This window comes from Scyliorhinus torazame, chromosome 10, assembly GCF_047496885.1.
Source record: "Scyliorhinus torazame isolate Kashiwa2021f chromosome 10, sScyTor2.1, whole genome shotgun sequence".
In the NCBI taxonomy this organism is placed as follows: domain Eukaryota; kingdom Metazoa; phylum Chordata; class Chondrichthyes; order Carcharhiniformes; family Scyliorhinidae; genus Scyliorhinus; species Scyliorhinus torazame.
This window is the reverse complement of record NC_092716.1, coordinates 8004755-8138385: the sequence shown is the minus strand read 5'-3', so window position 1 is coordinate 8138385 and position 133631 is coordinate 8004755. Positions and strand designations below refer to the sequence as shown.

The following is a 133631-nucleotide window of genomic DNA, read 5'->3' as shown; positions in this document are numbered from 1 at the left end:
AGAGTGAGGGGGGGACGGGGGCCAACAGAGTGAGGGGGGGAGGGGGCCAACAGAGTGAGGGGGGAGGGGGTCAACAGAGTGAGGGAGGGGGAGGTCAACAGAGTGAGGGAGGGGGAGGGGTCAACAGAGTGAGGGGGGAGGGGGTCAACAGAGTGAGGGGGGAGGGGGTCAACAGAGTGAGGGGGGGGGAGGGGGTCAACAGAGTGAGGGGGGGGGAGGGTCAACAGAGTGAGGAGGGGGGGAGGGTCAACAGAGTGAGGGGGGGAGGGGGTCAACAGAGTGAGGGGGGGAGGGGGTCAACAGAGTGAGGGGGGGGGAGGGGGTCAACAGAGTGAGGGGGGGAGGGGGGTCAACAGAGTGAGGGGGGGGGAGGGGGTCAACAGAGTGAGGGGGGGGAGGGGGTCAACAGAGTGAGGGGGGGGAGGGGGTCAACAGAGTGAGGGGGGGAGGGGGTCAACAGAGTGAGGGGGGGGTCAACAGAGTGAGGGGGGAGGAGGGTCAACAGAGTGTGGTTTGGGGGGGGGGGTAGTCGGGTTGAGGGAATCCGCCGATCGGGACCCAGCGCCCGGGGCTCAGTCTCACCGCAGCTGCCGGTCATATTTCTCCTCCTTCCTGAGGCCGCTTCCCGCCGCCGCCATGGAGCCGGGTGACGCGGGACCGGCGCAGAGTCGCCACGGGAGGAAATGGCGGCGACTCAGCAGCAGAGGGCGCAGTGAGCACAGAGCAATTAAAGGGGCTGTGTCCCTGGTTTGTTAAAGGGGCAGTGTCCTTGGTTTGTTAAAGGGGCAGTGTCCCTGGTTTATTAAAGGGACAGGGACCACCCTGGACCTGGGACATTCTGGCAATGACAGCAAATCCCGCTGCCCACGCGGCTCCAGAAGGGCCATGATCCGGCACAGATTTGCCACGGTATCCCAACTCAGCCGCAATCGTCGGCAACACGCGTGGTCAGGCAGGTCCTCATACAACAGACGCTGCCGGTATGCACGAGGCCTGATGCAATGCCTTCGTCCCACCTCCTCCTCGGCCTGTTGGGCAGCCGGCTCTCCATTATCTCGGGCAGCACGGCGGGACAGTGGTTAGCACCACTGCCTCACAGCTCCAGGGACCCAGGTTCAATTCCGGCCTCGGGTGTCTGTGTGGAGTTTGCACGTTCTCCCCGTGTCTGTGTCGATTTCCTCCGGGTGCTCCGGTTTCCTCCCACAGTCCAATGATGTGCAGGCTAGGTGGATTGGTCATGATAAATTGCCCTTAGTGTCCAAAAGGTTCGGTGGGGTTAGTGCCTCTTCCACTATACCAGATGGCCATTTGGCATGTCCTCAGCCTGCGCTATCTTCCAGCGCATGATGGAACATTCCCTCCAGGGGAGTACAAAGGTTTATCTTGATGATGTGCTCGTCACGGGTACTACACCGGATGAACACCTGGCCAACCTACAGGAAGTATTAAGGAGGATTTGGTATTCCCGAATGCAAGAAATGTTCCTTTCAGCTGTCTGAAGTGACCTACCTAGGATTCCGCGTTGACGCGACAGGGTTGCACCCTTTGGAATAAAAGGTCAAGGCGTCACGGGACGTCCCTGTCCCCAAAAATGTCAGCGAGCTTAAATTCTTTCTTGGTTTGGTCAATTACTATGAAAGGTTTATTTCAAATCTCACAACAACATTGGCTCCATTGAAACTCCTTTGAAGGAAGGATCAGTGGTGGCAATGGAGGGAGCGTCAGAGAGAAGCTTCCGAGTGGTGAGGCAGGCATTACAGTCATCAAACCTCTTGGTTACGTGGGGAACCAATTGTACTGACGTGTGAAACATCCCCTTACAGTGTAGAGGCTGTTTTATTACCCAGAAGGATGTAGATAATTTATGTAGGGAATTGTGTCTGGTCAAACAAGTCAAGGGACATCCCTTTTCTCCCCAACCCCAATGCAGCCCCCCCCCCCCCCCCCCCCCTTGAAGAATCCCTCAAACAGTCTCTACTTTGACTGGCAAACAGATGTCTTTTTAAATTCTATTTTCCCAGTTTTTATTCCTCTCTTTAATCTTTCCTTCTGGCTGCATCCGCTCTTTGATCGTGACTAAAATCACTTCCAGGCTCTCGAGGTTAATTGGTAGAGCTGTTTTCTGTGACAATCACACCAAACCCATCAGCCAGAACACTCTGCTTTCTGTCAATATTTCACTCCGATAGGTCAGATGGCATTGGCTGTAGAACCCTTCAACAACAAGTAACATTTACGTAGCACCTTCAACTTAATGAAACGCCAAGACACTTCAGGAGCATTGCAAGAGAAAATGTGACATTGAGCCACACAAGGAGATATTAGGTCAGATTGTTCCTTTTGGCTTTGGGACTTTGGCGAGGATTCTTTGTGCCGAAGCTTCTCCTGAAGCTTCCTTTAGAATTTGGTCTGCTGGGGGGATCATTAGCTTCTTCCAGGCTCACCTGGGGGCTGGCGGGGGGTTGGGGGCAACGTGAACCCTGATCCGTTGCTCCCCGTAAAGAACTAAATAGGGTCCTACAGGGCTGAAGTGCGGTAAGGCAGCGGGATATGTCAATGTCGTGCCAGAATTTATGACACACCTGGGACCCGGAGCACTTGCCTGGTCGACCGGATTTCACACGATGGTCATCAATTCCAAATAAGTTGATCATTGCCATCCCAAAACCTGGAAACGTCCCCAGACTTGCAGCTAGCTGCCATCCAATCTCTCGCCTGTCGATCCCGCATAAGATCCTTGAACGCCTCATCCTTCACCTCATACCCCCAATCGTAGAAGCTCTCAGTATTGACCAAGCTGGTATCCGCAAGGGGAGTTCAGGGGGGCAGGTACTGGCCCTTACCACCTGGACCTCACAACACTGTTTGACACGCTGGACACCTCCTGAAACTGTCACGAGCCCCCCCCCCCCCACCCCAGCGACTAAAAGCATTGGAAAACTGTTGAACAATCGAAGGTTCAGAGTTCACCTTTGACAGACAAAACGTACAGAGAAAAGCCAATCCAATGGACTTCCCCAAGGCTCAGTGCTGCCTCCAATCCTGTTCCACTTGCGTACAAACCATCTTCCAAAAACTACCTCCTGAAAATGTATTTATGCAGTGGAACAGTGGTATTGTCACTGGACTAATTAACCAGAGACCCCAGATCTTGGGATCCAGGTTCGAATCCCACCACTGCAGATGGTGAAATTTGAATTCAATACAAATCTGGAATTAAAAGTCTAATGACGACCATGAAACCATTCTCGATTGTCGTAAAAACCCACTAATGCCCTTTCGGGGAGGAGGTCTGCCGTCCTTGGTTTGGCCTGCATGTCGTGTGGTTGACTGTTCACTGTGTCCCCCCCTCAATGGCAATTAGGGGTGGTAAATAAATGCTGGCACAACCAGTGACGCCCATGAACAAATTTTAAAAATGGAACAATTTCAAAGACAGAAGACTTCTCCACGTGTCAATAATTAACTTCTCAATCAAAATCACTCCTGCGTTGCAACAATAACTACACTTCAGAAGCCACCCCATTAGCTCTCAATGCATTGGGATATCTTGAGGTTGTGAAAGGTGCTGTGTGTCATGATATTCAAGTGAACATCACAGCACATACACACATACATAATGATGGACAGATCAATGGACCAATTAGCACACACAACACGACAGCCAATCACAGACAAGAGCACATACACAGTACAAAAAAGGAACACAACACTTCCTGGGCACTCGAGCAGGAGACGGCTCAGGGCACAGACCTCATTGCCAGACACTCAGACAGTCACCATGTGCTGAGTACCAGAGTTTGTTATATAAATAGTTAAAAGAAATAAACCTGCGTTGTACCAATCGTAACCGTGTTGGTTCGCCTGTGTCTCAGAGCACCCAACACTTCATGGTACCAGAAGTGAATTAAAACCTACCCACAAATCTGCCATCCTGCGCCATGGACACCGTCAACACACCGCAGCCGTTGCAAGTCGCTGGGAACTTCGGCGTAAATTGGACGCTGTTCAAGCAGCGCTTCGAACTCTTTTTGGAAGCCAACGAAAAACAGAGCGCCTCGGACAAAAGAAAGCGCGCCATCCTCCTCACTACCGCAGATCAGCACGCCATCCATGTCTACAACTCCCTGGTGTTCGCGGAAGGCGAGGACAAATCTAAATACGACACGGTCCTCCTCAAGCTCGACCAACACTTCAACGTTGAGGTCAACAAGAGCTTTGAGAGGTATGTCTTCCAGCAGCGCCTGCAAGGTAAGGATGAGCTCTTTCAGTCATTCCTGACGCATCTCCGCATACTCACGCAGTCCTGCGGTTACGACACCACCTCAGAGTCTATGATCCGGGACCAGATCGTTTTTGGGGTTGCCTCGGGCAGCCTACCAGCAGCTTTTAAAAATAAAAGGCCTAACCTTAGCATCTGCAGTTGAAGCCTGTGTCCTGCACGAGAACGCGACTAGCCGCTATGCCCAATTTCAGGCGACCGAATCGCGCGGAGGGGGTCCTACGCGACCAGATCGGCGAGCCAGGTGCCCCATGAGGCCGAACGGGTCCAGGCGATCGAGTTTCTCCCGGCCCGCGGCCTGGACGAGGGCGGCCGTTTCGCGAGCTTTTCGAGGCCTCCCGCGCTTGTGCACGCCAAAACCTACGGCAACACTGAGGGACGTGATGCGCAGGCGCGCTCGACGCAAGACCGAACTGTGCATGCGCAGTGGCGCAACGAACGCCATGACGTCGCGACGTGCGGCAACTGTGGAGCTGCACATTTAAAAGGGCAATGTCCTGCAAAAACCCGACAATGCCTACGCTGTGGCAGGATGGGCCACTACGCTGCCTACTATCGAGCGGCTCAACCTGTTGATCTTCCACATCTCCGACAACCTCGCAGGAACGTGCGGACCATCCAGCCTCCACATCACGACATCCAGACCGATGACACAGATGACCAAGACGCCTTCCAGGTTGCGGTCATTGATGGGAACCGAGTCAACACAATCAACCCGGGTGATGAATGGTGTGCCATCCTAACGGTCAACCCGAATTCATCGCCCACCTACTAGACTGGACTTCTGAGACTGTTTACACGGTGAACTCATGCAACCACTGTTTTAACATGTTTATGTTCTTATTGTTACAGGAATTTGTTTTATCGTTCCACATATCCACGTTCTTTGTTATGGTACAACCTTGTTATTATGTCACACCCGACATCGCCCCTTGTATATAGTTAAGCCCCATGTACATGCTGTAAATATTACACATCTCTATTTATAACCACGTAGGCACATAATCTTGTAAAAAATGGGGGATGTCATGATATTCAAGTGAACATCACAGCACATACACACATACATAATGATGGACAGATCAACAGACCAATTAGCACACACAACATGACAGCCAATCACAGACAAGAGCATACACAGTACAAAACAAGGAACACGACACTTCCTGGGCAGTCCAGCAGGAGACGGCTCAGGGCAAGGACCTCCATGCCAGACACTCAGACAGTCACCATGTGCTGAGTACCAGAGTTTGTTATATAAATAGTGAAAAGAAATAAAACTGCGTTGTACCAATCGCAACCGTGTTGGTTCGTCTGTGTCTCAGAGTACCCAACACTTCACTGTGTATATATAGAAGATTGTTTTTACTCATTTTATCGCTCTGAAGTACAATGATCAGTTTAACCACTTGGCTAGACCAGTTCTTCACATGTCCAGCAGGGAGCAGTGTGGTCCACACTAGAGCCCCCAATCACAACTCCAGTACATGGCCAGCTATCCGATCAGAAATACACACAATCTACCTCACCCTGCTCACAAACAGGATGAAATAAAATAAATGGTGCTGAATAATCTCTGATCTCCCTTGTGGAATCAAAAGCATACAATAAAAGAGTGTAGCTTTATTCTATATCTAACTCCGTGCTGTACCTGTCCTGGGAGTGTTTGATGGGGACAGTGTAGAGGGAGCTTTACTCTGTATCTAAGCCCGTGCTGTACCTGTCCTGGGTGTGTTTGATGGGAACAGTGTGGAGGGAGATTTACTCTGTATCTAACCCCGTGCTGTACCTGTCCTGGGAGTGTTTGATGGGGACAGTGTAGAGGGAGCTTTACTCTGTATCTAACCCCGTGCTGTACCTGTCCTGGGAGTGTTTGATGGGGACAGTGTAGAGGGAGCTTTAGTCTGTATCTAACCCCGTGCTGTACCTGTCCTGGGAGTGTTTGATGGGGACAGTGTAGAGGGAGCTTTACTCTGTATCCAACCCCGTGCTGTACCTGTCCTGCGGGTGTTTGATGGGGACAGTGTAGAGGGAGCTTTACTCTGTATCTAATCCCATGCTGTACCTGTCCTGGGAGTGTTTGATGGGGGACAGTGTAGAGGGAGATTTACTCTGTATCTAAGCCCGTGCTGTACCTGTCCTGGGAGTGTTTGACGGGGACAGTGTAGAGGGAGCTTTACTCTGTATCTAACCCCATGCTGTACCTGTCCTGGGAGTGTTTGATGGGGACAGCGTAGAGGGAGCTTTATTCTGTATCTAACCCCGTGATGTACCTGTCCTGGGAGTGTTTGATGGGGACAGCGTAGAGGGAGCTTTACTCTGTATTTAACCCCGTGCTGTACCTGTCCTGGGAGTGTTTGATGGGGACAGTGTAGAGGGAGCTTTACTCTGTATCTAACCCCGTGCTGTACCTGTCCTGGGAGTGTTTGATGGGGACAGTGTAGAGGGAGCTTTACTCTGTATCTAACCCCGTGCTGTACCTGTCCTGGAAGTGTTTGATGGGGACAGTGTAGAGGGAGCTTTACTCTGTATCGAACCCCGTGCTGTACCTGTCCTGGAAGTGTTTGATGGGGACAGTGTGGAGGGAGCAAGATCCCGTTGCGATCCTAGATAACTTTATTCACTGTCCGCAATGCCACCAATCTTGTGTGTCATCTTCAAACTTACTAACCATGCCTCCTAAATTCTCATCCAAATCATTAATATAAATAACAAATAACAGTGGACCCAGCACTGATCCCTGAGGCACACCGCTGGTCACAGGCCTCCAGTTTGAAAAACACCTCTGTTCAACAGCAATGGCAGAAGTAGCCCACAGTCTCCCTGGTGAGGAGGAGTCATCGGCGGCACATGTGGGCCGCAAGTTCCTCGAAGGGCAGGTGCCCACAGTATATACGTGCCCGGATGTGGCGCCTCCTTGGACTGTTGGACGGCCAGCACTCGGGCCTCACTGGCTGACTCCTGGTCTTCTAGGGCAGAGTGGTCTTGTGCAGGGTTCTCCCTGGGCTGGCCCTGTGCCTCCAGCCTCCCTGGGCTGGCTCTGTGCCTCCAGCCTCCCTGGGCTGGCTCTGTGCCTCCAGCCTCCGTGCATCCTCAACGGCAGCAGTGGCCATGTAGAGAGCGGGCACAGCTGTACTCCCGATATCCATGTCTCTGGGTGCAGGGGGGAGAGACAGAGAACATCAGCAAGGTGAGGATGCCCCTGACACCAGGTCACATGGTCACCCTGATTGTACTGCTGTGTCACCCTCAATCTGTCCCCCCTCCACAGATCCCTCCCCCTCCACAGATCCCTCCCCCTCCACAGATCCCTCCCCCTCCCCAGACTCCCTCCCCCTCCCCAGACTCCCCCTCCCCAGACTCCCTCCCCCCTCCCCAAACTCCCTACCCCCCTCCACAGATCCCTCCCCCCTCTCCCCAAACTCCCCCCTCCCCAGACTCCCTCCCCCTCCAAAGACACCCTCCCTCCCCAGACTCCCTCCCCCTCCCCAGAGTCCCTCCCCCCTCCCCAGACTCCCTCCCCCCCTCCCCAGGCTCCCTTCCCCCTCCCCAGACTCCCTCCCCCCTTCCCAGACTCCCCCCTCCCCCAGACTCCCTCCCCCTCCCCAGACTCCCTCCCCAGACTCCCTAGAGGGGCGGAGCATCATGGAGGGGTGGAGCATCACAGAGGGGTGGAGCATCATGGAGGGGTGGAGCATCGTGGAGGGGTGGAGCATCGCAGAGGGGTGGAGCATCGTGGAGGGGTGGAGCATCACGGAGGGGCGGAGCATCATGGAGGGGCGGAGCATCATGGAGGGGTGGAGCATTGCAGAGGGGCGGAGCATCATGGAGGGGTGGAGCATCGTGGAGGGTTGGAGCATCACGGAGGGGCGGAGCATCATGGAGGGGTGGAGCATTGCAGAGGGGTGGAGCATCACGGAGGGGTGGAGCATCATGGATGGGTGGAGCATCGCGGAGGGGCGGAGCCTCGCGGAGGGGCGGAGCCTCACGGAGGGGCGGAGCATTGCAGAGGGGTGGAGCATCACGGAGGGGTGGAGCATCACGGAGGGGCGGGGCCTCGCGGAGGGGCGGAGCCTCACGGAGGGGCGGTGCATCTGGATCATTGGAGGCGAATCGCCACCGGGCACCAATCCTGTTTTTGGCTCGACACTCGATTCTCCGCCCAATCGCAAATCGCCGACGGTGTCGGGCAACAGAGCACCCAGCGAAATGGATCATTTCTCTCAATAGCTCAGTCATTTTGCAGTGTTCACCACCCAAGACAGAAATATTTGCATTCACATTGCGCCTATCACAATCTCAGGCTGCTCCAGGCTCTCGACAGCCTTTGATGCCCTATTGAGGCTGGCCATCAATTTAATGTTTTGAATCAGAGACCAATAGATTTTTATTGGGAGGGATATTGAGGAGTATGGAGCCAACGCAAGTGGGTGGAGTTAAGAGACAGATCATTCACAATATAGCCAAATGGTGGCACAGGGTTGAGGGGCCGAATGGCCTCCTCCTGTTCTCCTAATAAATTAGGAGAAAATCTGGGCAGAACCAAGGGTGGGCATCTGGCTTCAGATTGATGTTGTTCCTTTAATTACGTGTAAGAGACATTAAGGGTTCCCCAGTCCCATTAATTAGAACAAGCAAGCTCAACACAAATTCCGCCTTAACTGTAATTTAACCATTAATGTTAATGTTAATACACTCCAGTACCTACAGTAGCACTCACACAGTAGTTGGGAGGGTCACTGCACGCTCCTTCTCCAGGATCCTGCACCCACCCCCTTCCCTCCCCCCAGGTACAAATAAGATTTCAGAGGAAATGCAGGCAGTTGATGAGCTCCCCACCACTGGCCACCTCCAACATTGACCTGTGGATAGCCGCCAGGACGGTCCCAGGAGCAGACACACCAGAATGCCCCCTGATTTGCCCAGGCCCATTCCCGCTCGCCGCCAGACTGGGAACTGAGGTGGAGCCAGGTGAGGGACTAGCGGCTGCAATCTCTCACCCCCCAACATCAGGGTGAGGCGCAGACACCGTTACAGTTTCTTTCAAAGAATATCTTCACCCGTTTTGGGGGCCTTGGAAGGAACGATGTGGGGTTTTGGAAGGATTTTGCGGGCCAATTCAACAACCTGCTTGGTGCCATGCGCGGGGCTTGCGATGTCCCTGCCCTGCGGGAACCCGGCGTGGCGGCTGCGGACTGTGCCCAGCGCCGCCACACTCAGCCGGGATCCGTGCCGCTGGCCGGGGCTGCTTCCACGAGGGCTGGGGGCCTGGTGGGGGGTGGCCAGGGGGTGGGCTGTGGGGTCGCGGATGACGGGTCGGGGCCAGCACATGGCCGGTGCCATGTTGTACGGCGCCTGCACGGCCAGCTACCCGGACATTCTCTGGCCATTTCCGACCAGCCCCTCACCGGTCCCGGAATCGGTGAGGGTTTCACGCAGAAATTCTGGTCCTAAAAGACCACACATGCTCCATTGGTGTCAACACCTAGTTGCTGAAACAGAGAATCCAGCCCGCTGACCCTGGCCAATATATACATCTCATGTGAAAACAAACTTTAATTTAAACACAGAATTAACCACACTAACAACAACGCTTTACAATTATCAGTTCAACAATTCTTAAACAAAGAAAAAACTTGAACTTACTATCCACACCTGCTACTAACTCCAATTAAGCAATCCAATGCAGTTCAAATGCCACTTATAAATAAAGTTAACATATTACTTGCTTAGCTGTGTGGAGACTTTTAGAGAGAAAGACCCTTTCAAGAGCAGAGCCAGTACTCTTCTGCTGAACCTAAAAGCATTTGACGAAACTGTTGTTCAACTTAAAATTCTTCTCTCTTGTCAGCCTCAAATCCTATGGCGAACTGCAAAACTACAGACAGTCCTGGCTCCTCCCATTAATTATATCATCTGCATCATACTGATACATCACATGACCTGCTTAGCTAGGACTTAATACAACCCCTCATAAATTATCTGCTCGTTAAGGAATCTCCAGGGGCTGTTTAGCACAGGGCTAAATCGCTGGCTTTGAAAGCAGACCAAGGCAGGCCAGCAGCACGGTTCAATTCCCGTAACAGCCTCCCCGAACAGGTGCCGGAATGTGGCGACTAGGGGCTTTTCACAGTAACTTCATTTGAAGCCGACTTGTGACAATAAGTGATTTTCATTTCATTTCATAACAATATCCCAATAGACCTTTATCTGTAACCAGGTAAATGGTTAGAAACCATGATTATCTCGCTTTTTATGACTTCTTAATTACAGCTTTAGCCGACACAGTATGGGTATCTTAACCTCGGTTCTTTAATAATATTACTTCAGGAGATCCGGGAGTTTAGGGAGTGAAAGAGGCTGACGTCCTGGCCTTTGCCTCCCTGGTAGCCTGGAGACGGATCTAATTAATGTGGAGGGACTCGAAACCCCCGAGTGTGGAGACCTGGGTTAGTGACATGGCTGGGTTTCTCAGTCTCGAGAAAATAAATTTTGCCTTAAGAGGGTCAATGTTAGGGTTCACACGGAGGTGGCAGCCGTTCGTCGACTTTCTCGGGGAAAATTAAAATGTCAGCAGATGCAGCATTCTGATGGGGGGGGGGGCGGGCTGATAGGTGTTAGATGGTTGAGGTGTGTGAAGATGGGGTTGGGTGGGGAAATGTTTATTTTACCATGTTAATGTTATTGTTTTTGTTATTGTTATAAACATTTTGCAAATACCTTAAGAAACATTTTTAAAAAAAATAATAATAATATTACTGCAAATGGCCTTTGCCTCCCTGGCTGCCCGGAGACGGATTTTGTCGGGTCTTTGGGTCAGTGACAAGGCAGGGTTTCTTAGGCTAGAGAACATTCATTGACTTTGTTAAGGAAAATTGACCGTCGGTGGGGGGGGGGGGGGGGGGGGGGGGTGGGGGGGGATGGAAGATTGGAAACATATTCAAAAATACAAAAACACAAATAACCTGGGGAACATTCTCCCCAATTCACAATTTTACAGTCTGTCTTCGTTTCTCCCCTTTTTCACCCCCTCCCCCCCTCCCCTCCTTCTCCCCCCCCACCCCCCCCTGCGATGAACAGTTCTTCAGAAATGATCACAAACTGTGTCCACCGTGCCTCAAAGCCCTCCGCTGATCCCCTCAATTTTCTTAGCGGGGCAGCCAGAAAGGTACAGATCTAAAATATGATATATCCCAGTTTGTTACATCCATCACAATATAAGGACTCTTGGAAGATTACCACCAGTGCATCCACCATCTCTGTAGCTGCTTCCTTCAATACCCTGGGATGCGACCCACCAGTTCCAGGGGACCTATCGGCCTTTAACTTGTTTCCCTGGTACTTTTTCTTTTGATAAACTATTTTATTAAGACATTTTGGCATAGTAAACAACAAAAATATAAAACAGTGTGCAAGGAACAATCAATATAGTGCAGGAAAACCAGCTCCCCTTCTACAAGGACCAGCCTAACTACCCCCCTTAATCTGTTACCTTAACCTCTCCTCCCGCCCCCGCCGCCGATGATTAATTTTCCACAAAGAAGTCGATAAATGGTTGCCACCTCCGGGCGAACCCTGACAGTGACCCTCTCAAAGCGACCGAGAAAGCTCGCCATGTCCGATAGCCAGGCCTCCGACTTCGGGGGCTTTGAGTCCCTCCGTGCCAGCATTATTCGTCGCCAGTCTACCAGGGAAGCAAAGGCCAACACGTCAGCCTCTCTCTCCTCCTGGACTCCCGGGTCCTCCGAAACCCTAAAAATTGCCACCTCTGGACTCGTCACCACCCTTGCTTTCAGTACCCGGGACATAACGTCCGCGAATCCCTGCCAGTACCCTCTGAGTTTTGGACATGCCCAGAACATGAGGACATGGTTCGCTGGTCCTCCTGAACATCTGGCGCACCTGTCCTCCAATCCAAAAAATTTACTCATCCGGGCCACTGTCATGTGGGCCCGGTGGACGACTTTGAATTGAATCAGGCTGAGCCTAGCGCATGTTGCGGTCGCGTTTACCCTGCTCAACACCTCCGCCCATAAGCCCTCTTCCATCTCATCGCCGAGCTCCTCTTCCCATTTAAGCTTCAGCTCCTCAATCTGCGTCTCCTCTGCCCCCATAAGTTCTTTATATACATCCGAGATCCTCCCCTGCCCACTCATCCAGTGGACACTACCCTGTCCTGGATCCCCCCGAGTGGCAGGCGTGGGAAGGATGGAATCTGTCTGCGTAGAAAGTCCCGCACCTGCAAGTACCTGAACTCATTCCCTCTCGCCAGTCCGAATCTCTCCTCTAACGCCCTCATGCTCGTCCCTGGTACTTTTTATCCAGTGATAGTTATTGACCGGAATTTTCCAGCCATTCATGGTGGGATCTTACGGTCCCACCGATGATGCCCTCCCACCGTGGGTTTCCCAGCGGTGAGTGCCGCACTCAACGGGAAACCCCACTGACAAAGGCGGGACCAGCATCTCCCGCCACTGGCCAATGGCGGCGAAACACGTGGCAGGTTGCGTGGAAAACCCTGCATTTCATTTATTTCCTCCCCTGATTCTGCCCCTTGGTTACCTCGTATTTTTGGAATGCTATCAGTGCCTTCCACCATGAAGACTGACGCAAAGAGTTTATTAAACTCTTCTGCCATTTCCTGCTTCCTCATTATTATTTCCCCAGTCTCATTTCCTAACTTTTCCTTCAAATGATGGTTTCTTTGCAGAGAATTCCAAATGCCCACTCCGCCTAGAGGATTTTATGTCAAACCTTCCCTTTAACTCTTTGATAAATTGCGCACGTATTAAATAGGTTTTATCCGGAATAGGAGCAGAAAAGGTTTATTTCGATAGGCTGGGGGTTGGGGTTTGGCTGGGGGAGGGGTATCTAGAATGTAGCAACACAGACAGTGAGCATACGAATGAGCAATGCCTTTAATTCAACACAGGATTGAGTTACTCTATTCACTGATACATCTCCCTTTACAGGATTGCCACCAATGGCTTGAGATAATATAGTTTATGTCTGAAGCCACAGAATAGGCTTTTAATTTATTGTGGAATTGAGTGTTATATGCGGTGTGATTCCTTGCACAGTGAAGTAAGGATCTTGTCACATTTAAATAAATAAATAACATTCAAATTTAGTGGCATACTAAGTCCTCTGTTCCCCCGAATTGTCTGGTTGAGGATTCTGAATAAAAATCAGATCATCTGATCATTTATCTCATTACTGTTTCGTGGGAGCTTGCTGTGCTCAAACTACCAACATTACAACAGTGACTACGCTTCATAAGTACTTAATTGGCTACAAAGCACTTTGAGACATCCTAGAATCATAAAATAATACAGCAGAGATGGAGGCCATTCGGCCTGCTGCTGCTGTGCTGACTCATCTGTCAAATTATTCCCACTCTTTTGCTCTTTGGCCTATTTTTCCCCTTCAAGTATTTATTCAATTTCCTCTTGAAAGGTACCATTCTCCCACCTCTCTTTCAGGAAATGCATCCCAGATCACAATAACTCGCTGCATAAAGAAAATGCTCACTCAAGTCATCATTAGATAAACCTATTGCGCGTGGTAGTCACCACTGATGTATATATTAGGTGATTTGTGGTACTACAGGTACGGGGGTAGTTCCCTGCCTGCTGGCTCCGCCCAGTAGGTGGAGTATAAATATGTGTGCTCCCCAAACAGCAGCCATTTCGCCAGCTGCTGTAGGAGGTCACATATCTCAGTGTAATAAAGCCTTAGTTGTATTCAACTCTCGTCTTTGTGTAATTGATCATGCATCATTGCGATAAATAAACAATGAGAAACATTTAAAGAAATGATTCAAAACGTTCAACAAAAATAGGTTGCATTAAAAAAAAATAATCTCAGTAAGGAAGATTCACCTGTGGCTTACCAGGGAAGGTAAGGATAGAACTGGATTATGAGAGACTTATAATGTTACAAAGAGCAGTAGTGTTGGGTTTTGAAATGTTACCAGTCTGACTCACACCGCTGCTTTCTGTAGTCATGTGACTATGCCATGAGGCTGCCGAAGGAGGCAGACAGTTTAAGATTAATTCAATGAAGCCTCTCATAGAAACAGACACTGAAAAGGACAGCTGTCCTTATACATGAGACATGGTGTATAGAAGTCTAATACTATTAAATGAATAATTTAATTATTCTAAATGAAGCAGAGAAGAGACTGAGAGCCCAGAAACACAGAAAAGTTCAAATCCACAAAAAAAGCTGCTGAAAAGAACAAAGGAAAACAGACAGAAAAGCACACAGAAAAGTAGAAATCTGCAAACAAATAGCTGCTGAGAAAAGGTCAAAAGAAAAGCACACTCAGGCTGCAAGTGAAATAACTGGCTACAGAGAAAAGGGCAACAAAAAAGCACACACAGGCTTCAAGAAAAATGATGGGCTGCAGAGGAAAAGGGACAAAGAAAACACAGACAGAGGCTGCAGGTACATTACTGAGTGAGTGAAAATGGCTGCAGTAAATTTTCTAATCCGATCACCAGTCCAACTGAAAAATGATGCATGGCAAAACTGGTAGCTTTTCTACTTAAGTGTGAGAGACCCCTCGGTGAGAGCAAGTTTGCTACAAGATGAGAAACTGACACGAAAGGAAGCAATAGATGTGGGTCAAAATTAGGAAGTTATGAAACGTCAGGTAAAGCATATATATATATGGCAGAGCAAAAGAGGACATACATTATGCTGAGAAATGTAGAATCATAGAATTTACAGTGCAGAAGGAGGCCATTCGGCCCATTGAGTCTGCACCTGTCCTTGGAAAGAGCACCCCACTTAAACTGGAGGAAACCGGACCACCCGGAGGAGACCAACGCAGACATGGGGAGAACGTGCAGACTCCGCACAGCCAGTGACCCAAGCCGGGAATCAAACCTGGGACCCTGGAGCTGTGAAGCAACAGTGTTAACCACTGTGCTACCGTGCTGTCCCACACCCAAGCTGAAAGAGTGGAAAGAACCGGATGCAAATACTGCAGAGCACAGCAATCACAGGAAAAGATGAACTTCTCAGCATGGGGAAAGCAGGGTTTTAACGACAAGGAGAAATATCATTCCGCACACAATTGTTTGACCAGAAAAATGCAAAGCAAACCTATTCAGGTGGCCACTGGAGAGATATCTGCAAACCAGTCTGATGAAGAACTAAACACATAAAGCAGTTTGGTTCAGTGAAGTCTATAGGCGACAAATGGTTTGTGATTGTTACCATGATGACCACAAAGAGAAAGTATCAAGTGAACAAGAAATGACAACTAGACATGGGTGCGTCATTTCACATAATGCCCTTCACAGATCTGTATGAAGTGGCTCAACATTGCAACCTGAAAATCATTCTCTTGAAAGCAAGCTTGAGGTTAGCTCGATGCCCATACCGAAAGGGCAAATGAGTCTGATGTGTTGGGTGTTCTGGATCACATACAGGTCACCAACACTTGAAGTAGTGCAACACTATTTTATTAAAAGATTAACTATTTAAACATACTTGAACTGTGGGTAAATACGATACTAGCTTTAACTAAAGGCCTTTGCCTTGTCCTAAGTCGATGCACTCAGCACATGGTGAATGTCTGTGTTACAGGCTGTGAGCTCTGTACTCCTAGCTAGCTGCTACTCGAATGAGCGGGAACTCTGATGCCCCCTGTCTTTATAGTGCGTGTGCTCTCACTGGTGATTGGCTGCGGTGTTGTGTATGTTGATTGGTCCCACTGTGTGTCCATCAGTGTGTGTCTGCACCATGATATACTGGTGTATATTATGACAAGTCTGACAACCCCATGCAAAGGCTAGTAGGGCGGCACGGTAGCACAGTGGTTAGCACTGTTGCTTCACAGCGCTGGGGTCCCGGGTTCGATTCCCGGCTTGGGTCACTGTCTATGCGGAGTCTGCACGTTCTCCCCGTGTCTGCGCGGGTTTCCTCCGGGTGCTCCGGTTTCCTCCCACAAGTCCCGAAAGACGTGCTGTTAGGTGAATTGGACATTGTGAATTCTCCCTCTATGTACCCAAACAGGTGCCGGAATGTGGCAACTAGGGGCTTTTCACAGTAACTTCATTGCAGTGTTAATGTAAGCCTACTTGTGACACTAATAAAGATTATGAGTATAAAGAAGGAAGAGTTCCAGTTCAGAGATGGGATGCGGGCAGCACGGTGGCGCAGTGGGTTAGCCCTGTTGCCTCACGGCGCCGAGGTCCCAGGTTTGATCCCGGCTCTGGGTCACTGTCCGTGTGGAGTTTGCACATTCTCCCCGTGTTTGTGTGGGTTTCGCCCCCACAACCCAAAGATGTGCAGGGTAGGTGGACTGGCCGCGCCAAATTTGCCCCTTAATTGGAAAAAAGTGAATTAGGTACTCTAAATTTGTAAAACAAAAAGAGACGGGATGCAACGGCCAATCGTTTCAGCTGAAGCAAGTCTAACGCTTGGACGGAACGTGCCAATGGAGATACACAATGCCTCACAACACACACAAACATTGACGGCCGAACAGACCCGAGAGCAGTACAAAGATGTGTCTACAGGGTTGGGATGCCTGCAAGGAGAATATCATCTAGAAGTAGATGAGAGTTCAAGACCAATTCAGCATCTGGCGATCAGAGTTCCAGCTGCCCTCAAGTAAAGCCTAAAGGAGCAGAATGAAAAGCCGGAGATGGGGGAAGTTAATCAAAAACGTGACATTTCCTACAGGGCTAAACCGCTGGCTTTGAAAGCAGACCAAGGCAGGCCAGCAGCACGGTTTGATTCCCGTAACAGCCTCCCCGAACAGGCGCCGGAATGTGGCGACTAGGGGCTTTTCACAGTAACTTCATTGAAGCCTACTTGTGACAATAAGCGATTTTCATTTCATTTCATTTTCATTTCATACTGGATTAGCAGCATGGTATCAGTGAAACAACCTGGGAAGCTGCAAGTACATTTAGACCCAGAGGATCTAAATAAAGCGCTGAAGAGATCTCACTACCCCATGCCAACCTTCAAAGGAATGCTGCTGTAACTTGCCAAGGCAAAGATATTCACTACCCAAGATGAGAAGGATGGTTACTGGCAAGGGAAGCTGGATGAAAGCATTTGTTTTCTGACCCCATTCTGGATGCTGCTTGGGAGATGCAGATGGTCACGCTCACCAGATGAATCTGAAGTTGAACAAGAAATTGCATCGGAAGATGCCTGAAGTCAAGTGCCCAGGCCACGTGTTGCAGGCAAATGGTATTCTCCCAGATCCTGACAAGGTGACATCTGCAGCAACGGTGCAACAAAGGGCAGACGTGGCAGCACTGTACCCATTTGTTGGATCCGTCAACTATTTCGCTAAATGTTTACCTAATTTGGCGTCAGAGTGTGGAGCATTCTGCAAGCTCACTGTCGAGGACGTGCTGTGGCAATGGGGGACAGGAAAAGAAGCAACTTTCACTGAAATCAAACGACTGGTGTTGACAACGCCAGTGCTGCAGTGCTGTGCTATCAATGGTGAAGTCACCTTGCAGTGTGACGCCAGCGAAACAGCTCTTGGAGCAACTCTGATGCAGCGAGGACAACCCGTCGCATTTGAAACCAGAGCATTAACACAAGCTAAACGATACTACGCTCAGATTGAGAGAGAGTGTCTGGCTACTGTTTCTGCCAGAGAGCATTGTCATCAGTATCTGCTTGGGAGAAACAGGGTGGATTCCGGACACAAACCCATTCAAAACATTTTTCTCAAAGCGCTACTATCTGATTCAAAGTTGTGATGTTCTCTGTTGGGTCCATCAGGATGCTTTGGGAACGTAATGTTAACAAAGAACATCAAGCTGTGTTATTGATCAAAGCTGATTTATTTACACTACTAAATTAAAGATCTAACCAGTCAACAAGGAATAAGTTATTAAATAAAACAATACGATATCGCTTACAGCAGAACTCAATGCTATGCACTAATCTCGCATCCTTACAACCTTCTCCCATAATCTCAAAGTCACATGATATTTATATCATTGCTCCTTATGTCCATCTGGTGGTGAGAAGTATTATTATATTATTGCTAACTCCTTGTATTCCTTACAGTACACATATTGTTACAAAAATGACTGCAAAGAAACTTCACTTACAAAGATATCACCTTGACCTGACATACGAGCAAGGGAAACGAATGTACATTGCAGACATGCTGTCGAGAGCAGCGTTCCGATGAAGAAAGCTGAGGATGCTGCAGCAGAATATGAAATATTCCAGGTTCAATGTGAAGTAGCAGCTCAACATGATCAGGACGTCATCAACCCAACAGAGATATTGAATGTGACAGACAGGTGCCTTGCTCAAATCAAGGGAACTTCTCCGAGAAGATGGAACTCTCCAAATTCTGCAGGAATTATTTTATTTTGTTTTTTTAAATTTAGTGTACCCAATTCATTTTTTTTCTCCAATTAAGGGGCAATTTAGTGTGTTCAATCCACACGGGGAGAATGTGCAAACTCCACACAGACAGTGACCCAAATCCAGGATCGAACCTGGGACCTTGGCGCCGTGAGGCAGCAGGGCTAACCCACTGCACCACCGTGCTGCCCTGATTTGAAATCGCTTATTGTTACAAGTAGGCTTCAATGAAGTTACTGTGAAAAGACCCTAGTCGCCACATTCCGGCGCCTGTTCGGGGAGGCTGGTACGGGAATTGAACCGTGCTGCTGGCCTGCCTTGGTCTGCTTTAAAAGCCAGCGATTTAGCCAGAATTATTGATGAAAGGATGACCTGAGAGTATCAAGGACACACCTGTGGTCACAAAAGTGTTTTGGGCAGACCGAGATAATGTGATAGCCCAAGATGGTATCTTGTACACAAGAAATTACATCACTAAGGAGATGAGATGGGAGATGCTGACATCAATGCAAGCCATCAAGGCATTGAGTCAAGTCTGAGGAGAGCAAGAGAGGTTCTCTACTGGCCAAACATGAGCAATGAAATTAAAGACCACATCAGCCAGTACGGTGCTTGTAATGAGCACCAAGCTAAACAAGCCAGAGAACTGTTGATGACGTATGACATCACAGACTGACTCTGGATGAAGGTGAGAGTAGACCCCGCCACTATAGCAGATTATGTTGTCACTGCAGATTACTCTTCTGACTACTGGGAGTTAGACCAGCTGACTTTAATAATGATGAGAGAAATAGTAGAATGCCTGAAAGCCCACAAATTTGTACAGTATTCCAGATATTGTGATGAGTGACAATGGCCCTCAGCTCACAAGTGAAGAATTCAGCCAATTCACAAAGGATTGGGAAATTCAGTACTACACACCATCTCCTCATTATCCCCAATTAATTAGAAAGGCTGAAGTGGCAGTAAAAATTGCCAAAGGACTCAGTAAGAAATCGAGCAAATCTAGAACAGACATCCACAAGGCAATCCATGAGTGGAGTGGAGGAACACACTTCTGAAGGCATGGAAAGTGGCTCTGTCCAAAGATTAATGTCATGCTACATCAAAACTACTTTGGCAATTGCAAAAAAGCTACTGAAATCAGACGTCGTAACAGGTGTGAGTGAAAAGATTAAGGTGATACAACAGAAAGCCAAATTTCAGTTTGACAAGACTGCCAATCTGAGCAGTGGAGAGCCAGTCAGGGTGAAAACCTTCAACATTCTCAACAGGTGTCAGCCCATGTGGAAGTGTAACACATACTTAAAGGAATTGGCATCTCGGTCGTACGCAGTGGAAGTGATCAAGCAAATATACTGAAGCAACCGCAGGTATACCAAAACAACCAGCGAACTGTTGCTTCACAATAATCGGAGGTCAGAGGGACGAGATCTCCCCAGCTGCACAGAGTACAGATCCACCATCAACCCCAGAGTCCCACGAGTCTCCAACACCTGCAATGGAACAACAACAGTCACAAAGGCAACAAGGGCCACAGGAACAGCACGGTAGCACAGTGATTAGCACAATTGCTTCACAGCTCCAGGGTCCCAGGTTCGATTCCTGGCTTGGGTCACTGTCTGTGCGGAGTCTGCACGTTCTCCCCGTGTCTGCGTGGGTTTCCTCCAGGTGCTCCGTTTTCCTCCCACAGTCCAAAGATGTGCAGGTTAGGTGGATTGGCCGTGTTAAATTATCCCTTAGTGTCCAAAATTGCCCTTAGTGTTGGGTGGGGTTACTGGGTTATGGGGATAGGGTGGAGGTGCTCTTTCCAAGAGCCGGTGCAGACTCGATGGGCTGAATGGCCTCCTTCTGCACTGTAAATTCTATGAAAAAAAAACAATACTCTCCAAACAAGGAACATCCTCCAGATGAACAACTCGCATGCATTCCACTGAGAGATCCGCATGGTTTAAAGACTATGTGTGAAATGCATATGCCATGACTGACTGGTAGAACAAACATCATTAACGCTGAAAACTGTAGGGATATAGTGGGGAACTTGGGGAACTCACAACCACACAGGATCAAGCATGCAAATGTATATGTAGTTTGTTAAGAAAAGGGAATGTTTATATCTTTAGTTTGAGATGAAAAGGAAGATGTTGGGTTTTAAAGTGTAACCAGCCTGATTGACACCTCTTCCTTTTCTGTAGTCATGTGACTCTGCCATGAGGGTGCCTGTCGAGGCAGACATCTTAAGATCAGTTCAATAAAGCCTCTGATAGAAACAGACACTGAAGAAGATGATGGTCCTTATACCTGAAACAGTCAGTAATCCGGAGAATTGGGAACATTTTAGAAACTAGCAAAGGACCACAAAAGGTTTATAAAAAGGGAAGAAATAGAATGTTAGAGTAAATTAGCCAGGAATATAAAAACAGATCGTAAGAGCTTTCAGAAGTATAGAAAAAGGAAAGTAGCTAAAATAAATTTTAGGGTGTTGGCGGCCGAGGCAGTTGAAATTCTCTTGAATTTAATGCTAAACGTTGAATAAATATTTTCTGTCTGCCTTCTGAAACAGTCCAGCAGAATGGAGGTTAGCCCCTCTTCCTTTTCCCCCTTCTCTTCCCCTGCTCTCTTCTCCCTGTCTCTCCTGACCTTCTCTCTCTCTCCCCACCTTCTCTCTCTAGCTTTTCTTTCTCTCCCCACCCCTCTGTCTCTCCTCCTTCGCATCTGAGGACATTTAGGCCACATCAATCATTGGGAAAATTGCTGGAATCTATTATTAAGGAAGTCTTAGCAATAGGCTTAGAAAAGCATTGTGTGCGAAGGCAGAGTCAACATGGAGTTACAAAAGCAAAGAATTATGTTTGATAAAGTTATTTAGATTTTTTTAAATAATCTTGATTGTCACAAGTAGGCTTACATTGCAATGAAGTTGCTGTGAAAAGCCCCTAGTCGCTACATTCCGTCACCTGTTCAGGTACACAGAGAGAGAATTAGAATGTCCAAATACCGAACAGCACGTCTTTCGGAACTAGTGGGAGCACCCGGAGGAAACCCACGCAGACATGGGGAGAATGTGCAGACTGCGCAAAGTGACCCAGCCGGGAATCGAACCTGGGACCCTGGAGCTGTGAAACTACAGTGCTAACCACTGTGCTACCGTGCTGCCCATTTTGAGGGTGTAACTATTAAAAGGTAGGTCAAGGGGATCCAATAGATTTAGTAACATTGGATATCCAAACAGCATTCAATAAGGTGCTACATGAAAGGCTAGTACACAAAATATGGGCTCATAGATTTGTGGGCAATATATTAGCGTGAATCAAGAATTGGTTAACGGACAGGAAGCAGTGAGTAGGAATGAATGGGGCATTGGCAAGTTGCAGACTATAATTAGTAGAGTGCTATAAGGGTTTGTGCTGGAGACTTCGAGACAGGATCTACTCCCATTTGGAAGCAAATGGACGTATTAGTGAGAGGCAGCACGGTTTTGTGAAGGGGAGGTCGTGTCTCACTAACTTGATAGAGTTTTTCGAGGAGGTCACTAAGATGATTGATGCAGGTAGGGCAGTGGATGTTGTCTATATGGACTTCAGTAAGGCCTTTGACAAGGTCCCTCATGGTAGACTAGTACAAAAGGTGAAGTCACACGGGATCAGGGGTGAGCTGGCAAGGTGGATACAGAACTGGCTAGGCCATAGAAGGCAGAGAGTAGCAATGGAAGGATGCTTTTCTCATTGGAGGGCTGTGACCAGTGGTGTTCCACAGGGATCAGTGCTGGGACCTTTGCTCTTTGTAGTATATATAAATGATTTGGAGGAAAATGTAACTGGTCTGATTAGTAAGTTTGCAGACAACACAAAGGTTGGTGGCATTGCGGATAGCGATGAGGACTGTCGGAGGATACAGCAGGATTTAGATTGTTTGGAGACTTGGGCGGAGAGATGGCAGATGGAGTTTAATCCGGACAAATGTGAGGTAATGCATTTTGGAAGGTCTAATGCAGGTAGGGAATATACAGTGAATGGTAGAACCCTCAAGAGTATTGAAAGTCAAAGAGATCTAGGAGTACAGGTCCACAGGTCATTGAAAGGGGCAACACAGGTGGAGAAGGTAGTCAAGAAGGCATACGGCATGCTTGCCTTCATTGGCCGGGGCATTGAGTATAAGAATTGGCAAGTCATGTTGCAGCTGTATAGAACCTTAGTTAGGCCACATTTGGAGTATAGTGTTCAATTCTGGTCGCCACACTACCAGAAGGATGTGGAGGCTTTAGAGAGGGTGCAGAAGAGATTCACCAGAATGTTGCCTGGTATGGAGAGCATTAGCTATGAGGAGCGGTTGAATAAACTCGGTTTGTTCTCACTGGAACGAAGGAGGTTGAGGGGAGACCTGATAGAGGTCTACAAAATTATGAGGGGCATAGACAGAGTGGATAGTCAGAGGCTTTTTCCCCGGGGTAGAGGGGTCAATTACTAGGGGGCATAGGTTTAAGGTGAGAGGGGCAAGGTTTAGAGTAGATGTCTGCGTGGGTTTCCTCCGGGTGGCTACGGTTTCCTCCCACAGCCCAAAGAGGTTTGATGGATTGGCCATGATAAAAGTGTCCAAAAGGATAGGCAGGGGAGTGCGTATAGGTGCTCTTTCGGAGGGTCGGTGCAGACTCAATGGGCCAAATAGCCTCCTTCTGCTCTGTACGGGCTCTATTATAATTTTTTTAAATTCATGAGGCGTTGGTGTCGCAGACTGTGCCAGCATTTATTGCCCATCCCTAATTGCCCTAGTTGAGGGGGCACATTGCTGTGGGTCTGGAGTCACATGTAGGCCAGACCAGGTACGTACGGCAGATTTCCTTCCTTCAAGGACATCAGTGAACCAGATTGTTTTTACGACAATCTGGCAATGGTTTCATGGTCATCATTAGACTTTTAATTCCAGATTTTTATTGAATTCAAATTTCACCATCTCCAGTGGGAACCTGGACCCCCGCGACTAAGTGCCCACGCCGTCGTGAACGCCGTCGAGGTTGACGATGGCGCGAAACGGCCCCGATCTCGACTGATTCAGGGCCCGAAAATGGGCTAGAATCGGGGCCGCGAGAAACTCGGGGTGTGTGTCGCTAAAGCAGCGTCGTCAGCGCGCGCCAGGCATTGGCGCCGCATAGGCGGTGCCAGCTGGCGCCAACCCGCGCATGCATGGTTGCCGTCCTCCCCGAGGCCACTCCGCAAAAAGATGTTGGATGGATCTTGCGGGGCGCGGAGGAAAGGAGGTCCTCCTTCAGAGAGGCCGGCCCGCCGATCGGTGGGCACCGATCGCGGGCCAGACCCCTTTTGAGTGCAACCCCGGTGAAAGAACCCCCCTCGCCCCCCCACAGGCCGCCCCCCCCCCCCCCCCCCCCCCCAGCGTTCCCGCCCCTGTTCCCGCCGGCAGCGACCAGGTGTGGATGGCGCCGGCGGGAAGCCGTCGTTTTGGGCAGGCCGCTCGGCCCATCCGGGCCGGAGAATAGCGGGTGTAGTGGAGAATCGCCATTTTGGGTGTCCCGGGCGATTCTCCGGCCTGCGCCCCACAGAACTCGACGGGGCCGTTTTCGCCGCTTGGGTGCATCGTGCGGGAGGGCGTCGGAACGGCGTCGCGGGGAAAATGGTGCGTCAGGCGATTCTCCCAACCGGCGCGGGAGCGGAACGCGCCCTGGGCCTCTCGTCCAGTGACAATACCACTACTTTGAAATAGCGCCCAGTACACCAACCAAGGCTGGCTGGCTTAATAGTAAAGGCAAAGAAAAAACACATCCTCCAATGGGAGAAACAAGCCTTCGCAAAACACTGCGGCAAGTTGCCCCTTTCCTTCTGCTTAACTAAAAACAAACTTCCTTCAGTGCCGGAGGTGAAGGGGTTAAGGAGAGCTGCATTTCTCTCTCTCTCTCTCTCTCTGCAGTTTCTGCGTGTTCTGCTTGCTAAACACGAAAGCAGAGGACGTGTTTCTATTCAATACCCCAGCTAAAAAAAAACACATGTGGAATAAATTGTGTCTGATTTACACAAAAAAAAAATCTGCCCAGATTTCCAGATTGGTGTCAGGGAGGAGGGCCTCTGTTTGAACTCTCTCTCTATATTTTTTTTTTAAATGTGTTTTTTAATTAAACCTTTAGCATTTTCTGCCTGATAAAAGTAGCTATCGGGGTGGATGGGATGTGGAACAGTCTCTCACACACACGTGATTGTGTTCAGAGATATCGAAACATCTTTTGCTAATATTAGCTTTCTGGGTTGAAATGAAACTGATGAGCTGATTGCTAAAGGACACCTTCAAGGAAAGGGTTTGGCGATTTGGGTCTGTTTCCCCAGCTCCGGGAAGGGGGTGAGTTCCCCAAAGCGTGCAGCAACTGCCCTGTGGACCAGGGCATGGTGCCCCAATTCAGCTCCCTCCGTCTACTCGCTCCTCCCCGGGGGCTGATTGACAGCGGCGGAAACCGGGGCAATTGGCATCGGGAAGGGGTGGGAGCGGCTCTGATCAGCTGTGGCTGCAAACTGGGCTGCACCGTGCCTTTCCCCAGGCTGCTGTCCTCTCTCACGCAGCGCCCTGCCAGTCCTGCCAGTCTCCTGGGCAGGTGAGCCAGAGACAGACAGACACCTTTGCAGTGGAGCCTCACTCCTTCAGCATTCCCACACGCCAGGCTGCCACCGCGGGTGAAATGAGCGGACAGAATTGCTGGGGTTACGGAGGTGACAACGGTGAGCAGTTGATTTTTTAAAAAAATGTTTTAAAAATAAATTTAGAGTATCCTATTCATTTTTCCCCTTCAATTTAGCGTGGCCAATCCACCTACCCTGCACATCTTTGGGTTGTGGGGGTGAGACCCACACAGACACGGGGAGAATGTGCAAACTCCACACGGACAGCGACCCGGGGCCGGGATCGAACCCGGATCCTCGGTGCCGTGAGGCAGCAGAGCTAGCCACTGCGCCACCCAGGAGGAGGGAGGGAGGCAAACACTGAAGTAGTGTTTCGATTTTTGATTCCTTTTCATTTGAATCTCTAAACTCTTGCGGGATAGTGCACGCTGCCGCAGTGACACGGTGAAGGTAACATCTGTGTGCTTTGTGTACAGCATGTGATATGATTGCTAAAACACGTCCTGTTAGACTGACCCTCACGGAAACACAGGGAGGTGAGCATCTGAAATGTAACGACCATCCCATCCCCCTCACCCCTTTCCCTGTGAATTCCTAGCCCTGAGATTGTAGGATTGAAAGTTTTAGTGGGTTGGTTTTGATTGTATTCGGTTCTGATGAACTCTCTCCTTTAATGTGCTCTCCACTGGTACATTCAAACCTTGTTTTGGGCTCTGACTGTCAGGGACCAGCTGGTTATAAAGATAAATAAGGAGAAGCTGTTACCAGTGATCGGAGGGTCAGTAACCAGAGAGGGGACACACATTTCAGATCATTAGTGAAAGAACCGGGGAGGGAGATCTGGAAGATACTGCCAGATTCAGTGGAACTACCACAAGGGGGAATTGGAGCAATATTTGAAACGCACATTTGCAAAGCTATGGGGGAAAGATGCAAGTCCCTGAGATTAGTTGTACCTGTCTAGTCCATGCTCAGCTGGGATTGTGACACAGTTTACCCTGCCACGGTCAAGCTGCCTCTGAACACACCAAGTCACAATGCAGAAAATGGGGGGTGGGGGGTGGGGGGTGGGGGGGGGAATAAACTTGCAAAAGAAACATTTTCAGGGCTTAAGGGGAAAGAGAGTGAGACTGATTGGATAGTGCTTTCCAAGAAGCAGCTGAGTGGGCCGAATGGCCTACCTCTCTCTCTGAATTCCATTTTCTCTTGCAGGCCCCCTGAACTGGCACAAGCAATTCCCATTCGCCCAGGGAGATCGCCAGTCGCCCATTGACATTGTGTCTGCCCAGGCAGTCCACGATGCCGACCTCACACCCATCTCAATATCCTACAGCGCCTGCACCTCACTGTCCATCTGCAACAGTGGGCACTCGGTCATGGTGGAGTTCGAGGACTGTGGTGATAAGACAGGTGAGAGACGGTGCGGGGGTGGGGGGGTGGGATGGGGGTGGGGGGGTGGGGTGGGGGAGATGGGGGGGGATGGGGGGGAATGGGGGTGGGTGGGGGGGGGAATGGGGGGGGGAAGGGGGGGGATGGGGGGGAAGGGGGGGGGAAGGGGGGAAGGGGGGTAGGTGAAGGCATCAGGATGTTGCTGTCGTTATAGAAAAAAAACTTGCACTATTTCTGCTGCACCATTCGCAACTTCAAGATATCCTAAAGGACTTGCCAGCCAAGAAATGTCTTAATGTAGGAAATGCAACAGCCGGCTTTCACACAGCAAGATCCCACAACCAATGTGATAATGACCAGAGAATCTATTCTTTCAATTAAGTATTGGCCTGGACACCGCTGAAACCTTTTGGAAAGGGTCTCATTGTACCTTGTACACCAAGCAGATTAATCTTGCTGTATTTTAACTTCTTTGCAGTGAGTATTGTGTGTAGACTGTTAATAAGGTTAATCAAATACAGTAGGGAACTGGGCTGACCTATATTTAACTCGCCTGGTTACTGCTTCTACTTTGGTTGTGACAGTATCACAGACTAACACCCATTTTCCAATAAGGATGCAATTTATCACGGCCATTCCACCTGCCCCGCACATCTTTGGACTGTGAGAGGAAACCCACGCAGACACGGGGAGAAGGTGCAAACTCCACACAGACAGTCACCCGAGGTCAGAATTGAACCCGGGTCCCTGGCTCTGTGTGGCAGAGGTGCTAACCACTGTGCCGCCCCGTTAATGGGTAAGTAATCCAACAAATAAGTCGAATGCTAAAGGCCCCATTTGACCTTCAGTTTGAAGGTTAAAACAATTAAGGTGGTTATTCAGTATTTGGATGAATTTAGGTCAGTTGATAAAACCTTTCTGAGTCAGTAGGTTGTGGGTTCATATCCCGACCTAGACAATGGAGCACAAACTGCTGTTAATGCCAATGCCAGTACTGAGGGAATGCTGGACTGTCAGAGGTATATGCATTGGATTTGTGGAGTTAACTCAAGCCCCCAACTTCCCCCTTCGGTGGATATTAAAGATATCGGGGGCGATCCTCCGAGCCTCGCGCCGGGCCGGAGAATCGCCGGAACCGCGCCCCGACGGCGGCGCGTGATTCTCCGAGGTGCGGAGAGTCAGCGGCATTTGCGGTGGTGTGGTTGGCGCACCGGCCGCAGGCCGCTGGAATCGGCGGGGCCGTTCACCCCTGGTCGCTGCCGGCGGGAACTCTGTGCGAACGGTCAGGGGACAGCCTGTGGGGAGGGGGGGGCTCTGGGGGGCTCCGTTCCCAGGGGGGGCCTCCGATGGGGTCTGGCCAACTTTTCTGCGCGCCCGGCCCCTGAACACTGACGCCATGTTGAGTCGGGTTTGCGCGGCCCAACTGCGCGTTCGTGGGTTGGCGCGGTGCCCATTTGGCGCCAGGAAGGGAGGCTGGAGTGGCGTGAACCGCTTCAGCGCCGTGCTGGCCCCCTGTGGGGGACAGAATCGGTCGTACTCGGGCCTGGTTCACGCCGTCGTGAAACGCGACGCCGTTCACGACGGCGCGAACACTTGGGCTCCATTTGGGAGAATCGCCCCCATCACACTGCCTTTGGCAGTAAATCAGGAGATTTCTCCCCAGTGTCCTAGCCAATATTTATCACTCACCCAAAGGCACCATAAAAATGTATTAATTAGCAATTCATCTCATTGCTGTGAAGAACATAAGAAATAGGAGCAGGAGTAGACCATTCGGCCCATCGAGCCTGCTCTGTTATTCAACGATCGTAGTTGATCTTCCGCCTTAACTCCATTTTCCTACACGTTCTCCATTACCCAGAATTCCCTGAGTGAATCCCAGTCTTAAACGATGGAGCTTCCGCAACTCTCTGGGATAGAGAATTCCAAAGATTCACAGTCCTTTGAGTGAAAAATCTCTCCTCTTTTCAGTCCTAAATGATCAGGTTCTTCTCCTGACACTGTCATTTTCCTGACCAAGATTGGTGGCATAGTGGATAGTGAAGAAGGTTATACAAGATTGCAACAGGATCTTGACCAATTGGGTCAGTGGGCCGATGAATGGCAGATGAAGTTTAATTTGGATATATGTGAGGTGATGCATTTTGGTCGATCAAATCAGGGCAGGACCTACTCGGTTAATGGTAGGGAGTTGGGGAGAGTTACAGAACAAAGAGATCTCGTTGTACAGGTTCATAGCTCCTTGAAGGTGGAGTCGCAGGTGGACAGGGTGGTGAAGAAGGCATTCAGCATGCTAGGTTTCATTGGTCAGAATATTGAATACAGGAGTTGGGAAGTCTTGTTGAAGTTCTACAAGACATTGGTAAGACCACACATGGAATACTGTGTTCAGTTCTGGTCACCCTATTATAGGAAGGATATTGTTAAACTAGAAAGGTTGCAGAAGAGATTTACGAGGATGCTACCAGGACTTGATGGTCTGAGTTATAAGGAGAGGCTGGATAGGCTGGACCTTTTCTCCCTGGAGCGTAGCAGGCTTAGGGGTGACCTTAAGACGTCTATAAAATAATGAGGAGCATCGATAAGGTCAACATCTTTTCCCAAAGGTAGAGGAGTCTAGAACTAGAGGGCATAGGTTTAAGGTGAGGGGGGAGAGACACAAAAGAGACCAGAGGGGAATTTCTTCACACACAGGGTGGTGAGCATCTGGAACGATCTGCCAGAGGCAGTGGTAGAGACGGGTACAATTTTGTCCTTTAAAAAGCAGTTAGACAGTTACATGGGCAGGGTGGGTATAGAGGGATATGGGCCAAATGTGGGCGTGGGACTAGCTTAGTGATAGAAATTGGGTGGCACGGACAAGCCGGGCCGAAGGGCCTGTTTCCATGCTGTAAACATCTATGACTCTTATGACATTTTCCTAGTCTCCCCCGACCAGGGCAAACCACACCTGTGTTTATCCTGTCAAGCCTCTTCAGAATCTTGTATGTTTCAATCAGACCACCTCTCATTCTTCTTAACTTCAGAGGCAGCGGGCCCAAATTTTTAAGCCTCTCCTAATCGGCCAACTCTCACGCTGGAGACCTGTCACGTGACCCTTCATTGTACCGCACCCAATGCAAGTATACTTTTCCTTCAACACGGAGACCCAAATTGCGCACACTAGCCCTGGTGTGGTTCTCACTAAAGCCTGTGAAAACGTAGCAAGACTTCTTCATTCTTGTATCCCAGACTCCACCAATCAAAGGCCGATGTGTCATTTGCCTTCCTAATTGCTTGCTGCACCGGCACGCTAACTTTCTGTTCCTTGTACATGGTAGTTGGCTTTTAGTAGTTGGGAGCTTTCTGTGCGCAAACTGGCTGCCGCAGTACAACAGCGACTGCACTTCAAAAAGTACTGCATGGTGTGTGGAAAAATACAAGTTTTATTTGCTAGTGATTTATGCTGTCATAAAAGCAACAGCACTTCCATCCAGAGTGCTGGAAGCCTGAACTCAAAGCAGAAAATGCTAGAAACACTCAGCTTTGCAGTGAAGACACAAAAATAGGAATGAACATTTCAGGATGATAAGACCACAAGACATAGGAGCAGAATTAGGCCAATCAGCCCGTCGAGTCTGCTCCAACATTCAATCATCTGATATGTTTCTCATCCCCATTCTCCTGCCTTCTCCCCATAACCCCCGATCCCCTTATTAATCAAGAACCTATCTATCTCTGTCTTAAAGACACTCAGTGATTTGGCCTCCACAGCCTTCTGCGGCAAAGAGTTCCAGAGATTCACCACCCTCTGGCTGAAGAAATTCCTCCCCGCCTCTGTTTTAAAGGATCGTCCCTTAAGTCTGAGATGGTGTCCTCTGCTTCTAGTTTTTCCAACAAGTGGAAACATCCTCTCCACGTCCACTCTATCCAGGCCTCGCAGTATCCTGTAAGTTTCAATAAGATCCGCCCTCATCTATCTAAACTCCAACGACTGGAATAAGTGAACAGATTGCTGAACTAAAGCGAGGAGCAGAAATTATAGTTTGCACACCGGGCCGCATGATAGACATGCTTGCAGCCAATAATGGTAAGTAAAGGGAGTTGTAAATAGCTGAGCACTTGCCATACTGTACACTTGATCATTTAGCGACTGTTAAGCATACATGGAAGCCACCTTAAAGCGGAATGTTGGGGAAGCACTTCAAAAGGAGAAGATATCCTCTATGTTTTCCACAGTTAACAATTTTTTAAGCAGTGAAGGATTTCTTTGTAGAGCCTAGGCGATTGTCATTTAAGTGACTGGCTCTACTGATGCAAAATGGAATTCTGGAGAAAGCATCCTCTAGGCAATATGCATTTTGATGCTTTTACAGATTTGACGCTAACTAAGCACACATTTTGTTACTCCCTCCCCCTACAAAGAAAGTCTTTGCATCAGTGTTTTTCAAACAATCATTTCCTGGGTTCTGCAGAGGAATCTTACTGCTGTTGTTGAGTGATAGGTCCTGTTTCAGATGCAGGGCAGAATCTCACTTTCAGTATAGACAATTTCTCTTAAAATCAGTGCACTTCTGTATCTAAAAAACATAAATCACATGCTATAATTCCAGATATTCAACAGCAAACTGATTTCCAAGACAAAGCATTCTAATTTGGGTCAATTTTTAAAATTCTCCTTAGTCTTACTACACAGCAAGTAGATTCTTCACTTCTTGATACATTTTCATTTTAGGATCTGAATAGGTTCAATGTTTATCTTTGACCATGTTAGTTAATTGTCAGCCCTAAATTTAGTAGAGAATAAAATTATAAAATGATAGGGCAATGCAGCATCAATTATTATCATAAAAGCATGGAACAAGATATGGCTGGAATGCTACTTGGACTGCAGTAGTGTGATAGTTGGAGTTTGGTGACTGAGGGAATTCATGTATTAAATTAAGGGTTAATTTTTATCTGAAGTCTAATCTTTAATTTAGCAATGAACTAAACGTTGCTCTTTGAATTGGAAGAAGATGGGTTTTAGTCTTATCTTTAAAACAGGGCTGATATAGGCTCAACCTGCAGCTGCAAGTTACTTAGATATATGGGTTTTCAGAGGCTAGATTCAGTTGGGGGGAGTGGCGGTACGGTGGCACAGTGGTTAACACTGCTGCCTCACAGCTCCAGGGACACAGGTTCGATTTTGACCTCAGGCTAATGTATGGTGTTTGCACATTCTTCCCGTGTCTGTATGGGTTAACTTCGGGTGCTCCGGTTTCCTCACAATCCAAAGATTTGCAATTAGGTGGATTGGCCATACTAAATTGTCTGTCGGTGGGGTTACAGGGATAGGGTGAGGGATTGGGCCTAGGTTTGGGTGCTCTTCAGAGGGTCGGTGCAGACCCGATGGGCTTAATGGCCTCCTTCTGCACTGTTTGGAATTTGGTGACCGAGAGAGTTCGGTGAGGAGGGAGCCAGGTGATCCTTTCCTTCTCTACCTTTCCTCAGAAAGGGGAGAGACAGCCTTGGTAAGTAGGACCTTGGGAGTATTTCTAACGCCCCTATAGTAGAGGAACTAAAAGTAAAGGAAGCAATTGAAGGGTAAGTCGTGGTAGGGCAGGTCAACCATGTGGAATGCTTCTCTTATGCAAGGGAAGTCAAGGACACTTCCAGTACCCAGGCTAACCATATGTGCAGGAAGTGTCTCCTTCTGCAGCTACTTGAAATCCACATTTTGAAGCTGGAGTTGCAACTGGAGTTACTATGGAGCATCTGCAATAAAGAGATCTTGGTAGATAGCATGTACAATGAGGTGGCCACACCAAAGGCAAAGAGTGCACAGGCAGAAATAGAATGGGTGACCCCAGACAGAACAGAAGCACGAGGCAGGTAATGCAGAAGTCTCCTAGGGTCACCTCCTCTAACAGATTTTTGTTTTGGATACTGTTGTGGAAGGTGGTTTCTCAGGAGAATGTAGCAAAAGCCAGCTCCGAGGAACCACGAGTGGCTGAGCTGCTCAGGGTGGGGGGAGAAAAAGAATGGGAGAGCAATAGTGGTCGGAGATTCTATCATAAAGGGAACAGATGTTCTGTGGCTGCAGACGTGACATCAGGATAGTATATTGCATCGAAAATAGGAGCAGGAGGAGGCCATTCGGCCTTTTGAGCCTGCTCCACCATTCATTATGATCATAGCTGATCATCCAATTCAGTAGCCTGATCCTGCCTTCTTATACAGTGAATGGTGGAATCCTCAAGAGTATTGAAAGTCAGAGAGATCTAGGTGTACAGGTCCACAGGACACTGAAAGGGGCAACACGGGTGGAGAAGGTAGTCAAGAAGGCATACGGCATGCTTGCCTTCATTGGCCGGGGCATTGAGTATAAGAATTGGCAAGTCATATTGCAGCTGTATAGAACCTTAGTTAGGCCACACTTGGAGTATAGTGTTCAATTCTGGTCGCCACACTACCAGAAGGATGTGGAGACTTTAGAGAGGGTGCAGAAGAGATTTACCAGGATGGTGCCTGGTGTGGAGGGCATTAGCTATGAGGAGCGGTTGAATAAACTCAGTTTGTTCTCACTGGAATGAAGGAGGTTGAGGGGCGACCTGATCGAGGTCTACAACGACCTGATAGAGGTCTACAAAAGTATGAGGGGCATAGACAGAGTGGATAGTCAGAGGCTTTCCCCCAGGGTAGAGGGGTCAATTACTAGGGGACATAGGTTTAAGGTGCGAGGGGCCAGGTTTAGAGGAGATGTACGAGGCAAGTTTTTTACACCGAGGGTAGTGGGTGCCTGGAACTCGCTGCCGGAGGAGGTGGTGGAAGCAGGGACGATAGTGACATTTAAGGGGCATCTTGACAAATACATGAATAGGATGGGAATAGAGGGATATGGACCCAGGAAGTGCAGAAGATTTTAGTTTAGACGGGCAGTATGGTCGGCACGGGCTTGGAGGGCCGAAGGGCCTGTTCCTGTGCTGTACTTTTCTTTGTTCTTTGTTTGTTCTTTGAGTACAGACTCCCGAGTCCTCAACTGCTCCTCTTATGATGAGCTTCCTGTGTTTACCTGTCCCATTTTCCTCCCTTTCTTCCCTGGGAAGTTGGGAGCTGCAGAAGGCCAGAGGAATGAGTCAAAATTCTGAATTTTCTGTGTGTGTTTTGAAAAATTACTTCTTGGGAAGTGGGTGCTCATGGAGAGGCCAGAGTGTGTTTCCCTCAGTGGTAAACTTTCCTCCATTCTTTACCGGTTTTGTTGCTATCTTGCTTCAAGGAGAAGTCCAGATTGAACTGCAATATTGCAGGACAGATCTCTGGATTAACGTTTCAGATAGTACTACACTACCTTCTACAGCTCGGAAAACCTCATCCTCCTCGCTTTGCTTCTGTGTTCCCCTGACCGATGCAGTTTCCCCATCCCAAATCCTCCCACCTTGCAACTTTCCTTCGGGGCTGGAGGAAGCCATTCAGCCATTCGAGCCATTTGATCGTTCATATAGATCACAGCTGAACTGTTTCTTAACTCTATCTATCCACTTTAGCTCCATAATCTTTTAATACATTTGCCTGGCAAAGATCTATCAATCTCTGTTTGAAAGTTTTCTATTGACAATTCTCCCACCTCCAGCCTCAGCAGTGAGTGGCTTTTTTTGGGGAGGAGAGTTCTTTTAATTCCACTCTCCTTTTGTGCAGGAAATGCTTCCTGACATCACCGCAACTTTAATATGAAGATTGTGTTCCTTTTATTGGTGTTCTCCAAATCATATCAAATAATTTCTCTCTCTCTTTCTACCCTTGAATCATCTGAAGTAGTTCAATTAGTTCATGCCTTAACCTTCTATACTCTCCCAAGCCTGGTCTATGATACCTGTACTCCTAATTTAACCTTTCTTAGCCCTGACAACATCCTGTCTGCCTTCCTCGCTCAACTTCTTAAAAAATTCATTCACGGGATGTGGGTGTCTCTGGCTAGTCCAGCATTTATTGTCCATCCCTAACTGCCCTTGAGAAGGTGGTGATGAGTCACTTTCTTGAACCGCAGCGGCCATGTGGTGTAGGTACCCCCACCACGCAGTTGGGGAAGAGAGTTTCAGGACTTTGGCCCAGTGGCAGTGAAGGAACGGCCAATATATTTTCAGATCAGGATGTGACTTGCTGGGGAACCTCCAGGTGGTGGTGTTCCTGTGCATTTGCTGCCTTTGTCCTTCTGGATGGTAGCGGTCACGGGTTTGGAAGCTGCTGTCCAAGGAGCCTTTTTTGAGTTCTTGCAGTGCATCTCATTGAGTGCACACATGGATGCACTGGTGCGTCGGTGGTGGAGGGTTTGAGTGTTTGTGGATGGAGTGCCAATCAAATGGCCTGCTTTGTCCTGGATGGTGTCGAGATTCTTTTTGCAGCTGCACTCATCCAGGCAAGTGGAGAGTGTGACCCGTGCCTTGTGGACAGGCTTTTGGGAGTCAGGAGGTGAGTTACTCGCCGCACAAATCCTAGTCTCTGACCTTCTCCGGTAGCCACAGTATTTATATGGCTAGGTTCAGTTCGGTTTCAGCTCTCATTAAAATTCCCCCGTCTTCGGGTAGACTTCCAGTGACGGCGGGCGGGAGGCAGCCGCGCGTTGGAGGGCTCCCGTTCGGGAACGGCATTGTCGGGGGTTAACGCCCGGTCCTAGGGCCAGCGAAGGCAGTAAAGGTCGGGAGACTGCACAGAGGAGGAGAAGAATGTCGAAGACCAGCAAAAAAACGGCCGTGAAAAAAGCGGCTGAAAGTCCGTTGGGGAGTGGAAAGGTCACCGCGGGGTCAGTAAAGAAAACGGAGGCTGGAGCACCAGGGAAGGCCGCAGTGCTTACGGCTGAAGGAATAACTAAGGTGATGGCTGCGGAATTCGAAAAGCAGTTGGCCCAGTTTGCGAAATGCATGGAGACGGTGAGGAAGGAGATGAGGGAGGTTTTGAGTGTGCTGGTGGAGGAGGCGGTTTCCCCGGTGAGGACGGAGGTGGCGAGCGCAGTGACGGAGGTGCGAGAGCAAGGGGAGGCGCTGAAGGAAGTGGAGGAGATGTTATTGCAGCACGGTGATCAACTTGCCTCGATGGTGAAAGAGATGCGGAAGGTGATGGATACTAACAAGGATCTGCGAGGAAAAATGGAAGACCTGGAAAACAGATCCAGGCGACAGAACTTGAGGATTGTGGGGCTGCCCGAAGGAGTTGAAGGACCGAAGCCGACTGAGTATTTTGCCGCGATGCTGGCAAAACTATTGGGGGAGGGGGAGGATCCTTCCCGATATGAACTGGATCGGGCTCATCGGTCGTGGAGGCCTGTACCAAAGGCGAGTGAGCCGCCAAGAGTAGTGACTCTGTGCTTCCGTAGGTACAGGGTGAAGGAGAAGGTCCTGAGCTGGGCCAAGCAGAAGCGGGTGGTGCAGTGGGCTGGAGCTGGTATATGTGTATACCAGGACTTTACGGTGGAGCTGGCAAGGAGGCGGGCTGCCTTCAATCGAGTGAAGAGGGCACTGTACATTAGCAAGGTGCAGTGCGGCATTGTATATTCAGCGAAGCTGTGGGTGACTTATAAGCTCAGGGACTTTTATTTTGGAACGGCGGAAGCAGCGGAGGAGTTTGCAAAGGCATAAGGACTGTGGCAGAACTGACAAATTGAGAAATGGCCATGTGCTGATGTAACCTCATGACTGTATTTTCTTTTTGTGTCACTGTGCGCGGGTGTAGAGGCTAAAGGAGCCAATGTATATATTTGGACAAGGAAAGTGATGGGAATTTCACTCGAAATGAGGGCTCTTTGGGGTGTAGGTGGATATGCAGGGTTTGTGTGCTAAAAGGGGATCTCTGGGCTTTCCTAGGGCCGGGAAAGGGACCCGGGCGGGGGCCTCCACGCTGGCCGGTTTAAGCCGGCCAGTGAACGGGAGTGAGGTGGGGGGAGGGGCTGCGGCCATTGGAGCTTGACAGAACAGGGTCCGAGTGGTCTAGCCGGGGTGGAAAGTTGGGGGGAAGGAACCAAGGTTGGGGGGAGGAGTTTTACAAGAGGCAGTGGACGGGAGGAGCTGAAGACTTTGGGGGGGGGGGGGGGGGGGGGTGTACAACTCTTGGGTATCATGAACGGTACTCTTTCAGAGGTTGGATGGCGTTGAGTGTAGGGGGGGGGGGGGGGGGAGTGGACTCTATAGGTCAATGGTGACCATGGGCTGTCCCGGACTCCTTTTCCTTTTTCTCTTTTGATTTTTGTTTCCACCATGGGAGGGTTTGTTTTATTGGATGCATATATTGACAGGTGGGCCGTTGTTTGGGGTGGTGGGAGGATGGGATCGTTGGTATTGTTAAGGGAATTGATTTTGTATTTGTTACCGTCTACTGTCTGTGGGTGGGGTGTAAATTTTTGAAGGAAAATGTGAAAATGTAGAATTTTAAAAAAAAATATTTTTTAAATTCCCCCGTCTTCATTGAGGTGTTTTTTCTCTCTCTGTTCCTGAGGCGATCAGAAATCAAAGTTATTGTCAGGTGCGATCATCGCAGACAGAAAATTTAAATCTAAAGCCAAGAAAATGTGTAAAATGCTCCCTAATTTTTACAAGGAAGGAAGCACAGTAGCACCGTGGTTAGCACTGATGCTTCACAGCTCCAGGGTCCCAGGTTCGATTCCCGCTTGTATCACTGTCTGTGCGGAGTCTGCATGTTCTCCCCGTGTCTGCGTGGGTTTCCTCCGGGTGCTCCGGTTTCCTCCCACAAGTCCCGAATGTCATGCTGTTAGGTGAATTGGACATTCTCAATTCTCCCTCTGTGTACCCGAACAGGCGCCGGAATGTGGCGACTGGGGGCTTTTCACAGTAACTTCATTGCAGTGTTAATGTAAGCCTACTTGTGACAAGAAATATTATTTATTTATTTTATTTATAAATGATGGGTCCAGGATGCAGCATGTGGTGTTGAAAGGGTTAAATCATTCCCTGCAATCTTTTGCCAGTTAATTATTTATTTTGAAATGGCAGCACGATATATTACAGAGCCAAGGCCATAACTGACATGGAGTATTGTTTTCTTGATAAATGAGCTATAATCTCTTTCTGCAAATCTAAGATTTCAAAACTGCAATCACTTTGCTGGGATGGAGTTCCCATGCTCCTGCTGCCCTTGTCCTTCTAGGTGGGTAGAAGTCAGGGGTTTGGAAGGTGCTGTCCAAGGAGCCTTGGTGAGTCGCTTCAGTGCCTCTTGTAGACGGTGCACACAGCAGCCACTGTGCATCGGTGATGGAAGGAGTGGGTCTTAATGAGGCAGATCTACACGTATACACGCACTATTCAAGCTGCAGCCATTGATTTGTGATACATCCCTTGCCTTAAAGCCCAGGAGACGTGGCTCCGATTGTATTTGTCTATAATGCTCCTAGTCTGTGTGCTTTCGTCATCCTAAAACATGCCTTATTACTTTCAGTGACGAAGGGAGGTGGTGAAAATAGTAGCAGACACGCAGTCCCAGGTAATTGGAAGCCACATTAAGGATCAACTCTCATCATGTGTGGTTGTTACATGTCTCTGAGTTTAATTAAAAACTTCAAGTGATACAAGTAGTGAAGTGGGAGGTCTGACATCCTTTCCATCTCTTGTCTTGGGTTTTAATCTGTTGCTCACTAAACTTGGGTTGAGCCCAATGAGCACTCTTGAGCTAAATGTAGTGGCAAATTACAGGACGGGGGTTGTGGGTTATCATTGTGTGATGGAGCAACACAGCTGAGCAGAGAACAGGAAGCTACACGAAAGGACTATGCATTGTTCTTTGTTTATGACTTTAACGAGCACAATAAGCGGGTCGGAAAGCAGAGACCGACTCTATGCCAGTAGAAAATAAATTCTAATGTCCTGCAGCTGTAGCTCAGTGGGTAGCACTTTTCCCTCTGAGTCAGCAGGTCCTGGGTTCCAGTCCCGCCCCGGAGACTTTTATACCATCACCTAGGCTGTTAGTCCCAGAGGGGGCATCACACTGTTTGGTGTGGGGAGGGCAGCACTGAGGGAGTGCGCTAGGCTGTTAGTCCCAGAGGGGGCATCACACTGTTTGGTGTGGGGAGGGCAGCACTGAGGGAGTGCGCTAGGCTGTTAGTCCCAGAGGGGGCATCACACTGTTTGGTGTGGGGAGGGCAGCACTGAGGGAGTGCGCTAGGCTGTTAGTCCCAGAGGGGGCATCACACTGTTTGGTGTGGGGAGGGCAGCACTGAGGGAGTGCGCTCGGCTGTTGGCCTGATCCAGATCGACTCATTCAGCCAAAAGGACAGGCTGAGATTTTAGTGTGGATCTGGAGTCATGTCCTGACCACAAATCATTTCTCAGATAGTTCGTCACATCCTGCGACCGCCCCTCCCTGCTTGTTTGCTTTACAAGACAATCCTTGCCTTTCCTGCAGCCAGTGGGCAGCACGGTAGCCTTGTGGATAGCACAATTGCTTCACAGCTCCAGGGTCACAGGTTCGATTCCCGGCTTGGGTCACTGTCTGTGCGGAGTCTGCACGTCCTCCCCGTGTGTGTGTGGGTTTCCTCCGGGTGCTCCGGTTTCCTCCCACAGTCCAAAGATGTGCAGGTTAGGTGGATTGGCCATGATAAGGTTCGATTCCCGGCTTGGGTCACTGTCTGTGCGGAGTCTGCACGTCCTCCCCGTGTGTGTGTGGGTTTCCTCCGGGTGCTCCGGTTTCCTCCCACAGTCCAAAGATGTGCAGGTTAGGTGGATTGGCCATGATAAATTGCCCTTAGTGTCCAAAATTGCCCTTAGTGTTGGGTGGGGTTACTGGGTTATGGGTATAGGGTGTAGGTGTTGACCTTGGGTAGGGTGCTCTTTCCAAGATCCGGTGCAGACTCGATGGGCCGAATGGCCTCCTTCTGCACTGTAAATTCTATGAAATTCGAAAGTGAGCTTTCCTTGGCTGTTTCATTGAGCTCCTGAAACTCTCCTTTTACCCTCTCTCCATTAAACTTATCAAATAAAACAACAAATGTTTTGCGTTTTCTAATGTGAGTTTCCTCCTGGGGGGGTGGGTTTGCCCACAACTATCTTTGGTGAGGATCTATTATTCCTAGGAACTCCAGGCCAGTCCGGGAGAGTTGGCAACTCCAGGATGACATTATTTAATGATGGCAGGCTTCCTCTCCAGGTCTCTGAATTAATATCCCAGTAACCTCTATACTGCCGTAACCTTGTGTGCAATTCTTTGGTTCGAGCCTGTCAAAACAGTGCCAGGGACCCGGGTTCGATTCCCGGCTTGGGTCACTGTCTGTGTGGAGTCTGCACGTTCTCCCCGTGTCTGCGTGAGTTTCCTCCGGGTGCTCCGGTTTCCTCCCACAAGTCCCGAAAGACGCGCTGTTAGGTGAATTGGACATTCTGAATTCTCCCTCTGTGTACCCGAACAGGCGCCGGAGTGTGGTGACTGGGGCTTTTCACAGTAACTTCATTGCAGTGTTAATGTAAGCCTACTTGTGACAATAAAGATTATTATTATTATTGCATTAGTCCCTTCCGAAGAAATGGGGATTACAGTAAGTAGTTCAGAAGGGCTGTGTGTTGGCATTTCCCATCTCCATTGCTTTTTAAAAATAAATTTAGAGTACCCAAATTTTTTTTTCCAATTAAGGGGCAATTTAGCACGGCCACTCCACCTAGCCTACACACCTTTGTGTTCTGGGGGAGAAATCCACACGGACAGTGACCCAGGGCTGGGATTCGAACCCGGGTCCTCAGTGCCGTAGGCAGCAGTGCTAACCACTGTGCCACGTGCCGCCCCCCCCCCCCCATCTCCATTGCTGACTAATTATTGGCCAAGCCCCTTTGGAAGGCTCAGTGATCCAATTGGAAAACAAGCTGTTAGGTGTGGCTGTCAGAGGAAGACGGAAATTGTGATGCCGTCCATTGCCGAATTGCTGACCTTTGCTGTACAAATCTCACCTGTCCAATGACCGGGGGGGACAGGAGAGGTCTTTCCAGCAATAGGCTGCACCATGGTGACGAAGCGGGGCTCAGGTAGTTGGTGGGCGGATGGGGAATTGATTTTCATTTGATAACATTTTGTTAGATAATTAGATTCTCAAAGGTTCCGAACATATGAATTAGGAGTAGGCCACTGAGCCCCTCAATAATGTCATGGCTGCTCTGATTGTAACCTCACACCGGCATTCCTGCCTCCCCCGATAACCGTTCACCCCCGCGTTAATCAAGAATCTATCTCGCTCGGCCTTAGAAACATTGAAAGACTCTGCTTCCATTGCTTTTTGAGGAAGAGAATTCCAGAGACTCTTGAGCCTCTGAAAGAGGACGCTTCTTCTTATCTCTGTCTTAAATGAGCGACCCTCTATCTTTAAACAGTAACTCGTAGTTCAAGATTCTCCCACAAGAGGAAACACCCTCTCCACATCCACCCTGCCAATACCCCTCAGGATCTTAAAGGTTATAATCAAGTTGCCTCTTACTCTTCATTCCAAATGGATAAAAGCCTAACCTCTCCAACCTTTCCTCGTAAATCAACCCGCCCAGCGGGTTTAGAGAGGGTGCAGAAGAGATTTACCAGAATGTTGCCTGGTATGGAGGGCATTAGCTATGAGGAGCGGTTGAGTAAACTCGGTTTGTTCTCACTGGAACGAAGGGGGTTGAGGGGAGACCTGATAGAGGTATATAAAATTATGAGGGGCATCGACAGAGTGGATAGTCAGAGGCTTTTCCCCAGGGTAGAGGGGCAAGGTTTAGAGTAGATGTATGAGGCAAGTTTTTTACGCAGAGGGTAGTGGGTGCCTGGAACTCGCTACCGGAGGAGGTAGTGGAAGCAGGGACGATAGGGACATTTAAGGGGCATCTTGACAAATATATGAATAGGATGGGAATAGAAGGATACGGACCCAGGAAGTGTAGAAGATTGTAGTTTAGTCGGGCAGCATGGTCGGCACGGGCTTGGAGGGCCGAAGGGCCTGTTCCTGTGCTGTACATTTCTTTGTTCTTTGTTGTTCAGCCCTGGTATTAATCTAGCAAACCTTCCCTGCACTGCTCTGAACACAATTTGATTCTTTCCTTAAATAAGGAGGGCAATACTGTACACCATACTCCAGATCTAGTCTCACCAATGTCCTGTACAACTGAAGCATAACCTCCCCACTCTTGTATTCAATCTTCCTCACAATAAATGACAACAATCTATTAGCTTTCCTAATTACCTGCTATACCTGTGGGCCAGCCTTTTCTTTTTTTTAAAAATATTTTTTATTAAGGTTTTTTAACAACACAATTTTTCCCCTTACAAACAGTAACACCACCCCCCCCCCCCCCCCCCCCCCCCCCCGTAACAAAATAACGCAAAATCTCCCTGAGCAAGATATATACATGGCAAGATGGTATATTTACATAGCTTTATACACTGGCTCTTGGCCGCACGTACCGTTTCTCCCCACCCTCCATGCCATCTCCCGCTCGTCCATCCCCTCAAACAATCTCTCGTTCCCCCCCCCTCCCCCACTCAGGATTGCTGCTGCTACTGACCGACCTTCCTCTAACGCTCCGCGAGATAGTCTAGGAACGGTTGCCACCGCCTGTAAAACCCCTGTGCAGACCCTCTCAAAGCAAACTAAATTCTCTCCAATTTTATGAACCCCGCCATGTCATTTATCCAGGCCTCCAGGCTGGGGGGCTTCGCCTCCTTCCACATTAGCAAGATCCTTCGCCGGGCTGCTAGGGACGCAAAGGCCAGAATGCCGGTCTCTTTCGCCTCCTGCACTCCCGGTTCGTCCACTACTCCAAATATTGCTAGTCCCCAGCTTGGCTTGACCCGGACTTTCACCACCTGGGATATTACTCCCGCCACTCCTCTCCAGAACCCCTCCAGTGCCGGGCATGACCAAAACATATGGACATGGTTCGCCGGGCTCCCTGAGCACCTTCCACATCTGTCCTCTACCCCAAAGAACCTACTCAACCTCGCCCCCGTCAAATGCGCTCTGTGAACCACCTTAAATTGTATCAGACTGAGCCTGGCACACAAGGAGAAGGTATTAACCCTACCCAAGGCATCAGCCCATAGCCCTTCCTCAATCTCCTCCCCCAGCTCCTCCTCCCATTTACCTTTCAATTCTTCTACTAGTGCTTCCCCCTCTTCTTTCATCTCTTGGTATATTTCCGACACCTTGCCCTCCCCGACCCATACACCCGAGATCACCCTATCTTGAACTTCTTGTGCCGGGAGCAACGGAAATGCCCTCACCTGTCGCCTCACAAAAGCCCTCACCTGCATATATCTAAATGCATTTCCCGGGGGTAACTCAAATTTCTCCTCCAGTGCCCCTAGGCTCGCAAATGTCCCGTCAATGAACAGGTCCCCCATTCTTCTTATTCCCGCCCGATGCCAGCCTTCGAGCCCCCCGTCCATCTTCCCCGGGACAAACCGGTGGTTACCCCTGATCGGGGACCACACCGATGCTCCCATTGCACCCCGGTGCCTTCTCCACTGGCCCCAGATCCTTAGTGTTGCCGCCACCACCGGACTTGTGGTGTATTTTGTCGGCGAGAGCGGCAGCGGTGCCGTTACCAACACCCCCAGGCTCGTTCCTTTACAGGAAGTCATCTCCATCCTCTTCCATGCCGCCCCCTCTCCCTCCATAACCCACTTGCGGATCATCGCCACGTTTGCTGCCCAGTAGTAGCTCCCTAGGTTTGGCAAAGCCAACCCTCCACGGTCCCTATTGCGTTCCAAGAACCCTCTCCTAACCCTCGGGGTCTTATTTGCCCACACATGCCCCATAATACTCCTACCAACTCCCTTGAAAAAGCCCTTGGTGATGTGCCAGCTTTTTCTTAAGGGTTAAGATGCAGTGAATCTTGTTCGCTCAGTTTGAATTCCAAAGCGAGCAACTGAGTTCGATTGATCAATGTGATAATGAATGGCAGAGTTTTATCTGCACGGATTTATATTTCGGTGCACCTATGTTTCATTCCCGTAACAGCCTCCCCGAACAGGCGCCGGAATGTGGCGACTAGGGGCTTTTCACAGTAACTTCATTTGAAGCCTACTTGTGACAATAAGCGAGTTTCATTTTTCATTCACACGTCCCAGTTCAGCCCTAAAGAAAATAATCCCATTCGGTCCTCATTATCCAGCCTGGACATCGCCGGCTCACTTATCGCAGGAAACTCTGCTGCCTGTGTGCTAACCTGTCCCAGGTTTCCTTCATCGTTCAACCTCGAGCTGAATGACCTACATTGGATCTGGTTCATCAACACCTCGGTTTTAAAATTATCATCCTCGTTTTCAAATCCCTCTATGGCCTCGCCCCTCCCTACCTCTGTAATATCCTCCAGCCCCACAACGCTGCGGTACCTGTGACACCCCCCCCCCCCCCTTGCCGCACTTGGCTTGGTGTCCGCCACTATTTACATTGTTTCGTTAGCGGCGATGCCTTCCTGGACCATAAGGTCTGGAATCCCCTCTCTAATTCGTTCCACCTTGTTACCCCCCTTCCGTCCTCTATACTGGCCTTTAAACCTTCCTCCATGACTAAGCTTTAGCCACCGGCTCTAACAGGGCAATCGGTTAAGGCGTTCTATGAATAGTTGTTGAATCCAAAGTCTACATGATTAGCATGTTCATGGCACAATGGAGTACTTTAAAAAAAAAAGTGCAGCTCTTTGTTTCTGAGGGCCAAGTAAAATTAACAATGAGATCGTGGGCCTCTGGGCGAATCGAATTACTGAAATGAGACTTCTGCCAACTTGGCTTTTGATGTGTATAAATTATTCAGTGTAACTCTCTTGTATCAGTTTCATTAAAGGGGTGGGGGAAGGGGGTGGGGGGTGGGGGGGGAGAGACCTATCCAGGCTGATTTCCTTCAGTATTGTAGCAAGGGAGGAAAAGGAGGAGGCCATTCGCTCCCTCCACTTCTCGCAGATCTGTTTCCCCTTCATTTAACCCTGTATCATTCCAGTGAATCTAAGCTGCTCCAGCCCCAAAGACCCTCTATCCAGCCCTGTGCAAATGTTATTCTTGATCCTGAATCGAAACAGGACGGACAACTGCAGCGGGAGAGAATTCATCGCCTCTTCCCCATTCCGTCTAACTCCTGTTCGGACAAACCACTGGAGAAAGTGTTGGAATCAATGGGAGCTTTATTTTTTAAAAAGAGCTAACTCCGGGTATCTAGCGTGCAAAGTTAAGGATTATGGAGAGATTAACAACAATGCTCGTTTCTTTGATTCTCGGTATGTCAATGGACCTGGTTTTTAAATAATCAACAGGTGAGGTGGGGGATGGGAACAGAGGGTGGGTAAGAAAGGAACCACTGATGTATAATAAACGCATGATGGACTCTGGATGGAGTGGGCACGGTGGACACTGGATGGAGTGGGCAGGATGGACTCTGGATGGAGTGGGCATGACATGGACTCTGGATGGAGTGGGCAGGATGGACTCTGGATGGAGTGGGCATGACATGGACTCTGGATGGAGTGGGCATGGTGGACTCTGGATGGAGTGGGCACGATGGACAGTGGATGGAGTGGGCATGATATGGACTCTGGATGGAGTGGGCACGATGGACTCTGGATGGAGTGGGCTGGATGGAGTGGGCAGGATGGACTCTGGATGGAGTGGGCACGGTGGACTCTGGATGGAGTGGGCACGATGGACTCTGGATGGAGTGGGCAGGATGGACTCTGGATGGAGTGGGCAGGATGGACTCTGGATGGAGTGGGCAGGATGGACTCTGGATGGAGTGGGCACGATGGACACTGGATGGAGTGGGCATGATATGGACTCTGGATGGAGTGGGCACGATGGACTCTGGATGGAGTGGGCATGATATGGACTCTGGATGGAGTGGGCATGGTGGACTCTGGATGGAGTGGGCAGGATGGACTCTGGATGGAGTGGGCAGGATGGACTCTGGATGGAGTGGGCAGGATGGACTCTGGATGGAGTGGGCACGATGGACTCTGGATGGAGTGGGCACGATGGACACTGGATGGAGTGGGCATGATATGGACTCTGGATGGAGTGGGCACGATGGACTCTGGATGGAGTGGGCAGGATGGACTCTGGATGGAGTGGGCATGGTGGACTCTGGATGGAGTGGGCACGATGGACTCTGGATGGAGTGGGCACGATGGACTCTGGATGGAGTGGGCACGGTGGACTTTCGTGCTCTCTGCTGTGACCTGAATTTCCCACTTTCTGGAGATCCTGATTTTTAATTGCTCCTCTGGTGCTGCCTGTGCCTTTTAGCAGCCAAGGCCCATAGTTCTTGAATTTGTTTCCCCTCGTTCCCTTGCTCCTTGAAACCTAACTCTCTCTCTGAGCAAGCTTCTGGTCGCTTCATAGCGCACGTGCTCCATCCAGTGGCAGCTCCATGGGCTCATTATCTGTTGATGCTTTCTGGACAGATGTTGGCAGTGGTGGTTTGGCTTCGCCTTCCTCTCCCAGGCAGAGAGAAGCGGCAGGTACCAAGGCTATCTCAGCCGGAGCAGGAATAAAACTCGTGCTGCTGGCACTGTTCTGAACCACACACTGCCCATCCATCCATCTGAGCTAATCAGCCCATTCATAGCATAGATCGGGTCAAATAATATAGCACAGCGGTGGGCCACTCGGCCCATCGTGCCTGTGCTAGCTCTTCGAATTCGAATCATCTGTCCTAATCAGGGACTGGTTTAGCACAGTGGGCTAAACAGCTGGCTTGTAATGGCCAGCAGCGCGGGTCCAATTCCTGTACTGGCCTCCCCGAACAGGCGCCGGAATGTGGCGACTAGGGGCTTTTCACAGTAACTTCATTGAAGCCTACTTGTGACAATAAATGATTATTATTTATTATTATTGTTATTATTAATTTCACCTCGTGCAGCTTGGTGACTGTTCTTATTGATCAAAGCTCCACTGAAGCATCTCTGGAAACTTGACTATGGTAAAGGTCATGAACAATGACAAGTTGTTGTTGTATGATAATTAATGGCTTTCCTGATCTGGTTCTAACATTGATACCATTCACCATCCTGCAGTGGTCAGTGGTGGCCCCCTGGAGAATCCCTATAAACTGAAACAGTTCCATTTTCACTGGGGACAGAGAGGCAGGCAAGGATCCGAGCATACTGTCGATGGCAAGTCCTACCCTGGCGAGGTAAGCAAACGTTTCTTCAATCGGGTAATGATCGTCGACGATGAGATCATTGTGTCTTATTCTCTTTCCTGAAGGTGCTGACTCCCTTTTTAGGGTTCAGTCTTCTTGCCCGCTGTTTCCCCCTCCAATTTTATTTCTTGTTTGTTTATGGGATGTGGGTGTCGCTGGTATTGCCAATTGCCCCTGAGAATTTGAACTGTTGCGTTCCCTGAGGTGCTGGCACACCCACAGGGCCTTTAGGGGAGGGGGTTCCAGGGTTTTAACGCAGTGAAAGAACGCCGGTGTATTTCCAAGTCGGGGCGGCGTGCGGCTTGGGGAGGAAGCTTCCCAGGTGGTGATGTTTCCATCTGTGTCTGCTGCCCTTGTCCTTCTAGATGGTAGTTGTGTGTTTGGAAGGTGCTGCCTAAGGAGCCTTGGTGAGTTCCTGCAGGGCACCTTGTAGATGGTGCACACGGCTGCCACTGTGCGTCGGTGGTGGAGGGAGTGTGTGTAGACTAGGGACCAATCTCCATGCATTAGCCAAGATGATGAGTAATGGCAGATTTTGAGCCTGCAACCGCTCCCTCTGCGAGCAACCCTTGCTTTTAGCTGATGTCCCCGAACAGCCTGTCTAATTCGGGTCACAGGCCTGGAATGGATGGCCCAGGTTTGATTTCTATTTGATTTAAAAGGCACTGAGGTCAATGGTAACTTGACACTTTCTAGCTCGAGCTGAGAGAGGAAAACACCACCCGGTTACTCTTTAACCGTGTAACATTTCCCGATGGTGGGCGGGATTTTCCGCTCCCCCAGCCGCGTGTTTCAGGCCGGTGCACCATTCGCTGGCGCGGGATTCTCCCTTCCTGGCGGGGGTAATCTCTCCTCCCGCCGCTTGTCAATGGGATTTCCCGTTGAAGCCGCCCCACACCGCCGGGAAATCCACGAGCGGGGGTGCGCTGCCAGCGGGAAAAGAGAATGGCAACGACCGGAGAACTCCGGCCGCTCAAGGTAATTGAGTCATGCACTAAACCATGAGAGCTAATGTGAAAGGACCGTTAACTTGCACAATGTAGTGTAAGAGGTTTTGAGCCCAGAATACCAGTTTCAAATCCTCATTGGTTTTAATTTCAATGAATATTAGCGAGATGCCCTGGGAAATCTGTGGTTCAGTCATGAATTCACAAGTGAATTTCTACATTGTGTAATGTATAGGCCTGTTTTATGGGCCTATCTTCAACTGCATGTGTGGCATTTTTGGATATACTTGTGTATTTTTTGATTCCTTCCAAATAAATTCACACACGCCGCGACAGACAAGAAATGTCCCACAACATTTGTGCTACCAAATTGTGCGTTACAATATACACTACCCCCATCCCATCTGGAATCACATGTGATTTCCCGGGAGAGCCAATGAAAAGCGAGAAATCTTTAGTCCCAATTTTGATGTGAAGAAAATTCAGAGAAATTCCTATTTGACTCCCTCCCACTTCCCCCTGATTTTGGGGGATCAAAACTCATGATCGTTCCCTGTTGTCTTGTAAAAAGGAATTGCTCCAGCTCACGCTTCTAGGAATTTAGTGAATTGACGTCCACTAAATGAGCTAACTGCCTGTTCCAGGGCTTTGACAAACGGTCATCCAGACTCGAAATGTGAGCTCCCTTCTCTCTCCACACCTGCTGAGATTGTCCCGCATTCTCTGTTTTTGTTTTAGATTCCAGCATCCGCTGTAATTGGCTTTTATTAACCCGTTCCAGCGATTCACTATTCTCAAGGAAATGGAACCTCGATCTTACCGTGTGCAAGCTCACCTTGTTGCCCCTGGTCCTCACTAACCTATTTAATTAGAACAAACTATCGACTCCAACACAAACCATTTCTTCATCATCTCGTAATCCGCTGTCAGATTTCTCCCAAGCTTACGGTTTTCTGAAGGATAAAGTCCCACTCTTTTAGCCTATCCTGGTATCCGAAATGCCTCAAACTGGGATTAATTTAGTCGGTGCAGGGCAGCACGGTGGCGCAGTGGGTGAGCCCTGCGGCCTCACGGCGCTGAGGTCCCAGGTTCGATCCCGGCCCTGGGTCACTGCCAGGTGGAGTTTGCACATTCTCCCCGTGTTTGCGTGGGTTTCACCCCCACAACCCAAAGATGTGCAGGCTAGGTGGATTGAACACGCTAAATTGCCCCTTAATTGGAAAAAATGAATTGGGTACTCTTAAATAAAATAAAATAAAAATTTAGTCGGTGCATGTCGTGAAACCACAGAGTGGAGATGATTAGTTAATTCCCCTGTCGATCACGGGACCGGTAGTAACTGGGATTAATTTCACATCTGTAATAAGCAACGATCCCCCCCCACTCAGTGCAGTTTGCTGGAGAAATTATCCTGCATTTACCGGAAGGCCTTGCTATAGTCTTGGTCATGAGTTCTATTTGCTGTAGTCCGTGGTGACTCTATTTGCGGAGAAATACAGTTTAATTAGACTCTGTTTGCTGATAGCTTGTGACGTGCTTGGTCCTCCCAAACTTGCGATGGTCATTCTTTTTCCATCTGTTACAGCTTCACTTGGTTCACTGGAACTCAACCAAGTACAATACCTTTGGCGAGGCAGCGGTATCACATGATGGACTGGCTGTGGTGGCTGTTTTCCTGGAGGTAAGTTTGTTTTTTAAAGTTAATGGTGAGAAAGGAGAAATTTGTTGTGACCTGATTTGAATTTAGTCACGAGGAAGGCAAAAAGGATTGAGTGGTCCGTCACTCAAGCCAGCTAAGGCTGACAAATAAAAGCTCAGATCTGTCACAAACATTGTTGTAAACTTAAACGAGAACTAATTTACATTTAGGCCTGGTACGATCCCAGATTGTCCCCCAAGCACTTACAGCCAGGGTAGATTTTGTTACAATGCAGTAAACACAGCAAGCTCCCCCAAACAGCAACAACAAAATCATCTGGTTTGGTGATGTTGGTTGAGGGATAAATATTGGCCTGGATTCTGGCAGAACTGCCTGGCTCTTTGAAATAATACCATAAAACCTTTTTAATATCCCCACGAGGGAACGATAGTCCTTGATCAGATCTACGCCAGTGGGTGGAGTTAAAACTTTCTTTGCTGGAGAGAGTTCATTGACTTGGTTACGGTCAACAATACTCCGGCCCCCAGTGTCTCAGCTATCCCCGTTTCTAGGTGGACCAATATCCATTAGCTATTTAACAATGTGATTGCCAATAAACATTAAAAATGTAATTATTAAGACATTGACAACCGATGATTTAGCATCTCATCTGTAAGGTTCAGTACTGGCATTATTAGCCTGGATTTCGTGCTTGGGAGCAATGCCTTTATTGTTCTACAGTATATACCGGTGTTTCCAGGTCATAAGTTTATTTATTCTATCCCTGTAGGTCAACTCTTAGATTAATATGAAATGAAAAGGATATAGAGAAACTGGAGGGTGCAAAAAAATGAATTCCAACAATGATAGCAGAGCTGTGCTGGAAAGAGAAACTTGTTGCCAAAGTATTTTCACTCATTGGGACAAATGCAAGAATGCCAAATTTTACAACAATTTACACTAAGAGAAAAGAGTGCTGATTTGTTGGCAAATGGACTTTGGTTGGCCAAGGCGTTGCCATGGTGAAAGCAGCAGGGGAACCATATGTGATTTACAATTACTGGAAAAGATTTATCGAGCCACGGTTATTCTCACTAGAAAAGTGAAAGCGAGGGGTGAACTGGTAGAGGTCTTTAACATTCCAATGTGGTTTGATCGTGTGGATGCAGAGGTGTTTACATTTGTAGAGAAGACCAGAATTCGGTGCCATAAATATAAGATTATCACCAATAAATTCAGTAGGGAATTCAGGAGAAACATCTTTACCCGGAGAGTGATGGAAACGTGAAACATTCTTCATCGGGAGTGGTTGAAACAAGTAGGATGAGAGGCATTTAAGGGGTAATTGGATAAACAGATGAGGGAGAAAGGAACAGAGGGATTTGCTGATAGGATCAATGAAGAGGGTGGGAGGAGTCTCACTTGGAGCATTAACACCAGCATGGACCCGTTGGGCCGAATGGGCAGCTTCTGAGCTCTGAATGATGCGTAATTCTATCAAGATACTCTTAACCAATCTAACCCAGTCATATTTTGAAATTTCCTCACTTTCAGACTGGAGATAAACATGCCAACCTGCACAGATTAACAGATGCCTTGTACATGGTTAAATTCAAGGTAAGATAGGACGTTTGGAGAGTTACGGATATGTAAAGAGAGCCGGTCCATCTACCCGAAGAGGGGCCGTGTAGCTTTCAGTCTGTTCCACCCGTGTTGGCACCAATGCTTTCTCTGACCATTTGTTTATTCCCTGACTCTAATTGCTGCAAAAAAAAGTGTCGTTATTAGAACCAATAAGTTTAAAAGAGTGGATTGTTGGGCCACTTCATTGAGTCAGTCACATAATATGAAACTTAGCAGCCAAACTGATCAACTGGTCACAAGTTTCCTTCCCTAAAGGACGATCCTGAACGGGTTGGGATTTGAGAACAATCTTAACAGATTTTCTGGATGTTTATTGCATGCACCAAATAACGGGTTGCGTTGGAGCTCAAAAGTGAAATACGTTTGTGTTGAAGCCATGCCTTTGGGATGTTTAGTTTCTCAACAACAACAGCTTGCATTTATATAGCCTCCTCAATGTAGTAAAATGCCCCAAGCTTCACAGGTGCACTCATACTCAAATTGACATTGGTACAGCTGAATAAAACTTTAGCAACTTTGGTAAGTTTTAAGAAACATCTTATCACAGAGAAAGGTAGAGGGGATTAGGGAGGGAATTTCAGAGCCTGGAGCTCAGGCAGCTGAAGGCCCGGTCCCAATGGTAACTGACGCCAATCACGAGGCCAGAATTGGAGGGACGCAAAGATCTCGGAGGGTTGGAGGGACAGAGGAGGGGAAGGGAGAGGCTATGTAGTGAAGTGAAAATGAAGATGAGAATTTTAATGAGGACTATGAGCACGAGGGTTTTAAATGAACGGGATTAGTTACGAAGCATGCAACAATGTTTTTGATAGAATCGGGTTTACAGAAGATATAATCTTTATTGTCACAAGTAGGCTTACATTAACACTGCAATTAAGTTACTGTGAAAATCCCCTCGTCGCCACATTCCGGCGCCTGTTCGGGTACACAGAGGGAGAATTCAGAATGTCCAATTCACCTAACAGCACGTCTTTCGGGACTTGTGGGAGGAAACCGGGGCGCCCGGAGGAAATCCACGCAGACACGGGGAGAACGTGCAGACTCCGCACAGACAGTGACCCAAGCCGGGAATCGAACTTGGGGCCCTGGTGCTGTGAAGCCATAGCGGTAACCACTGTGCTACCATGCTGCCCGAGGAGAGAGTTCCACCGAGAGCATTGGAATGATTGAGCCAGTGGACGGGGGTTTGCCATGCAGGGAGAAACCACAAATCCTGACGGGTTTGCTTGTGGTTCCCGGGGGTTGAGGAGGGATGTCCCTCATCCCAAGACCCTCAGAACCTGATCGAGGGATTCAACATTAGGAAGGGGGAGCTGCTGAGAGCCACCACCCTGCCTTTACTGCTGCCCACATTCCCTGCAACCCTCTTCCACAAATTCCCTTCTTGCCGTGTGATGCGCGATCAATTACACTCAAGACAAAGTGATTTCATAACTGAAGGCTTTAATCTACTAGATCCTTTTCCCCAGCAGCTTCGGTACAGAAAGTGAAGGCTGCTGGGACGGCACCATCTCTTATACCCCGCCTTCAGGGCGGAGCTACGTAATACAGCCAATGGTAGACTCCTGGGTCTAACCAATGGTCATCAGCCTCTCGGGTACCGCAATACCTGGTACTACCACACCGTGACTGACTTCTGCCTGGGTCCCTCCTCACACTGAGGGCCCGGCAGCAGCCACCTTCTCCCCAGCTGCACTGGTGAGTGTAGAAGTGCCGCCAATCTGTGACTGACCGTCTGTGATCAGCGAAAAGAGACTAGAGGGGGCTCTTGCTGGTTCTCAAGCTGGTGGCCAAGACCTCCATCACCACCCCAAGGTTTTATCTGTTGTGTTTTTCAAACTGATTTCTCAATATGGGTTTGCAAATAACCAGGGGATAAGTAATTTGCCCTACACATTCATGCAGAATCTGTTCCCTTGACATTTTCATGGTTCTGTATCTATTATTAAAGGGTCTTTGGTTTTGGATGTTTGCAGTGTAATTTATCCAAAAATAAAAGGTAGTAATTATGTTACTATGTTGGCCATCCAGAGAATCTGCGTTCAATTTCTAACTTGGGACATAGAGCAGGCACTCTAATTGGCAGAATGGGAGTTGTGTTGTCTTGGAATAGTGCATCACAGCACAGAGGGAGGTTATTTGGCCCATCAGATGTGTACTAGCTCTTTCAGAGCAATATTGTTTGTCTCACTCCACGGCGTCTTCAGATCCCAGCAATGTTTTTCTCCTTTGAGTATTTATCCTTTTATACCCATTCAATCTGTATCCATCACCCATCAGAAACCTCCTGCCGGGACCTGTGCCGGGCTAAGTGTTGACGCCATCGGAAACGCCATCACGTTTCTCGACGGTGTCAACGCGGCCTCAGGAGCGGCAATTCTGGCCCCGCCAGCACGGCGCTGGTGTGGACCGGGCCGCTCCAGCTGCTCATCCCGGCGCAGTGGCTTCCTTCAACGCGCCGGCCCTGATGCAACATGGCGCAGGACCACAGGGGCCGGCGCAGAAGAAAGGAGACCTCCGGCCAGAGTGGCCGGCCCGCCGATCGATGGGCCCCGATCGCGGCCCAGGCCACATCGGAGCCCCCCCCCCCCCCCCCCCCACCCCGGACCCTTCCACGCCGGGGTTCCCGCCGGCTGAGAGCAGGTGCGGACGGCGCCGGCGGGACTCGCCGTTTTTACGACGGCCGCTCGGCCCATCCTGGGCCGAGAATTGGCGGGCCGGCCGCGTAGAACGGCCCCCGACCCGTGCCGCGCCAACCACGGCGGCGCCAATGGCGCCGATTCTGCGGAGAATCGCGTGCCGGCGTCGGTGCAGCGTGGCGCGATTCGCGCCGGCCGCGGGTTTCTCCCGGCCCCGGGCTGAGAGAATCCCGCCCATGGTTATCTACTTTGCACTTACAAAGGCAGTCCTGAGAAAAAGAAGGATGTCACTCCTGGACTTCAAAGGGAAGTCCAGGGATTTGGGTTGAGAAGGAATCAGGAGCAGCACGGTAGCACAGTGGTTAGCACTGTTGCTTCACACGCCAGGGTCCCAGGATCGATTCCCGGCTTGGGTCACTGTCTGTGCGGAGTCTGCACGTTCTCCCCGTGTCTGTGTGGGTTTCCTCCGGGTGCTCCGGTTTCCTCCCACAGTCCCAAGATGTGCAGGTTAGGTGGATTGGCCATGATAAATTGCCCTTAGTGTCCAAAAAGGTTAGGTGGGATTACGGGGATGGGGTGGAGGTGTGGGCTTAAGTGGGGTGCTCTTTCTAAGGGCCGGTACGGACTCAATGGGGTGAATGGCCTCCTTCTGTACTGTGAATTCTATGATTCTATGGCTCTAGAAAGGGAAGTAGAGTTGTGGGGAGGGGGGGGGGATGGGCTTAAAAGGATATGGTGTGACTGCACTCTGGGCTAGTGCACATGGTAGCACAGTGGTTAGCACAGCTGCTTCACACGCCAGGGTCCCAGGTTTGATTCCCGGCTTGGGTCACTGTCTGTGTGGAGTCTGCACGTTCTCCCCGTGTCTGCGTGAGTTTCCTCCCACAAGTCCCGAAAGACGTGCTTGTTAGGTGAATTGGACATTCTGAATTCTCCCTCTGTGAACCCGAACAGGCGCCGGAATGTGGTGACGAGGGGCTTTTCACAGTAACTTCATTGCAGTGTTCATGTAAGCCTACTTGTGACACTAATAAAGATTATAAAAGTACAGAATCCGACAGCACCAAAGGCAGCCTTTAGTTCAACAGGTGCCATGGTTACCCTGCCAGCGACACTCGGGTTCAACCAATGAACGTTCAACGAAAGACCGTGATTATTATTGCAGGAAAAATTGACAGGAGAGATCTACAAACATTCCCGTACCAGCCTCCCCGAACAGGCACCGGAATGTGGCGACTAGGGGCTTTTCACAGGAACTTCATTTGAAGCCTACTTGTGACAATAAGCGATTTTCATTTCATTTCATTTCAGATAAATGACCAGTTAATCTGTTTAAGCTAGAAGTCTTTGCTGCTATTCGAAGTGTTGTGTTGACCACAAGTAGATGACCTCTTCCTCAATTATACTAAGCTGGAGCATTGGTCTGAAGTGTGGCTTTCAAACCCATGACTTCAATGTCAGTATGAGAGGTCTTGAGCAAGAACTGAACTAAAAAGGAACAAGATAGAAGCTGACATTTTTTCTTTTTTTGATGCAAGTACAGCACACTGTTAGATGAGCCTGTATTGAATGAAAAATGAAAATGAAATGAAATATGCGAGTCACGAGTAGGCTTCAATGAAGTTACTGTGAAAAGCCCCTAGTCGCCACATTCCGGCACCTGTTCAGGGAGGCTGGTATGGGAATTGAACCGTGCTGCTGGCCTGCCTTGGTCTGCTTTAAAAGCCAGCTCTTTAGCCCAGTGTGCTAAACCAGCCCCAAGATGGCTGATGAAATTCAACGTGGGCAAGTGCGAGGTCTTGCACTTTGGAAAAAAGAATAGAGGCATGGACTATTTTCTAAATGGTGACAAAATTCATAATGCTGAAGTGCAAAGGGACTTGGGAGTCCTAGTCCAGGATTCTCTAAAGGTAAACTTGCAGGTTGAGTCCGTAATTAAGAAAGCAAATGCAATGTTGTCATTTATCTCAAGAGGCTTGGAATATAAAAGCAGGGATGTACTTCTGAAGCTTTATAAAGCATTAGTTAGGCCCCATTTAGAATACTGTGAGCAATTTTGGGCCCCACACCTCAGGAAGGACATACTGGCACTGGAGCGGGTCCAGCGGAGATTCACACGGATGATCCCAGGAATGGTAGGCCTAACATACGATGAACGTCTGAGGATCCTGGGATTATATTCATTGGCGTTTAGGAGGTTGAGGGGAGATCTAATAGAAACTTACAAGATAATGAATGGCGTAGATAGGGTGGATGTAGCGAAGTTGTTTCCATTAGCAGGGGAGACTAGGACCCGGGGGCACAGCCTTAGAATAAAAGGGGGTCACTTTAGAACAGAGATGAGGAGAAATGTCTTCAGCCAGAGAGTGGTGGGTCTGTGGAATTCATTGCCACAGAGGGCGGTGGAGGCCGGGACGTTGAGTGTCTTTAAGACAGAAGTTAATAAATTCTTGAGTCCTCGAGGAATTAAGGGCTATGGAGAGAGAGCGGGTAAATGGAGTTGAAATCAGCCATGATTGAATGGTGGAGTGGGCTCGATGGGCCGAATGGCCTTACTTCCGCTCCTAAGTCTCATGGTCTTATGGTCTTAAGATGCAAGATGCTCGGAGTACAAGTGTAAGGAGGTCATGCTGCCATTTATACAGGGCGACGGTGAGAATCATGGATTGTTAATAGGATGAAAGCTGATTAGTGAAACTAAAAGCAAGACATGGAGCTTTTTTTATATTGAGAGAATTTATTGACCTGTTCAGTCTCCACAATCGGCAATGGTCATAGTCATCATTGACTTTGAATTCCAGATTTTTATCGAAGTCGTTTTTCACCATCTGTTCTAGTGGGATTCGAACCCGGCTCCCCAGCTTGCAACACACTGATGCTGGGGTGCAGAGCGTCGCACTGTGAGGGGAGTGAGCAAATTGGACCTCTGTGTGTTCTCCGAAGTTCAGAGAGTGGGAGGTGATATCGTTGAAACATACAAGGTTCTGGAGGGGCTTCCCGGGGGAGGTGCTGAGGGATTGTTTCCCCCGGCCGGGAAATCGAGAACACGGGGTGGGGGGGTGGGGGGGGGGGGGGGGGGGGGGGGTGGGGGGGGGGGGGGGGGGTCAGTCTCGGCTTGAGGGGGGGGAGGGGTCAGTCTTGAGGATTTGACCATTTAGGATCCAGGTGAGGAAAAGTTTCTTCAACTCAGGAGAATTATGAATCTTTGGAAGCTTCTAACCCAGAGAGCTGCAGATGTTAAATTTGCTGAGTATCTTTATGACTACAGTTGATTGCTTTTTGGACACTAAGGGATGGGGTATGGGTATAGGTGCTGAATGGTTGGACAGGCTTGAGGGACTGAATGGCCCCTGCCTGTTCCTATTCCTTATGCATAGTTGCTGTTAATCTGATAAGTAGTGAGCAGCACTAATGAGGCTGGACCTTTCTCCTACCTGAGGTGGACATTATTGACACGGAAACTGTGTTAATCTCCTGTCAGGAAACAAAGGCCCAGTTCAAGGACTTTGACCCACAGTGTTTGCTGCCAAAATGCAGGGACTACTGGACGTACCCAGGCTCTCTGACCACCCCTCCACTCCATGAGAGCGTGACGTGGATTGTCTTCAAGGAACCCATCCTCGTGTCTGAGAAGCAGGTGAGTGACTTCCTGTATCCTAGGAGTTGCCAACCCTCCAGAATTGTCTCAGAGGCTCCAGTTAAAAATTGCTCCAAATACATCTTGGGAAGACTGAAACCATTACCATAGGTCCCTCATTACGGACAGGGGAGAGATGGTGGGATGGCTCCTGATTTTCCCGCCTCTTGACTGACTGCAGCAAGATGAAGAAATGTTTTCGGCCCTTGTACCATGATTTTCCAAAAGGCAAGACAGGTTTCCTCATGAGTTTAAATTAAAAGAAAGAATAAAAAAGAATTCTCAACACTCAGAATATAAAATGCAACCACGCGCACATGCATACCCTCGCCCTCCCACCACATCACCACACCCCACACACACACGACAGGATTAGTTTGCAACGAGCTGGCACGTATCAATGGTCGACGACCCCCCAATAAAACACTCGAGCAGAGTTCGACTTTTTCAGTAACCCTAACACACCCCATTTTTATTTACCTTTGCCATGGGATGTGAGTATCACTGGCAAGACCAGCATTTATTACCCATCCCTAATTGCCCTTGACTGAACGTCTTGCTGGGTCATTTCAGAGGGCAGTTAAGAATCCTCCCATGTTGCGTTCGGGCTGGGGTGGGCATTTTATTTGTGGGTCTCGGAGACTGGGACGCCATTTGAAAGTGCCGTCCTGATCTCTCGCTACAACGGACAGTTCTGGCGAGCAGAGCTCCCCGCTGTGAAAACCGGGGCTATGTGCGACCTCGGCCGTGCGTTCCCCATTCAGCCCCCTTATTCAACACGTGTAGCGTTGAATAGCGAGTGCCGGGAAACAGGCGGCTAAACGCACTCGCTCGGAGACTTTGATCCCTTCTAGGAAGTTCGTGCCCTATCCCTCAATATTGATACCCAGTTAATACCAGTTGTAATATTTGCTGTTTATTGTGTACGTTAAAGATTAATTAGTCTAATCATTAGGTAAAGATAATTGCTTCAAGAGGTTATTATGATATGGTTAATGCCAGAGAAACTGGAGGCCACAAAGTCTGAACATGCCATTAAAGTTCAAGAAAGTTGGACACATTCCTCCTCTCCTTCCTGCACCTTTCCTCGCCTACTATCTGGCTTCTCTTTCCTGCTCACTCACTCTCTTTAACCACATTCTCTCTCTCTCTGTCACTCTCACAGGTGTTATTTTTCCTCTCATTCTCCATGTACACTGCAGCTTGTGTGTGTGTGTGTGTGTGTGTGCCTGACTTTCTCTCTCTCTCTCTGCTTATTGAGGGAGTGAGTGGTGAGTTGCTGAGAGGGATGGCGTCTCGCTGTTTCCAGCTCCTCTCTATCGAGCACCGACACCGAGTTCGGAGTATGAGCTGGAAATATTGCTGCCGGCCAGCACCCAAAGGGTTAAACTGATTTAGGTAGCAGTGATAAGAGTGACGGATGCTGTTTTTGTGTGCAGGAGATGATCTGTTTTGCCCTCACCTCCCTCCAGGCTGCAGAGCGGAACAGCTGTTCTGGGAAAGCTCAGCTCTGCGCCAGTGTCATTGCGCCTGTCCTTGTTCTGCCCCAGCCTGGTGACTCACCGCTATTACGTTTCCCGTATGATTGCAGTCTGGCACCATTCTTCCACTCTGCTCCGATCTGTCTTTTCATCTCTCCTCCCTCACTGCTGGTCTGCAGGTGCTCTGATTGTCATTTACTCGGCACAAATTAGGATTTACACACGCAAGCCCGACTGATTTATTTACTCCACATGAACTGCATCCCACTCTAATTACCTCCTCCCATCCTGCCCCCCGTATCTCTCAGAATCTCCAAATTGTTACCGGACAGGCGGAGGCTGCTCGGCTCATTCTGCCTATGCCAGTGTTCTTCAAACTTTTTTTCCGGGGACCCATTTTTACCAGCCGGCCGACCTTCGCGACCCACGCCGGCCGACCTTCGCGACCCACGCCGGCCGACCTTCGCGACCCACGCCGGCCGACCTTCGCAACCCACGCCGGCCGACCTTCGCAACCCACGCCGGCCGACCTGAGCGACCCACCATTTTCTCTTACCTTGTTTGCTGCTGACAAAAATGGAGGAAATGGTTTTGGGTCCCTTTGGCCCTCGTACACGCTCCTCCAATGGAACCTGGTGGACGAAGGTGAAGCTTTCCGGTGTCGGAAAATATGGAGTCTCCATCTGTCCAAAGTTCTGCATTTTTTTTCCTGTAAAATTTTATCAAATAAAACCCCCCTGAACTTGTAAAAAAAAAGAATAAAATAAATGAAAAAAAAAAAAATTAAATGAATAAAATAAATGAATAAACCCCCCCCCCCCCGAACTTGTAAAACAAAAAGCTGCGACCGTTTAAAAAAACATAGCGGCCGCACTGCGCATGCGCGCCGATGATCGGGCGTGAATGCGCAATGTGACCGAATTTCTTTACGTGTTCGCGGCCATTTAAAGGCCGCTTGCAGTCGGCGTTATTAAAAGCTGGCTGCTGCGTGGGGATTTGCGCGATCGGGAGCGCTGTGAAGGACGGCTCCGCGATGTAGCCACCTAAATTGGCCAGCTCCCGATTTAAAATGGCGAACGGCAAAGGCTGATGGGGAAAGTCGGCCAACATAGACAGAAACCAGCGGCTGCAGGTTTGCTGTGTATTTACCTCTGCAAAGGCCAGACAACATCGATACCAGCGGACCGTCAGCATAACAATATAGCAGCCATCTGCATACAGATGAGCAATCCCCGGGAACAATAAGTAACATTTTGGACACACAAAGCAAAGCCAGACTCCCCGGCGCCAGCAGGAGCCAACACAAAGGAGGTGAACGACCACCTCAAGACCACCCATCGATCAGGGAACTGCTCCAGTATTGGAGAAAATCGAACCAAGCGATTGGGACAAAGTCCAATCACTTGGGACCAGGTACAGGGTCCGCCCCGAAAGGCGAGAAGCCCCTGGGGACTATAAGAGTTAAGCCCCAAGTTCAAATCGCTCTCTCTTCACCTCTGCGTCCTGCCCGGGTCACCCAGCAACACGAACCAACCTTGACCGTGACCGGTGCAGTGACTCCCGACAGAAGTAAGTCTTAATTCAACCCTCGCTACGAGATAGGCGCTCCTAGCTACCAATCCATACCAACTTCGAATCCCGCAGACTCAGAACCCGAACGAAAGGCCATTTGTTCCCCTGACCTGGTGGGCCAGTCCGAAGTTAAGTATAGGCCTGTTAGTTGTAGAAGTAGCTTAGACGTAGAATTTGTGCATGAGTAGCGATTATTGTGTATAATAAATGTGCTTTGATTTAAATCTTACTAATCGGTGTATTGGGTTATTGATCATTACTTGGACTTGAACCTCGTGGCGGTATCATAAAGATACCTGGCGACTCGAGAGCAAAGGTAATAAAACAGCAATTGAACCAAGGGGAAAATAAGCAACAGCGACCCACCCGCGGGTCGCGCCCCCGTGTTTGAAGAACACTGGTCGATGCTCTCCAAAGGAACAATGCCGTTCCCCCACCACCTCGCAGGAATTCTGTACGTTCTTCCTTTTCAGATAATAATGCAATTCACTTTTGAAAGCCTCGATTGAACCTGCCTCCACTACACGCTCAAGCAGCGCATTCTAGACCCTAACCACTCGCAGCACAGAAGAAAATGTTTCCCATTAGATCTGTGTCTGCTCAGTCTTGCTCTCTCTATTCCCTTCTCTCCTCTGCAAACATCACATCTCATGCATCCATCAGTCCCCACATTTGAACAGTGACTGAATTTCCAATAATAATTAATTGGCTGTAATGTGCTTTGCGATGTCTTGTGACAGTGAAACGTGCTGTAGAAATGTGTCTCTTTTGAAGTCTGTGGCCTTAATTTTCCTGGCCCTGCGAAGACTGGGGATAGGGTGAGCCAGGTTATTCAAACTCCCATCACAATTCGGCCTCTGGGGCTCAGAGAGGACAGTCAGCAGCCATCTCCAACAAGGCAGCAACCAGCCTTCTCCAACAAGGCAGCAACCAATTATGACACTTACGGACAAAATTAGGGGTATTTTCAGATGGAGAAAGAATCTTCCTTCCATGGCACCCCCTGGTCACCTCCACTCGGCTGTGTGTACAGCCCACGGGTTCTTGTACAGAGTGCCTCCTGGTGGTAGTCCAGAGCTCCATCAACATGTCCTTTGAATCCTCTTCCCCACAGAGACATGAGGGTCCCAATCGTGGCCGCAGCTTCCCTCTCCACAATCATGTCCTGGCTGCTGTGGCCACAGGATTTTATCATTCTTCAGAGGAGTCTCCATATTGAGGTCTACCACCTACATCAGCAGTGCCTACCACCTCTGGTGGGGCTGTCACCCTCCCACAGCCTGGGGCGCTCTGGATTAACCCCCGGACTTGTGCAGCCTGCCTGCCAAGTCTCATTGGACCAGGCTCCCAGAGGTGCTTATTGATACGACGCCTTGTGCCTGCCCCACTTCACCTGGGGTCGATCTACCCGGCTCGCAATGCCTCGCGAGATCTACCGCAATCTTGTGAGACGTTGCGATGTAAATCCTGCCCATTGTGGGCGGGATCACCTTTTTTCAAATCTGCATATTAGAGCGAGACAGCTAGCCTCACTTTAATGTGCAGTTTGCCGAGGTACCCAAGGCGTTGGGATCTAACTCCTTCACCTTGGAGCGCTCCGAAAGCTAGTGACATCGAAACAAACCTGTTGGACTTTAACCTGGTGTTGTAAGACTTCGTACTGTGCTCACCCCAGTCCAACGCCGGCATCTCCACATCATCTTCACCTTGGAGACCTTGAGGGAGTGCCGTTCAGTGCTGGTCTCCACAAACGGGGACCAGATGGAACGGCACTCCTGGGAGTCTCCCAGTGAACCGGAGATCCCAAGGTGCATGCCCTTGGGGCACGGTGGTACCCTGGCACTACCAGTCTGGCACTCTGACAGTGCCACCTGGGTGTCAACTTGGCACTTTCAGCTGGCAGGGGCACTCTCGGGGTACCAGGTTGGCACTGCCATGGTGCCGAGGTGGCATTTTTCACATGTCCGTGATTGGACCAGGGGGGTGTCCTGCGCATGTGGGAGAGGTCTGAGGGGACCCCCTCATAGTGAGTGGGTGCGGGTGGGTTGGGGGGGTCATTGGGTCTAGAGATCAGGACGCCATTTAAAAATGGAATCGAACCTGGGTCCCTGGTGCTATGAGGTAGTAATTCTAACCACTGTGCTGCCTGTGATTAGAGATTCCAGAACAATCCTGGAGCTGTTGGCAACAATGTCTGTCTAATATTGTCCCGATATGGTTAAATTGTTTTGCACCCTGCACAGCTTAAACAGAGAAGCTTGAGGGTGGCCTGTGCGATGCATTCTGGGTGGCTGTCCATCCACACAATTTCCCAACTTCGCGGGCGCCCTGGTTGCCAACTCTGCCTCCTCGATTGCAGGCAAGCAGGAATTGCATCCATCAGGACAGGGCCGGGGCTCCACCAGAAGCTTGGTTTTTAACAAGCTGGACAGTGATTTCCGGAAGCTGGTGATGGATTGAAGGATCTGTTTAGACTTGTTGGGCGGGATTCTCTCCGCCCACGCCGAGCCGGAGAATTGCCGGGCTGGAAGCGAATCATAGAATTTTTACAGTGCAGAAGGAGGCCATTCGGCCCATCGGGTCTGCACCGACTCTTTGAAAGAGCACCCTACCCAAGCCCACACCTCCACCCTATCCCCATAACCCGACCCAACACTAAGGGCAATTTTAGACACTAAGGGCAATTTATCACGGCCAGTCCACCTAACCTGCACATCTTTGGACTGTGGGAAGAAACCGGAGCACCCGGAGGAAACACACGCAGACACGGGGAGAACGTGCAGACTCCGCACAGACAGTGACCCAGCCGGGAATCGAACCTGGGACCCTGGAGCTGTGAAGCCACAGTGCTAACCACTATGCTACCGTGCTGCCCATCTGAGAATCGCGCGACTCCGGTCTGGCGATTCTCCGGTGAGCGGTGAATAGGCGGCGGCAGGGTTGGCGCGCGCCGGTCGGGGGCCGCTCTACCCCGCCCCCCCCCCCCCCCCCCACCCCCTGGCGATTCTCCGCCCGGAAAGGGCCAAGTGGCCGCAAACAAAATCCGTGTCCCGCCGCCGCCGTCCACGTGTGGTCTTACCCGGCAGGACCTCGGCCTGCATCCTTTCGGGGGCGGCCTGTTTGGGGGGGGGTTCTGACCCCGGTGGGGATGGGGGGGTGGGGGGGGGGCTCCACTGTGGCCTGGCCCGCGATCGGGGCCTACCGATCGGTGGGCCGACCTCTCGGGCTGGGGGCCTCTTTTTGCTCCGTGCCGGCCACCGTAGCCCTACGCCATGTTGTGTTGGGGCCGGCGCGGAGAAGGGAGCCACCGCGTCATTCGCGCCGGTCGCAGCGAGCTTGCGCAGGCCCGCGGCGACCATTTGAGGCCGGCATCGGAGGCTGGAGCGGCGTGGGTCGCTCCAGTGTCGTGCTGGCCCCCTGTAGGGCTCGCACTAGGTGCTCCTGGGGGCCTTGTTGATGCCGTGATGGCGTTTACGACGGCGTCAACACTTAGCCTTAGGATCAGAGAACCCCGCCCATTGTGTTGGAGAGGTTAATCCAGGCAGTCCCTGGATTTAACTTGCTAGCAAGTATGGAATGTGAATGATCAAAAATACATGGTCCATCAGTCTGATTTTGCACGCCTCCAGACACGAGTGTGGGAGTGTTAGAAGTCGGGAGCAGGTCAAAATGAGTCATCACTTGAATCCACAGTGAGTGGCATAAGTGCCGAGTGTGGTGGTGTAGCTGGACTAATCATCCAGAGGCACTCAATTTAAAACCCAGCAGGCAGTGTGAGAATCTCAATCTGGAAATTAAAAAGCTGGTACAGTATCAGTGAAAGTAACTGAGATTGACAGCTCTTTGTTTAGTGAGGGTATTGGGGAATGCGCAGTGCAGGTAGGTAAATGGGCACAGTAACAGGTGGGTGTGTGAGCAAGGTGCTGGGTGGGTGAGATGTGACATGCCTGTGTGTCTGAGATTTGCATTCCTTCCTGCTGCTCGGTGCTGTACAGCAGGTTAGTAAATTAGTCCCACTTCAACCTGACCCTGGCATTTGGCCAAAGCAGTGCTTGTAAACTTCACCCTTGAATTAAGTTGTCCAAATGGTAGACATGGAGAAGTCGAAATAACACAAAACCCCTGGCCTTGCTTCTTTGGTACATCGATCAGCAAATTTGTATTTTACTAGCTCCCCGACCACCAAATGCCCTCATTCTGGAAGTTACGCCTGGCTAATTAAAGGATTACTTTAATTGGGTCTCTGAAGGCGACAAGACTCATACGATTTGAAAGCTCACGGTTCAAGTCCCACTCCAGAAAGTCATGTAAAAGCTTGTTTGGTGACATGAGGAAGACGGAGGCCTCAGTTTGATGGCTGATCTGAGTGGTGGTATCACCAACAGTGTAGCACTGAACAAAGAAATGTACAGCACAGGAACAGGCCCATCGGCCCTCCAAGCCTGTGCCGACCATACTGCCCGACTAAACTAAAACCGTGCAAGGGGCAAGGTTTAGAGGAGATGTACGAGGTAAGTTTTTTACACAGTGGGTAGTGGGTGCCTGGAACTTGCTACCGGAGGAGGTGGTGGAAGCAGCGACGATAGTGACGTTTAAGGGGCATCTTGACAAATACATGAATAGGATGGGAATAGAGGGATACGGACCCAGGAAGTGTAGAAGATTGTAGTTTAGTCGGGCAGCATGGTTGGCGCGGGCTTGGAGGGCCGAAGGGCCTGTTCCTGTGCTGTACGTTTCTTTGTTCTTTGTCTGCACTTACGGAGTCCGTATCCTTCCATTCCCCCCTATTCTAGATATATTTGTCTAGATGCCCCTTAAATGCCGCTATCGTACCTGCTCCCACCACCACCCCAGGCAGCACGTTCCATATATTTACCATCCTCTGTGTAAAACAACTTCCCTCGCACATCTGTTCTAAACTTTTCCCCACGCAGTTTAAATCTATGTCCCCTAGTACTTGACTCTCCGACCCTAGGAAAGAGCATCTGACTATCCACTTATAATCCTGTAGACCTCTATCAGGCCGCCTCTCAACCTCCATTGTTCCAGTGAGAACAGACCGAGTTTATCTAACCTCTCCTCATAGCTAATGCTCTCCATATCAGGCAACTCATGGCTGATCAGTATCTTTATTCACCGTCCTTGGCTCCATATCCCTGTCTGCTGGCAAAACTCTATTGATCATAGGTTTAAAATGATTAATCAAACTAACATGTGTTACCCTCTGTGTAAAAGGTTTCATACTTCTGTCACTGTGTGTGAAAATGTGCGTTTCTTCAATGCAGATGGATAAGTTCCGAATGCTTCTGTTCTCGGGAGAGGAAGATTCTGAGAAGCAGCCAATGGTGGATAATTTTCGGCCTCCTCAACCCCTCAAAGGGAGAACAGTCCTTGCGTCCTTCAAATTGTAGCTTTAACCCACCTTGCACCAGCTCCTGATCAAAACTGAAGACAACATGCCCGCAGGGGACAGAACAGAGCCATGTGGGAATGAGAGAGACCAAATGGAAGACTGGCCATCTCATCCCTACATCTCATTACATTGGCACCCAACCAAATCCCGCCTCGCCCACCCTCGAGTATAAAGTCTCCACCGTCTCTGGCTGTGGCATCAGATTGTAATCCTATTGTGTCCACCTCCCCCACTGCCCTCTGCAGTAAATGTATTTGTGGATATTCCATCTCGAGTGTGAATTCTCAGTTGCAGCTGCTTTAGGATTAACATTGAAACCTGGGATTAGTTTTGCCCACACCCCCCACACATATACAGACACGCACTCCAACACTGATTACCTTCTAATTGTATGAACCATTTTCCCCTTTCTGTCCAGGGTAATCGAGTCCCGGATGAGATTTTCAATGTGGTGGTGATTCTCTGGCTAAAGCTATGCAGTCAGCCGCCATTTCCAATAGGGTCAGGTGCCCTGTGTCAATCGATTGTTAATACCATGAAAGCAAGGGTGGTCATTTACTCTTGGGATGGTACATGTTGCTGGTATTCATTGAAATTGATATCCAATCAAGGGCATGGACACCTCGAGGTAAAGTGTCTTACTGTGTGAGAGTTGCAGGTTGAATCAAGTCTTGTCTTCAGACTGTTGTAACCCAGATTGGGGCTATTTACATTGCACTTCAACTTCTATCCACTCTTAAAATACTTCCTGCAGAACCAGTGAAAGAAAACGGAAAAGGGACTCATTAGAGCAGGTCCCACCCGCTATGTTAATTCAATGTTATTACAATTATATAGCTGTTCCTTGAAGCTTTCCCCTGCCTGGTTGCTGCTCTGTAACTACAAAAGCTAAAATACATATATATTTTTATTACGAGCTTCTATCTCACCGAGGTGGTCTCGGGCCAATGCACAACCAACAGCCTGCTTCGAAAACTCTGCTCACGTTTCGACACACATGACAAATTTCGCCATAGCATCCGAGACAATCCACAGCATTCTAAAAAAGGTAAAAAAAGAAAGAAATATTTTTATTACGGGTTTCTATCTCACCAAGATGGTTTCAGGCCAATCCACAACCAGCCTGCTCTGAAAACTCTGCGCACGTTTTGACACCGTGACAAATTTCACCATGCATCTGAGACAAATTACATTCTTTTTAAAAAGTCAATTTGCCATATGTCCCAATGTTAACAGATCCTTTAAAATATTCCAGGATCCAGGTCTAGCTCCACATCTATGCCAAAAATGAATCAGTTCACGTGGGTTTTGCCCCCACAACCCAAAGATGTGCAGGGTAGGCGGATTGGCCACGCTAAATTACCCCTTAATTGGAAAAAATGAATTGGGTACTCTATATTTAAAAAAAAAAAAATCTATTCATTATTTTCTGGGATATATTGTTTACAGATAGACAACCAAACTAATAAATAAGAGGGAAAACATTACCCCTACCCACCAGAGAATGTGTGTACAAATTCTACCAGGGGGCGCTTTAGAGTTCAAATCAGATGAATGGATTTGTGAAATACAAACTCTGTTCTCTGTTACAGTAGGTGGGTCATTAATGTCCTTTAGAGAAGGAAATCTGCCTTCCTAAGGTAACCAGGGCCTATTCTCTGTGATTCCAGATTCACACCAATGTTGCAGACTCTTAACTTGTCTCTGGAATGTTGTCAAAATTGTTAGATACGCGACAGCAATGGTTCAAAGTGAAGGTGCTGCAAACTGGGCTGGGCATCACACGTCCCTGATGTGTGAACGGGGCAACATAGACTGTAGATATCCATCTCCGGCTTACTCTACACTGCCGGATTGTGCACCTGGGTAAAACTCTTGCTCCTTCATTTCCAAGAGCAAATATCATCCCTCCCTTCCAAGAGCAAATATCATCCCTCCCTCTTCCTCTACCCCCAAACAAACAATGACACTGGATGAATGTTAGTTCACACCAGAAAGTAATCGGGGCACAAACTATGTGTGACTATCCTCTGGGCCTGCCCATGCACCTCACGGCCGAACATTGGCCTGTAGCTGTATCACTTGTTAGGCATCATTGGCTGTCCAAATCATTGCTCGTCAAGGTCAATGCATTGTTTGCTTGCCCAGATGAGTGCAGCTCAAGATGTTTGACTGCATGCAGATCAATGCAGCCTGGCTCGTCAACCCGTTAAACACTCCCTCCACCGCTAATGCACAGCAGCAGCCGTGTGTACCATCAATAAGACACACCAGCAATTCATCAAGGTTCCTTTGACAGCACCTTCCAATCCCACAACCTCTACCACTCAGAAGGACAAGGGCATCAGATACATGGGAATTCCACCTCCTGCAAGTTCCTCTCCAAGCCACGCACCATACTGAATTGGAAATATATTGGCCGTTCCTTCGCTGTCGCTGGGTCAAAATTCTGGAGCTCCCTCCCTAACAGCACAGTCGGTGTACCTACACTTAGGGACTGCAGCTGTTCAAGAAGGCAGCTCACCACCACCTTCTGAAGGGCAATTAGGGATGGACAATAAATGTTGGCCTACATCCCGTAAATTAATTTTAAAAATTGATGTCTTATATACGGACCAGAGTATACAGTGGTTAGAATGAATGAGTTTAATGTTTATTCCACAGCCTGTCGAATCTTCCGGGACTCAGGACCTGTTCTCAGTATTGAGTCATTTTGAAATGGCCAATTGTGCGATTCTCTTTTTAATCAATCCGTTTCCATGTCTGTATTTATTAGATTGACCAGTTCAATAATAAAGTTATTCAGATGAATTGTTGTTGTATTTTGTCTTGTTAAAACAATGCGAGAAAGAAAGAAATACAAAGATTATTAGAAATAAATACAAGTATTATTTTCAATCCTGACCTATTTACACAGTTACCCGGGAAAGATAAAGCCACTCTGTGACCTCTTCAAATGACGATCAGTTTGTCCTTCGATGGGTTTCTTATTTCATTACCTCTCCGTATACCTGCTCAGCACTGCCTCCTCATTCTTTTGTAACCCAGGAACTCGCAATAGGACTTGACCTCAGCACAAGGTGACACAATCAGAGTCTCACCTCGGAGCCAGGTCCCTCTCCAGAGACTTGGACACAAAGGCCAGGCTGACACTCCAGTGCAGTACTAAGGGAGTGCTGCTCCGTCAGAGACCTGGGGCTGGATTCTCCGCACCCCGAGGCTGAAATCGCGTCCAGCACCGGGGCGGAGAATGCACTTCCACACATGGAATTGGGACCGGCGCGGTTCCTCGATTCTCTGGGCCCCGCGTATCCCCTACCTGCGGCCATTGCTAGCGGCCCGCCCCGCCATTCTCCGCCCCGACCAACCAACGGAAGTCCCGATGGCATGGGTCTAATGTGGTTCTGCCGTTCAAAATACTCGCGTGGCGGCTGCCGACTCAGTCCGCAACTGTCATGGTCGGGGGTGGGCCGATCGGCGGGCGGGGGGGGGCCTCATATGGGACTGGGCTATTTTTGGACAGGCGGTCAGGCGTGCAGGCGGTCAGGGTGAGGCGTGCAGGCGGTCAGGGTGAGGCGCGCCGGCGGTCAGGAGCACTATTTAGGAGGTCCAGCTCCATGGTCTAAGTGCGGCCTTTGACCCGGAAGTGCGGGGGCCCATATCAGCAGCTGGAGCTGCGAGCTCTACGACAGCTGCCTGCTAGCTCCCTGCAAGACGGTGAATCTGTGGCCCTTTGACACCTGTTTTCCTGGCGTAAAGAAACACAATCTGACGGCGTGGGGAGATTGTCCCAAGAACGAGGAATTCAGCTCCTTGTCTCCCTGTTGAGACAGCGATTAAACCGCAGTCCCATGTGTATAAAATAAGTTGTTCGAAGAAGAGGATATCCTGACTGAATATTGATCCTCGACCAACATCGCTGGACCAGATTATCTGGTGATTTATCACCTTGCTGTTTGTTGAATCTTGTTGTGCATAAATGTGATGTGTCGTCGAGAGCAATGTGCCGAATTTCTTGCCACAGTGATTAGGTATCAGAAGCGCTGTGGGATGGCATGAGATCATGCAAATTGGTAAACGATTGCAGATCAAAAATACTTGCAATATAACCTGTAACTTCCAGGGGAATTGGCAATTGAGCTGGATCCCCTCGTACTTACTTCCCTGGAAATCCAGCTGCTCCTCGCTCTCCTGACTTTCGTAATCTGATCTGGGTAACACAGTAGGCTCCTGCGGCCTGCAATCGAGGGCAGCTCAGTTGAAGGTAAGTAAACCATGCTCCGTTTTTCACATCACGCGCTGTTGTAAAGCGGCTAAGTTCAAAGGTCGAGCCACTTTGCCGGGGAGAAGGTTAGTGTACGGTGTAAGTGGGTTGGATTTGTGGAGATTGAGGGGGAGTGATGGGGAGGTTGGGAAAGGTCTGTGGGAGTCGGGGATCGGTGAGCCTGGTTTGGGAGGGGTGGTAATCGTATTGGGCTGGAGTGGACCTGGCCTGAGTCGAGAGCGGGGAGGTGAATGGAGGAACGGTCAGGTTGGATTGGGGGGGGGGGGGGGGGGTGTAGTAGGGGTACTGGGGAGAATCCTATGGGGGATCATAGGAGGGCAACAGATGATGCAATTTGAGTTCAATGCAAATCTGGAATAAAAATTCTAATGGTGACCAGGAAACCATTGTCGATTGTTGTAAACACCCATCTGGTTCTCTAATGGGAAGGAAATCTTCCATCCTTCCCTGGTCTGGCCGACCTGTGACTCCAGACCCACAGCAATGTGGTTTAACTCTTAATGGCCCTCAGGGATGGCAATAAATGCTGGCACAGCCAGCCACGCCCTCGTCCCATAGACAAATTTAAAAAAAGTTGGGGGTTAGTGTGGGCTGTGGGGACAGCCCCCCTGGGTTGTGGGGACAGCCCCCCTGGGCTGTGGGGACTGCCCCCCTGGGCTGTGGGGACAGCCCCCCTGGGTTGTGGGGACAGCCCCCCTGGGTTGTGGGGACAGCCCCCCTGGGTTGTGGGGACAGCCCCCCTGGGTTGTGGGGACAGCCCCCCTGGGCTGTGTGTCCTGTGGATGGGGGGAGCCAGGGAGGGTCAGTGCTTTAGTAACCCAGAAGCTTGAAGTGATTTTAATTCTTCTCACATTTTCCGTGTCACTATTGATGTGTGACAGTCAAACCATCTGAAGTTTGCGATTTGAGTTGTATTATCGGATGGCCCCCAGTGCAGGGCAATTGCCCAGAGGAATTTTCCACACCCCAGGGAACGGTCATGCAATCCTTACCTGGGAACATCTTTTGGGGGCAGTGGGGGGGGAGAGCGGGAGTTGGGGGAGGCCGTAGAGGCACAAGTGTTCCCCAGCCCATCTTCCTGGGCGACACTAAAACGCCCCATGTTCACAGTGGGCTGTTAGCGGTGTGCGCAGCTGCAAGGCTGCCTTGCCGTGTTCCATTCCCGTCCACCCCGACCCCACAGGCCCCCCCCCCCCCTCCCCCCGCCCTTAGCTACTCCCACAGGCCAGCGGCACAACTGTCCACACACTATGGCCATGTTGGACACTTTCCGTAACCTCCCTCTCTCTCCCTCAGCAGCCACCGCAACGGTTTCACGATTTTGGTGAACCGCGCTGTCGGGAACTCGGCCCATCCGAGGGAGAGTATCGCGGAGGCCCCGGAGAATACCGGGTCGGGCCCCATAATGATATGCGAACGGTGTTTACTGTACGTGCGTTATGGACTGCACTGACGCCGCTGTCACGGTGACGGAGAATAGCGATTTGGTGGCCAATTGGCGTCATTTTAGAGTCGGAACCTATCCTCCGCACAATCGCATTGTGCGATTTCGGCATCAGCCAATGGAGAACCCCGCCCAGGGTCTTCAGGCAAGATAGGGAAGGAGGGAAAAGAGGAGGGGGTGTCGCAATTTTAATCAGGAAGTCAATTCCAGCAGAAAGGAGGGACAACATCTTAGAACGCTCTTCATATGAAGCCATATGGGTCGAATGTAAAAGACAAAAAGGAGCAATCATATTGTTGAGCGTGTTCTCTAGGCCACCTTACAGTCCAAGAGAAATAGAAGAGCAGATATGTAGGCAAATTTCAGAGAAGCGTAAAAGTAATAGGGTCCTGATAGTGGGGACTTCAACTTCCATAATCATTAATTAGGGTAGTCATAGTGCAAAAGGTTTAAGAGGGAGTGAACTTCTTAAAATGCATCCAGGAGTACTTGTCAAGCCAGTATGTAGAGGGTCCTACAAGAGAGTGGGGTGGTCCTGGACTTAATTTTAGGTAAGAAAGCCGGGCAAGTGGTTGAAATATCAATGGGGGAGCATTTTGCAGACAGCGATCATAACTCTGTTAGATTCAAGATTGTTTTGGAAAAGGACAAGGATGGGCCTGAGATCAAAGTTCTAAATGGTGGGAAGGCCAATTTTATTAAGATCAGATACGATCTGGCCAGAGTGGACGGGGGCCTGACACTTTTAGGTAAATCTGTGACAGAACAGTGAAACACATTCAAGAAGCAAATAGGGAGAGTGCAGGGTCAACATAGAATTTCTCATAGAATTTACAGTGCAGAAGGAGGCCATTCAGCCCATCGAGTCTGCCCCAGCTCTTGGAAAGAGCACCCTACCCAAGCCCACACCCCCACCCTATTCCCATAACCCAGTAACCCCACCCAACACTAAAGGCAATTTTGGACTAAGGGCAATTTAGCATGGCCAATCCACCAAACCCGCACATCTTTGGACTGTGGGAGGAAACCGGAGCACCCGGAGGAAACCCACGCAGACACTGGGAGAACGTGCAGACTCCGCACAGACAGTGACCCAAGCCGGGATTCGAACCTGGGACCCTGGAGCTGTGAAGCAATTGTGCTAACCACTATGCTACCGTACTGCTCCAAATAAGAAAAAGGGCGGGACCAACAAATCCAGTGAACCCTGGATATCGAGGGATATACAGCATTGGAGAAAAAGGGAGGCTTATGGCAGATATCGAGAGCTCAAAACAGCAGAAGACCGAGAGGAGTATAGAATGTGCAAGAGGGAACTTAAAAAGGAAATTAGGAGAGTAAAAAGGGACATGAAACGATACTGGCAGGTAAAATAAAGGAAAGTACTAAATTGTTTTACAAGTACATTAAGGGTAAAAGGATAACTAGAGAAAGAGTAGGGCCCATTAAGGACCACAGTTGGTAATTTGCGTGTGGAGCCGGAGGATGTAGGTAAGGCTCTAAATGAATACTTTGTGTCAGTGTTCACTAGAGAGAGGGACAGTGTGGATATAGAAATCAGGGAGAAGGGCTGTGATAAAATTAAAGACCTTAACATAGACAGAGAGGAGGTTCTGAGTGGTCTGGCAGGCTTAAAAATAGATAAATCTCCAGGGCCAAATGAAATGTATCCCAGGCTGTTATGTGAGGCAAGGAAGGAAATAGCAGGGGTGCTGACAATAATTTTCAATTCCTCTCTGGCCACAGGAGAGGTGCCGGGGGACTGGAGGATAGTCAATGTGGTTCCATTATTCAAGAAGGGAGGAAGGGATAAAGCAGGAAACATCAGGCCAGTCAGTCTAACCTCAGTGGTGGGAAAACTATTGGAAGCAATTCTGAGAGACAGAATTCATCTGCATTTTGAGAGGCAGGGATTAATCAAGAACAGTCAGCATGGTTTTGTTAAGAGGAGGTCATGTGGAGGTCATGCCTGATCAACTTGACTGAATTTTTCGAAGAGGTGACCATTTGTGTAGATAAGGGAAATGCATTTGATGTAGTCTACTTGGACTTCAGCAAGGTTTTTGATAAGGTCCCACATGGGAGACTGACAGCGAAGGTAAGAGCCCATGGGACCCAAGGAAATTTGGCAAATTGGATCCAGAATTGGCTGAGTGGCAGGAAGCAGAGGTTATGGGTGAGGGGTGTTTTTCTGACTGGAAGCCTGTGTCCAGTGGGGTCCCGCAGGGGGCAGTGTTGGGGCCCTTGCTGTTTGTGGTTTGCAGTTGATACAAAAATTGGTGGGGTGGTAAATAGTGAGGAGGATAGCCTTCGATGACAGGAGGATATCGACGGGCTGGTCAGATGGGCTGATCAGTGGCAAATGGAATTTAATCGGGATAAATGTGAGGTGATGCCTTTGGGCAGGAGAATCAAGGCAAGGGAATACATGATAAACGGCAGGACCCTGGGAAACCGAGGATCAGAGGGACCTTGGTGTGCATGGACACCCGTCCCTTAAGGTAGCAGAGCAGGTGGATACAGTGGTTAAGAAGGCATATGGTATACTTGCCTTTATTAGCCGAGGCAGGGAGTTTAAGAGCAGGGAGGTTATGCTGGAACTGTATAAAACATTGGTTAGGCCACAGCTAGAGTATTGTGTGCCGTTCTGGAATCCACATTCTCGGAGGGATGTGATAGCCACTGGAAAGGTGCAGAGCAGATTCACCAGGATGCTGCCTGGGCTGGAGAGTGTTAGTTGTGAAGAGAGATTGGATAGACTGGGGTTGTTTTCCTTGGAGCAGAGGAGACTGAGGGGGGGTGGGTGGGCACCTGATAGTGATGCATAAAATTATGAGGGGCACAGATAGAGTATACAGGAAGAGACCTTTCCCCTTGGTGGAGGGATCAGTAACCAGGAGAATAGATTTAAGGCAAGGGGCAGGTGGTTTACAGGGGGTGTGAGGGAAAGATTTTTCAACCAGAGGGTGGTGGGACTGTGGAACCCACTGCCTGAAAGGGTTGTGGAGGCAGAGACCCTCAGGACATTTAGGAAATAGCACTTACGATGCCAATACATACAAGGCTATGGCTGTTTTTGACTGGCGCAGACGTGATGGGCCGAGGTGCCTTTACTGTGCTGTAAACCTCTCTGACTTCAGTAGGAAGTGACGCTTTAGTGAAAGACCTTGAGTGTTTAGAATTACTCACTTTCCTGTGCTTGCGTCAATGGCTTTTAAAAATAACTGATCCACGCCGGATGTGGAAGCTCAGCAGCCAATTTTGTGACAAGTTTCGATCATATTTTCCCTATTTTTGCTTTTTACACTCTGATGATACAATCACAACAAAGGTGGAGCTGAGGAATGCGGTCAGCAGCTGGATGAGGGTTTGAGCTCTGGTGGTGAGTTACTGGTCAAAGCCAGTGCAGAATTAAACCCGGTGATCAGCAGGATTCCACGCTCATTACTCACCTCGGCAAAGTGACTACACTACTCCGATGACTAAGAACAAATAGCTCCCTGATCTAGGAGAAAGCTGACCTCAACTGGGAAAGAACAGAGAGACTAGGGAGAACATAAACACTGCTCCTATGCTTCATCGGATAGTGGCACTGGCTCAGCACCTCCATAGACGAGGCCACAGAATGGGTTTCAGCAACGTAATCGCAGTAAAGAAAGACGGCATGCTAAGGATCTGCACTGACCCAGTTTAACAAGGTGCGTCTCAGACCTCATCACTCCATGAAGTCAGTGGAACAGGTGACAGCAGGCATGCCCAATGCGAAGGTTTTCAGTATCTTGGCTTTGAAATGTGGGTTCTGCCAGATCCCGTCGGATGATCTAACGGCGGCACGGTGGCACAACGGTTAGCACTGTTGCTTCACAGCGCCAGGGCTCCATGTTCGATTCCCGGCTTGGGTCACTGTCTGTGCGGAGTCTGCACGTTCTCCCCGTGTCTGCGTGGGTTTCCTCCGGGTGCTCCGGTTTCCTCCCACAAGTCCCGAAAGACGTGCTGTTTGGTGAATTGGACATTCTGAATTCTCCCTCTGTGTACCCGAACAGGCGCCGGAATGTGGCGACTAGGGGCTTTTCACAGTAACTTCATTGCAGTGTTAATGTAAGCCTACTTTTGACAACAAAGATTATTATTATTAAAGATTATAATAAAAGAAGCAAAAAGCCAGGCACCAGCAGTCGGATCCAGTAAAGCCCATTTGCAGCTAACTCGCTATCTCACCTTCTCTGATAGTTGAGAACAGCCAAATCAGCGAAAAAGGGGATTGAATAAAGAAAGGCAACCAGTTAATTCTCTCTCACCCAGGGTATAACAATTTGGGGTCTCGCCTGGCTTAACAAATTTGTGGAAGCTTGCCTGGAGACAAGCCATAGCAATATCATCCCCATATATCCATCTGTGTAACCTACCTCTATGGGACTGCATACCATTACAGTATACTATTATTGTTCTTCACTCTCAGGATGGGGGCGTCGCTGGCAAGGTCAGCATTCACTACCCAATCCCTGATTGCCCTTCAGGAGATGGTGTTGAGCCACCTTCTCGAGTGATCTAATCGTGCAGGTGCCTCATGTCCAATTGGCCAGAATTCACAGAGGTGCAAAATACAAGGCAAAGTTCCCTCTCCCCCATTCCTCCCCTTTTCCCATTTTCCATTTGCCAAACCCGTCCTCGTGACATTTCTTTCTTCTTTTTATATAAATTTAGAGTACCCGGTTCATTTACCTTTCCAATTAAGGGGCAATTTAGCGAGTTTAATCCACCTACCCTGCACATCTTTGGGTTGTGGGGGCGAAACCCACGCAAACACGGGGAGACTGTGCAAACTCCACACGGACAGTGACCCAGAGCCGGGATCGAACCTGGGACCTCGGCGCCGTGAGGCAGCAGTGCTAACCCACCGTGCTGCCCCATTCTTGACATTTCTTTCACTGACGGGATGTGGGCGTGGCCGGCCACGCCAGCAATTATTGCCCGTCCCTAGTTGCCCTTCAGAAGGTGGGGGTGAGCTGCCTTCTTGAACCGCTGCAGTCCCTGAGGTGTAGGTACACCCACTGTGCTGTGAGGGAGGGATTTTCCAGGATTTTGACCCAGCGACAGTGAAGGAACGGCCAATATATTTCCAAGTCAGGATGGTGAGTGACTTGGAGGGAATCTCCAGATGGTGATACCCCCATGTGTCCGCTGCCCTTTCTAGGTGATGGTGGTCACGGTTTCGGAAGGTGCTGTTCTGAAAGCTCGCTGAGTTCCTGCAATGCATCTTGTGTATGGTACACACGGCTCCCACTGTATGTCGGTGCGGAAGGTTTAGACTTGATCCCAAAACTAAATCAGCTATTGTCACGCTGGAATCGGATTACTGATCACTGACCAAGCATTGAACCTGAAATTTTCCTGATGTGTTCTTAAAAAATCTTATCTACAAACCAGTTAACTAATATTTTACAACCATCATTACCTTGTGGTTATGCAGTTACAGCTCATTTGGAAGCCATAAACCGGTCAGCATGTTACGATGTTGGAATTTAACTCAGGTGTATATCTTCAGTGATTTATGATCCAGTAATGTCCAAATATTTCACTGAACTATTTTCTGAGAAAACAATGCACTTTCATCTGCTGCCTTATTTCAAGTAAATCATTGACTGAATGTTAAACTCTGACTGTTCTGAAACCCTGGTATCAATGTGTGTTAACCTTTGCACTGATAGAGGTGAATTACTTTTGGGGAACAGGAAATGATAAATGGCCCATTCGGCAGGTACAGCACGGGGTTAGATACAGAGTAAAGCTCCCTCTACACTGTCCCCATCAAACACTCCCAGGACAGGTACAGCACAGGGTTAGATACAGAGTAAAGCTCCCTCTACACTGTCCCCATCAAACACTCCCAGGACAGGTACAGCACAGGGTTAGATACAGAGTAAAGCTCCCTCTACACTGTCCCCATCAAACACTCCCAGGACAGGTACAGCACGGGGTTAGATACAGAGTAAAGCTCCCTCTACACTGTCCCCATCAAACACTCCCAGGACAGGTACAGCACGGGGTTAGATACAGAGTAAAGCTCCCTCTACACTGTCCCCATCAAACACTCCCAGGACAGGTACAGCACGGGGTTAGATACAGAGTAAAGCTCCCTCTACACTGTCCCCATCAAACACTCCCAGGACAGGTACAGCACGGGGTTAGATACAGAGTAAAGCTCCCTCTACACTGTCCCCATCAAACACTCCCAGGACAGGTACAGCACGGGGTTAGATACAGAGTAAAGCTCCCTCTACACTGTCCCCATCAAACACTCCCAGGACAGGTACAGCACAGGGTTAGATACAGAGTAAAGCTCCCTCTACACTGTCCCCATCAAACACGCCCAGGCCAGGTACTGCACAGGGTTAGATACAGAGTAAAGCTCCCTCTACACTGTCCCCATCAAACACTCTCAGGACAGGTACAGCACGGGGTTAGATACAGAGTAAAGCTCCCTCTGCACTGTCCCCATCAAACACTCCCAGGACAGGTACAGCACGGGGTTAGATACAGAGTAAGGCTCCCTCTGCACTGTCCCCGTCAAACACTCCCAGGACAGGTACAGCACGGGGTTAGATACAGAGTAAAGCTCCCTCTACACTGTCCCCATCAAACACTCCCAGGACAGGTACAGCACGGGGTTAGATACAGAGTAAAGCTCCCACTACACTGTCCCCATCAAACACTCCCAGTACAGGTACAGCACGGGGTTAGATACAGAGTAAAGCTCCCTCTACACTGCCCCCATCAAACACGGCGTTAGATACCCACTCTACCCTCTACACTATTAAAAATGTTCCTCATAGGGGATGAGGATTTGGATCTCTGGTAACTCACCCCCCTTGTTGGCCCTTTCCCTCTAATTATGGCTATCCTCTCCTGCGGGGACAAGTAGAGGTCATTGTGAGCCGCATGTTTGATGGACCTGGCGATCTGTAGCAGGTGGCATGTGTGGGTACCGCACCTGGACATAAAGGGGTTGTGTTGGTGGGTGCTACTGGGTTCTGAGGGACAAGCATGAAGATGAGATGTGGGGAGGGCGCATGGTGCAGCCAGTGTTTTTTGGGTAGGGGGGTGAAGGGGGGGGGGGGGGGAACTTGTGAATTTGAGGGGTGGGAGGCAGAACTGGTGCCAGGAGAGTGGTGATAACTTACCCTTGCAGCTTGGCGGGGGTCGTTGGCTTTTTTCCGACATTGGCCACTGTCCTCTTGGGCACGCTGCCCGCACTGACAGCGAGGATCAGGTCCCAAAGCGAGGATCAGGTCTGCGCTCTGCCATGTTTATGTGTAGTGTGGGAGTGAGTGATGAGAGTGTGTTTAAAAGCAGCTCTCCCTTGTTAGTGCCGAGACACTGAGACACGAGCCTGGCGAATCCGACTCCGGAAAAGCCAGTAATGGCGAGATGCTCGTGGAGCTCATTTCCGGCACTAAACGCTGTTAAATAAGGGCCGCGTTCTCACCAACGCAGCCATCGAGAGACACCCCACCAAACCCCCCAAAATCTCACTGAGAAAAGTTCCCATTAAATCGTACCCCTGGATCCCCCCACAAGCGTTAACGGGCCTCCAGGCTCAGTCATTCTCCCCTTCCTCGTGGGGCTAGAACACCGCCGGAGTGCTGGGCGTTCGAAAGCCGCCGTGCGACTGTAGCCGCGAAGGTTGCCGTCTCCGCGCCGGCCCCCCGGGCAATATGGCGGAGCCCTACAGGGGCCTAGCGCGGAGGGACATAGGACCCCCCCCCCCCCCCCCCCCGAGTAGCCCGATCGCGGGCCTGGCCACTGTGGAGGCCCCCCTCGGAGTCGGAATCCCCCGCCCCCGCACCAGGACGGACCCGCAGCCGGAACTCCGAGGTCTGCCGGGTAAGACCAAACGTAACCCAGTGGGACTTGGCGGGCTCTCGGCCCGTCGAGCGGGGAGAATCGCCAGGGGGGGCCGCTTTGAACGGCCCCCGACCGGCGCGGCGGTAACTGCGTGTGGGGGGGGTAACTGCGTGGGGCGACCGGAGAATCGGCGGCCCAGCATCGGAGCGGCGTGGCGCGATTCTCAAGCCCCCCCCCCCGGCGATTCTCCTAGCAGCTGCGGGACGGAGAATCCCGGCTCAGGTCTCTCTCTCTCTACCCTATCAATTTATTTCAAAATTATAAAAATGTGAATCAAATCATCCCTTAATCTTCTCCACTCCAAGAAATACAAGCCGAGTTCATGTATTGTCTCCTCAATCAAAACTCAACTGGCTCAACGTCCTTTAGGGAAGGAAACTTGCTAACCTTACCCAATCTGGACCTGCAGGTGATTCCAGTCCCACATAAACAGGATCGACTCTTAACTGCCCTTAAATTGGCCTCAGTTATTGTGGCAGTCACCACTGTTTGTATATATGACGTATATGAGAAGTAATACGGGAAGGCTCCTGTACTACAGGCACGTGGGTAGATCCCTGCCTGCTGGCTCCGCCCAGTAGGCGGAGTATAAATGTGTGTGCTCACCGAGCTGCAGCCATTTCGGCAGCAGCTGCGGGAGGCTCCACATCTCTGTGTAATAAACCTCGATTACTCTCTACTCTCGTCTCGCCGTAATTGATAGTGCATCAATTTACTAAGCAGAGATGTTACAGCGATGGACCTGCATCAAGCCAGATCGCCTGCAGCTGCACCCTGAAGCAGCCAACGCCTCGTCGGCCTTCGACCACTGGCTAGCTTGCTTTGAAGCCTACATCGGATCAGCGACAGAACCACCCTCAGAATAACAGAAACTCCAGATCCTGTACAAACGGTTGAGCTCCGATATTTTTCCCCTTTTCCGGGACACACCCAACTACGCTGAGGCCATGGCGCTTCTGAAAGAGAACTACACCCGGCCGATCAACAAACTCTACGCCAGGCACCTCCTGTCCACGCGGCAACAACGCCCCAGTGAGTCATTGGAAGATTTCTGGCGTGCCCAGCACGCCCTGGCGAGGAACTGCGATTGCCAGGCAGTTTCGGCCGTTGAACATTCCGAACTCCTAATCAGGGACGCTTTTGTTTCGGGCATAGGGTCGGCGTACATCCGCCAGCGCCTCTGAGAAGGGGGTACGCTCGACTTCGCGCCGATCAAGAAACTCGCAACCTCACTAACAGTAGCCTCCCGTACTGTACAAGCATACGCCCCCAACCGCACGGCGTCCCCCCACACTCCTGGACATCGTGGACCCCACTAACGACCGCCCCCAGCCAACCCCAAGCCTGCGCCGCGCGGCAGCCAGCCAACCCCGGGGGCCCAAGTGCTATTTCTGCGGGCAGACAAAGCACCCTCGGCAGCGCTACTCGGTGCGGAGCGCACTCTGCAAGGCCGGCGGGAAGGTCGACGAATACTCCAGATTCCCCTTCGCCATTCCATGCCCCGATATGACATCTGCCACAGTCATCAAGGCCCTCAATAGTATCTTCACTCTGTTCGGTTTCCCCGCTTACGTCCACAGCGACCGGGGACCCTCCTTTATGAGTGATGAATTGCATCAATTCCTGCTCATCAAGGGCATTGCCTCGAGCAGGTCGACCAGCTACACCCCCGGGGAAACAGGCAGGTGGAGAGGGAGAACGGGACGGTCTGGAAGGCCGTCCTACTGGCCCTGCGGTCTAAAAATCTCCCGGTCTCCCACTGGCAGGAAGTCCTCCCCGAAGCCCTCCACTCCATCCAATCGCTACTCTGCACTGCGACTAATGCAATGCCCCATGAACGCCTCCTTGCCTTCCCCAGGAAGTCCACCTCCGGGGTTTCGCTCCCAACGTGGCTGGCAGCTCTAGGATCCGTTCTCCTCCGCAACCACGCGCGGCTCCACAAGGCGGACCCGTTGGTCGAGAGGGTACAGCTACTGGGAGACAGTGCTGGGAGAGGTGGGTGCACAAAAGGTGTGGCAGGAGTGCCTTTAGACATGGAGTGCTGATTGGAACAGAGTGCATCTGAGTTTAGGTGAGTGACTGAGTTCGGGTGAGTGGCTGTGTTTTTTGTTGGTGTTCGGGTTTATCCTTGAGGTTATATAAAAAAATTTTTTTTAAAAATATTTTAATTAATTAACTAGTTGAATATGGCTGGACAGGTGATGTGCTGTTGCTGTATGATGATGGAACTGGTGGATCCCATTGAGACCGTCAGTGACCACATCTGCAGCAAGTGTTGGCTGCTCGAGGAACTTCGACTCAGAATTGATGAGCTGGAGACCGAGCTGCACACACTGCGGCACATCAGGGAGGGGGAACTTTACCTGGACGCTTTGTTTCAGGAGGCAGTCACACCCGGTAGAATAAGTACTGTTAATTCGGACAGTGGTCAGGAACAGAGTGGTGTGACTGCAAGGGAGGCAGGTCGGGGGATCCTGAGTTTAGGAGTTGAGGAGCCTCAGCCCTTGACCTTGTCCAACAGGTATGAGGTGCTTGCTCCCTGTGTGGATGAGGAAGAGGGCTGTAGGGAGGATGCATTGACTGACCACTGCACCGTGGTACAGGAAGCCATTCAAGAGGGGGGAGCAAAAAGACAAGTGGTAGTTGCAGGGGATTCTATAATTAGGGGGATTGATGGCATCCTTTGTAAGCCAGATCGAGAGTCCCGCATGGTATGTTGCCTGCCCGGTGCCAGGGTGAGGGACATCTCTGATCGGCTTGAAAGGATTTTGGAGAGGGAGGGGGAGGATCCAGTTGTTGTGGTCCATGTTGGGACTAACAACAGAGGTAAGACTAGGAAAGAGGACCTGTTTGGGGATTATCAAACACTAGGGACTAAATTAAAGAACAGGTCCTCCAGGGTTATAATCTCTGGATTACTACCCGAGCCACGTGCCAATTGGCATAGGGTTGAGAAAATTAGGGAAGTTAACACGTGGCTAAAGGAGTGGTGCGGGAAAGAGGGATTCCATTTCATGGGGCATTGGCATCAGTACTGGGGCAGGAGGGACCTGTACCGTTGGGACGGTCTTCACCTGAACCATTCTGGGACCAGTGTTCTAGTGAATAGGATAAATAGGTTGCTCACAAGGACTTTAAACTAGCAAGTTGGGGGGAAGGGAAGTGTAAAGCTATGGACAGTATAATGGTTAATGGAGATCAAGGCAGCAGGTTACGTGACAGGTTATTATGTAGAGATATGGGTTCAAAGACAAGGAAAATTAGGAGAAAGGGTAAGAGGAAAAATAAATTGCGAAAAGTTACTGATCAAGGTGTTAGGATTCATAACAAAGACATAAAAAACAGCATAAGTGTACTTTACCTGAATGCTCGTAGTATACAAAATAAGGTAAATGAGTTGATGGCGCAAATCATCGTGAATGACTATGATTTAGTGGCCATTACTGAAACACGGTTAAAAGATGGTCACGACTCTGATATCCAAGGGTATCAGACTATACGAAAGGATAGAATGGACGGTAAGGGCGGTGGTGTAGCTTTGTTGTTTAAGGATGGCATCCGAGCAATAGTAAGGGATGATATTGGTGCTATGGGGGACAAGGTTGAATCAATTTGGGTGGAAATCAGCAATAGTAAGGAGAAAAGGTCACTGATAGGAGTAGTCTATAGGCCACCAAATAGTAACAGGATGGTAGGGCAGGCAATAAGCAAAGAAATAACGGATGCATGTAGAAAAGGTACAGCGGTTATCATGGGAGATTTTAATCTGCATATCGATTGGTTTAACCAGGTTGGTAAAGGCAGCCTTGAGGAGGAGTTTATAGAATGTGCCCGGGATAATTTCCTGGAACAGTATGTAATGGAACCTACAAGGGAACAAGCGGTCCTAGATCTGGTCCTGTGTAATGAGGCAGGATTGATTAATGATCTCATAGTTCGGGATCCTCTTGGAAGGAGCGACCACAATATGGTGGAATTTAAAATACAGTTGGAGGATGACAAGGTAAAATCAAACACTAGTGTTTTGTGCTTAAACAAAGGCGATTACAATGGGATGAGAGAAGAACTAGCTAAGGTAGACTGGGAGCAAAGACTTCATGGTGAAGCAGTTGAGGAACAGTGGAGAACCTTCCGAGCGATCTTTCACAGTGTTCAGAAAAGGTTCATACCAACAAAAAAGAAAGACGGTAGAAAGGGGAAAAATCAACCGTGGATATCTAAGGAGGTGAGGGAGAGTATCAAATTGAAGGAAAAAACATACAAAGTGGCAAAAATTAGTGGGAGACTAGAGGACTGGGAAGTCTTTAGGGGACAAAAGAAAGCTACTAAAAAAGCCATAAAGAAGAGTAAGGTAGACTATGAAAGTAAACTGGCTCAGAACATAAAAGCAGATAATAAAAGCTTCTACAAATATATAAGACAAAAAAGAGTGGCTAAGGTAAATATTGGTCCTTTGGAAGATGAGAAGGGAGATTTAATAATAGGAGACGGGGAAATGGCTGAGGAGCTGAACAGGTTTTTTGGGTCAGTCTTCACAGTGGAGGACACAAATAACATGCCAGTGACTGATGGAAATAAAGATATGATAGGTGAGGACCTTGAGATGATTGTAATCACTAAGGAGGCAGTATTGGGCAAGCTAATGGGGCTAAAGGTAGACAAGTCTCCTGGCCCTGATGGGATGCATCCCAGAGTGTTAAAAGAGATGGCTAGGGAAATTGTAAACGCACTAGTGATAATTTATCAAAATTCACTAGACTCTGGGGTGGTCCCAGAGGATTGGAAAGTAGCAAACGTGACACCACTGTTTAAAAAAGGAGGTCGGCAGAAAGCGGGTAATTATAGGCCGGTAAGCTTAACTTCGGTTGTAGGGAAAATGCTGGAATCTATCATTAAGGAGGAAATAGCGGGGCACCTGGAGGGAAATTGTCCCATTGGGCAGACGCATGGGTTCACAAAGGGTAGGTCGTGTCTGACTAATTTGGTAGAATTTTTTGAGGATGTTACCAGTGCAGTAGATAACGGGGAGCCAATGGATGTGGTATATCTGGCTTTCCAGAAAGCTTTTGACAAGGTGCCACACAAAAGGTTGCTGCGTAAACTAAAGATACATGGCATTGAGGGTAAAGTGGTAGCATGGGTAGAGGATTGGTTAACTAACAGAAAGCAGAGAGTGGGGATAAATGGGTGTTTCTCTGGTTGGCAACCTGTAACTAGTGGGGTCCCTCAAGGATCAGTGTTGGGCCCGCAGTTGTTCACAAGTTACATAGACGATTTGGAGTTGGGGACCAAGTGCAATGTGTCAAAGTTTGCAGACGACACTAAGATGAGTGGTAAAGCAAAAAGTGCAGAGGATACCGGAAGTCTGCAGAAGGATTTGGATAGGTTAGGTGAATGGGCTAGGGTCTGGTAGATGGAATTCAATGTTGCCAAGTGTGAGGCTATCCATTTTGGGAGGAATAACAGCAGAATGGATTATTATTTAAACGGTACGATGTTAAAACATGCTGCTGTGCAGAGGGACCTGGGTGTGCTGGTGCACGAGTCGCAAAAAGTTGGTGTGCAGGTGCAACAGGTGATTAAGAAGGCTAATCGAGTTTTGTCTTTCATTGCTAGAGGGATGGAGTTCAAGACTAGGGAGGTTATGCTACAATTGTATAAGGTGTTAGTGAGGCCACATCTGGAGTATTGTGTTCAGTTTTGGTCTCCTTACCTGAGAAAGGACATATTGGCACTGGAGGGAGTGCAGAGGAGATTCACTAGGTTGATCCCAGAATTGAGGGGATTAGATTATGACGAGAGGTTGAGTAGACTGGGACTGTACTCACTGGAGTTTAGAAGGATGCGGGGGGATCTTATTGAAACATATAAAATTATGAAGGGAATAGATAGGATAGATGCGGGCAGGTTGTTTCCACTGGTCAGGGAAAGCAGAACTAGGGGGCATAGCCTCAAAATAAGGGGAGGTAGATTTAGGACGGAGTGTAGGAGGAACTTCTTCACCCAAAGGGTTGTGAATCTCTGGAATTCCTTGCCCAGTGAAGCAGTTGAGGCTCCTTCTTTAAACATTTTTAAGAAAAAGATAGATACCTTTCTAAAGAATAAAGGGATTCAGGGATATGGTATACGGGCCGGAGAGTGGAGCTGAGATCAGCCATGATCTCATTAAATGGCGGAGCAGGCTCGAGGGGCCAGATGGCCTACTCCTGTTCCTAGTTCTTATGTTCTTATGTACTCCATGCAAACCCGCAGTACACCTACCTGGCGTACCCCGACGGCCGCCAAGACACAGTCACCCTCAGGGACCTGGCACCAGCTGGGTCCCCCCCCAACTGCCCTGGCGCCGCCGTTCCTCCCCCCAGCGCACCTCACCACAGCCCCCGCTCCAGGACGATCCGTCCTCGCAGTGGTTCCACCCGGGGATGAGGATGAGGACTACACGCTCCCGGAGTCACCGGCGACCAAGCCGGCGCCTGCATCACCACCGGGACTGCGGCGCTCACAACTGAGGATCACGTCACCCGTCTGGCTAAATTTGTGAGCTTTTCCCCAAACTGTACGCTTTAAAAATGCTCACTTACATGTAAATAGTTTTCCACCACCCGCTGGACGCTTTTTAACAGGGGGTGAATGTGGTAGTCACCACTGTTTGTATATATGACGCATATGAGAAATAATTCGGTAAGGCCCCTGTACTACAGGTACGGGTGTAGATCCCTGCAAGCTGGCTCCGCCCAGTAGGCGGAGTATAAATGTGTGTGCTCACCAAGCTGCAGCCATTTCAGCAGCAGCTGTAGGAGGCAACACATCTCTGCTTAATAAAGCCTCGATTACTCTCTACTCTCGTCTCGTCGTAATTGATATTGCATCAGTTATATTAAACCGTTGTTCCATGCGTTGAAGGAAATGATCCCCCATCGTTTTCCCAGGATATCTGGAGAATGGGTAATTCAGGCCGGATTATTCAGTGATTCCTGTGTGCCCAAGGGACGATGTGAACAAAAATTGGCATAAGTATATTTCTCAGTTGAGAGGGATATCAGAACTTTTGAGGCAAACTTTTGAGGGCAGCACGGTAGCATTGTGGATAGCACAATTGCTTCACAGCTCCAGGGTCCCAGGTTAGATTCCGGCTTGGGTCACTGTCTGTGCGGAGTCTGCACATCCTCCCCGTGTGTGCGTGGGTTTCCTCCGGTTTCCTCCCACAGTCCAAAGATGTGCAGGTTAGGTGGATTGGCCATGATAAATTGCCCTTAGTGTCCAAAATTGCCCTTCGTGTTGGGTGGGGTTACTGGATTATGGGGATAGGGTGGAGGTGTTGACCTTGGGTAGGGTGCTCTTTCCAAGAGCCGGTGCAGACTCGATGGGCCAAATGGCCTCCTTCTGCACTGTAAATTCTATGAATAAAAAAAAACAGGATTGGTTAATTTCGGAGAAAAGCAAATGACAGCGGATGCCGGAATCTGAAACCAAAACAGAGAATGCTGGGCAATCTCAGCACGTCTGACAGCATCTGCTGAGAGCGAAGGGAGCGAACGTTTCGAGTCTGAATGACTCTTTGTCAAAGCTGGAGAGAACTGGAAATAGGGTTCATACCGTAGTCGGGGGCGGGGGGGGGGGGGGGGGGGGGGGGGGCGGGGGCAGCGGAGCTGGATAGCGGGCCAGCGATAGGTGGAGATTGACAAAGATGTAGCGGAGAGAAAGACACAAGGAATGGAAATGGGGGTGATTAAGGCTAAGAACGGTGATGATAATGGCCTATTAAGGGATTAATTTACTTGGTTAATTTAAGAGGTGGACAATTTTAGACACACTTGTATCCTGCCTCCCAAATCAAGATGCGTCACATCGTGAATTAATGAAATGAATTGCCTGGTACATCATCTAACCTGTTATTTCTGAAATGATGCTGCTTCCCATGAATCATTCAACAATTGGCACACACACAATTAATGGATAATTCATTCTTTCCCAGAAAAATGTCCCAGCAAAGCCAAAAAAAGCTGAGATGATTAAATCTTTCAGAAGTAGCAGGATAAAGGTTGGCTAATAATGGGGCTGGAGCTGTGCAGGAAATGTGCAAACATCAAACACTCCGCAGGCTGCTCGGAGTTGGGGAGATGTTCCCTGAGCCACACCATCAACCAATTCTCCATAGTTCCCCGCTGATCGGATTGGGAATGGGCGGATTGTGGGATACAGGGATATGCTGGCGGTGGGCCAGGGTAGAAGTGTGAAGGTGATTGATTATTCCTGAACTTCGTTGAATTTTTTTTGTGGATCAGAACTTTCCCTCAAGAGACTAAAGCGGTGGGTAGAGCCCAGGGTAGAGGTGGGTGAATGTGCGCTCTGGGAGGTGAGTGAGTGTCTGGGTAGAGTCCAGGGTAGAGGTGGGCGAACGTTCGCTGTGGGAGGGGAGTAAATGGTTGGGTAGAGTCCAGGGTACAGTTGGGTGAATGTGAAAAAATGAAAATCGCTTATTGTCACGAGTATGCTTCAATGAAGTTACTGTGAAAAGCCCCTAGTCGCCACATTCCGGCGCCTGTTCGGGGAGGCTGGTACGGGAATCGAACCGTGCTGCTGGCCTGCCTTGGTCTGCTTTAAAAGCCAGCGATTTAGCCCTGCGCTAAACCAGCCGAGTGTGTGTGCTGTGGGAGGAGAGTGAACGTCTGGGTAGTGTCCAGGGCCCAGGGTAGAGGTGGGTGAATGTGCGCTTTGAGAGGAGAGTGAATCGCTGGGTAGTGTCCAGGGCCCAGGGTGGAGTTGGGTGAATGTGCGCTGTGGGAGGGGAGTGAATCGCTGGGTAGTGTCCAGGGTAGAGTTGGGTGAATGTGCGCTGTGGGAGGAGAGTGAATGTCTGGGTAGTGTCCAGGGTAGAGGTGGGTGAATGTGCGCTGTGGGAGGGGAGTGAATCGCTGGGTAGTGTCCAGGGTAGAGTTGGGTGAATGTGCGCTGTGGGAGGAGAGTGAATGTCTGGGTAGTGTCCAGGGTAGAGGTGGGTGAATGTGCGCTGTGGGAGGGGAGTGAATGTCTGGGTAGTGTCCAGGGTAGAGGTGGGTGAATGTGCGCTGTGGGAGGGGAGTGAATGTCTGGGTAGTGTCCAGGGCCCAGGGTAGAGTTGGGTGAATGTGCGCTGTGGGAGGGGAGTGAATGTCTGGGTAGTGTCCAGGGTAGAGGTGGGTGAATGTGCGCTGTGGGAGGAGAGTGAATCGCTGGGTAGTGTCCAGGGCCCAGGGTAGAGGTGGGTGAATGTGCGCTGTGGGAGGGGAGTGAATGTCTGGGTAGTGTCCAGGGTAGAGGTGGGTGAATGTGCGCTGTGGGAGGGGAGTGAATCGCTGGGTAGTGTCCAGGGCCCAGGGTAGAGGTGGGTGAATGTGCGCTGTGGGAGGGGAGTGAATGTCTGGGTAGTGTCCAGGGTAGAGTTGGGTGAATGTGCGCTGTGGGAGTCCAGGGCCCAGGGTAGAGGTGGGTGAATGTGCGCTGTGGGAGGGGAATGAATCGCTGGGTAGTGTCCAGGGTAGAGTTGGGTGAATGTGCGCTGTGGGAGGGGAGTGAATGTCTGGGTAGTGTCCAGGGTAGAGGTGGGTGAATGTGCGCTGTGGGAGGGGAGTGAATGTCTGGGTAGTGTCCAGGGCCCAGGGTAGAGGTGGGTGAATGTGCGCTGTGGGAGGGGAGTGAATGTCTGGGTAGTGTCCAGGGCCCAGGGTAGAGTTGGGTGAATGTGCGCTGTGGGAGGGGAGTGAATGGTTGGGTAGAGTCCAAGGTAGAGTTGGGTGAATGTGCGCTGTGGGAGGAGAGTGAATCGCTGGGTAGTGTCCAGGGCCCAGGGTAGAGGTGGGTGAATGTGCGCTGTGGGAGGGGAGTGAATGTCTGGGTAGTGTCCAGGGTAGAGTTGGGTGAATGTGCGCTGTGGGAGGGGAGTGAATGTCTGGGTAGTGTCCAGGGCCCAGGGTAGAGTTGGGTGAATGTGCGCTGTGGGAGGGGAGTGAATGGTTGGGTAGAGTCCAAGGTAGAGTTGGGTGAATGTGCGCTGTGGGAGGAGAGTGAATCGCTGGGTAGTGTCCAGGGCCCAGGGTAGAGGTGGGTGAATGTGCGCTGTGGGAGGGGAGTGAATGTCTGGGTAGTGTCCAGGGTAGAGTTGGGTGAATGTGCGCTGTGGGAGGGGAGTGAATGTCTGGGTAGTGTCCAGGGCCCAGGGTAGAGGTGGGTGAATGTGCGCTGTGGGAGGGGAGTGGATGTCTGGGTAGTGTCCAGGGTAGAGGTGGGTGAATGTGCGCTGTGGGAGGGGAGTGAATCGCTGGGTAGTGTCCAGGGCCCAGGGTAGAGGTGGGTGAATGTGCGCTGTGGGAGGGGAGTGGATGTCTGGGTAGTGTCCAGGGTAGAGTTGGGTGAATGTGCGCTGTGGGAGGGGAGTGAATGGTTGGGTAGAGTCCAAGGTAGAGTTGGGTGAATGTGCGCTGTGGGAGGAGAGTGAATCGCTGGGTAGTGTCCAGGGCCTAGGGTAGAGGTGGGTGAATGTGCGCTGTGGGAGGGGAGTGAATGTCTGGGTCGTGTCCAGGGTAGAGTTGGGTGAATGTGCGCTGTGGGAGGGGAGTGAATGTCTGGGTAGTGTCCAGGGTAGAGGTGGGTGAATGTGCGCTGTGGGAGGAGAGTGAATCGCTGGGTAGTGTCCAGGGCCCAGGGTAGAGGTGGGTGAATGTGCGCTGTGGGAGGGGAGTGAATGTCTGGGTAGTGTCCAGGGTAGAGGTGGGTGAATGTGCGCTGTGGGAGGGGAGTGAATGTCTGGGTAGTGTCCAGGGTAGAGTTGGGTGAATGTGCGCTGGGGGAGGGGAGTGAATCGCTGGGTAGTGTCCAGGGCCCAGGGTAGAGTTGAATGCACTTCGACCATTTTATGAGCTGGCTCAATGAGCAAAATGGCTTCTTCGTTTCTCAAGTTATGATGCTCAGCACCAGTGTTAGCGGAGCATCATATTTGGAGGATTATGCGACTATCAATTCACACGCGGCGGAGAGTTGAAGTGAACAGTGGTTTTAATCAGCTAGAACTGTGCCCGCCTGCGACTGCTCTGTACTGAGTGTCGCCTACAGGCTGCAGATCTATATACCTCCCCTGAGGGGGCGGAGCCATAGGCGGAGCCCACAAGGGCACCAACATAATACAATACAATGTAATGTAATACAATGGTGAATGGTAGCAGTAATACATTCACCACATTCACCCCCTGTTAAAAATTGAAGTCCAGCGGGGGTGAAGTGGGCTCACAGATCGAGTCTGTCTGGCGCCTTGTTCGTTCGCTGCAATTGCCTGAGCTCCGGCGTCGCTGCGGGCACGGGTGTTGAGCTCGTTGACTCCGGGAGCGTGTCTTCTGGAGCTTCATCCCTGAAGGTTGGCTATGGGGGAGGGGGGGTTGTAGGCCATGTAGGGGCGGGGGCGGTGTTCGGTGTAGGGTGGGGGGGAGTAGGTGATGGTCGCAGGGGATCCGGCGGGTGCCAGGTCCCGGAGGGAGACTGTATCTCGTCGCCCGTCGTGGTGCACCACGTAGGCATACTTGGGGTTGGCGTGAAGGAGTTGGACCCTCTCAACCAGGGGGTCGGTCTTATGGCTCTTCACATGCCTTCGGAGGAGGACAGGCCCCGGTGTCGTCAGCCAGGACGGAAGTGAGACCCTGGAGGTGGATTTCCTGGGGAAGACAAACAGGTGGTCATGAGGGGTCTCGATCGTGGCCGTGCAAAGGAGTGACCTAATGGAGTGGAGCCCGTCGGGGAGGACATCCTGCCAGCGGGAAACTGGAAGACTCCTAGACCATAAGGCCAGAAGGACTGCCTTCCATACCGTCGCGTTCTCCCTCTCCACCTGTCCGTTTCCCCTGGGGTTGTAACTGGTAGTCCTGCTCGAGGCGATGCCCTTATCGAGCAGATACTGACGCAGCTCGTCACTCATAAACGAGGAGCCCCGATCACTGTGGACGTAAGTGGGGAAACCGAACAGGGTGAAGACACTATGTAGGGCCTTAACGACAGTGGCCGCGGTCATGTCGGGGCATGGGATTGCAAAGGGGAAGCGGGAGTACTCGTCAACGACGTTAAGAAAATACGCGTTGCGGTCAGTGGAGGGTAGGGGCCCTTTGAAATCGATGCTGAGGCGCTCAAAGGGCCGGGATGCCTTCACCAGGTGGGCCTTATCTGGTCGATAGAAGTGCGGCTTACACTCGTGCAGATTTGGCAGTCCCTGGTCATGGCCCTGACCTCCTCGGTGGAGTCGGGCAATGATACACAATCAATACGCTTGAGTCCACGTGGAGTCATATCGATTCAGCTTTAATCAGATAGAACTGTACCCAGCAGCGAAGTTACAGAAGTGAAGGCTGCTGGGACGGCATCGGTTCTTATATCCCGCCTCTCAGGGCGGGGCTATGTACATTGCCCAATGGTAGACCCCGCGGTCTAGCCAATGCTTATTCCTCTCTCTGGTACCGCAATACCTGGTATTACCACAGGCAGGTTGCGGGCCTTGATGAAGTGGAGAAGCCGGGTGACTCCCGGGTGACAGAGGTCATTGTGGGTGGCCCGGAGCCGGTCATCTTGCGTGCTGGCGCATGTGCCGCGGGACAGGGCATCTGGGGGCTCGTTGAGCTTCCTGGGACGATATACAGTATCGTAGTTATAGGTGGAGAGTTCGATCCTCCATCTCAAGATTTTATCATTCTTGATCTTACCCCGCTGTGTATTGTTGAACATAAAGGCTACCGACCGTTGGTCGGTGACGAGGGTGAACCTCCTACCAGCCAGGTAATGCCTCCAATGCCGCACAGCTTCCACAATGGCTTGAGCTTCTTTTTTCGACCGAGGAGTGTCGAATCTCGGAGGCGTTGAGGGTACGGGAAAAGAAGGCCGCGGGCCTGCCTGCGTTAAGGGTAACGGCCAGGGCGACTTCTGACGTGCCGCTCTCCAACTGGAAGGGGGTGGACCCGTCCACCGCGTGCATCGCGGCTTTGGTAATATCTACCTTGATGCGGCTGAAGGCAAGGCGGGCCTCAGTCATCGGGGGGAAGATGCTGGCTTTGATAAGTGGGTGGGCTTTGTCCGCATAGTTGGGGATCCACTGGGCATAATATGAAAAGAACCCGAGGCATCTTTTCAGGGCCTTGGGGCAGTGGGGGTGGGGGAGTTGCAGGAGGGGGCGCATGCGGTCGGGGTCGGGCCCTAGGACTCCGTTTTCCACGACATAGCCGAGGGTGGCCAGTCGGGTTGTGCGGAAAACACATTTCTCCTGGTTATAGGTGAGATTGAGGGCTTGGGCTGTTTGGAGAAACTTCTGAAGGTTGGCGTCGTGGTCCTGCTGATCATGGCCGCAGATGGTGACATTGCCCAAGGACGAAAATGTGGCCCGCAGCCCGTACTGGTCCACCATTCGGTCCATCATTCTTTGGAAGACTGAGACCCCGTTGGTGACGCCAAAGGGGACCCGGAGGAAGTGGAAGAGGCGGCCGTCTGCCTCAGAGGCCGTGTAGTGGCGGTCTTGCGGGCGGATTGGAAGCTGGTGGTATGCGGACTTCAGATCTACCGTGGAGAACACCCGGTAGTGTGCAATCTGATTCACCACGTCCGCTATCCTTGGAAGGGGTGGCGCATCGAGTTGCGTGTATCGGTTTATGGTCTGGCTGTAGTCTACAACCATCCGGGTCTTTTCCCTGGTCCTGACGACCACCACTTGGGCTATCCAGGGGCTATTACTAGATTCGATGACCCCCTCCCTCAAGAGCCGCTGGACCTCTGACTTGATAAAAGTCTTGTCCTGGATCCTGTACCGCCGGCTCCTGGTGGCAACGGGTTTACAGTCGGCGGTGAGGTTCGCAAAGAGCGGGGGAAGGGCGACCTTCAGGGTCGCGAGGCTACATACGGTGAGAGGGGGTAGGGGCCCGCCGAACTTCAGGGTCAGGCTCCTGAGGTTGGACTGGAAGTCCAGTCCCAACAGGAGCGGGGCGCAGAGATCGGGGAGGACATATAGTTTAAAATTGGCGAACTCGGCGCCCTGTATCGCGAGGTTCGTGACACAGTACCCCCGGGTCTGCACTGAGTGTGATCCGGAAGCGAGGGAGATTGTTTGGAATGTGGGGGAAATTTGAAGAGAACAGCGCCTTACCGTGTCCGGATGTATGAAGCTCTCCGTGCTCCCAGAGTCAAGCAGGCAGGGCATTTCGTGCCCATTGACCCCGACGGTCATCATCGAATTCCTGATGTGCTTGGGCCGTGACTGGTCGAGGGTGACCGCGCCGAGCTGCTGGTAGCCGGCATGGTCGGAGGTGGTGGGGTGGTCCCAAGATGGCGGCCCCCGTCGGTCGCACGTGTCAGGCGGCGTTGAAGATGGCGGCCAAGATGGCGGCCCCCGTCGGTCGCACGTGTCAGGCGGCGTTGAAGATGGCGGCCAAGATGGCGGCCCCCGTCGGTCGCATGTGTCGGATGGCGTTGAAGATGGCGGCCAAGATGGCGGCCCCCGTCGGTCGCATGTGTCGGATGGCGTTGAAGATGGCGGCCAAGATGGCGGCCCCCGTCGGTCGCATGTGTCGGATGGCGTTGAAGATGGCGGCCAAGGTGGCGGCCCCCATGACTCGCACGTGTCGGATGGCGTTGAAGATGGCGGCCAAGATGGCGGCCCCCGTCGGTCGCACGTGTCGGATGGCGTTGAAGATGGCGGCCAAGGTGGCGGCCCCCATGACTCGCACGTGTCGGGTCGGGTTAAAGATGGCTGCCCCCACGGACAGCACGAGGCTGATGAGTCCGAAGGGGGCGGTACCGGCAGACACGCAGCCACGTGCCTGTGAGACTGTGAGCCGGGCCTGTGATTTAGGAGTTTTGGATCTGGCCAGGTAGACTTTGGCAAAGTGTCCTTCCTTGCCGCAGTGGCTACAGGTCGCATTCCGAGCCGGACAACGCTGCCTGGGGTGCTGGGTTCTGGCCGCAGAAATAGCAGGGCGGCACCCCGGGTTGGGCGGGCAGCCGCGCGGCACAGGCCTGGGGCACCCTCTGAGCGGGGGTCCGCGAGGGGATCGCGTGGTCGGAGGGGAAAGCACTGAGGCTCTGGAAAGCTACTTCTAAGGAGGTGGATAGTTTTACCGTCTCTTCTAGACCGAGGGCGCCCTTTTCGAGCAGGCGCTGTCTGACGTAGTTGGACCGGACTCCAGCCACATAGGCATCCCGGATGGCAAGTTCCATGTGCTGCGAGGCCGTGACGTCCTTGTAGTTGCAGTTTCGAGCAAGTACCTTCAGGTCGCGTCGGTATTCCTCCAGTGATTCCCCGGGGCGTTGGCGACGAGTGGTGAGGAGATGCTGTGCGAACACTTCGTTCACCGGCCTCACGTACTGCCTTTTCAGGATCGTGACCACGTCTGCGTACGTGGTCGCTTCCTTGATCTGCACGGAGATTCTGTAGCTGACCCGGGCGTGGAGGAGACTCAGTTTCTGTTCCTCGGTGACGGTGGGCTAGGAGGAGGCGACGTAGGCCTCAAAACAGCGAAGCCAGTGCGAAAACATTCCTTTGGCTTCAGCGGCCTGTGGGTCGAGTTCCAGTCAGTCTGGTTTGAGGGCTGCTTCCATCGCGATGTTGTAGCTGATTAAATTGATGCGACCATCAATTCACACGAGACGGAGAGTTGAAGTGAACAGTGGTTTTAATCAGCTAGATCCGTGCCTGCCTGCGACTGCTCTGCACTGAGAGCCGCCTGCAGGGCAGCAGATCTATATACCTGCCCCGAGCCATAGGCAGCGCCCACAAGGGCACCAACATAATACAATACAATGTAATGTAATACAACGGTGAATGGGAGCAGTAATACATTCACCACAGAGGACTTCTTCATGTTCTGCAGCCTGTGCATCAGACGTCAGCAGAAGGCCGTGAACCTGGATATAAACTATTTCAGTATATTCAATAATCCAGGTGGACAGATGCAGGCACCAGTACAGCACCGGGGAATTCAAAGTGGAATACCCAGGCAAGTCCCTGCTTACATCTCCTGTGATCAGGCCATGGCACTGAAGGAACTTGCCTTTACTTGGCTCTTTCATTGTCTCAGGATGGCCCAAAACCAGAATTGCAGAAAACACAACAGCCCTGCTCCCACTAACAGCAGTATGAAAATGGTGTCCACTGAGGAAGAATTATGAGCCAGGATCCCTGAGAACATCCCTGCGCGTCTTCGACTTCTGCAATTGGGTGTATTACAGCGATCCAAGACAGCAGACTGAGCCTACATTTCAAGGACCTCTGACAGTGCAGCACTCCCTCAGTACTGACCCTCTGACAGTGCGGCACTCCCTCATTACTGACCCTCTGACAGTGCAGCACTCCCTCAGTACTGACCCTCTGACAGTGCAGCACTCCCTCAGTACTGACCCTCTGACAGTGCGGCATTCCCTCAGTACTGACCCTCTGACAGTGCAGCACTCCCTCAGTACTGACCCTCTGACAGTGCAGCGCTCCCTCAGTACTGACCCTCTGACAGTGCAGCACTCCCTCAGTACTGACCCTCTGACAGTGCGGTGCTCCCTCAGTACTGACCCTCTGACAGTGCAGCACTCCCTCAGTACTGACCCTCTGACAGTGCGGCACTACCTCAGTACTGACCCTCTGACAGTGCGGCACTCCCTCATTACTGACCCTCTGACAGTGCAGCACTCCCTCAGTACTGACCCTCTGACAGTGCAGCACTCCCTCAGTACTGACCCTCTGACAGTGCGGCACTACCTCAGTACTGACCCTCTGACAGTGCGGCACTCCCTCAGTACTGACCCTCTGACAGTGCAGTACTCCCTCAGTACTGACCCTCTGACAGTGCAGCACTCCCTCAGTACTGACCCTCTGACAGTGCGGCACTCCCTCAGTACTGACCCTCTGACAGTGCAGTACTCCCTCAGTACTGACCCTCTGACAGTGCAGCACTCCCTCAGTACTGACCCTCTGACAGTGCGGCATTCCCTCAGTACTGACCCTCTGACAGTGCGGCACTACCTCAGTACTGACCCTCTGACAGTGCGGCACTCCCTCAGTTCTGGCACTGCGTTTGTCGTCCTGGTTTATGCTCTGGACTTGAACCACAGCCTTTTGACTCCACAGTGGGGAGCACAGAGAGTGAGCGATAGCCGAGATTGAGCAGCGTTGCTGTGTGAGATGGACTGGATGGAGCTGAGGATGTTTTCCTGGCTGTCAGTGTTGCCATGGTTACATGAAGGCTGAAGGGGTCTGTCGGCTGGAGGTACTGATGGGAAAGGATGGCAGGAACTGTTCGGGGAAGAGAGTATAAAAACTGCAACAAAGAAATCGCAGAATTGTCACGGCGAAGAAGGAGGCCAGACGCACATTGTGCCAATCCCCCCCCTCCACCCCCCCCCCCCCCCCCCCGTACCCCTGCACATTCAAGTAATTCAAATAATCATCTCATACCCTCTTGAATACCTCGATTGAAGCTGCGTCCATCACACTTCCAGGCATTCCATCCTTGACCCCCATCCACTCGCTGTGTGAGAGAACTCTTTACCAATAAATAACACACACTCCGCCATCAGCTGATGAGTCAGTTCTCCTCCATGTAGAACACCACTCGGAGGAAGCACTGAGGGTGGCAAGGGCGCAGAATATGCTCTGGGTGGGGGGACATCAATGTCCGTCACCAAGAGTGGCTCGGTGGTACCACCACAGACCGAGCTGGCCGGGTCCTAGAGGACAGAGCTGCTGGACTGGGACTGCAGCAGGTGGTGAGGGGACCCAACAAGAGGGAACAACACAGTCAACCTGATCCTCACCAACCTGCCTGCTTCAGACAGATGTAAGACTCAGACAATCTCACCCCGGGTTGACCTCAGGGACTGGATAATTTATAATTATTACTCATTTAAACAGACATCAGGATGAGAGCCTGTAGGATTAGAGTGTCTGAAACTACAGGCAAGACACTGTCACAGTTTGAGTGAATGCAGTGAGGCCGTTACCTCTGCTGGTGCAATCCACAATCTTACAGTCTGAGCGAGGTCATTCAGCAGTGATTGCAGGGGGCACTTTTTCACACTGAGACCAGTAGGACCCTGGATGTCTCCTTTCCAAATAGCTGTGGACACTCGCGGTGAACTGGAGAGTTCGGGACTGACATTGATAGATTTTTGTTAAGTCAAGGGATCTGAAATGCAGGCAAGTAAATGAGTTGAAGGTGCCGATCGGCCATGATCAGCTTGAATAGGCTTGAGGGGCTGAATGGCCTTCAGTAGCACAGTGGTTAGCACAGTTGCTTCACAGCTCCAGGGTCTCAGGTTCGATTCCCGGCTTGGGTCACTGTCTGTGCGGAGTCTGCACGTCCTCCCCGTGTGTGCGTGGGTTTCCTCCGGGTTCTCCAGTTTCCTCCCACAGTCCAAAGATGTGCAGGTTAGGTGGATTGGCCGTGATAAATTGCCCTTAGTGTCCAAACAAAAAGGTTGGATTGGGTTACGGGGCTAGGGTGGGCTTAAGTGGGGTGCTCTTTCCAGGGGTCGGTGCAGAGTCGATGGGCCGGGTGGCCTCCTTCTCCCCTGTAAATTCTATGATTCGCCTGTCCTTGTATTCCTACCAATGGTGTAAACACTGCTTTCGAGAACCAGGGTCATTTTAAATCTCATTGGTGGCGAGTCTGAGTGACTGAGTGGGTGGAATTCTTGTTGCTGACCCTTGAAGGTCGTGGGTAGGAATCCCACTCCAGAAACCTGAGTATGTAGTGAGCAGTCCGGCGCAGCGCTGAGGGAGTGCTGCACTGCCTTTCTGATGAGCCGATATGGCGAGGCACTGTCTGCCTTCTCAGCTGGATTTAATTGCAGTATTTTAAGAAAAACAGTTATCTTGGGTGTCCTGCCGATAATTTTTCTCACCAACATCACTGCAGCAAATTATCATATCTCTTGCGGGATCTTGCTGTGCACAAAGCGGCTGCTGAGTTTCCTGCATTACGACTTCAAAAAGTACTTCACTGGCTGATGCGATAGAAAGGCAAGTTGTTTCTTTTGGAAGTGTTTGGGAAAGATTTTTCCATATTTAATAATAATAGTAATAATCTTTATTATTGTCACAAGTAGGCTTACATTAACACTGCAATGAAGTTACTGTGAAAAGCTCCTAGTCGCCGCATTCCGGCGCCTGTTCGGGTACACAGAGGGAGAATTCAGAATGTCCAATTCACCTAACAGCACGTCTTTCGGGACTTGTGGGAGGAAACCGGAGCACCCGGAGGAAACCCACGCAGACACGGGGAGAATATTCAGACTCCGAACGGACAGTTGGTATTCAATGGAAACACTTGCAGAGGCAGTGAGGAAACGGAGGAGATATATGCTTCACCCGATGCCGGTGTTTATGTATTTACATTGTGAACCTTGTGTTGCCCTATTATGTATTTTCTTTTCATGTACTAAATGATGTGTTTGAGCTGCTCACAGAAAAATACTTTTCACTGTACCTCGGTACACGTGACAATAAACAAATCCAATCCAATCCAATGTTCATTATGGAGGTGGAGTTTGGGATTGTAGAATCCCCAGATGTGTTAATTGGGTTTAATTAATCGAAGAGAGATGGGGTCAAACCTTTGGTGGATACATCATCAAAATCCATCGTTCCCATTTGAGGATTCTGAAGCTGAAGTTCCCTGGATGAAATATATGGAGGCTTCCCTGTGGGAAGAAGGAAAATTCTTCAGCTGGCTTCGATGTTGCAAAAATGACTCGGTCTTTCGAGAAAGGGGACAGGGGAAGGCCGAAAATCCGAGGCCAGTGAATCAACAGGAGTTAGCCTGCAATGCGGAAGGGAATTATTACTGAACACTTCGGGAATCATGAGCTGATCAAGGTCAGGGTTGGTTCATAGGTGAAGAGAGCTGGTCTTTGACCAACGCCCCAGAATCCTTTGAAGAGATGGGGAGGCGTAGTGGTATTGTCACTGGGCTAGTAATCCAGAGACCCAGGACAAGATCTCGGGACCTGGGTTCGAATCGCACCATGGCAGATGGTGAAATATGAGTTCAATAAATAATCAGAAATTTTAAAAGTCCAATGGTGACCACGACTGTCATAAAAACCCACCTGGTTCACTGACGTCCCTTTGGGGAAGGAAATCTGCCGCCCTTACCTACCGTGTGACTCCAGACCCACAGAAATGTGGTTGACTCTTAAATTCCCCTGAAATGGAGGGCAGTTAGGGATGCGCCATAAAAGCTGGCCCAGCTCGCGATGCCCAAGTCCCATAAATTAATAAAAAGATGATGGATAAAGAAAATCCATTAAAAAGATGAGGGATTCTGATGAGATCAATAGCAAAAGGTTGTATCCACTGGTCAAGCAGAAGGGAAAAAGAGAAGGATCAAGATGATCGCAAGAAAAATACAAGGGCAGATGGGAGTGGGGGCATGGTGATTGTCCCTTTAAGGGCAACACATCGGATTAAGTGTCATTTGGCCTCGGTGACCAATCGGGACGCAGGGTGGGGAATCACCTCATGGTGAGAAAGAGACATTTTGGCAGCCATTCTAATTAATAAATACTTTTTGTGTTCACTAGCAAAGTCTGTGAAAATGCATCTTTACATCTGGCGACGAGGATAAATTATCCTGACACTGCCTCTGGCCCAATACCTGTGAGTATCCTGTTTTAATCAAAGTCTGAGAAATATAAACTAATCACCAGAACGCCACTCTTTGGGAGAATAGACCTATTTGGCTCTTCCATGGAGGACTGGACACAATACGTCGAGCGCCTTGGGTATTACTTCCAAGTAAACAAAATAGGGGACGAGGCGAATCGCAAAGCAATTCTCCTGAGCGTTTGTCGAACTCAGACCTATACCACAGTCTTGTAGCCCCAGCCGCTCCTGAGTCCAAACCCTTTAGTGAGCTTGTGGATTTAGTGAAGGCTCAATTCAGATTTAATTTGAGGGCGAGAGCCGCGGGTGAATCGATCGCGAATTACACATTGCTCAGGTGAAGAAATTATCGAGGGATTGTGATTTTGGAGCCATCCTAAATGACATGCTACGGGATAAGTTTGTCTGTGGTGTGAACAATGACGCTATTCAACGCAAATTGCTTGCAGGGGTCAACATAAATTTCAAACGAGCAATGGAGATAGCGCTGGCCATGGAAAGCGCTGTAAAAGGTGCACAAGATCCGCAGAGCGTACAAAATGGCGGCCAGCAGCCAGTAGCCAGCGGTGGTGCCAAAACCTCTGAAGCAGTCACGGAGCGGGAAACATTCAGCCACCAGCAAGACAAAAAGTTACAAGATCGGCAATCGGTCAATGATGTGAAAAGCGGACTGTTACCGAGGTGGAGATGAACCCCCTCCTGAATCATGTGGGTTTAAGGCAACTTGGTGTTTTTATTGTCACAAAAAGGACATTTGATGAAGCAGTGCAGAGTTAATTCAAGATTGCCGAGTAATCGATCACCCAAGATGTTACAAGTATACAATGTGGAAGAGCCTAGCACCAGTGATCCTGGTATTCACTCTCTGCTTAATCTAAAAACAGGCGAGATAGGCCCTATTACTGTCACTCTCCAGGTAAATGGGAAGGCTCTTAGGATGGAAGTGGGTGCAGGGGCATCAGCCACTGTGCTGGAAGAGCATACATTCCAGCACCTCAGAGAGGGAGAACTCTTCAACTTGATGGGCATTTATGCCAAGTTGAAGACTTATACGGGAGAAGCAATAAAAATAACAGGCACCACAATAGTCCCTTTAAGCTATGGACAACAGTCTACCCAGCTCCCAGGGATAATAATGATGGGTGAAGGAGCAAGCCTTCTTGGCCACGATTAGCTTATAGAAATTGAGTTGAATTGGGCTGATATTTTTCAAGTGCGGGAAGAGGTCTGCCCGAACTGATAAGAAAACACAAGAGCGTCTTCTGTGATCAATTAGGCAAAATCAAAGGGCTACAAGTTAAGATTTTTGTGGATCCAGAGGCGACTCCCTAATGCTTTAGGGCAGGACCGGCACCATAGGCCTTATGAGAGAAAGTGGATACTGAGTTAAACAGGTTAGAAGAACTGGGCATTATTCCGCCAGTTCCTTTCTCAGAATGGGCAGCACCTATCGTCACCGTATTGAAACCAGACAAGACCATCCACATTTGCGGAGATTTTGAGCTGACACCAAGGTGGATAAATATCCAATCCCAAGAATTGGAGACCTGCGTTCAAAGCTGACAGGAGATCAATCTTATACAAAGCTGGATTTGACTCACCCGTACCAGCAACTGGAACGCTCCCCTGGGCGTTGTCACGATAAACACGCGCAAAGGCCTCTTCCAGTACACGTACCTGCCTTTTGGCGTATCATCGGCATGTGCAATATTCCAAAGGACAATGGAGACTCTGCTAGACGGGTTATGGTGGGTGTCAGTGCATTGTGACGGTGTCCATATAACTGGATCTGCAGAGGCCAAGCATTTAGCGAACGTACAGGAGGTGTTAAAGAGATTTCAGGAGGCTGGGATTCATCTCAAAAAGAGAAGTGCATCTTTCAAGCCGCTGAGGTGGCCTATGTGGGCATTGTGAAGATGCACAAGGATTACACCCTGTGGAAGACAAGGGCAAGGTGATAAAAGAGGCGCCTTCCCCCTCAAACACAACTGAACTCAAATAGTTTTGGGGGATGGTAAACTACTATGGACATTTTTCACCAATTATATCAATGGTATTGGCCCCCTTGCACATTCTGCTGAAGGAACACCATCGTTGATCTTGGAAGGCTCTCCAGAAGGAAGCTTTCTACAGGGTAAAGACATTGCTGCATTCCTCAAACCTGTTAGTGCACTTTGACCCATCTAATGAACTGACATTGACCTGCGATGACTCTCCGTACGGTGTTGGGGCGGTGCTGTCCCATGACATGGACGACAACTCTGAAAGGCCGATGAGATATGTGTCGAGAACCCTCCTCAGAGGCTGAACAAGGTCACTCACAAATCGAGGAGGAAAGATTGTCAAAAGTCTTTGACGTCATGAAATTTCACCAGTACTTACATGGTAGACACTTTACCATCGCTTCTGACCACAAACTGCTCTTGGGTCTCTTCAAAGAGGCCAAAGCTCTCCCGCCAATCACCTCAGCAAGAATTCAAGTACTGACCTGGAACACACACAGTGAATGCGGATGCTCTGAGCCACCTCCCCTTGGAAGAAATTATCGCATGTACCCCAATACCACAGGAAGTCATCATGGCATTACATTTTATAGACACATTGCGGGTCTTGGCGAAGCAGATCGGGAAGTGGACAGATCTAGATCCATTTCTGTCCAAAGTGAAAGACAAAATACTTGTAGCATGGGTAACTGAGCCCGTCTGCGAGGAAATGAAAGCATTCTTTACCCACAAGAATGAATTGAGTTGTCAGGATGGCATCATACACTGGGGAGCAAGAGTGGTTGTTCCTTTGGCAGGCAGAGAGCTGCTCCTGACTGAATTACACCGTGTTCATCGTGGCATCTCTAAGATGAAGATGCTGCCAGGAATGTTGTGCGATGGCCTGGCATTGATGCTGGTGTCGAGAAGCTGGTCAAGCTCTGTCAACAGGGCCAACCGCAACAAAGGTTGCCTGCTCCAGCCCCACTGCACCCTGGGGAATGGCCTGGCCGGCTATGGGTGCGAATCCATGTCGATTGTGTTGTGTTCCAGATCCCGACAACTGTCCGAGTGAAAACATTTCTCCTCACCTCCCACCTGCATCGTTCGCCAATAATTTTAAAGCTGTGACCTCTGGTTATTGATCTACTCGCCATGTCCAGGCACTGTTATCACACACAAGTACCTTACCGGGTGGGAACAATTAACTTCCCCTTGGACCTGGAGAATACGAGCACCCCCAATACGGGGGTGAGGAACCTTTAAACAATGTCTAATTGCATGATATATAAAGCCGACTAGTTAGATGCTGGCAAGGCAGACCCAGTTGGGACCTACAGTGTGACCTATATCAGCCATTTTCAAAGTCGGGGTCGCGACTCATGGGTGGGTCGCGAGCGGGTGTCGGGAAGGTCGCGGAGCCATCCGTCGCGGCACTCCCGATTGCGCAATTTCGCGCGCAACAGCCGGCTGCGAGCGGCCTTCAAAAAGGCCGAGACCATGTAAAAAAATATGCGGCCGCACTGCGCATGCGTGCTCGCTCATCGCAGAGTTTTGCGCTTGCGCACCGATGAGCGGGTACGCATGTGCATTGTGGCCTCATTTTTTTTTATATGGTGGCGGCCTTTTTGTAGGCCGCTTGCAGCCGGCATAGTGAAAAGCTGGCTGCTCGCTCTGCCTGGTTCGGAAGGGCTCGGTTCTTGTGAACAAAGCTAAGGCCGAGTTTCCCCTGGCGACCAGCACCATCGGACCCACCCACAGAGATCCAGCGCCATGGCCTCCACCTCGGACCTCGCCTGTATCTACAGCGCGCTCATCCTGCATGACGACGAGGTAACTGTCACCGAAGACAAACTCAGTGCCCTGAATAAAACAGCTGGTGTGACCGTTGAGCCTTTCTGGCCTGGTCTGTTTGCCAAGGCATTGGCTAACATTGACGTCAATAGTCTGATCTGCACCGTTGGTGCTGGTCGCTGTGCCCCAGCTGCTGCAGCAGTGTTTCCACCGCTGCCCCTGTTTCCACCGCTGCCCCTGTTTCCACCACTGCCCCTGTTTCCACCGCTGCCCCTGTTGCTGCGGAAGAGAAAAAGGAAGAAAAGAAACAGGAAGAATCTGAAGAGTCTGACGATGACGATGGGCTTTGGTCTCTTTGATTAAACGTGCCGTGCAACAACATTGTAACAATTTACAAAAAATAAATAAAAGTTGAATATAAAAGCCGGCTGCTGTGGCTGTTGCCGCAAATTTGTGCAATCAGAGACGCAGAAGTAATCTTCCTGCCTGAAGTGAGGCAGAGATCAGGTCACGGCCCCCGAACGTCGCCATCACGTGCTTTGGGCGCGATTGCGATTCCTCCATTTTGTCAGCAGCAAATAAAGTAAGAGAAAATGGTGGACCGCGAAGGTCGGCCGGCGTGGGTCGCGAAGGTCGGCCGGAGTGGGTCCCGAAGGTCGGCCGGCGTGGGTCCCGAAGGTCGGCCGGAGTGGGTCCCGAAGGTCGGCCGGCGCGAGTCCCGAAGGTCGGACGGGGTTGGGTCCCGAAGGTCGGCCGGGTTGGGTCCCGAAGGTCGGCCGGGTTGGGTCGCGAAGGTCGGCCGGGTTGGGTCCCGAAGATCGGCCGGGTTGGGTCCCGAAGGTCGGTCGGTGTGGGTCGCGAAGGTCGGTCGGTGTGGGTCCCGAAGGTCGGCCGGGTTGGGTCGCGAAGGTCGGCCGGGTTGGGTCCCGAAGATCGGCCGGGTTGGGTCCCGAAGGTCGGCCGGTGTGGGTCCCGAAGGTCGGCCGGGTTGGGTCCCGAAGGTCGGACGGGGTTGGGTCCCGAAGGTCGGCCGGCGTGGGTCCCGAAGGTCGGACGGGTTGAGTCCCGAAGGTCGGCCGGGTTGGGTCCCGAAGGTCGGACGGGGTTGGGTCCCGAAGGTCGGCCGGCGTGGGTCCCGAAGGTCGGCCGGGTTGGGTCGCGAAGGTCGGCCGGGTTGGGTCCTGAAGGTCGGACGGTGTGGGGCCCGAAGGTCGGCCGGTGTGGGGCCCGAAGGTCGGCCGGCGCGGGTCCCAAAGGTCGGCCGGGTTGGGTCCCGAAGGTCGGCCGGGTTGGGACCCGAAGGTCGGCCGGGTTGGGTCCCGAAGGTCGGTCGGCGTGGGTCGCGAAGGTCGGCCGGTGTGGGTCGCGAGGGTCGGTCGGCGTGGGTCCCGTAGGTCGGCCAGTGTGGGTCCCGAAGGTCGGCCGGTGTGGGTCCCGAAGGTCGGCCGGCGTGGGTCGCTAAGGTGGACCGGGTTGGGTCCCAAAGGTCGGCCGGGTTGGGTCCCGAAGGTCGGCCGGGTTGGGTCCCGAAGGTCGGCCGGGTTGGGTCGCGAAGGTCGGCCGGTGTGGGTCGCGAAGGTCGGTCGGCGTGGGTCGCGAAGGTCGGCCGGCGTGGGTCGCGAAGGTCGGCCGGTGTGGGTCGCGAAGGTCGGCCGGTGTGGGTCCCGAAGGTCGGCCGGCGTGGGTCGCGAAGGTCGGTCGGGTTGGGTCTCGAAGGTCGGCCGGGTTGGGTCCCAAAGGTCGGCCGGGTTGGGTCTCGAAGGTCGGCCGGGTTGGGTCCTGAAGGTCAGTCGGGTTGGGTCCCGAAGGTCGCCCGGTGTGAGTCCCGAAGGTCGGCCGGTGTGGGTCCCGAAGGTCGGCCGGGTTGGGTCCCGAAGGTCGGCCGGTGTGGGTCCCAATGGTCGGCCGGTGTGGGTCGCGAAGGTTGGCCGGTGTGGGTCGCGAAGGTCGGCCGGTGTGGGTCCCGAAGGTCGTCCGGTGTGGGTCCCAAAGGTCGGCCGGGTTGGGTCCCAAAGGTCGGCCGGGTTGGGTCCCAAAGGTCGGCCGGTGTGGGTCCCGAAGGTCGGCCGGGTTGGGTCCCAAAGGTCGGCCGGGTTGGGTCCCAAAGGTCGGCCGGTGTGGGTCCCAAAGGTCGGCCGGGTTGGGTCGCGAAGGTCGGCCGGGTTGGGTCGCGAAGGTCGGCCGGCGTGGGTCCCGAAGGTCGGCCGGTGTGGGTCCCGAAGGTCAGCCGGTGTGGGTCCCGAAAGTCGGCCGGGTTGGGTCGCGAAGGTCGGTCAGTGTGGGTCGCGAAGGTCGGCCGGGGTGGGTCCCGAAAGTCGGCCGGGTTGGGTCGCGAAGGTCGGCCGGGTTGGGTCCCGAAGGTCGGCCGGCGTGGGTCCCGAAAGTCGGCCGGGTTGGGTCGCGAAGGTCGGCCGGGTTGGCTCCCGAAGGTCGGCCGGGTTGGGTCCCGAAGGTCGGCCGGCGTGGGTCCCGAAGGTCGGCCGGCGTGGGTCCCGAAGGTCGGTCGCGTGGGTCCCGAAGGTCGGTCGGTGTGGGTCCCGAAGGTCGGCCGGCGTGGGTCCCGAAGGTTGGCCGCGTGGGTCCCGAAGGTCGGTCGGTGTGGGTCCCAAAGGTCGGCCGGGTTGGGTCCCGAAGGTCGGCCGGCGTGGGTCCCGAAGGTCGGCCGCATGGGTCCCGAAGGTCGGCCGGCGTGGATCCCGAAGGTCGGCCGGCGTGGGTCCCGAAGGTCGGTCGGTGTGGGTCCCAAAGGTCGGTCGGTGTGGGTCCCAAAGGTCGGCCGGGGTGGGTCCCGAAGGTCGGCCGGGTTGGGTCCCGAAGGTCGGCCGGCGTGGGTCCCGAAGGTCGGTCGGTGTGGGTCCCAAAGGTCGGTCGGTGTGGGTCCCGAAGGTCGGCCGGGGTGGGTCCCGAAGGTCGGCCGGCGTGGGTCCCGAAGGTCGGTCGGTGTGGGTCCCGAAGGTCGGCCGGGGTGGGTCCCGAAGGTCGGTCGGTGTGGGTCCCAAAGGTCGGCCGGCGTGGGTCCCGAAGGTCGGCCGGGTTGGGTCCCGAAGGTCGGCCGGCGCGGGTCCCGAAGGTCGGCCGGGTTGGGTCCCGAAGGTCGGCCGGCGTGGGTCCCGAAGGTCGGCCGGGGTGGGTCCCGAAGGTCGGTCGGTGTGGGTCCCAAAGGTCGGCCGGCGTGGGTCCCGAAGGTCGGCCGGGTTGGGTCCCAAAGGTCGGCCGGGTTGGGTCCCAAAGGTCGGCCGGTGTGGGTCCCGAAGGTCGGCCGGGTTGGGTCCCAAAGGTCGGCCGGGTTGGGTCCCAAAGGTCGGCCGGTGTGGGTCCCAAAGGTCGGCCGGGTTGGGTCGCGAAGGTCGGCCGGGTTGGGTCGCGAAGGTCGGCCGGCGTGGGTCCCGAAGGTCGGCCGGTGTGGGTCCCGAAGGTCGGCCGGTGTGGGTCCCGAAAGTCGGCCGGGTTGGGTCGCGAAGGTCGGTCAGTGTGGGTCGCGAAGGTCGGCCGGGGTGGGTCCCGAAGGTCGGCCGGGGTGGGTCGCGAAGGTCGGCCGGGTTGGGTCCCAAAGGTCGGCCGCGTGGGTCCCGAAGGTCGGCCGCCGTGGGTCCCGAAGGTCGGCCGGCGTGGGTCCCGAAGGTCGGCCGGGTTGGGTCCCAAAGGTCGGCCGGGTTGGGTCCCGAAGGTCGGCCGGCGTGGGTCCCAAAGGTCGGTCGGTGTGGGTCCCGAAGGTCGGCCGGTTGGTAAAAATGGTTCCCCGGAAAAAAAGTTTGAAAAACACTGATCTATATAATAGTGGTTGTAAATAAACTAAGTTTTTTTGAACTATTCCGTGTGGACTCCTTCGTGGCTTTATAAAACACACATCGGAGCAGGGGGTGTCTGGGGGCAATCAGAGTGTGATTCACAGCCTGCCATTGAACAGATCCCACCGGCCAGAGTGTGAAGCTGCCAGTGTCAGAGACTGTGAGGGGCTGTGAGTATAACTGCAGTCTGAGACAGTCTGAGAGACTGTTGCCAATGTCATTCAGACCAGAACAAGACATTGTTTTGATCAAGTTCATTAAGTGACTAAGTTGACGGTGCAGGTTTGGATCTGAACAGAGCCTGTTATTTACTGACTATAATCCAGTCACAAGCCTTTAATTAGCCCTGTGTCTGTCTGTCTTTTGAATGAGGAATAGACGGGATAAGGGTTAACCGTTTGAGTACTGACCTACTTTGTAGGACCCCCCAGACACTCTGGGAGAAACATTTAACTTTCTGCCACCTGTTTCATACCTGGGCGGTACGGTAGCACAGTGGTTAGCACTGTTGCTTCGCAGCTCCAGGGCCCCAGGTTCGATTCCCGGCTTGGGTCACTGTCTGTGCGGAGTCTGCACGTTCTCCGCGTGTCTGCGTGGGTTTCCTCCGGGTGCTCCGGTTTCCTCCCGCAAGTCCCGAAAGACGTGCTGTTAGGTGAATTGGACATTCTGAATTCTCCCTCTGTGTACCCGAACAGGCGCCGGAATGTGGCGACTAGGGGCTTTTCACAGTAACTTCATTGCGGTGTCAATGTAAGCCGACTTGTAACAATAAAGGTTATTATAATAAAAAATACAAGTAACAGAAAAGCTGCTGGAGTCGAGGGTTTAGTCAAACCTTTCACACAGACGCCCAAATAGACGGAAAACCATCTCTGCAAAGCAGGGATCGACACGAAGCAACCAAGAAACAACAGCTGAGGTAACATCACTTATCTTTGACCATCCTGGCACACTCACAATTCAATTCAGGGAAGGGAAAAGGCCATTCAGCACCTCCAGCTTGTTCCTGTCATTCAGTGAGATCCATGAGGAATCTGTTTTGTCCCGCAGACTCCCCTCGATTGTTTGTAACAGGCAGAGGACAGACTGCACTCAACCAGCCCGTGCGCTCGCAAAACCTAAAACAACATGGCCACTGTCAGGTGGATTCTGCAATTGGGCATCACTTGCTGAACAACTCCGAGTGCGCTGGTCGCCACACTAACAACCAATTTAATATAATGAGTTGAGCCCATAACGTGGCTCATTTGCACTTGCTCGAAGCGACATTCATTCTCTGGGAAGAAACGGAATATGGTCAAGGCCCGCACCTTTTTTTTTTTGAATCACCCAAAAGCGTGTGGAGCGTGAGGCTCTCTGTTGTTTTCTCCATGGCAACATCTCAGCCAATCAGAGTCAACTTGCAAACCAATCAACACACGTCTCCTCTGCAGGATAAATTGTTGTGATTGCTTGCCCTGATGAGTGCAAGGTGAAAAACCTTGACAACATGTCTCTCTTTTCAGCACTAATCTGAGCCTTATCTTCATTCTCCAACCTTGGTTCTGTAATTTTTTATATTTGTTCATGGGGGGGTGGGGTGAGTGTCACTGGCGGGTCCAACATTCAAGGCCCATTCTTAATTGTCCTTCAGAAGGTGTCTGTCAACTGCCTTCCTGAAATTCCCTTTCAGACAGTTGTTGATGCTCAGTTGTCGAGTATATTCAAGACGGGGATCAATAGATTTTGGGGGGATTAAGGGATATGGGGATAGTGCGGGAAGGTGGATTCGAGGAAGAGGATCATCCGCGGCCTTATTGAGTGGCGGGACAGCATTGAGGGGCTGAGTGGCCTCGACCAACTCCTATTTCCTCATCCACTTACAGGAACGTACAACATTTAAGGGATAGAAAGAGGCCACAGGACACAACAAAGTCATACCAGCAGCTCCTGTGTCTGTGTACAGTTTAAACCCAGCGTGGAGTGGATTTTGTAAGCCGTTCTGATAGGCGTGTTGCCATCTGCCAGACAAAAAGCCCATTGGGAAACCCTGGAGATGCAAAGTCATCAAACTGACACATTGCACTCGGCCTGAGTTTAGAATGTGTTTTCAATCTGTGGGAAAAATGATCCAAATAAATCACTCAGCTTACCAGTGCTCAATGTAGAAATAGCTCGCAGGAAATATCTCACAGGTTCCAAACCCCAACCCCCACTCAAACCCCCAACCCTGCACCCCACCCTCAGGCTTCGAGTGTTTGTCAAGCTGAACTCAGCTGGTTGGGATAGGCTGAGGTCCGATCCCCAGTCTGGGTTAGCTCTTACTCCACGTCAGGGACAGGAGAGGGAGGAACCTTTCTGTTGGCTCCCCAGTGCCAGATGTTGGCCTGTTTCTCGAACAGAGCTGTAATTCCCCACCCAATCCCCCGGTCACACGGGCTGCCACTGCCTCAGTGCCGCTGGGTCAGAGACCCTGAATTTGATTCCCACCCATAGACAGAAACACATATTCAAGCACACCCATCGTGGACTGAGGGAGTGCTGCACAGTCAGAGGGTCAGTACTGAGGGAGTGCCGCACTGTCAGAGGGTCAGTACTGAGGGAGTGCTGCACTGACAGAGGGTCAGTACTGAGGGAGCGCCGCACTGTCAGAGGGTCAGTACTGAGGGAGTGCCGCACTGTCAGGGGGTCAGTACTGAGGGAGTGCTGCACTGTCAGAGGGTCAGTACTGAGGGAGTGCTGCACTGTCAGAGGGTCAGGACTGAGGGAGTGCCACACTGTCAGAGGGTCAGTACTGAGGGAGTCCTGCACTGTCAGAGGGTCAGTACTGAGGGAGTGCTGCACTGTCAGAGGGTCAGTACTGAGGGAGTGCCGCACTGTAAGAGAGTCAGTATTGACGGAGTGCTGCACTGTCAGAGGGTCAGTACTGAGGGAGTGCCGCACTGTCAGAGGGTCAGTACTGAGGGAGTGCCGCACTGTCAGAGGGTCAGTACTGAGGGAGTGCCGCACTGTCAGAGCATCAGCCCTGAGTGAATGCCACACTGTCAGAGGGTCAGTACTGAGGGAGCGCCGCACTGTCAGAGGGTCAGTACTGAGGGAGTGCTGCACTGTCAGAGGGTCAGTACTGAGGAAGCGCTGCGCAGTCAGAGGGTCAGTACTGAGGGAGCGCTGCACTGTCAGAGGGTCAGTACTGAGGGAGTGCTGCACAGTCAGAGAGTCAGTACTGAGGGAGTGCTGCACAGTCAGAGAGTCAGTACTGAGGGAGTGGTGCACAGTCAGAGAGTCAGTCCTGAGGGAGTGCTGCACTGTCAGAGGGTCAGTACTGAGGGAGTGCCGCACTGTCAGAGGGTCAGTACTGAGGGAGTGCCGCACTGTCAGAGGGTCAGTACTGAGGGAGTGCCGCACTGTCAGAGGGTCAGTACTGAGGGAGTGCTGCACTGTCAGAGGGTCAGTACTGAGGGAGTGCTGCACTGTCAGAGGGTCAGGACTGAGGGAGTGCCACACTGTCAGAGGGTCAGTACTGAGGGAGTCCTGCACTGTCAGAGGGTCAGTACTGAGGGAGTGCTGCACTGTCAGAGGGTCAGTACTGAGGGAGTGCCGCACTGTAAGAGAGTCAGTATTGACGGAGTGCTGCACTGTCAGAGGGTCAGTACTGAGGGAGTGCCGCACTGTCAGAGGGTCAGTACTGAGGGAGTGCCGCACTGTCAGAGGGTCAGTACTGAGGGAGTGCCGCACTGTCAGAGCATCAGCCCTGAGTGAATGCCACACTGTCAGAGGGTCAGTACTGAGGGAGCGCCGCACTGTCAGAGGGTCAGTACTGAGGGAGTGCTGCACTGTCAGAGGGTCAGTACTGAGGAAGCGCTGCGCAGTCAGAGGGTCAGTACTGAGGGAGCGCTGCACTGTCAGAGGGTCAGTACTGAGGGAGTGCTGCACAGTCAGAGAGTCAGTACTGAGGGAGTGCTGCACAGTCAGAGAGTCAGTACTGAGGGAGTGGTGCACAGTCAGAGAGTCAGTCCTGAGGGAGTGCTGCACTGTCAGAGGGTCAGTACTGAGGGAGTGCCGCACTGTCAGAGGGTCAGTACTGAGGGAGTGCCGCACTGTCAGAGGGTCAGTACTGAGGGAGTGCCGCACTGTCAGAGGGTCAGTACTGAGGGAGTGCCGCACTGTCAGAGCATCAGCCCTGAGTGAATGCCACACTGTCAGAGGGTCAGTACTGAGGGAGCGCCGCACTGTCAGAGGGTCAGTACTGAGGGAGTGCTGCACTGTCAGAGGGTCAGTACTGAGGGAGCGCTGCGCAGTCAGAGGGTCAGTACTGAGGGAGCGCTGCACTGTCAGAGGGTCAGTACTGAGGGAGTGCTGCACAGTCAGAGAGTCAGTACTGAGGGAGTGCTGCACAGTCAGAGAGTCAGTACTGAGGGAGTGGTGCACAGTCAGAGAGTCAGTCCTGAGGGAGTGCTGCACTGTCAGAGGGTCAGTACTGAGGGAGTGCTGCACTGTCTGAGGGTCAGTACTGAGGGAGTGCTGCACAGTCAGAGGGTCAGTACTGAGGGAGTGCTGCACAGTCAGAGAGTCAGTACTGAGGGAGCGCTGCACTGTCAGAGAGTCAGTACTGAGGGAGTGCCGCACTGTCAGAGGGTCAGTACTGAGGGAGTGCCGCACTGTCAGAGGGTCAGTACTGAGGGAGTGCCGCACTGTCAGAGGGTTGGTACTGAGGGAGTGCCGCACTGTCAGAGAGTCAGTACTGAGGGAGCGCTGCACTGTCAGAGAGTCAGTACTGAGGGAGTGCCGCACTGTCAGAGGGTCAGTACTGAGGGAGTGCCGCACTGTCAGAGGGTCAGTACTGAGGGAGTGCTGCATTGTCAGAGGGTCAGGACTGAGGGAGTGCTGCACAGTCAGAGAGTCAGTACTGAGGGAGTGCCGCACTGTCAGAGGGTCAGTACTGAGGGAGTGCTGCACAGTCAGAGAGTCAGTACTGAGGGAGCGCTGCACTGTCAGAGAGTCAGTACTGAGGGAGTGCCGCACTGTCAGAGGGTCAGTACTGAGGGAGTGCCGCACTGTCAGAGGGTCAGTACTGAGGGAGTGCCGCACTGTCAGAGGGTCAGTACCGAGGGAGTGCCGCACTGTCAGAGGGTCAGTACTGAGGGAGTGCTGCACTGTCAGAGAGTCAGTACTGAGGGAGTGCCGCACTGTCAGAGGGTCAGTACTGAGGGAGTGCCGCACTGTCAGAGGGTCAGTACTGAGGGAGTGCCGCACTGTCAGAGAGTCAGTACTGAGGGAGTGCAGCACTGTCAGAGGGTCAGTACTGAGGGAGTGCCGCACTGTCAGAGAGTCAGTACTGAGGGAGTGCCGCACTGTCAGAGGGTCAGTACCGAGGGAGTGCCGCACTGTCAGAGGGTCAGTACTGAGGGAGTGCTGCACTGTCAGAGAGTCAGTACTGAGGGAGTGCCGCACTGTCAGAGGGTCAGTACTGAGGGAGTGCCGCACTGTCAGAGGGTCGGTACTGAGGGAGCGCTGCACTGTCAGAGGGTCAGTACTGAGGGAGTGCTGCACTGTCAGAGCATCGGTACTGAGGGAGTGCCGCACTGTCAGAGTATCGGTACTGAGGGAGTGCCGCACTATCGGAGGTGCCACCTTGCAGATGTGACCTTAAACTGAGGACATCTGTCCTTTCCTGTGGAATTGAAAGGAAGGTAAAGGTCAGTGTCCTGTGAGAAACATCATCCCTCAAACACATCACCTCACCACATCGTTGTTTGTCGGATCTTGGGGTGTGACGGTTGGCTGCTCCATTTACCCTACATTGCAACAATGAGTTTGAAGCTACGTCACTGACTGTGTTTTGTTTTGGGAATCCTGACAATGGGGTAATTGCTTTAGAAATGAAATTTATTTCCCTCTCTTGTCTCTCGTTCTCGATTTCTTTCCTTGAGCTAATGGAAGATGCGGTACGTGTCAAAAACCACAAACAGTTTGAGTTTAACAGTGACCGCTTTTTAATGATGGATTCCAGACACCTATTGTTGATTCAGGACAATGCGACGGTTTGAGTCCCTGGTGTCTGCCCACACACTGCACTCTACACACAGTCGGTGAATACTCTGGGGGAACGGATACTTCTGTCTGACAGGCCCATGTCACTGGCTAATTGTGGAGTTAGAATTTCAGACAAGGTTTAAACAAACATGGCAGGGTGGAAGCAGAGAACTGGGATTGTCACAGCAGCTTCAATAACCATGGGACTTCTCAAAGAGGTTCACCATCAGTGGTAGGCCTTTTGAAATCCCGTCACTCTTCAAATGTGGGGAGTGAAGGCATTCTAATATTGGACATGATGTGGGGATGCCGGCGTTGGACTGGGGTGGGCACAGTAAGAAGTCTTCCAACACCAGGTTAAAGTCCCAACAGGTTTGTTTCGAATCACTAGCTTTTGGAGCGCAGCTCCTTCCTCAGGTGAATGAATATTCAACAGGTCAGGCAGCGTTTGAGGGGGAGGAAATTGAGTTAACATTTCAGCTCGATGACCTTTCATCTGAACAGGAAGAGGTTACAAATTTAACAGATTTTATGTTAAGTATGTAGAGAGAGAGAGAGAGAGAAGGAGCGAAAGAGTGAAAGGACGTGCCTGAGATAGGGTGAAGACTGGAAGAATGGCAAAAGCTATGATGACAAATGCAAACATCATTTATCCTTCAAATAAAATCACTCCAAACAATGATCTGATTTGCTTGTGACTACACTGAGAGTGAATGTCCTTGGCAGTAAAGCGCTTTGGAACATCCTGAAGTTGTGACAGGTGCTATAGAAATGCAAGACTTTGTAAAAAATTGGTCCATGTCAATGTATATGCCCTACACAAGCTCGTCCTACCTCACTTCACACTATCAGGATATCTTCCTCTTCCTTTCTCCCTCATGTTTTATCCAGCTTCCTGCTCAAATGTATTTCTACTATTCATAGAATTCCTACAGTGCAGAAGGAGGCCATTCGGCCCATCGAGTCTGCACCGACCCTCTGAAAGACCATCTTACCTAGCGTCAGGCCCCCACCCTATCCCCGTAACCCCACCTCACCTTTTGGGACGCTACGGGCAATTTATCATGGCCAATCCACCCAACCTGCACCTCGCTGGACTGTGGGAGGAAACCGGAGCACCCGGAGGGAACCCACGCAGACAGGGGGAGAACGTGCAAACCCTACACAGACAGTCACCCGAGGCGGGATTTGAACCCGGGACCCTGGCGCTGTGAGGCAGCAGTGCTAACCTCTGTGCCACCGTGATGGCCTATTCACTCCCTGTGGGAACGGGTTGCACCTTCCCACCACCCTCTGCATAACGAAGTCTCACTTGAGTTCACTGTTGAATTTATAAGTGACTATCTTATATTTATGGCCTCGACTTTTGGAATGCCCACAGCTTCTCACACCCATCCTATCAAACCCGTTCCTGCTCTCAAAGCCCTCCGCCAGGTCCCCGTCACCCAGAGTAAAGCGCTCCAGACTGTCCACTCTTTCTCGACAGATATAGGGCCCGGTTCTCAGTTTCAGAGACTAAGAGCTGACACCGGCCCCACAGCGGTGCGCCGATCCCAGAGCGATTCAGGACATCGTAACGAGCTGGCGTCGCGCCACGTGGAACTGGTACAATTCCAACGGATGCGGGCGTGTGATTCCGCACCGGAGAGGCCGACAAGCAGGAGCTGTACACCGGCACTCCACTCCCCACACAGACAAGAAGATGGCACTGGTTGTGCTAGAGCATGCCCATCCCGTTGAGGGGGTCAGCTGGAGCCAGAGGGGGAGTGCCCTGGGGAGGCGCCTATCAGGCCCATGGCGCTAGGTTCACCGTGGGCAGTTATGGCTGCCTTTCCGGCTGCGGCAATGGTGGTCCGTGCCTGTCCACTCCGACCCCAAGGCCCACCTCCTGAACGCCCCCACTACTCCACCCCCCCCCCCCCCACCCCCGGCCCTGGCAGAAGCCCCCCGCCCAGCGGCCCAGCAGTCAGCACATTATAGTGATGTTGCACACTTTCCCTACCCCCCCACCCCCTCTCCCTCAGCGGCCACGGCGCCTGTTTCCTGATTTTAAATACCACAAGTGAACCTCGGCATCAGAAATGCCTCCCGGTGGAGGAGGAGCATCGCGAGGGGCCCGGAAACTGCCGGGTCGGGCCCATTAGTGAAATGCCAAAGGCGTTTACTGTACAATTTGCATGTCCAAGCTAGCGTGCGGCGTGGAACATATTTATGTCACTGTCGGGGGTCGGGAGCAGGGCATTGCGTCGGGCGCCCGGCATCAGCCTCGATTTTCGGCGGACACGCGATTCTCCGCCCGATGGCGTTTCCCTATTCCGGCGTCGCTGGGCACGGAACGCCGCCCACAATCTCTCCATTCTGGTCTCAGTCTGGCAAATCGTTTCAGTGGCTCTTAAGCAGAAAAATAAAATAATCATTAATTCCGGTTCAATTGCAAGGTCGCAATCCTGAAACATCTGGGGCGTCATTCTCCGCCGACGGGAGTCTCCGTTTTGCCGGGGCCCGGGGGTTTCCCGACGGCGTGGGGCTGCCCCACAGTGGGAAACCCCATTGACCGGCCGGTGTTACGGAGACTCCCGCCGGCCGGTCGGGGCAGAAATGTGGCGGGGCGGGTAGGAGAATTTCGCCCCTGGTTTTCTGCCCCCACAGATGCTGCCTGACACTTTTTCCAGCATTTTCTGTTTTTATTTGTTTAATTCCTGGGACGTTTTGAAGGTATCGGGGCTCTGACGGATCAGCAGCAGTTTGGAAAGTCCACAGGATGGCTAGAACTCCAGCGACAGAAATATTGAGCTTGGGGGGGATGGGTTGGGTTGCCAACTCAGATTAGCCCCAGTCCTGGAGGCCTTTTCACATGACTTTCAACTGGTCCACCCTACCATTGGTCACCCGAGACATTCATCTTTGCGGTGCTCTGCCTTCCATCAGCCAATCAGCAAGCAAACAGCCCCTGATTGGATGATTCCTGACAGTCAATCACCCTGTCTGATATTTTTATAATTAAATAAAGATAAATTTACAAACATACAAAATGAAGAGTGAGGAGAAGGCCCCTTACATCAAGCCTGCCCTACACACTACGATTACCAGAATATTCTGACTGAATTAAGTGCTCAGAGAATTTGTTTTTTAAACCACCGTTTATTTAATTGCCTCACGGACTTTCCACAGATTGTGTCCTGGAGTTCAATCTGCAATCCTCGGAGACTCCTGGGCGGTCCCAGGGAGTCAACCACCCGCAGGGGGGTGGGTGCGATGGGTTTGAGCTGAAAGTGAGGGCAGCGTTTCTCCGTGGGGTCAGGCCCCAATGTCAGGACCAAATGGAGGCTCCAAGCAGTGATACTAATAGTGCAATCTCTCAGGGAGGAAATCTAATTGGCTGCCTCTGCACTCACCCACCAGCCCTGTCGGTGTACCTGCATCTCAGGGACTGCAGCGATTCAAGAAAGCAGCTCACCTTAAAGGACGGCACGGTGGTTAGCACGGTTGCTTCACAGCGCCAGGGTCCCAGGTTCGATTCCCGGCTTGGGTCACTGTCTGTGCGGAGTCTGCACGTTCTCCTCGTGTCTGCGTGGGTTTCCTCCGGGTGCTCCGGTTTCCTCCCACAAGTCCTGAAAGACGTGCTGTTAGGTGAATTGGACATTCTGAATTCTCCCTCTGTGTACCCGAACAGGCGCCGGAATGTGGCGACTAGGGGCTTTTCACAGTAACTTCATTGCGGTGTCAATGTAAGCCTACTTGTGACAATAGTAAAGATTATTATTATAATTATTATTATAAGGACCTGAGTTCGATTCCCGGCTTGGGTCACTGTCTGTGCGGAGTCTGCACGTTCTCCTCGTGTCTGCGTGGGTTTCCTCCGGGTGCTCCGGTTTCCTCCCACAGCGCAAAGATGTGCAGGTTGGGTGAACTGGACATGATAAATTGTCCTTAGTGACCAAAAGATGTGTGGGTTGGGTGGGTAATGGGGATAGGGACGGAGGTGTGGACCCCGGTGGGGCGATCTTTCAGTGGGTAGGTGCTGACCCGACAGGCCTCCTTCTGCACTGTAGGGATTCTATGATCCTGTAATCCAATCAGACAGCTGGCAGCTCTGGAGCCTCAGCACACTGGGTGGAGGCATCAATTGTTTTTTTTAAATTGATGAATTCCTGGGAATTGGGCGTCGCTTGCTAAGTCAGCATTTCCTGGGAATTGGGCGTCGCTCGCTAAGTCCGCATTTCCTGGGAATTGGGCGTCGCTCGCTAAGTCCGCATTTCCTGGGAATTGGGCGTCGCTCGCTAAGTCAGCATTTCCTGGGAATTGGGCGTCGCTCGCTAAGTCAGCATTTCCTGGGAATTGGGCGGCGCTGGCTAAGTCAGCATTTCCTGGGAATTGGGGGTCGCTCGCTAAGTCAGCATTTCCTGGGAATTGGGCGTCGCTGGCTAAGTCAGCATTTCCTGGGAATTGGGCGTCGCTCGCTAAGTCAGCATTTCCTGGGGATTGGGCGTCGCTGGCTAAGTCAGCATTTCCTGGGAATTGGGCGTCGCTGGCTAAGTCAGCATTTCCTGGGAATTGGGCGTCGCTCGCTAAGTCAGCATTTCCTGGGAATTGGGCGTCGCTCGCTAAGTCCGCATTTCCTGGGAATTGGGGGTCGCTGGCTAAGTCAGCATTTCCTGGGAATTGGGAGTCGCTGGCTAAGTCAGCATTTCCTGGGAATTGGGCGTCGCTCGCTAAGTCAGCATTTCCTGGGAATTGGGCGTCGCTGGCTAAGTCAGCATTTCCTGGGAATTGGGGGTCGCTGGCTAAGTCAGCATTTCCTGGGAATTGGGAGTCGCTCGCTAAATCAGCATTTCCTGGGAATTGGGCGTCGCTGGCTAAGTCAGCATTTCCTGGGAATTGGGCGTCGCTCGCTAAGTCAGCATTTCCTGAAAATTGGGGGTCGCTCGTTAAGTCAGCATTTCCTGGGAATTGGGCGTCGCTGGCTAAGTCAGCATTTCCTGGGAATTGGGGGTCGCTCGCTATGTCAGCATTTCCTGGGAATTGGGCGTCGCTCGCTAAGTCCGCATTTCCTGGGAATTGGGCGTCGCTGGCTAAGTCAGCATTTCCTGGGAATTGGGCGTCGCTCGCTAAGTCAGCATTTCCTGGGAATTGGGGGTCGCTCGCTAAGTCAGCATTTCCTGGGAATTGGGCGTCGCTCGCTAAGCCAGCATTTCCTGGGACTTGGGCGTCGCTGGCTAAGTCAGCATTTCCTGGGAATTGGGCGTCGCTGGCTAAGTCAGCATTTCCTGGGAATTGGGGGTCGCTCGCTAAGTCCGCATTTCCTGGGAATTGGGCGTCGCTGGCTAAGTCAGCATTTCCTGGGAATTGGGAGTCGCTCGCTAAGTCCGCATTTCCTGGGAATTGGGGGTCGCTCGCTAAGTCAGCATTTCCTGGGAATTGGGCGTCGCTCGCTAAGTCCGCATTTCCTGGGAATTAGGCGTCGCTCGCTAAGTCAGCATTTCCTGGGAATTGGGCGTCGCTCGCTAAGTCAGCATTTCCTGGGAATTGGGCGTCGCTCGCTAAGTCAGCATTTCCTGGGAATTGGGCGTCGCTTGCTAAGTCAGCATTTCCTGGGAATTGGGGGTCGCTGGCTAAGTCATCATTTCCTGGGAATTGGGCGTCGCTCGCTAAGTCAGCACTTCCTGGGAATTGGGCGTCGCTCGCTAAGTCCGCATTTCCTGGGAATTGGGAGTCGCTCGCTAAGTCAGCATTTCCTGGGAATTGGGGGTCGCTGGCGAAGTCAGCATTTCCTGGGAATTGGGCGTCGCTCGTTAAGTCAGCATTTCCTGGGAATTGGGAGTCGCTCGCTAAGTCAGCATTTCCTGGGAATTGGGCGTCGCTGGCTAAGTCAGCATTTCCTGGGAATTGGGCGTCGCTGGCTAAGTCAGCATTTCCTGGGAATTGGGCGTCGCTCGCTAAGTCAGCATTTCCTGGGAATTGGGCGTCGCTCGCTAAATCAGCATTTCCTGGGAATTGGGCGTCGCTCGCTAAGTCATCATTTCCTGGGAATTGGGCGTCGCTCGCTAAGTCAGCATTTCCTGGGAATTGGGCGTCGCTGGCTAAGTCAGCATTTCCTGGGAATTGGGCGTCGCTCGCTAAGTCAGCATTTCCTGGGAATTGGGCGTCGCTCGCTAAGTCAGCATTTCCTGGGAATTGGGCGTCGCTCGCTAAGTCAGCATTTCCTGGGAATTGGGCGTCGCTGTCTAAGTCAGCATTTCCTGGGAATTGGGCGTCGCTCGCTAAGTCCGCATTTCCCGGGAATTGGGCGTCGCCGGCTAAGTCAGCATTTCCTGGGAATTGGGGGTCGCTCGCTAAATCATCATTTGCTGGGAATTGGGGGTCGCTCGCTAAGTCAGCATTTCCTGGGAATTGGGGGTCGCTCGCTAAGTCAGCATTTCCTGGGAATTGGGAGTCGCTCGCTAAGTCAGCATTTCCTGGGAATTGGGGGTCGCTGGCTAAGTCAGCATTCCCTGGGAATTGGGCGTCGCTCGCTAAGTCAGCATTTCCTGGGAATTGGGCGTCGCTCGCTAAGTCAGCATTTCCTGGGAATTGGGCGTCGCTCGCTAAGTCTGCATTTCCTGGGAATTGGGCGTCGCTCGCTAAGTCCGCATTTCCTGGGAATTGGGCGTCGCTGGCTAAGTCAGCATTTCCTGGGAATTGGGAGTCGCTGGCTAAGTCAGCATTTCCTGGGAATTGGGCGTCGCTCGCTAAGTCAGCATTTCCTGGGAATTGGGCGTCGCTCGCTAAGTCAGCATTTCCTGGGAATTGGGAGTCGCTCGCTAAGTCAGCATTTCCTGGGAATTGGGCGTCGCTGGCTAAGTCAGCATTTCCTGGGAATTGGGCGTCGCTGGCTAAGTCAGCATTTCCTGGGAATTGGGCGTCGCTGGCTAAGTCAGCATTTCCTGGGAATTAGGCGTCGCTCGCTAAGTCATCATTTCCTGGGAATTGGGCGTCGCTCGCTAAGTCATCATTTCCTGGGAATTGGGCGTCGCTGGCTAAGTCAGCATTTCCTGGGAATTGGGCGTCGCTGGCTAAGTCAGCATTTCCTGGGAATTGGGCGTCGCTCGCTAAGTCATCATTTCCTGGGAATTGGGCGTCGCTGGCTAAGTCAGCATTTCCTGGGAATTGGGCGTCGCTCGCTAAGTCATCATTTCCTGGGAATTGGGCGTCGCTGGCTAAGTCAGCATTTCCTGGGAATTGGGCGTCGCTTGCTAAGTCAGCATTTCCTGGGAATTGGGCGTCGCTCGCTAAGTCAGCATTTCCTGGGAATTGGGCGTCGCTGGCTAAGTCAGCATTTCCTGGGAATTGGGCGTCGCTCGCTAAGTCAGCATTTCCTGGGAATTGGGCGTCGCTGGCTAAATCAGCATTTCCTGGGAATTGGGAGTCGCTGGCTAAGTCAGCATTGCCTGGGAATTGGGCGTCGCTGGCTAAGTCAGCATTTCCTGGGAATTGGGCGTCGCTGGCTAAGTCAGCATTTCCTGGGAATTGGGCGTCGCTGGCTAAGTCCGCATTTCCTGGGAATTTGGCGTCGCTGGCTAAGTCAGCATTTCCTGGGAATTGGGCGTCGCTGGCTAAGTCAGCATTTCCTGGGAATTGGGCGTCGCTCGCTAAGACAGCATTTCCTGGGAATTGGGCGTCGCTGGCTAAGTCAGCATTTCCTGGGAATTGGGCGTCGCTGGCTAAGTCAGCATTTCCTGGGAATTGGGCGTCGCTCGCTAAATCAGCATTTCCTGGGAATTGGGCGTCGCTCGCTAAGTCAGCATTTCCTGGGAATTGGGAGTCGCTCGCTAAGTCAGCATTTCCTGGGAATTGGGCGTCGCTCGCTAAGTCAGCATTTCCTGGGAATTGGGCGTCGCTCGCTAAGTCAGCATTTCCTGGGAATTGGGCGTCGCTCGCTAAGTCAGCATTTCCTGGGAATTGGGCGTCGCTGGCTAAATCATCATTTGCTGGGAATTGGGGGTCGCTGGCTAAGTCAGCATTTCCTGGGAATTGGGCGTCGCTCGCTAAGTCAGCATTTCCTGGGAATTGGGGGTCGCTGGCTAAGTCAGCATTTCCTGGGAATTGGGAGTCGCTCGCTAAGTCAGCATTTCCTGGGAATTGGGCGTCGCTCGCTAAGTCAGCATTTCCTGGGAATTGGGCGTCGCTCGCTAAGTCAGCATTTCCTGGGAATTGGGAGTCGCTGGGTAAGTCATCATTTCCTGGGAATTGGGAGTCGCTGGCTAAGTCAGCATTTCCTGGGTATTGGGCGTCGCTCGCTAAGTCAGCATTTCCTGGGAATTGGGCGTCGCTCGCTAAGTCAGCATTTCCTGGGAATTGGGCGTCGCTGGCTAAGTCAGCATTTCCTGGGAATTGGGCGTCGCTCGCTAAGTCCGCATTTCCTGGGAATTGGGCGTCGCTCGCTAAGTCAGCATTTCCTGGGAATTTGGCGTCGCTCGCTAAGTCAGAATTTCCTGGGAATTGGGCGTCGCTCGCTAAGTCAGCATTTCCTGGGAATTGGGCGTCGCTCGCTAAGTCAGCATTTCCTGGGAATTTGGAGTCGCTCGCTGAGTCAGCATTTCCTGGGAATTGGGCGTCGCTCGCTAAGTCAGCATTTCCTGGGAATTGGGCGTCGCTGGCTAAGTCATCATTTCCTGGGAATTGGGCGTCGCTGGCTAAATCAACATTTCCTGGGAATTGGGCGTCGCTCGCTAAGTCAGCATTTCCTGGGAATTGGGCGTCGCTCGCTAAGTCAGCATTTCCTGGGAATTGGGCGTCGCTCGCTAAGTCAGCATTTCCTGGGAATTGGGCGTCGCTGGCTAAGTCAGCATTTCCTGGGAATTGGGAGTCGCTCGCTAAGTCAGCATTTCCTGGGAATTGGGCGTCGCTGGCTAAGTCAGCATTTCCTGGGAATTGGGCGTCGCTGGCTAAGTCAGCATTTCTTGGGAATTGGGCGTCGCTCGCTAAGTCAGCATTTCCTGGGAATTGGGCGTCGCTCGCTAAGTCAGCATTTCCTGGGAATTGGGCGTCGCTGGCTAAGTCAGCATTTCCTGGGAATTGGGCGTCGCTGGCTAAGTCAGCATTTCCTGGGAATTGGGCGTCGCTCGCTAAGTCAGCATTTCCTGGGAATTGGGCATCGCTCGCTAAGTCAGCATTTCCTGGGAATTGGGCGTCGCTCGCTAAGTCAGCATTTCCTGGGAATTGGGCGTCGCTGGCTAAATCATCATTTCCTGGGAATTGGGCATCGCTCTCTAAGTCAGCATTTCCTGGGAATTGGGCGTCGCTCGCTAAGTCAGCATTTCCTGGGAATTGGGCGTCGCTCGCTAAGTCCGCATTTCCTGGGAATTGGGCGTCGCTGGCTAAGTCAGCATTTCCTGGGAATTGGGCGTCGCTGGCTAAATCATCATTTCCTGGGAATTGGGCGTTGCTGGCTAAGTCAGCATTTCCTGGGAATTGGGCGTCGCTCGCTAAGTCAGCATTTCCTGGGAATTGGGAGTCGCTCGCTAAGTCAGCATTTCCTGGGAATTGGGCGTCGCTCGCTAAGTCGAAATTTCCTGGGAATTGGGAGTCGCTCGCTAAGTCAGCATTTCCTGGGCATTGGGAGTCGCTGGCTAAGTCAGCATTTCCTGGGCATTGGGAGTCGCTGGCTAAGTCATCATTTCCTGGGAATTGGGCGTCGCTCGCTAAGTCAGCATTTCCTGGGCATTGGGAGTCGCTGGCTAAGTCAGCATTTCCTGGGCATTGGGAGTCGCTCGCTAAGTCATCATTTCCTGGGAATTGGGCATCGCTCGCTAAGTCAGCATTTATTGTCCACCCTGAACTGCCCTTGAGAAGGTGGTGGTGAGCTGCCGTCTTGAGTCGCTGCAGTCCCTGACGGGTAGGTACTGTGCTGTTGGGGAGGGATTTCCAGGATTTTCAGCCACCGTAAGGAACGGCTGACATATTTCCAAGTCGGGGTGGTGTGCGGTTTGGAACCATCAGGCAGAGAGGAAACCCCTCCGGGCAGATTCGGTCCGTGGCCCCTTCTTGGCAACATGAAGCCCCCTGGTCCGATGACCCCACATTGACCCACCCAGCCGGCCTCTGCCTGACCGCCTCCATTGGGCCAGTGGTCTCCCCAATGCCGGGGAGCCTCGCTTCTGGCGGTGAAATGCCAGCGAGGCTGCAGAACCAGATCCAAGAATGAATCTGGGCCTCAATGATATTAACGGGTTGTCTGCCTCCAGGAACAGGCAGCCAATCGCTTCTCAGTCCAGACCTTTGGAGAGAACCTGACTGCTGGAAGTGCAGAGGAACCCCCCCCCCCCCCCCCGGCACAGCATTCCCAACCCCCTGTCCTGGCCTCCTCACCCTCTGCACACCCCAAACCCACACCAAGTGACCAGAAACATTCAGTGCTCAGTCTCAATGCCTGAAACAGGAAACCCAGTGAGTAGCACCACACCTCCACCTGCTGGCCAAGAGGTGCCTCACAAGCAATCGGACTGAGCTATCGGACGCGAAGAATAGGTTTCATTCTCGGGATGCGTCAGCCTCACTGGCAAAACTGGCATTACTCACCAACCCGTGGTGCCATGGCCAGGTTAATTGGAATTCCTGAACTGCGGCAGTTTTAATCGCGTCAAAATCAGTCCTTCCAATTCAGGTCCCTCGCGCATCCCGGATTTCCATCGCTCCCACTTTGGCAGCCAAGATCTGGGATTCCCTCCCTCAACCCCTCCAACCGTTTGCTTCTCGCTCCCTCTTGAAGACGTTCCTCCAAACCTACCTCATTGACCACGTTTCTGGTCCCCCCCCATCCTAATATCTACTTATGTAGCCTGGAGTTAAATTTCTGTTAACAATTCAGGCTCGATATAAATGAAATGAATGAAAATCGCTTATTGTCACAAGTAGGCTTCAATGAGGTTACTGTGAAAAGCCCCTAGTCGCCACATTCCGGCACCTGTTCGGGGAGGCTGTTACGGGAATTGAACCATGCTGCTGGCCTGCTTTCAAAGCCAACGATTTAGCCCTGTGCTAAACAGCCCCTGGTGTGGGTTGTTGTTGGAGCAGGGAGGGAACATGAGCAACTGCAGATGTTTAAGTTTCTGCGAGAGAGGGTGAGTGAGCTGACACTAGTCACGCTGCTTTTGGAGGTAAATAATTTGATTGGAAATGGATGAACCAGGACGATAAATTCAGCGGCAGCAGGGATAGGATGTTAAGGTTCAAACCTAATGTCATGGAAAGCCTCGATCATGTTACTGATTAAATTCCCTCGGGGACAGGGGACATGTTTCTGTCAAATACACTCTGTGTCGCTTGGCCGTTGATTGGCTGGGTTGACTTATTGGGTTTGATGATCATTCGGGATATGAAAGGCATTAACCTCACACAGTCAGGGGCATGGCAAGGTTACGGAGGGGTTGGGTGGGGCAGGTATTCCACTCGGGTTTCGATGGTAGGGCCGGGGGGGCTACAATTTTGATTAGTAAAAAGGTTTATTTTTTGGCTGATAAGATCCTGACGGACCCAAACAGGAGACACGTGATTATCAGTGAGTCTTTGGTGGACACCTTGATGGTCCTAGTTAATGTGTATGCTCCAAATGGGGATGATACAGCTTTTATTAACAAGTAACTGGTTTCTATTCCTGACCAGCTAATCTTTTTGGGGGGCCTTAAATTGTGTTTTAGATCCTCAATTGGACTGACCTGGGACCATGGGTCTGACTCCACCAGGGATGCTAAAGGCATGATTGGCTTTTACGGAGTAGTTGGGGGGGGTGCAGATTCGAGGCAGTTTTTGAATCCGAGTGATAAGGATTTTTCTTTCTCCACCCGTGTCCAGGAGGTTTATTCTCGGATTGACTTTTGTGTGGTGGGTGGGTCTCGCCTTCCTGGGGTGAAGAGGGCAGGATACTCGGCAATTGTTATCTCAGATCATACCCCACAATTTGTGGATTTGGTGTTCAGAGCCGGGTCCCTCTCAACAGCCGCCGTGGAGATTCAACACAGCTTTGTTGCCAGATAAAGGATTTTGCGAGCGCATATCCTCCGCCATTGGGGAGAACATTACGTTTAATAAGAGCGAGTCTGTCTCACCTTCGCGACCTTGCGCGAGGCTCCAGAGGCGGTAATCAGGGGGGAGATAATTTCCCACAAGTCACAGAAGGAAAGGATTGGGAGGGTGGAGCGGCAGATGCTGGCGGATTCCACCCTGGAGGTGGCCGCCAGTACTCGTTGCCCATACCCCCAAGTTGCTGGTAAGCAGGAAAAAGCTGAGGATGCAATTTGAGCTACTCTCAATGGGTAAGGCGGTGAACCAGCTGCGATGTTCAGGGAAGACATTTTACAAACAGGGGAGAAGGCCAGACACCTGTCAGCACACCAGCTGAGGTGGCAGGTTCCCACCTGGGAGATAGTACAGGTAAGGGACTCAGGTGGCAGGTTCCCACCTGGGAGATAGTACAGGTAAGGGACTCAGGTGGCAGGTTCCCACCTGGGAGGTAGTACAGGTAAGGGACTCAGGTGGCAGGTTCCCACCTGGGAGGTAGTACAGGTAAGGGACTCAGGTGGCAGGTTCCCACCTGGGAGATAGTACAGGTAAGGGACTCAGGTGGCAGGTTAGTTTCTGTCCCATTGAAGGTTAATGCTGCGTTTGACAGTTTTATCGAAGTCTGTACAGATCAGAGCCCCGGGGAAAGGTTGTCCATGAAGCAGTTTTTGTAGGGGTCGTCCTTCCTGATGGTGGCGACAGAGAGAAGGGAGAAGTTGGATCGCTGTTGGGCCCCCGAGGAGATTATGAAATGCGTTGGTTCATGCAGTCGGTTAAAGCTCCGGGCCCAGATGGATTTCCCATTGAGTTCAATAAAACATTTACGGGGTAGTTGATCCCACTGATATTGGGCATGTTTAATGATTCCGTGTTCCTGGGGTATTGCCGGCTACATTGGCGCAGGCCTCTATTTCCCTGATTTTGAAGAAGGACAACGACCCTACAGAATGGGGGTCTTAGAGGCCTATCTCGTTGGCGAAGGCGGATGTTAAATTGCTGGCTGGTGTTCTGGCACTGCGGTTGGAGCCCTGTCTTTGGCACCAGAGAGATGCGCTGGGGCTCGGTTTGATTGATTGCCTGGGGGCCAATGAATTGGCCCAAAAGTCTGTACTCTGCCCGGTAGCCAGCGGCAATTGGGTCCTTTCCCAGTGGAATGGTTTTCAGAGTCCCAATGAGTTTCAGTTTGACTCCTGGGCACAGACATATTAGGACCTGCTTTTTCTCCCTCTCAGAAAGGCTATGAGTGCTGTATTCCTGAAGCTGCAGAAAACCTGGATGAATGAATCCACAGGAAAACCATTACAGGCTGCTGGCACAGACCAGGACTCTGTCTCTCTCCAGAAAGGCTGGGAATGCTGTATTCCTGTATTCCTGAAACTGCAGAGGCCTGAATTAATCTCCAGTAAAAACCTCGAACTGAAAGCAAAGTTTGAGTAAAGTGCTGGAAACACCTACCTAAAACAAAGATTAGTTGTCTTTTAATTCTTCTTCTTCTGCCCCCCTGTGGTTGTCTGTTTTGTGTGTGTGTAGAGGGTGGGGGCCAAGTTAAAATGGGGGGATCAGCAATTAGACAATAGTTAACCAGTTGTAATTGCTGCAGATTTCCTAACCCTAACCCTAACCCTAAACCTAACCCTAACCCTAACCCTAAATTTACAAACATGGTGACTGTAAGAGCCAATGACATCGGGAATTTTTCTAACAATTATTGGTTAATTCACTTGTGTTGTGGCTCCGGGATGAGTGGGGCGAGAATTGGCCGCGCCCTAGCCCAGGGGTCGTAACATCCTGGACACCCTCTTCACACTCCTCATCAGATGAGGTCTGTCGCCCTTCCTCCTCCTCCAGCATGTCGGCCCTCTGCTGCACAATGCTGTGCAGGATGCAGCAGGCCACCACGATGCTTGGGACTGTCATGTGAGAGTACCTTTAAGAAATGGGTGTTTATAAATGGGTGTGTATATAAGTATCTGTAGTGAGAGTACCTTTAAGAAATGGGTGTTTACTACTGCAGTGATGTCAGAGAGTGGGTGGAGCTGGGCTGTCTGTCAGCTTTTTACTTTCGTTTTTGAGCAGGCTGCAGGGTGTGTTTTAGTTTCGTTTTCAGTGTTGGAGCTGAAGCCAGACCAAGCAGGTGTACTGCTGTTCTCTCTGCCATCAAAAGACTATCTCTTGATCATTTGGTGAATTCAGAATTATAAATGTTTTCAGTAGTGACTTTAACCTGATGTGCTTCTGTTAAAGGTTTTGTTTTTAAGTCGTATGGATGTTAAAAAGGGAAGCTTAAAAGTTTACTTAGTGTTGCAGTCTTTGGGGGTTGTATTTGAATGAATGGTTGCTAAGATGTTCACTGTGTGTTTTAAAAAGGTTAACTTGAGTTCATAGAATAAACATTGTTTTGTTTAAAAAAATACTTTTCCATTTCTGCTGTACCACACCTGAAGAGTGGGCCGTGTGCTCCCTGTACCACAATCTATTAAAAGTTCTGGGTCAGGCGAACTCCATGATACACTTTGGGGTTCTCTAAACCCTGGCCCATAAAAAATTGGGGGCTCGTCCGGGATAAAAGTCTATCTATTGGATTGGCTGAGTGAACTTAAAGACAGTGGGGGTTGAGCATATTGTGGGTGCTTTTCAGGTGTGGTATTTAAGTTTAAGTAGGGAGTGTGTTGTGGACAATGGTTCTTTCAGAGGCTCAGAAGTTTTTGTGGTGGAGACGGTCACACGCAGTACCTTACGGACAGAGACTAAAAGCAGACTGTTAGATCTGGCAAAAACATTGCAGTTAACATTACCTGACAAAATGCTAAAAGATGAGGTAATTATGGTGGTGGCTAAGCATTTAATGTTGCCTGAGATAGAGTTTGACTCATTGGAAATGGCATAAATTCAGTTGCAAATTAAACAAATGGAACATGAGAAAGAATTAAAGCAGCTTGAATACGAAAGAGATAGAGAGGAAAGGGAGATACAGATCAGGGAAAAAGATAAAGAGAGAGAGTTTGAACTTCAGAAAATGGCCATGAAACATGACAATCAGTTAAAATTGGCAGACGTAAAGGTAAACTTACAGTTGGATGATAGTGATGAGGATAGTGAGAAAGAGCGTCATAGTCGAAGGCTTGGTGGGAATCTATTTAAATATGTCCAAGCATTGCCAAGGTTTGACGAGAAGGAGGTAGAAGCCTTTTTCATTTCATTTGAGAAGGTGGCTAAACAAATGAAATGGCCACAGGACATGTGGGTGTTACTGATTCAAACAAAGCTGGTAGGTAGAGCTGGTGAAGTGTTTGCATCACTACCGGAGGAGGTATCTGGGACGTATGAGGAGGTTAAAAAATCCATCTTAGGTGCATATGAGCTAGTGCCTGAAGCCTACAGACAAAGGTTTAGAAATTTAAGGAAAGAATTTGGTCAAACATACATGGAGTTTGAAAGGCTGAAACAGAGTAATTTTGATAGGTGGATAAGGGCTTTGAAAATAGACCAAACGTATGAAGCTCTCAGAGAAATTATACTTTTGGAGGAGTTTAAAAGTTCAATTCCTGATGTAGTGAGAATTCATGTGGAAGAACAGAGGGTTAAAACTGCGAGATTAGCAGCAGAAATGGCAGATGATTATGAATTAGTTCATAAATCAAAGATTGGTTTCCGACATCAGTTTCAGCCTGTGAGCGATAGAAACTGGGGACATGAGAAATACTCAACTGGTAACGGTAAAGGTGATCTGATGGGAGATAATAAAGAGAGTGTACCTCAGATTAAAAAAGAAATCCAGGAGGGTGGAAAAGAGATGAAAAGTTTCAAATGTTTTCACTGTAATAAACTAGGCCATGTAAAGTCACAGTGTTGGTGGTTGAAGAAAAGCACTGGGAAGGCTGATGTGGGAAAACAGGATAAGACAGTGGGGTTTGTTAAAGTGGTAAAGGAAAGCCCAAGTGAAGTGAAGGAGGTGCAAAAGATTGCACAGCCTGATCAAGAGGTGATTGATATGAAGGTGCCAGATCTCTTTAAAGAATTTACTTGTGTGGGTAAAGTTTACTCATGTGTATCAGGAGGAGCAGGTAAAGAAGTCATAATTTTAAGAGATACAGGAGCCAGTCAATCTTTAATGGTAAGAGATGAGGAGTTATGTAGTTTGGGTAGAATGTTGCCAGAAAAGGTGGTGATATGTGGAATTCAGGGTGAGAGGAGTAATGTTGGAAAGTCCAGTGAAGAGTGGTGAAGTGGTAGTAGGAGTAATAGAGAAACGATCTTGTCCAGGAATGCAGTTCATCTTGGGTAATGATATAGCCGGATCGCAGGTGGGAGTGATGCCTACTGTGGTTGATAAGCCAGTGGAAAATCAGACAACTGAAGTGTTGAAGGACGAATATCCTGGGATTTTTCCGGATTGTGTAGTAACAAGGTCGCAAAGTCACAGGTTAAGACAAGAGGAGAAATCAAAGAGTGAAGATGAAGTTGAAGTGCAATTATCAGAAATGATTTTTGATCAGATGGTTAAAAAAGAACAAGAACAGCTGGAGGATGAGGTGGATATTTTTAGTTCAGGAAAATTGGTGGAGTTACAACAGAAAGATGTAGAAATAAAACGGATGTATCAGAAAGCATACACGGAAGAGGAATCTGAGTCTATAGCAGAGTAAAAGTGATGGCTTGATGAGAAAATGGGGACCTGTACATATGCAGACGGATGAAAAGTGGGCAGAAGTTCATCAAGTAGTATTGCCGGTAGGGTATAGAAAGGAGGTGTTGCGAGTTGCACATGAGGTACCAGTGGGAGGTCATTTGGGAATAAGGAAATCTCAAGCTAAAATCCAGAAACATTTTTATTGGCCAGGACTACATAAAGATATAGTCAAATTTTGTCAATCATGTCACAAATGTCAAGTGATAGGGAAACCTCAAGCAGTGATAAAACCAGCGCCCTTAATACCCATTCCAACATTTGAGGAACCTTTTACAAGGGTCCTAATTGATTGCGTAGGACCGCTTCCTAAAATGAAAAGTGGGAATCAATATCTTTAGTCGATAATGGATGTGTCTACTAGGTTTCCAGAGGCCATTCCAGTACGTAATATTACAGCTAAAAAGATTGTGGAGGAGTTACTTAAATTCTTTACTCGATATGGACTACCCACAGAATTACAATCGGATCAAGGATCAAATTTTACCTCAAAGTTATTTAAAGAAGTTATGGATAGTTTAGGAATAAAACAATTTAAATCAACTGCGTACCATCCAGAATCACAGGGAGCATTAGAAAGGTGGCATTAGACATTAAAGACAATGTTGAGGGCGTATTGTCAAGATTATCCAGAGGATTGGGATAAAGGAATTCCATTCGTACTGTTTGCAATTAGAGATGCACCTAATGAGTCAACCAAATTTAATCCTTTTGAACTAATTTTTGGTCATGAGGTAAGAGGACCACTTAAATTGATTAAGGAAAAATTGGTGAGTGTGAAATCGGAAATTACATTATTGGATTACGTGTCAAATTTTAGGGAACGATTAAATAGAGCAGGTGAATTGGCTAGAAACATTTAAAAGTTGCACAAAATGTGATGAAACAGGTAGCGGACAAGAAATTCAAAGTTCCTAGTTTTGCCAGTGGAGTTAAAATTTTAGTGTTGTTACCAGTGGTAGGTGAACCTTTAAAAGCTAGGTTTTGTGGACCGTGTCAGATTGAAAGGAAATTAAGTGAGGTGAATTACGTGGTAAAAACACCAGATAGAAGGAAGACTCACCGAGTGTGTCATGTGAATATGCTTAAAAGGTACTTTGAAAGGGAAGGAGAGAAAAAGGAGGTTTTAATGATTCTAACTCAAAGTGACGAACCAAATCCAAATGACTGTGAATTTGACATACCGCAAATTAAATTGGAAAATGAATATGTTCTTAAAAATTGGATAAATTGTTGCGTTACCTTCCAGAGGAAAAACGGACTGACCTGAAAGAGTTATTGATATCACGTGGGCAAGTTTGTAGAGATAAATTGGGAAGTCCTAAAATGGCTATACATGATGTAGATGTGGGAAATGCTGTTCCAATCAAACAACATCCATACAGACTTAACCCTTTAAAATTGGCACAGGTTAACAGAGAGATTGAGATTAAAAATGGCATAATTGAAGTGGGTTGCAGCCAATGGAGCTCGCCCATAGTGATGGCACCTAAACCAGACGGTACCCAACGGTTGTGTGTGGACTATAGAAAAATCAATGCAGTTACAAGAACGGACTCTTATCCTATCTCACGTTTGGAGGATTGCATTGAGAAAGTGGGACAATCAGCTTTTATTTCCAAACAGGATTTACTTAAAGGTTACTGGCAGGTACCTTTATCCAAAAGGGCGAAGGAGATTTCAGCTTTTGTGACTCCAGGTGATATATACCAATTCAAAGTTATACCATTTGGCATGAAAAACGCATCAGCCACATTTCAACGGTTAACTAACAAAGTTGTTTCAGGATTACCCAATTGTGCGGTATACATCGACGATCTGGTAATTTTCAGCCAGACATGGAAAGAACATTTAAAACACCTGATGGAGTTATTCGATCGACTTCAGGAGGCGGGTTTGGTGATAAACCTAGCCAAAAGTGAATTTGGAAAAGCCCAAGTCACTTTCCTTGGCCATACAATCAGACAGGGTCGAATGGTCACACGGGATGTGAAACCAACAGTTATTGAGGATTATCATAGAATCTACAGTGCCGAAGGAGGACATTCGGCCCATTGAGTCTGCACCAGCTCTTGGACAGAGCACCCTACCCAAGGTACACACCTCCACCCTATCCCCACAACCCAGAAACCCCATCCAACACTAAGGGCAATTTTGGACACTACGGGCAATTTATCATGGTCAATCCACCTAACCTGCACATCTTTGGACTGTGGGAGGAAACCGGAGCACCCGGAGGAAACCCACGCACACACGGGGATGATGTGCAGACTCCGCACAGCCAGTGACCCAAGCCGGAATCGAACCTGGGACCCTGGAGCTGTGAAGGAATTGAGTTATCCACAATGCTACCGTGCTGCCCGTTTTCAATACCCTCAGGACAAAGGGAAATAATGCAATTTCTTGGCATGAGTGGATTTGAGCAAACATTTGTGAAAAGGTTTTGTAGCGTGGTTGCTCCACTGATAGACTTGCTGAAGAAATAACAAATATTTCAGTGGAAACCGGACTTTCAACAGGCATTTGACTGCCTGAAAGCTGTGATAACCAATGCTCCTGTGTTGGAGAATAACAAGAGACTCTGCGATCAGATTGAACTAAAGTATCTGACTTTAAAGAGAAATGCTGAGGTGTAGAGAAATGGACAGATCATGCAGAGACCTTCTTGTTCAAAGAGACTGTCAATCAGGAAGGATTTCAGTTGGAGGAAGAAGAACAAAAAAAAAAATGGACTATATTATTGTACCTGTTTGCGTGTGTTGTTTTTTGAAACAAAAAAGTATAGTTACTGTGTGCATTTCTTAAAGAATGGTGAAAAGGTGAGCAATGAAACCATCTTGAAGTTGATGGGGTTTTTTTTTTCTTGGGGGGAGGTGTCATGTGAGATTACTATAAGAAATGGGTGTTTATAAATGGGTGTGTATATAAATATCTGTAGTGAAAGTGCCTTTAAGAAATGGGTGTTTACTACTGCAGTGATGTCAGAGAGTGGGTGGAGCTGGGCTGTCTGTCATCTTTTTACTTTTGTTTTTGAGAAGGCTGCAGGTGCGTGTGTTTTAGTTTCGCTTTCAGTGTTGGAGCTGAAGACCGACCAAGCAGGTGTACTGTTGATCTCTCTGCCATCAAAAGACTATCTCTTGATCATTTGGTGAATTCAGAATTATAAATGTTTTCAGTAGTGACTTTAACCTGATGTGCTTCTGTTAAAGGTTTTGTTTTTAAGTCGTATGGATGTTAAAAAGGAAAGCTTAAAGGTTTACTTAATGTTGTAGTCTTTGGGGGGTGTATTTGAATTACTGGTTGCTAAGATGTTCACTGTATGTTTT

At 50.7% G+C, this 133631-nt stretch overlaps 2 protein-coding genes and 1 long non-coding RNA gene across 6 annotated transcripts in view; 2 read left to right on the top strand and 1 right to left on the bottom strand.

The window, feature by feature from the left end:
- The window catches only part of nae1 (nedd8 activating enzyme E1 subunit 1), a 51826-nt gene extending 51102 nt beyond the window's left edge, over positions 1-724 (bottom strand). Inside the window, exon 1 of the mRNA XM_072517803.1 lies at positions 583-724. Within this exon, the coding sequence (XP_072373904.1) occupies positions 583-638 (56 nt within the window). The 5' untranslated portion in view covers positions 639-724. The remainder of the gene's footprint in view (positions 1-582) is intronic.
- Positions 725-25018: 24294 nt separating this feature from the next.
- ca7 (carbonic anhydrase VII) lies at positions 25019-68533 on the top strand. 4 transcript variants are annotated; one of them, XM_072517798.1, is made up of 8 exons: positions 25026-25362; positions 26476-26673; positions 38053-38097; positions 46623-46741; positions 49283-49378; positions 50891-50953; positions 57101-57256; positions 65595-68533. In XM_072517798.1, exons 1-8 carry the CDS (start codon positions 25323-25325, stop codon positions 65718-65720), a joined length of 843 nt encoding a protein of 280 aa, XP_072373899.1. In that variant the 5' UTR covers positions 25026-25322; the 3' UTR covers positions 65721-68533. The 4 variants fall into 4 exon arrangements, with proteins under 4 accessions (XP_072373900.1, XP_072373899.1, XP_072373901.1 ...); XM_072517799.1 differs by lacking the exon at positions 38053-38097 and having other exon boundaries at positions 25019-25362; XM_072517800.1 differs by lacking the exon at positions 26476-26673 and having other exon boundaries at positions 25034-25362.
- A 1334-nt stretch (positions 68534-69867) lies between these two features.
- On the top strand, positions 69868-100665 carry LOC140430341 (uncharacterized). The gene is made up of 3 exons (XR_011949384.1): positions 69868-69986; positions 99925-100000; positions 100456-100665. It is a non-coding gene; the product is annotated as an uncharacterized lncRNA (long non-coding RNA).
- The last annotated feature ends 32966 nt before the right edge of the window (positions 100666-133631 follow it).

Coding starts and splice junctions, on each gene's coding strand:
- ca7 (XM_072517798.1), top strand. CDS start 25,323: ATGAGCGGACAGAATTGCTGGGGTTACGGAGGTGACAACG. Junction 25,363..26,475: donor GGGTTACGGAGGTGACAACG/GTGAGCAGTTGA, acceptor TTTCTCTTGCAG/GCCCCCTGAACTGGCACAAG. Junction 46,742..49,282: donor GCAAGTCCTACCCTGGCGAG/GTAAGCAAACGT, acceptor CATCTGTTACAG/CTTCACTTGGTTCACTGGAA.